A 144,179-nucleotide genomic window follows, 5' to 3' on the forward strand; every position below is an offset into this window, starting at 1 on the left:
ACTGCCGAGCGGGACCTGCAGCAGAGTAGACCAGCCGGAGACTAATGAGAGAGAGAGACAGAGGATCCAAACAGACCTGTTGGCGGCAATATAAGCGGAGCCAGCGCGGCGCTTCCGGTGCGACTTTTCAAAATAAAAGCTGACAACTATGAATGAGTGACAACCAACAGGAAAAACTCCTCGCACACTGATCAAAAATGAATGGGAATGTCCACCAGAGAGATTGGCGGATGCAGAAAACATTTAATGGTCCATCAAAAACAACAAAAAAGTGCAACCATTCTCCATGCTCCAATTTTCCCCTGTTTTCCACATAGACTGTAGCTAAAAAATAGGGTTTTCCATGGAGTTTTTCCTCAGTCGATGTGAGGGTCTAAGGGCAGAGGATGTTGTTATGTAAAAACGGGCTATACAAATAAAATTGCCTTATTTACCTTGCCATGGTGATAAAATAAAAAATAAAGAACAAAACGCTTCGGCCTACACAGCCATCTTCAGTCTGTCTTATGAATGAGTGAAAATAAAATTGCTCTCTCTTTTGTTTTGTTTTTTACGACGGAGTATTAGCCACATTTAGAATTTTTTCCCCACAGACTTGGAAAATAAAGTCACGGTTTTACGAGAAAAAAAGTCATAATTTACAAGAATAAAGTCTTTTAACCTGTTATTTTAGAGGAGTAAAGTTGTTGTAATAAATTTTGTTGTTTAAGATGTTTAGAGTAGCGTCAAGCTGCCACCACCTTTGTTAACCCGGTCTGGTCCGGTATTAGAGGTCAGAGAGCACCCACCACAGACAGATATGTATAAAAATAGACAATCTTTATTTCCAATTAATTTTTAAGTTAGGGACGTTTGCACCCAGCAGGCCAATGAGGGCAGCTCCAGCAGGTCAGGCAGGTAACTCCACCATCCGGCGACACCAACACTGCACACAAGAGAACACACCCAAAAAGGGACACTGCACACAAATCACTGCACAGCAACTAGAACAGGTATCACACTACACACTAGGGCTGCACAATTAATCGAATTTTAATCACGATCACGATTTTGGCTGCCATGATTAAATTAAGATGATCGTCACGATTATTAACATGTAAAAAACGGGCTGTGCTGCATATCAAATCAAGCGCTTTCTCCACCAATAGTCCGCCAACCACCAGGGGGCGAACGAGAGGTTAGGGCTTCATGAAGCTGCAAGCGAGCGCATCCTCCCTTTACATGTTGTTTACAGTCCAGAGTGTGTGTCCCGGCCGGTCAGTCGGCACCTTCAGATGCTGCTGTACTGTGTCACCTTCTGCGCCCGGTGTTACGTCTCACTAGACTGTATGGATCTCACTCTGCAGTGAGAGTGAGACGATGTCGGCAGCAGACGGCGACAGTAGACATGACGTGTGTCTGTGTCTGGTCAGCAGCACCTCAGGCTGTCTACTGTCGCCGTCTCGCTCTGGATCGGATCGAGGTCGGGCTGCGGGGTGGTCTCGAAGCTGGACCGAGACCCCGTCACCCCACGCGGCCGTTTTGGTGTTAATTACATACGTCGTGTAAATAAAACGTTCCGACCGTGATCATAACGGCCGGTAACGGCGATCTATGGCCGTTTTGGTGGCAGCACAGTTGAGCTAGGCCGACCTGCTGGACGCTGCCTGTGTGAAAACACTTGGTCTGTTCATTAAATGTTTTTAATTCGTTCCAAATTGCTGCTGAAGCGTCCGTGCTGTGCTTTGGTCCATGCTAGACAGACTCTTGCCCACACATCTCTGTGTATCATTGATGGCAAAAATAAATTTTTACCTATAGCCTACTTTGAAATTACATTTCAGAGCCTGTACTTTCTTACTTTTATTTGAGTAAAGGAGTTGAATCAGCAGCTACTTCTACCAGATTTATTTTTTGTTTTTTACACAAGTATCTGTACGCTACTGTACAGAATGACACCTCTGCACTCTGCAATGGCATTTATTTTTCGTAAAATAAATTTTATTTTAGGCTATTATTTATTTTAATTTTACGTTTTATTTTGAACTGAAAGCCTTGTTCACATAGCCTATTGTTTGTTTCAAATAGAAAGTGCAATAAAAACATGTTTTATCTAACATAATGTATAATCGTGATTAATAATCGTGATTTCAATATCGACAAAAATAATCGTGATTATCATTTTGGCCATAATCGTGCAGCCCTACTACACACAATGGGAGCTCTAAATCACACTGGCTCCTTAGGGACCACTACAACATAAAGGGTCGAACCCCACTCTTAACACTAGGGGGAGATAGAGCGCTGCAAGAGTAATGAGCTGCCCTTAACGGGGCCGCTGGCACACTGACGTCAGTTAATTAAAAACCTTTCTTTAAGAGGGAAATCATATAACACTCGGACATTAACTGACAAGACTACAAGTAAGTTTATATGAAAATCATTAAAATAATGGACTTATCCTGCCCCGGTCTGGTGACGAGACCCCCCCGTGGGGCCTAGGCAATGGAACTGGGCTGTGCACCGGAGAAGAGGCTGCTCAGCTGGCAGGCGTGGAGTCGTTCAGCGTAGTCGGCGTCACTGATGTGGCTGCTGCATGAGAGCACAGGTAAGGCACGGCTACTCCCCGGTCCCTCGCTACCTAAAGGAGGTTTCTGGCCTCCCCTCTTGATACAGGACTGATCGACACGACGAACTCCCCTACTCAGCTGTCTTCACTGCCGGCAGCACTACAAGCTGCGAACAGCACCCACCCGCCACAGTGCCACTGGCTCCCAAAAAGCTCAGACCGACGACTCTCACGTCCTCCCGTCTCTTCCTCCCCTCGCTCTCTCCACCGCCTCTTTTCTTCCCAGCCGCTGACCCCGGTCGGTCTCCTCCCCCTCCCAGGTGAACTGCATCAGCCCTTGATTGCCCCCCACTCCGGGGAGTTCCTCCGCCCCACGTCACTCCCTCACTACAGTTGTTAAAATGATGGCCAGGTGCCAGGGCCAGAATCGCTGCTTATAAAATTGCCACTTTATTCTCGTAAAGTTATGACTTTTTTCTCTTAATGACTTTATTCTCATAAAACTATTACTTTATTCTCAAGTCTTTGAAAAACAGAATTCTCAATGTGGCCCTCATAGTATTTTCATGTGCTAGCAAAACAACTATGAAGCCGTGTGACCAAAGCACTTCCGGTCACCTAAGGGGGCGTGGTCGCCGAACGTGAAAGTGTTGAGTGTGGATCTGGTGTGGATGGATACAAATTGTCGGTAGGACTAATAAAAAATTAAATATTTACGTAGCTGCAGTCATTACGAAAATTAGCGTTAGGGACTGTTCGTTATTTATCATCAGTGCCACCGGAGGGATTCACGGGACTTTTTTTTTTTTTTACATGACCCCCCTGTCGGAGTCAGTAAATTTTAACATGACCCTGCATTAAGCCATCGACACGATCGCATCACGTAGCGCGTGACACTACATTATTTCATTTTGACAACCATGTGTGCAACACCTTCTCATCACAATGCCATTTATCAACTGCGGTCAAGTGAGCCGTCGTTCTTCCTCGCGGAGTCAAGCCAGCCGCACAAACATTTGAACTGCGCCCGTATCATAGAACTTACGGTAAATTCTCCGAGTCCACTGACGAAGCTAACGCTAGTTCAGAACCAAGCGAGATGACTTCCGGTTTTCAAAGTAAGACGCGGATAATACAAAGGCAAGGTGTGTGTGTGTGTGTTCCCGTGTGTGTGTGTGTGTGTGTGTGTGTGTGTGTGTGTGTGTGTGTGTGTGTTCCCGTGTGTGTGTTCCCGTGTGTGTGTGTGTGTGTGTGTGTGTGTGTGTGTGTGTGTGTGTGTGTGTGTGTGTGTGTGTGTGTGTGTTCCCGTGTACCTACCTAACAGGGCCTTATGAATTTTAAACAGGAAAAGAGCCTTATACTCCATTTTTACTGTACAGTAACATGACTTTGGCCCATAAGTTCTGGCAATACTTGGTTAAGGTGACTTCAGGACCACCCTGGCTACTTCCACAGTCATTATCAAACAATTTTACTGTACCATTTTGGGGAAATTAAACCTCAAAGTTGCATCTCTAGTTTTTTTGTTTTTTCCTTTACAGGAAAAGTGCCTCATACTCCATTTTTACTGTACAGTAACATGACTTTGGCCCATAAGTTCTGGCAATACTTGGTACAGGTGACTTCAGGACCACCCTGGCTACTTCCTCAGTCATTATCAAACAATTTTACTGTATCATTTTGGAGAAATTAAGCCTCAAAGTTGCATCTCATTTCTTTTTAAACAGGAAAAATGCCTTACACTCCATTTTTACTGTACAATAACATGACTTTGGCCCATAAGTTCTGGCAATACTTGGTACAGGTGACTTCAGGACCACCCTGGCTACTTCCTCAGTCATTATCAAACAATTTTACTGTATAATTTTGGAGAAATTAAGCCTCAAAGTTGCATCTCTAGTTTTTTTGTTTTTTTCTTTACGGGAAAAGTGCCTCATACTCCATTTTTACTGTACAGTAACATGACTTTGGCCCATAAGTTCTGGCAATACTTGGTACAGGTGACTTCAGGACCACCCTGGCTACTTCCACAGTCATTATCAAACAATTTTACTGTACCATTTTGGGGAAATTAAACCTCAAAGTTGCATCTCTAGTTTTTTTGTTTTTTTCTTTACGGGAAAAGTGCCTCATACTCCATTTTTACTGTACAATAACATGACTTTGGCCCATAAGTTCTGGCAATACTTGGTACAGGTGACTTCAGGACCACCCTGGCTACTTCCACAGTCATTATCAAACAATTTTACTGTATAATTTTGGAGAAATTAAGCCTCAAAGTTGCATCTCAGTTTTTTTTAAACAGGAAAAATGCCTTATACTCCATTTTTACTGTACAGTAACATGACTTTGGCCCATAAGTTCTGGCAATACTTGGTACAGGTGACTTCAGGACCACCCTGGCTACTTCCACAGTCATTATCAAACAATTTTACTGTATAATTTTGGAGAAATTAAACCTCAAAGTTGCATCTCTAGTTTTTTTGTTTTTTTCTTTACGGGAAAAGTGCCTCATACTCCATTTTTACCGTACAGTAACATGACTTTGGCCCATAAGTTCTGGCAATACTTGGTACAGGTGACTTCAGGACCACCCTGGCTACTTCCTCAGTCATTATCAAACAATTTTACTGTACCATTTTGGGGAAATTAAACCTCAAAGTTGCATCTCTAGTTTTTTTGTTTTTTTCTTTACGGGAAAAGTGCCTCATACTCCATTTTTACTGTACAATAACATGACTTTGGCCCATAAGTTCTGGCAATACTTGGTACAGGTGACTTCAGGACCACCCTGGCTACTTCCACAGTCATTATCAAACAATTTTACTGTATCATTTTGGAGAAATTAAGCCTCAAAGTTGCATCTCAGTTTTTTTTAAACAGGAAAAATGCCTTATACTCCATTTTTACTGTACAGTAACATGACTTTGGCCCATAAGTTCTGGCAATACTTGGTACAGGTGACTTCAGGACCACCCTGGCTACTTCCACAGTCATTATCAAACAATTTTACTGTATAATTTTGGAGAAATTAAGCCTCAAAGTTGCATCTCTAGTTTTTTTGTTTTTTTCTTTACGGGAAAAGTGCCTCATACTCCATTTTTACTGTACAGTAACATGACTTTGGCCCATAAGTTCTGGCAATACTTGGTACAGGTGACTTCAGGACCACCCTGGCTACTTCCACAGTCATTATCAAACAATTTTACTGTATAATTTTGGAGAAATTAAACCTCAAAGTTGCATCTCTAGTTTTTTTGTTTTTTTCTTTACGGGAAAAGTGCCTCATACTCCATTTTTACTGTACAGTAACATGACTTTGGCCCATAAGTTCTGGCAATACTTGGTACAGGTGACTTCAGGACCACCCTGGCTACTTCCACAGTCATTATCAAACAATTTTACTGTACCATTTTGGGGAAATTAAACCTCAAAGTTGCATCTCTAGTTTTTTTGTTTTTTTCTTTACGGGAAAAGTGCCTCATACTCCATTTTTACTGTACAATAACATGACTTTGGCCCATAAGTTCTGGCAATACTTGGTACAGGTGACTTCAGGACCACCCTGGCTACTTCCACAGTCATTATCAAACAATTTTACTGTATCATTTTGGAGAAATTAAGCCTCAAAGTTGCATCTCAGTTTTTTTTAAACAGGAAAAATGCCTTATACTCCATTTTTACTGTACAATAACATGACTTTGGCCCATAAGTTCTGGCAATACTTGGTACAGGTGACTTCAGGACCACCCTGGCTACTTCCACAGTCATTATCAAACAATTTTACTGTATCATTTTGGAGAAATTAAGCCTCAAAGTTGCATCTCTAGTTTTTTTGTTTTTTTCTTTACGGGAAAAGTGCCTCATACTCCATTTTTACTGTACAGTAACATGACTTTGGCCATAAGTTCTGGCAATACTTGGTACAGGTGACTTCAGGACCACCCTGGCTACTTCCACAGTCATTATCAAACAATTTTACTGTACCATTTTGGGGAAATTAAACCTCAAAGTTGCATCTCTAGTTTTTTTGTTTTTTTCTTTACGGGAAAAGTGCCTCATACTCCATTTTTACTGTACAATAACATGACTTTGGCCCATAAGTTCTGGCAATACTTGGTACAGGTGACTTCAGGACCACCCTGGCTACTTCCACAGTCATTATCAAACAATTTTACTGTATCATTTTGGAGAAATTAAGCCTCAAAGTTGCATCTCAGTTTTTTTTTAAACAGGAAAAATGCCTTATACTCCATTTTTACTGTACAGTAACATGACTTTGGCCCATAAGTTCTGGCAATACTTGGTACAGGTGACTTCAGGACCACCCTGGCTACTTCCACAGTCATTATCAAACAATTTTACTGTATAATTTTGGAGAAATTAAACCTCAAAGTTGCATCTCTAGTTTTTTTGTTTTTTTCTTTACGGGAAAAGTGCCTCATACTCCATTTTTACCGTACAGTAACATGACTTTGGCCCATAAGTTCTGGCAATACTTGGTACAGGTGACTTCAGGACCACCCTGGCTACTTCCACAGTCATTATCAAACAATTTTACTGTACCATTTTGGGGAAATTAAACCTCAAAGTTGCATCTCTAGTTTTTTTGTTTTTTTCTTTACGGGAAAAGTGCCTCATACTCCATTTTTTACCGTACAGTAACATGACTTTGGCCCATAAGTTCTGGCAATACTTGGTACAGGTGACTTCAGGACCACCCTGGCTACTTCCACAGTCATTATCAAACAATTTTACTGTATAATTTTGGAGAAATTAAACCTCAAAGTTGCATCTCTAGTTTTTTTGTTTTTTTCTTTACGGGAAAAGTGCCTCATACTCCATTTTTACCGTACAGTAACATGACTTTGGCCCATAAGTTCTGGCAATACTTGGTACAGGTGACTTCAGGACCACCCTGGCTACTTCCACAGTCATTATCAAACAATTTTACTGTATCATTTTGGAGAAATTAAGCCTCAAAGTTGCATCTCTAGTTTTTTTGTTTTTTTCTTTAATCCCCAATTTTTCCCTGCAAAATAAGTGCATACATTTCACTCCTTGGACCTCCCTAACACATAATATGTATGTTTTTTTTCATTTCATGTTGGTTTTGTTAGTGAAAATTTAGGTTTTATACTCGGCAACAATCGTTGCCGGTGGGAAACTGCATAGTCTAAATTTTCACAAATTCTATAATTTGACCTATTTACACATATAAAAAATTAAAACTGACACTAACATGTGAAACATATTTTAACAAGGCATGTACAAATGTGCATCCTAGAGGAACTTCTGCTTGTTTACCTTGACCAAGGACTACACCTGGGCCCTGTCCTATAGGCTACTTTTAGGCGGATGTGTGTGGACTCCACAATAGGGCTCCATGTAAAACATGCACACTGTGGGTGAAACAAGGCTCCACAACTTGTACTCAAACCAGATTGGTTTGCCCCTGATAAACTGACTGCTGTCATGCTTGCCATAATACTATTATTACCACTACTTCTACTACTACTACTAATAGTAATAATAATAATAAAATCCATTTGTGAGCAGAATCCCATGAAAAGTCAGCAACTCATCCATGCTCCAATCAAGTGCCTTCCTTTGGTTTGCATTGAATAGGCATTTGGCATTTCAACAGTGAGCTCCCTCAGAGAAGGATACATCAGCAGAACAAATCAACAGGGTCCGGGTTTAGTTTGTATAGCCTACTGCAGTTGGACCGTCACAAAATCTGGTATATTGGATGTGGCTGGTAACCATGTCACAACACACACACACACACAACACACATCACTTTGGGGTCTTTTTAGGTCTAGAAGATCCAAGACCTCTGATATTTTTAAGCTGTGTAGAAAAAAACACAAGATTAATAGAATAAACAGCTAAAACCTTTGACATCTAGTATAATGCTATGTGACTATGTGTTATGCTAGCGGCAACAATTGTTGCCGTGCTTACATCTACTCTCCTTATGATCAAAATATGCATGCAGGCATATAATTCTCATTACATATCAGTAGTAGACCCTTTAAAGAATATATGTACAAAAAATGTCAGTTATATCTGTTAATTAAAGTATTTTATTTACTTCCTCATGTACACGTTTGAGGCAGACATCTCCCCCAAGAGGTGCAAGCAGGAAGTAAAGAGGCCTGGTCATGTGACCTTTTGCACTATTTACATGAAATTGATACAATTTAGAGTAAACAGCATATAATTTCATTTTAAAACTTGCATTAGATGCCCAAAGCTAAAACAGCAGTTTTAGAGCTTCCAGAAGTTAGAAGAAATGACTGGCAACAATTGTTGCCGGTGGGATTAAACGGGTTAAACCTCAAAGTTGCATCTCTAGTTTTTTTGTTTTTTTCTTTACGGGAAAAGTGCCTCATACTCCATTTTTACTGTACAGTAACATGACTTTGGCCCATAAGTTCTGGCAATACTTGGTACAGGTGACTTCAGGACCACCCTGGCTACTTCCACAGTCATTATCAAACAATTTTACTGTATCATTTTGGAGAAATTAAGCCTCAAAGTTGCATCTCAGTTTTTTTTAAACAGGAAAAATGCCTTATACTCCATTTTTACTGTACAATAACATGACCTTGGCCCATAAGTTCTGGCAATACTTGGTACAGGTGACTTCAGGACCACCCTGGCTACTTCCTCAGTCATTATCAAACAATTTTACTGTATCATTTTGGAGAAATTAAGCCTCAAAGTTGCATCTCAGTTTTTAAGTTCTGGCAATACTTGGTACAGGCGTTTCTAATGTCCTTTTGTTTTTCCTGCTTTCCTCCTGACGTGCGGCCAGTTGCGCAACTTGATGATTGACGTCTGACGTCACTTTCTCCCTTTTTTCTTTTTCATCTATGTTCCCACCAAATAGCACCTTTCGCCATATGTTTTTGAGCACTCTGAACACTTTTTTCTCTTTTCTTTTTTCCACTTTCCTCCTCTTTTCTTTTTTTCCCCTCAGGTTAAATGCCTCCAAACAGGCAATTTATGGCCTACGTCCTGAAATAAAAGCAATAGCACAACTGAAATTTGATATTATTGGCAGATTTTATTGTAATAATGGCGGAGACGTCTGTCCGTCTGCCTCCAGTGGCTGCTCCAGCACCGCAGCACCGACAGCGTGTGAAGCGTGTCTGCAGCGTGTGTGAAGCGTGTGTCTGTCCGTGGTGCTGAAATAACGCGGAGCGCTTTTCTCTAATTGCTTTTGTTGCCAATTTAAATTCAGAATATTGATAAAGCCTGAAGTTTTTGTTGAGGATACCTGTTCATGTCTGAAAATGTCATAATGATTTTGGTTTTGGACGAAAACCAACTTCAAATAGTTTTTTCTGCTAAGTCCTGCATGGTTTCTTGTCCTTTACTTAATGTGTTATGCGAACCTGGAATGCATAAATAGTGCGTTTATTACCTCCTTTCAGGGTTTAAAGCATCAGCGACACATGGGCACATGGCAAATAATTCTATGTTTAACTGAGTAGGGCCTCATATGAAATAGGCTATTGAAATGGGGCCCCAGGTGTCTAAGGCCGACAGCAGCAATACAGACGGCTACATTACAATATTACATAGATGTATGTATCATATTACTCTGTCCAGTAGCTAAACTTTTTTTTTTTTTAAAGCCAGAATAAGGCATTTCACTAATTACAATAGCTAGGCCTATAACCTACAATGTGCATGTGTCTGTGAGCTAACCACGTGTGTCAGTTGACCCAAGGTGATAGACTATTTAGCCAATTAAAAAATATTTGTGATGACGCCCTTTATTTAAGCCACATAATTATAATTGAAAAATATGTAGACAATAAATGCAGTGTCTTTTACCCACATAACATTGGAAATTATTTGAAAGCCCCACTTACCCTTTTTTTGCAGCAATTCTTGCAATCAAGTGGAGATCCAGTGTACGTCGTCGTGGAGGTGTCAATTAACAGGGCATGTCATTTGCGCATGCGGTGATGCGTTGGATCGTTACCAAATAACTATTGTGAATTGATACGTTTATATCGATTTAGTTGTTGAAAACAAGCTCCAGATACAAATTTGAGGATTAATTTATCCAAAATGATACAGTAAAAATGTTTAATAATGACTGAGGAAGTAGCCAGGGTAGTCCTGAAGTCAACTGTAGCAAGTATATGTAAAGGGTAAATTTAAAAATATCTGGCAGCCCCTTCCCCTTTTTGATTTTTATTTTATTTTATTTTTTAATTTTTTTTTTTTTTTTTCTCTCTCTCTCTCTGTTCCCTTTTATGTTTGAATGTTCCTATGTGGTATGTTTTGTACAGTTTTGTAAAATGATAAACTGTAAATAAAGTATTAAAAAAAAAAACTGTAGCAAGTATTGCCAGAACTTATGGGCCAAAGTCATGTCACTGTACAGTAAAAATGGAGTATGAGGCACTTTTCCCGTAAAGAAAAAAACAAAAAAACTAGAGATGCAACTTTGAGGCTTAATTTCTCCAAAATGATACAGTAAAATTGTTTGATAATGACTGTGGAAGTAGCCAGGGTGGTCCTGAAGTCACCTGTACCAAGTATTGCCAGAACTTATGGGCCAAAGTCATGTTACTGTACAGTAAAAATGGAGTATAAGGCATTTTTCCTGTTTAAAAAAAACTGAGATGCAACTTTGAGGCTTAATTTCTCCAAAATGATACAGTAAAATTGTTTGATAATGACTGTGGAAGTAGCCAGGGTGGTCCTGAAGTCACCTGTACCAAGTATTGCCAGAACTTATGGGCCAAAGTCATGTTACTGTACAGTAAAAATGGAGTATGAGGCACTTTTCCCGTAAAGAAAAAAACAAAAAAACTAGAGATGCAACTTTGAGGCTTAATTTCTCCAAAATTATACAGTAAAATTGTTTGATAATGACTGAGGAAGTAGCCAGGGTGGTCCTGAAGTCACCTGTACCAAGTATTGCCAGAACTTATGGGCCAAAGTCATGTTACTGTACAGTAAAAATGGAGTATGAGGCACTTTTCCCGTAAAGAAAAAAACAAAAAAACTAGAGATGCAACTTTGAGGTTTAATTTCTCCAAAATTATACAGTAAAATTGTTTGATAATGACTGTGGAAGTAGCCAGGGTGGTCCTGAAGTCACCTGTACCAAGTATTGCCAGAACTTATGGGCCAAAGTCATGTTACTGTACAGTAAAAATGGAGTATAAGGCATTTTTCCTGTTTAAAAAAAACTGAGATGCAACTTTGAGGCTTAATTTCTCCAAAATGATACAGTAAAATTGTTTGATAATGACTGTGGAAGTAGCCAGGGTGGTCCTGAAGTCACCTGTACCAAGTATTGCCAGAACTTATGGGCCAAAGTCATGTTATTGTACAGTAAAAATGGAGTATGAGGCACTTTTCCCGTAAAGAAAAAAACAAAAAAACTGAGATGCAACTTTGAGGCTTAATTTCTCCAAAATTATACAGTAAAATTGTTTGATAATGACTGTGGAAGTAGCCAGGGTGGTCCTGAAGTCACCTGTACCAAGTATTGCTAGAACTTATGGGCCAAAGTCATGTTATTGTACAGTAAAAATGGAGTATGAGGCACTTTTCCCGTAAAGAAAAAAACAAAAAAACTAGAGATGCAACTTTGAGGCTTAATTTCTCCAAAATTATACAGTAAAATTGTTTGATAATGACTGTGGAAGTAGCCAGGGTGGTCCTGAAGTCACCTGTACCAAGTATTGCCAGAACTTATGGGCCAAAGTCATGTTACTGTACAGTAAAAATGGAGTATAAGGCATTTTTCCTGTTTAAAAAAAACTGAGATGCAACTTTGAGGCTTAATTTCTCCAAAATTATACAGTAAAATTGTTTGATAATGACTGTGGAAGTAGCCAGGGTGGTCCTGAAGTCACCTGTACCAAGTATTGCCAGAACTTATGGGCCAAAGTCATGTTATTGTACAGTAAAAATGGAGTATGAGGCAATTTTCCCGTAAAGAAAAAAACAAAAAAACTAGAGATGCAACTTTGAGGCTTAATTTCTCCAAAATTATACAGTAAAATTGTTTGATAATGACTGTGGAAGTAGCCAGGGTGGTCCTGAAGTCACCTGTACCAAGTATTGCCAGAACTTATGGGCCAAAGTCATGTTACTGTACGGTAAAAATGGAGTATGAGGCACTTTTCCCGTAAAGAAAAAAACAAAAAAACTAGAGATGCAACTTTGAGGTTTAATTTCTCCAAAATTATACAGTAAAATTGTTTGATAATGACTGTGGAAGTAGCCAGGGTGGTCCTGAAGTCACCTGTACCAAGTATTGCCAGAACTTATGGGCCAAAGTCATGTTACTGTACAGTAAAAATGGAGTATAAGGCATTTTTCCTGTTTAAAAAAAACTGAGATGCAACTTTGAGGCTTAATTTCTCCAAAATTATACAGTAAAATTGTTTGATAATGACTGTGGAAGTAGCCAGGGTGGTCCTGAAGTCACCTGTACCAAGTATTGCCAGAACTTATGGGCCAAAGTCATGTTATTGTACAGTAAAAATGGAGTATAAGGCATTTTTCCTGTTTGAAAAAAACTGAGATGCAACTTTGAGGCTTAATTTCTCCAAAATTATACAGTAAAATTGTTTGATAATGACTGTGGAAGTAGCCAGGGTGGTCCTGAAGTCACCTGTACCAAGTATTGCCAGAACTTATGGGCCAAAGTCATGTTATTGTACAGTAAAAATGGAGTATGAGGCACTTTTCCCGTAAAGAAAAAAACAAAAAAACTAGAGATGCAACTTTGAGGCTTAATTTCTCCAAAATTATACAGTAAAATTGTTTGATAATGACTGTGGAAGTAGCCAGGGTGGTCCTGAAGTCACCTGTACCAAGTATTGCCAGAACTTATGGGCCAAAGTCATGTTACTGTACAGTAAAAATGGAGTATAAGGCATTTTTCCTGTTTAAAAAAAACTGAGATGCAACTTTGAGGCTTAATTTCTCCAAAATTATACAGTAAAATTGTTTGATAATGACTGTGGAAGTAGCCAGGGTGGTCCTGAAGTCACCTGTACCAAGTATTGCCAGAACTTATGGGCCAAAGTCATGTTATTGTACAGTAAAAATGGAGTATAAGGCATTTTTCCTGTTTGAAAAAAACTGAGATGCAACTTTGAGGCTTAATTTCTCCAAAATTATACAGTAAAATTGTTTGATAATGACTGTGGAAGTAGCCAGGGTGGTCCTGAAGTCACCTGTACCAAGTATTGCCAGAACTTATGGGCCAAAGTCATGTTATTGTACAGTAAAAATGGAGTATGAGGCACTTTTCCCGTAAAGAAAAAAACAAAAAAACTAGAGATGCAACTTTGAGGCTTAATTTCTCCAAAATTATACAGTAAAATTGTTTGATAATGACTGAGGAAGTAGCCAGGGTGGTCCTGAAGTCACCTGTACCAAGTATTGCCAGAACTTATGGGCCAAAGTCATGTTACTGTACGGTAAAAATGGAGTATGAGGCACTTTTCCCGTAAAGAAAAAAACAAAAAAACTAGAGATGCAACTTTGAGGTTTAATTTCTCCAAAATTATACAGTAAAATTGTTTGATAATGACTGTGGAAGTAGCCAGGGTGGTCCTGAAGTCACCTGTACCAAGTATTGCCAGAACTTATGGGCCAAAGTCATGTTACTGTACAGTAAAAATGGAGTATAAGGCATTTTTCCTGTTTAAAAAAAACTGAGATGCAACTTTGAGGCTTAATTTCTCCAAAATTATACAGTAAAATTGTTTGATAATGACTGTGGAAGTAGCCAGGGTGGTCCTGAAGTCACCTGTACCAAGTATTGCCAGAACTTATGGGCCAAAGTCATGTTATTGTACAGTAAAAATGGAGTATAAGGCATTTTTCCTGTTTGAAAAAAACTGAGATGCGACTTTGAGGCTTAATTTCTCCAAAATTATACAGTAAAATTGTTTGATAATGACTGTGGAAGTAGCCAGGGTGGTCCTGAAGTCACCTGTACCAAGTATTGCCAGAACTTATGGGCCAAAGTCATGTTATTGTACAGTAAAAATGGAGTATGAGGCACTTTTCCCGTAAAGAAAAAAACAAAAAAACTAGAGATGCAACTTTGAGGCTTAATTTCTCCAAAATTATACAGTAAAATTGTTTGATAATGACTGTGGAAGTAGCCAGGGTGGTCCTGAAGTCACCTGTATCAAGTATTGCCAGAACTTATGGGCCAAAGTCATGTTATTGTACAGTAAAAATGGAGTATGAGGCACTTTTCCTGTTAAAAAAAACTGAGATGCAACTTTGAGGTTTAATTTCTCCAAAATGATACAGTAAAATTGTTTGATAATGACTGTGGAAGTAGCCAGGGTGGTCCTGAAGTCACCTGTACCAAGTATTGCCAGAACTTATGGGCCAAAGTCATGTTACTGTACAGTAAAAATGGAGTATGAGGCACTTTTCCTGTAAAGGAAAAAACAAAAAAACTAGAGATGCAACTTTGAGGTTTAATTTCCCCAAAATGGTACAGTAAAATTGTTTGATAATGACTGTGGAAGTAGCCAGGGTGGTCCTGAAGTCACCTTAACCAAGTATTGCCAGAACTTATGGGCCAAAGTCATGTTACTGTACAGTAAAAATGGAGTATAAGGCATTTTTCCTGTTTAAAATTCATAAGGCCCTGTTAGGTAGGTACACGGGAACACACACACACACACACACACACACACACACACACACACACACACACACACACACACACACACACACGGGAACACGCGCGCGCGCGCGCGCACACACACACACACACACACACACACACACACACACACACACACACACACAGAACGCAGGGTAACCAACGTCACACACACACACACACACACACACACACACACACACACACACACACACACACACACCTTGCCTTTGTATTATCCGCGTCTTACTTTGAAAACCGGAAGTCATCTCGCTTGGTTCTGAACTAGCGTTAGCTTCGTCAGTGGACTCGGAGAATTTACCGTAAGTTCTATGATACGGGCGCAGTTCAAATGTTTGTGCGGCTGGCTTGACTCCGCGAGGAAGAACGACGGCTCACTTGACCGCAGTATTTATCAGCTGTTATTAAAATCCAACTCATCAATAACAGAATCGCGATTTTGGACCAGCTCACATTACACAACAAGCCATTAACAATTAATCCACACTCAAACCGAAGCAACAATAATGTGAACTGCACTCAACAACGTATTATTGCAAGGTTTACGACAGATATGATAGACAACTGTGTGTGTGTGTGTGTGTGTGTGTGTGTGTGTGTGTGTGTAAGAAAGAGAGAGAGAGAGAGAGAGAAAGTCTGTAACCTGTTAGCTGTTAGCTACCGTAGCTCAGGCGTCGGTCTCCCGTCAGGTAAAAGCTGCCGTTTATTCCTCAAATGAAGCTCATGAAGTTGTCCTCTCCGGTAGAGTTATCCATCACTGCTGTTGAATTAGCCGCTAAACTGCTGGACGCTAAAACCGAGGGGGCGTCTGTTTGTTTACAATTCACGAAAGCAACGTGAACGTACGTGCTGCTCAGACTATGTAGAGTTACGCAATGAGGCAGGCAGGCAGCGTAGCCTCTGTACGGTACTGAAGTTAAACTCACTCACCCATAAAAGACGTGCTAAGCCGCGGGCAGAATCCTTATTGAGTTCTTGGTGAAGCGGTTAGCATCTTCGCCTGCGGTGCGGGAGACTCGGGTTCGAACCCCACTCAGGGCAGATCAGAACAATATAAAATAACGTTGTGATTTAGGGGCCGTTGCTCTCATTGTCATCAGTGCTTGCAGCTTTGAAATGTCCCGTTTTTGTTTTGTTTTTGTTTTTTTGCGAGCATTGCAGTGTCCTCCAGACAAAATGTTGAATGACCCCCCCTCGCTGACCTTTTTTTTTTTAGTGGACCCACCCCTCAACAAAGAATATTATGACATGACCCCCCCCATTTTCCTCCGGTGGCCCATTCCATAAATAACGAACGGTCCCTTAGTTAGTTTGTAGCATGTTCGCCTAGAAACACTGTTGTAGCTTCAGCATCATTAAAGTCACTGGAAACAGTTGTACAAAGCTCCTGTTACCTACGGTTACCTAGCGTTACCTAGGAAATCTCTGCCAGATCTCGCGAGAGCGTGTTGTTGAGACAAGAGACAGGGATGGAACAAAAGTTAATTTTCTCCTGATATGTCCGTTTAAAATTTGTCAATTATCGTCTCAAAATATTCAAAGGAGGTGGCTTTTGAAAAATGAGTCCAAAATGTACTTAAGAGACTATGAGGCGAAAGAAAATCGACCATAATTGAACCACCTTGGACCACCTTTGAATGCTAACAGCACAGGTGGAGTACTGCTGCAGGCTTAGCTAGCTGGCTCAGTATATCAATTTCTCAACTTTTTATTTTATTTTTTATTTTTAATGTTTTAGTCACCCAGACTTCACCTACAGTCTCATGTGTTAACAAATATTAAACATACAGGAGCTTTGTACAGCTGTTTTGATCAATACAGCCTTTTCCAGTGACTTTTAATGATGCTGAAGATAGAACAACATGTTCTATGAACATGCTACAAACCATCCCCAGAGAGGAGCTCCACATTAAGGTGATTATCAACACTCGCTCTCACCTATTTTACTTTCTTCCTTTGTTTTAAAATTATACTTTGATAGAGGGTTTGTTTATGTATTACAATAATTGAGTAGGCTACATAGAAAAACATTCTCACTATAGCCACTTACTTTAGATTTGCTAAAACACTGGGTTGTGTTGACACAACATTTTGAATTACCCTACATAGTAGAGGTTTTAGCTTTCCCCCTCAACACTGAAACTGCTTTATTGTTTGTTGTTGTTTTTTTGGTATTTGTGGCAAAAGGATTCATTAGCAAGCTGCCAAGGTGACAAGTTTTAACAGGTGGCAGGTTAGCAAACATTCTTGACAAGCAGAGAGTGATTGACAAGAACTCTTTTAAAATCATACGGTATTTATGACCCCTTGACTAATATTTATTCTCCTTTTTAATTGTATTTTGTGCAGTGGTCCTGTGAGACAACACATGCAAAGACACAACCAAGCTACAAATTCAGAAAACAACTTTATTTAACTGACAGCTTATATGCTGCACAAAACAGAAGAGAAGTGTTAAAAAAGTGACTGACTGTGGGATGTGCCTCGGTTAAAAACATCTTAACTTAAGAAGTTTCCATTAAATAAATGATAATTAAAAAAAGAAAAGAAGTTGTGCAGACACCTCCCTGTTAGTGTGGTTTGTAAATAAGGTGAGTTTGTTTGGTTTATTATAACATCAATATCACATGATTCAGATATTACTGCAAGTAGGCTATGTTCTGTTAGCTGCCACAGCCGACCTCAGATTCAGATTCAGATTCAGATATTTTTATTCATGTACTTTGCAGGAGAGAATATATTACAGATTTGCAATTACGACAGATGCACATGAACCCCAGGGAAGCAGAAACTACTTATAAATCGGGGACCCAACAATCAATAACAAACAACAAGGACATGCTCTATCCCACAACCCCCCCACACCCACATAATCACAAAAACACCCCGAGATTTTCATGGTTTTTGTTTTTCCATTTTAAATCAGAGGGTGTGAAATCCCCACTGTGACATAACAGAACAGTGGCCTGCTTTTTTTTTTTTTTTTTTTACATCTCACATCCATGATAAAGGCTCTGTCTTTTTCATTAGGCCTGTGTTAATCTGAAAACAGTAAGATTGAATAAAATGATCTTGTTTTTAAGAAATCTTGTAAGACATTGTTTTACTGTTTAATTTTCATTGAATATAAGAAAGTATAGGATAAGTAGTCAACTAGTATGAAATAACATGACGCCTTGGACTGCCCTCCCCTATTTTTTCAGTCACCAGCCGCCACTATACTCATAAACAGTATTGTTTCCAAGAGGTAGGCCTACATGATTCTGACAATGGTTATATTGTAATTACTTAAATAAGGCAAGATACGTGATTCTAGGCGAAACATGATTCTGGCGGAGGTTACATTATAAATAGTATATACGAGATATATGATTCTTGCAGAGGTTATATAATAAAAAGTACATGAAAAAAGTACAAGTACAGTAAAGGTACCTCCAGCAGCCGCAGTGTCCCGTCGCTGCCCGTAAACCTGCACACGCTCCTGAACAGCTCTCTCTTCAGCTGGTGCATGTTGTGGTTGTAGGAGAAGGTGATGTTGTAGGCCAGCAGCGGGAACAGCCGCTTGTAGGGCCGCAGCAGGCCGGCGGCGTGCAGCAGCTGCAGGGGCAGAGCCACCGCACAGCAGAGCAGTCTGCACAGCTTCATGAGGAAAGGCTTCATGTTTGAAACCTCAGAGTCTGAGAAGAGCTTTTTAGTTTTACAGACAGAGACTTTAGAAGATCAACAGATTACACTGTTAATACCTGAGCTGTGTGTGTGGTTTCACCACACGGAGGCGCCAATAGACAAATGTCAGAGGGTGACTGTCTGAATTCAGTGCACTTTGGTTTGTCTGATTTTTGAAAAACACTTTCAACAATGACTCAGCCCTCTCAATGTTTTTTTGTTACAGGGTTGAAGATTTTGACTAAAAGTAGCCATAAGACCATAATTAGCCAAGGCAAGGAGCACCACATGACTTGAAATCATGAAAGCATAATATTTTTCAACACTATTGTTTGTTTCAAACAGTTGTTAACTATCATTTATTTATGTAAAGGAGTTGAAAGGTTGAGCTTAATGATGTCAATCTTGCAATAAATAAGCAATTAAATATATGTAAGAAAAGATGTTAACACTTTCTTCTCTTTACAGTGTGTTCTTCAAAAGATTTAAGTGATGTCACTTCATTAGTTTAGGGAAATTGGTATGTTGTTAGAGGGTTGAACAAAACTGGGGGACATGATAAAATATTGCTATTTCATAAATAACTGATGTATTTTTTCAGATTTTTGTATTGTTTTGATTAAAAGAAATTAGGTTTATTGCAATTTTTGTTTTAAATTCAATGAAAAAGTGATTCTTGTCAGAAGGGACATACAAATATTTGTCTGTCATCTACTCCTTAGCAACCCGATTAAAAAAAGAGAACGTTTTTTTTATGTTTTATAATCCAAAGACACAGATCTATCAAAAAAAGTTACTTTATTTGAGGTAAACCTGAACTGAATTGAGAAAACCACCCAGAACAAGTCCAACAAGCCCCCGCCCCCCCCAATTTAGCCTCAATGTTTGTCCAATAATAATAAAAACTCCAGAGGATCAACTATTTAATCACAACAAAATATTTATTGGTGTCAGATCAAAAGGCAGTCTAAAACACTGTCACTACACCAGTAGCACAGAGAACTTTTCTATGGCAGTATGACACTGATCAATCAGCAAGCAGCTCAGCGGCGAGGAGCAGAGGACGACGATCCAACAACCATCAACATGTTTTCAACACGAGTACAAAATTAGATTCATTGGCCGTTAGTATAAGGTGCTTATTCAACGTTTAACGTCAGTTTTTCCTTCACTAAATATCAAGCTAGTATCAAAGTGACTTGTGTTAATATATCTCTATCACTGGTGATTAAATCATGTGACATAGGGAGAGGCATTTAGTGATTGGCATATACACAAACACACTAGTTAGTAGGAAGCCAATAGTCAGGTGCAAATATGACTTGACCCTAAAAAAATTCTAACAAAAGGTTTCTCAGTTGTTTTTTATATTATTAGATGTCCTTAATAACATACTAAAAGTTTACCAAAATTTGACCACTAGAAAGGTGTCATTTTCAAGATGGCGTCCAAGATGGATAGGAAGCCTGAGGAGACACCACAGGTGAATAGGGTAAAATTTTTAACTAAAAGATATCACCATGAAACTTCCCAAGTTTATCACTTACATTAAGACAAATATTTTTTGTATTACAAGTTTTGTCAAATTGTATGTTTAAATATGTAAATTAGGCAATATCTCATTAAATATGTGCTAATTTGCATATCCGAAATCTGAACAATGGATAAAAGTCACTTTCAAAATTCTTGTTTTATTTTGTTGACATACTAGAGTCAGAAGTTTTTACAGAGGGGATTTTGGATATCTCTCTTTATCACTCTGTAAATGAGAAAATACTGTCACCAGCCCTAAAAATTCAAGTTGGTTGTGTTTTTAGGAGTAAAATGTTGTATAAATCAGGCTATGAATGATATATCAACAATCCCCTCGGTAAAAACCTTCAGAATATAGAAAGGGATCAAACTGGAAGGTTTGGTGTCTGTAAGTGCTGCTGAAGTGGAGATTTCGGGCTCTTATACAACATTTTACTCCTAAAAACACGACCAACTTGAATTTTTAGGGCTGCTAGTATTTTCTCATTTACAGAGTGATAAAGAGAGATATCCAAAATCCCCTCTGTAAAAACTTCTGACTCTAGTATGTCAACAAAATAAAACAAGAATTTTGAAAGTGGCTTTTATCCATTGTTCAGATTTCGGATATGCAAATTAGCGCATATTTAATGAGACATTGCCTAATTTACATATTTAAACATACAATTTGACAAAACTTGTAATACAAAAAATATTTGTCTTAATGTAAGTGATAAACTTGGGAAGTTTCATGGTGATATCTGTTAGTTAAAAATTTTACCCTATTCACCTCTGGTGTCTCCCCAGGCTTCCTATCCATCTTGGACGCCATCTTGAAAATAACACCTTTCTAGTGGTCAAATTTTGGTAAACTTTTAGTATGTTATTAAGGACATCTAATACTATAAAAAACAGCTGAGAAACCTTTTGTTAGAATTTTTTTAGGGTTAGGTGTTTTTTTTTCCATATATGCACCCGCCTACAACGGGACAGCATCTATTTGACAGCGTAGCCTACGATGTGTGGTTTGATGAGGAACACGAGCGGAGCGTCGATGTGTCTCAGTTTCAGGTCGGTGAATCCAGCTGCCTCCAGATGTTTCCACGTGTCACGGGTGACCTCGCAGCCGTCGCCGAAGTAGAACCAGGCAGGCTGCAGAACGTGCTGGAAGAAGAAGGCCCAGGTGGAGGCGTCGGCAACAACATGCTCCAAGAAGAAGAAGGCTCCACCCTGCAGGACATCATGAAAACTCAATAAAGAAATCCTTAAAAATGACAATATATATTTTTCTGACAAACCTGGGGACAAAATGTTAGAAGATTCAACTAAATTGAATATTTCTTTTTCCCCATCCAGTAAAGGTGAAATATCTGCTTCTTTATAGTAGTAGTACTAGTAGTATAAGTATTTCTAAAAAAGAAACTAGATTAGACCAACAGTAGCCTGCATAGTATGATACATTTAACAACAATATTGGTGCATTATTTGTTGGGGAAAACACGTGTCAAGTATCCCCCCCCCCCCAGTAGCACCGGGGCAGAGGATTAAACAACTTACTGGCCGCAGGACCCGGTGCGCCTCTCGCAGAGTTTGCGGTATGTTGTTGACAGAGCAGAGCACCAGGGTGCAGACAACAGCGTCTACCGATGCGTCCTCGACTGACCCCATGTCCTCCCCCGACGCCACCACGAACCTGTCGTACGTCAGGTGCTCGTTCTCGGACATGGACTGGTCCAGGTATTTCTGGAAGTGCGGGTTTGGGTCGGTGCAGATCACCCTGCAGCCGGACGGGTAGTACTGGAAATTAGTCCCGGTGCCGCAGCCGATCTCCAGGAGCGTGAGCTGCTGTTTGCCCGAAGGCACGAACTCCGACAGGCTGCGGAACAGCTCCTTCTTCTTGTCGTGCATCTTCTTGTTGTACGTGACAGAAAGCCGGTACCAACATATCGGAAAGACGCGTTTGTAGACCGAGTACAGGCCGAGAGCGTGGATCAGGTGCATGGGCAAACACAGCACGTTGACGAGCAGCGTGAAGAAGCGCATCAGCAACACAGCCATGATGGTGACTGCCGAGCGGGACCTGCAGCAGAGTAGACCAGCCGGAGACTAATGAGAGAGAGAGACAGAGGATCCAAACAGACCTGTTGGCGGCAATATAAGCGGAGCCAGCGCGACGCTTCCGGTGCGACTTTTCAAAATAAAAGCTGACAACTATGAATGAGTGACAACCAAGGGGGCAGTTGTCGGTCTGAGAAGTGAAGCTCACTTCCGCGTTCAAAAAACTGCAATCCCCTCGGATTCCTCTGGGGGCTGGTGTCAGAAGGGAGCATTCCCCATAGACTAAACAATGCTTCTCCAAACGGAAAGAGTGGAAAAAAGAAAAAACTGTAAACTTAATAGACGAGCCTGATCTAAGTGACACTTTCTTTGTTGGAATGGTGAATTGTGAAAGTGAACAAATAAATAAGCCAGACAATGTAAATGATGTCACTACAGAAGATAAGTGGATAGCTCCTCTAATGATAAATGGGACTGTAGTCACCATGAGATTGGACACAGGTGCGAAAGCAAATCTCATAAGCATGTGTGATGTGAAGGCAATGAAAAATAAGCCACAAATAAAAAGAAAAGAATCTGGACTGAAAGACTACAATGGGCGGCCAATCAAATGTTTGGGCACATGCAGGTTGAATGTCACAGTTAAAGGAAAAGTGCACCACCTATTCTTCTTTGTTGTGAATGAGGGACGTGAATCACTTCTTGGTGACAGAGCCTGTGAAGAACTGGGGCTTGTGAAAAGAGTGCATCGCATCGTTCCAACCATAAACCCAACAAATGACTCTATGGACGCAATTGTTCAGAACTTTTCAGATGTTTTCAAGGGTTTTGGTGTTTTGCCCTTCACATATAAAATACAGTTGAAAGAAGGAGCCCAACCAGTTGTGCATGCAGCACGCAGAGTTCCTGCTCCACTGAAAGACTGCCTAAAGAAAGAGCTCGACAGAATGATCATGCTAGGAGTGATCAAAAAGGTTAATGAGCCTACAGACTGGGTCAACTCACTGGTCATCACAAAGAAGAAGAATGGTGAGTTGAGAATATGTATGGACCCTAAAGACCTAAATGAGAGCATAAAGCGTGAACATTATCAAATACCTACACGTGAAGAGATCCTCAGTGAAATGTCAGGTGCCAAATACTTCACAAAGCTTGACGCCTCACAAGGCTTCTGGCAGCTGAAACTGGATGAAAGCAGCACCAAGTACTGTACCTTTAATACGCCCTTCGGCAGATACTGCTTTCTCAGACTGCCTTTTGGAATCAAGTCAGCACCTGAAATATTTCACAGAGCGATGGAGCAGATCATCGAGGGCTTGGATGGAGTTCGAGTCTACATTGATGACATCATCATATGGGGGTCCACAGCCCAAGAGCACAACGAGAGGCTGAACAGAGTTATGGAACGCATACAAAAGTATGGACTGAAACTCAACAAGAGTAAATGTGAGTTTGGCGTTCAAGAGATCCTCTTCCTGGGAGACAAGCTGTCTGCACGTGGTGTCGAGCCAGATAAAGACAAAATACATGCAATACAGAACATGCCAAGGCCCACAGACAAGACAGGGGTGCTACGCATCATGGGGATGGTGAATTTCATAGGTAAATTCATTCCCAATCTGACAGCAAAGACATCATGCATACGAGAGCTTCTGCACAGGGACTGTGAGTTTAAATGGACAGTGAAACATGAGCATGAGTGGCAAAAACTCAAGGACACACTGAGCACAGCACCTGTGTTGGCATTTTATGACCACACGAAGAGGATAAAAGTGTCTACAGATGCTTCCAAAGATGGTATTGGTGCCGTTCTACTCCAAGCTGAGGGTGAGCACTGGAAACCGGTAGCCTATGCATCTCGGGCTATGACAAAAACTGAATGCCGATACGCTCAGATCGAAAAAGAATGTTTGGGACTGGCGTATGGTTTGGAGCGGTTTCATAGCTACGTGTACGGCCTGCCGTCTTTCACAGTCGAAACTGATCATCGACCGCTGGTCGCCATCATCAAAAAGAATCTGAATGAAATGTCTCCACGGATTCAGCGGTTAATGATGAAGATGCAAAGGTATGATTTTGAACTGATATATACTCCAGGTAAACACCTAGTCCTTGCTGATGCCCTATCCAGAGCAACTACAGGCGACAGTGTGAGTGCAACAGACGAAGACATACAGTGTCACGTGAACATGGTGTCGGCTACACTGCCTGTGTCGGACACAAAGTCAAGACAAATAGCGGAGGCTACAGCAAAGGATGCTGAGCTACAGCATGTCATGAAGAACATGGATGAGGGATGGCCAGCTGGTTCATGTCCACAATTTTACCATGTCAGAGGTGAGCTTAGTACTGTGGATGGTCTGCTGTTGAAAAAGGGCAGGATTGTTATTCCACGGGCTTTGAGAATGGACATGTTGCACAGGATACATGAAGGCCATCTCGGCATCGAAAAGTGCAAAAGGAGGGCGAGAGACACGGTTTTCTGGCCCGGACTGAACAAAGACATTGAAACACTTGTAAGTAAATGTGAAACATGCCAGAAACACAGGAACAAGCAGAGCAAAGAGCCTATGGTGGTAGCTGAGGTGCCAACAGCACCATGGCACAAAGTAGGAATGGACTTGTTTCATCTCAGAGGTAAAGACTATTTAGTGGTAATGGATTACTACTCAAACTTCCCTGAGATGGCGCTACTAACAAGCTCAACATCAACTTGTGTCATAACACATGCTAAATCTATCTTCGCCAGGCATGGCATCCCACACATCGTGGTGAGCGACAATGGCCCCTGCTTCAGCAGCAAAGAATGGCAGAAGTTTGCAGAGCAATATGATTTCAAGCATGTGACGTCAAGCCCACACTATGCACAGTCAAACGGGCAAGCTGAAAAAGGAGTTCACATTCTCAAGCAAATCCTAAAGAAAGCTGCTGATAGTGACTCGGATCCCTATCTGGCTTTATTGAGCTACAGAGCATCACCTCTTCAGTGCGGCCTATCACCAGCTGAACTGCTGATGAAGAGGAAGCTACGAACAACACTGCCAAGTCATCAAGATGACAAATTAAAGCAAAAGAATCACTCAAAGATTGAACGTAAGCTACGACAACAGAAAATGATGCAAAAGTCATTCTATGACAGAACAACCAAGCATCTCCCTCCACTGACTAACAACGAAACAGTCAGGATTGAGGATGCTGATGGATGGAGTGCAAAAGCAACTGTCCTGCAAGAAGTTGCTCCACGATCGTACACGGTGAAAACTGATGATGGACAAATCCTCAGACGCAATCGTCGCAGTCTGCTAAAGACTCCTCAAGGGACTGTTGGTGAGCTCAGTGTAACCTGTGGTGAATCTCAGGTAACTCCCACACCCGCTATGGACTGTAACACTGACTCTCACACACCTACTCCAAGCGAACCTGAGTTAAGAAGGTCCACAAGAGAAATCAGAAAGCCTGATAGACTGAACTTATAAACAAAGAAAATTCAATATGCATGTTAAAGATGTTGAACAAAATGTATATTGATTGATGTTGTGAATGTGTTCTAAATGGTCGAGTGTTGGCTTAGATATGAGTTATGCAATCTGATATAAACTGTTTATACTGCTTATGTGTTGCAGAGTTATGCTGAATGTGAAATGGTTGAAATAACTGACACAGCTAATGTGATAATTCATGTTAATGCATTTTACCTTAGAAAAGGGGGGATGTTATGATTGGATGTTATTACATGGTTGACCGCTAGGTGGCAGTACTGGTTAGTAGTCAGCTTACCGTACCATATAACACAGTAGAGCAAGACTGCATGGAGCCACATGTATGTTATTGAGAACGTGAGACATTAAACTAAGTTACTTGCTATCAACACGGCCTCATCCTTGGAACACGAACATGACAGCCAGGTGCCAGGGCCAGAACCAGGTGGATTTGGAGGAAATCGCTGCTTATAAAATTGCCACTTATTCTCGTAAAGTTATGACTTTTTTCTCTTAATGACTTTATTCTCATAAAACTATTACTTTATTCTCAAGTCTTTGAAAAACAGAATTCTCAATGTGGCCCTCATAGTATTTTCATGTGCTAGCAAAACAACTATGAAGCCGTGTGACCAAAGCACTTCCGGTCACCTAAGGGGGCGTGGTCGCCGAACGTGAAAGTGTTGAGTGTGGATGGATGCAAATTGTCGGTAGAGGTAAATTAAATATTTACGTAGCTGCAGTCATTACGAAAATTAGCGTTAGTTAGTTTGTAGCATGTTCGCCTAGAAACACTGTTGCAGCTTCAGCATCATTAAAGTCACTGGAAACAGTTGTACAAAGCTCCTGTTACCTACGGTTACCTAGCGTTACCTAGGAAATCTCTGCCAGATCTCGCGAGAGCGTGTTGTTGAGACAAGAGACAGGGCTGGAACAAAAGTTAATTTTCTCCTGATATGTCCGTTTAAAATTTGTCAATTATCGTCTCAAAATGTTCAAAGGAGATGTGGCTTTTGAAAAATGAGTCCAAAATTTACTTCAGTGACTATGAGGCGAAAGAAAATCGACCATAATCTGAGCTCACGTTCACTTCTTCCATTGGAAGGGGCGGGGCTAGTGGTGAAACCGAAACCCACGTGATACAGGAAACTGTATCTCTCTTGATTTTAAACCCTCTTTGGCATCTGTAACCATAGATTTATGTCTGTAACATTTAAACATCTAAGAAGAAGTTGTTTCACTGTTGAATGAACATGAAATGAGTAGAAGTAGCACAACTTTGAAGTCTCACCTTTGAATGCTAACAGCACAGGTGGAATACTGCTGCAGGCTTAGCTAGCTGGCTCAGTATATCAATTTCTCAACTTTTTTTTTTTTTAAATGTTTTAGTCACCCAGACTTCACCTACAGTCTCATGTGTTAACAAATATTAAACATACAGGAGCTTTGTACAGCTGTTTTTGATCAATACAGCTGTTTCCAGTGACTTTTAATGATGCTGAAGATAGAACAACATGTTCTATGAACATGCTACAAACCAGAGAGGAGCTCCACATTAAGGTGATTATCAACACTCGCTCTCACCTATTTTACTTTCTTCCTTTGTTTTAAAATTATACTTTGATAGAGGGTTTGTTTATGTATTACAATAATTGAGTAGGCTACATAGAAAAACATTCTCACTATCACTTACTTTAGATTTGCTAAAACACTGGGTTGTGTTGACACAAACCATTTAATTTTGAATTATCCTACATAGTAGAGGTTTTAGCTTTCCCCCTCAACACTGAAACTGCTTTATTGTTTGTTGGTTGTTGTTTTTTTGGTATTTGTGGCAAAAGGATTCATTAGCAAGCTGCTAAGGTGACATATTTAAGTTATAACAGGTGGCAGGTTAGCAAACATTCTTGACAAGCAGAGAGGGATTGACAAGAACTCTTTTAAAATCACACAGTATTTATGACCCCTTGACTAATATTTATTCTCCTTTTTAATTGTATTTTGTGCAGTGGTCCTGTGAGACAACACATGCAAAGACACAACCAAGCTACACATTCAGAAAACAACTTTATTTAACTGACAGCTTATATGCTGCACAAAACAGAAGAGAAGTGTTAAAAAAGTGACTGACTGTGGGATGTGCCTCGGTTAAAAACATCTTAACTTAAGAAGTTTCCATTAAATAAATGATAATTAAAAAAAGAAAAGAAGTTGTGCAGACACCTCCCTGTTAGTGTGGTTTGTAAATAAGGTGAGTTTGTTTGGTTTATTATAACATCAATATCACATGATTCAGATATTACTGCAAGTATGTTGTGTTAGCTTCGCATTAGCTTGTCACTTTTTTGTGTTTTTGCTGCACAGTTGTATATAATGCATATCTGAATTAGTTGCTTCTTTGTGTCTTTGCAAGTGTTTCTTTAAGTTGCAGTGCTTTGGAGTCCTCAGGGCCACCGTACAAAAGGGCTCGTTATCAGGCTGAGAGACCACCAACTTGACATATGTTAAGTTAGGCCTACAGCAAGTTGGCAAATAGTTTTAGCAAACAGAAAGAGCACTTCAAAATCATAGTTCTAACCCTTGGGTTAATATCCATTCTTCTTTTTCAGCTCTATTGTATTCTCCATTAACAACTCAGTGGGGGTCAAAGTCCACACCAGGTAGTTAATATTAACCACAACCTTTTTTTTTCTTTCTTTTTTAATCTGCCATATAGACTTGCATGTCATTTAATGTGTTTTATTACAATGAAAACACCTTCTGACCAAAGTAAACAATGACTTTCACAGACTTTATACAGTAGTTTGGTTGGTAGGTTAGCTGCTGCTGGTGTATTTATCCAATACAAGTAGCCACTTAAAGCAGAAGTAAGTGGTCCGGTCGTTTTCGCTAATGCTGCGTTCCAGGCAGGCTTTTGAAATCGTAAATTACAGCTTCAAGTCACAACTTACGACTTTGTAGCGTTTCAGGCAACCCACTCGTGTTTTTCTGACCTGTTTTACCGGTGAAAGTCACTATAACGGCCACTCGTAACTTCCGACCGGTGAACTCGTACCAGATCGAACTGGTACCACTTCACGGTCGGAAAAATACGAGTTTCCTTGAACGCACCATAACAGTCCTCGTCCCTACGTCGCCACATTCACGGCGTCCCTTGGCTGCACACACAGCCCTGCATGCCGTTCTCTCTCCTCATTGGATAAAAACTGTAGGATACGATAAATGTTTTCTCCTCGACTCAGAGCAGAGCAGAGTGACTGACAGACCCGTGTTTCAGACCAAACACTCTATATAAGTGATTGCTGTCGGAAGATATAACTATTTAAGACTTATATTAACACAAATATATCACTTACTTCTGCTTTAAAATAATTTGACAAAGCACTGAGGTAATTCACATTGTTATTTGGTAACAGAACTCGTAGCTTTTTCTAAACATTGGCCAGCCTCATATCTCATTTCAAGGTCCACTTCGTCTCTGTTTATGAGGATTTCACCTTTATCACATTTTCCTCATAAGCACATAAAGTTTCTCAATTGTCATGAAGTTCAGACAGTTTTTGCATACAGTAGTTGTTGTTTTGCACTGGTTGTACCGCTCATTACAGAGGATGGGAGAAGTTTATTTGAGATGCATTTGCCAAATTTAAATAGTTAATCCTTGAAATATGTCAGAGCCACTGTGCTACAATACAAAGATATTCAGCTCCCCTTGTATTAGTCTACAACCTAAGTCTGACTCCACATGTGGTGAGGTAAAAAGGATCTCATTGCTTCAGTGTTTTCCCGTGCATGCTTACGTTGTTAGACTGCTCGGAAATGCTGAACTGAAAAGCAGCTTAAGGATTCAAAATGCATGCCAAGAAACAGGACTTCCTGTGGACGTGAAGGTGCAGTTCTTCAAAACTCCACCAGATAGAGACATTGTTGGGTCATATTCTAAACACTTCCTGTTTCAAATCATCCAACCCCTGTATTTTGAAGGGTGAAGGCGACAGACTAGGGGCCATAATGTATTGAAGGGAATTTTATTCAGTGGCTGCATGTTTTGCTCTTATTATGTGCACAAACATATAAATATTGTCCCCCCACCTCCTCCTGCTGGTACAGACATCATAGCCCATATATGGTACAGCAAAAATAGACTAAAAAATTTGCATACAGTTACAAAACCAGCTTCTTGAATGACCCATATATACGTATCGGCTGTCTGTTTGACGACAGCATGGGGTTTGAATAAACCTCATGAAGGTTAACTGATCCAGAGTGACAAATATTACTTATATACTCCCTCAGCACCAACATATGCAGGTAGATTTTCCTTCTGAGAACTATTACAACCAGAAAAACACAAGTCTGTTAGGACCATGGTGGCTCTTTAACTTAGATCACAAATTAAAAAGAAATTCAAGCTGTTTATTGAACATCTTTGGGTTCATATAGCATCTATGAGCTACTGAATAACCAACTTTGTGCACTGTTGGGCCAAATGCCTATGCATTCTGCTTAATTATATTGTTTAATAATATAATATATGATGCAAATGTTTGTTTTTTGCAGGGCAGGCGAACAGCCATCACATATATCATGATGTGTTTACATTAGAAATACACTACTCAAACAAAAAAAGTTAGGGATATTCAACTTTCGGTGTGAAATTAATATAAAATGAAAAAAGTTAATTCTACAGTGATATTATATAATTTAAGTAGAAGTATGGAATTATAATTTTTTCATCTCCAACAATATTGAACCTAAGCTAACAACAGTGGCGAATATACCATTTTGTGGTTAATCACCTTGTAAGAGAACAGCATGTTATGCTATAAGGACTGAAACATTGAACAGTTGGACATGTGCATTCAAAAGGTTAGAGAATGTCCAATTAAGTTCACCTGTATAAGGTTATAGTGCATTTTAGGTGCATTTAGAAATTTCATCCCAAAGAGGAAGATATCCCTAACTTTTTGTGTGAGTAGTGTATGTTTCAGTGTTATATAGGGTTTAGTTTGTTTCTTTGAGTTTGCACACTGAAAAAATGAACACATACAGTGTAATACACTTTTCTGGCTCGTGTGGATGAATAATTAAATACATGATGTATGAATTCAGTTTAAGATGTTTCTACACACTGTTCGTGTTATTTAGTAGGCTGCATTTTCCTATAATATGTCAAGTCATCATGAAAGCGCACATGCTTAAAATCAAAGCCACTGGAGTGTAAGTCATTATAAGTTGTCAGAAATGTTTATTAGCCACAAACTTCCTGATGTAATGTTTTAAAAGATGATATAGATTTACACTCCTCCATCAGATCCAGATGTATAGCCTACATACATATATATTCCTCTTAACAATCCCAACCACAACATCAATAACTGTTCTTACATGATGAACAGTGAACAGGGTTTTTTTTTTTTTTTTTTCTGCTTACGATGCTGCGGTCTCTTGTCCGTTATTGAAACTAAAGGCATTTACCGACACTCCCTAACAATTTGCTGAGAGTCATCAATTATGCAGGGTAGCCGCACGCACTGGGAAGGAAGATAGCAGCAACAATATGGCGACAGCCGCAGTTACTCCCGACTCTTTCCTACATCTGCAGTTCACTGACAGCTGTCTGGATTTGTGTTAATGCGAGAAAAAGTAAGTAGACAATCTGTTTTCTGCCTTGTCTCCTATTTTTCCGTGCTGGGATGGATCTCGGTGCTACTACTTTGTCGACTGACTGCATCCCTGTGCCGCAGAGCGGTTCCCCTCTCTCTCTCTCGCTCTCTTTCGCTCTCGCTCTCTCTCAGCATCTTTTCCCATGCAGCGTCTGTGTGTGGATGGATGGAGGGCTCCGTGCCAGTTACATGGACACACATGTAAGCTAAGACATGCGGCCGGGGCTGCAGTTTTTGCAGGTAGTTCAGGTGAGATTTTTTTTGTGTGTGTGTGTGACTTGAGTTGCTGCGTCGCCGCGGTTTTTTTTTTTTTTTGGGAGACAGCAGCAGCAAGCAAGCAGCGGGTTATTTGGGGTGTTGGCCTGCCGCTGGATGGGAATAACAGACATCATATAGGACTGTAGCTGCTGGCCTACGCATACGGGATATCATCAAAGTGTGGCATCACGGGCAAAACTTCTCCGGTGGCGCGGCGGCTCCACGGCGGCTGTCATGTATGTGCGTGCGCGCGCGAGGAATAATGCGTCTTTGGCTGTAAAGAAACGGAGCAGTTTTTTTTCTCTCTCTCGCCACCATTATTCTATGACTATGATAGTTTTACCCCCTCCCCTCCTCTCCCCCTCCCTCTCCCCCTCCCCTCCTCTCCTCTCCCCATCCCACCTCTGTACCCCCCCCTCCCTCTCCTCTCCTCCCTCCCCTCTCCTCTCCTCTCCTCCCTCCCTCTCTCTCCATCTCTCTCTCTGTGGAGACTGTATTGCGTGAGGAGGAAGGTGCGTCTTTAGTTTTGGCAGTCCTCAAAGGGGCCGCGGCACCTTCTCCTTCTTTCTGCTCCTTGAACGCAGCATCAGTCCTCCTCCTCCTCCTCCTCCTCCTCTTCCCTACATTTATTTAAAAACCCAACAACCCCCCCATCACCCCCCCTTTATGTTGTTTCTGTGTGAAGCTGCATCAATATGGACTGTGTGGATCTGATCTATACGGGTGTGGTGGAGCCTTAAGGCCGCTCTCACTCTCTCTCTCTCTTGCTGTAATAACATATTTTAATTTTTTTAATTTTATTTTATTTTTTTTTTCTGGAGGGGGGGGGGGTTAAAGTGGGTTGTGCATGATGCGCTTCTTCTTGTGGGTTGCTTTTGAGTTGAGGCCATGCAGGGACGAGTTGTCAGGACGTGTCTTGTTTGTGTGTGTTGTGTGTTGTGTGTGTGTGTTGAGCAGCAGCTGACCTACTAGGAGTTAGTTAGTTAGAGCCTATAGCAGCAATAAACCACACTGCAGTATTTCAGGCTCCGGCCCTATAGGACAACAGCGCGCATCGGTATAAAACTACAAATCCCTCTCAGTCAGTGAGTGAACGGCTCTTACATGATGCAGCACTCAGCACTGTGGGGGGAGGTGGGTGGAAAGAAAGTTCATTGTATGTGTTGATGCTGAATGGCCTCGTGTCCTATATTTATATTTATAATATATATTTATTTATATATATATATGTGTGTGTGTGTGTGTATATATATGATCCATATACTGTCTCAGAGTTCACTGCTCTCGCCTTGTATTTGTCCAAAAATTATGATTTTCATGGGCTTATGTGAACATTTCTTAACTTTAAAGTGCACCTGCTCGGCTTGGTTCGGTTTGGCTCGGACCGTGTGTGTGTGTGTGTGTGTGTGTGTGTGTGTGTGTTGGGGGTTGCCTATGTGAGGTTATATGAGGCCTCTGTAAAGATCTGGCAGCCGGTGTTGTATAGGTCTTTCTCTCTGTGAGTGGAGCTGGACCGGGGCCTGCGGGGGCTCACCTCTCCTCCTCAGTGTGTGTGTGTGTGACTGTGTGTGTGACTCTGTGCGTGTGTGTGTGGACATCTTATATTCAGCGACAGGCAGCATCAGAGCATCATCATCACTGCAGGGGACGGAGGGTGTCTCAAGTTATTTCCCCGGCAGGCAGCAGGCAGAAGGCCCATGTGACTCCTTCCTCCTCTCTTCCAGCTCCGTGTCGTGTCCGACTCTGGTCCAGCTCCATCGGTCGATGAGTCCGCTTCTCATCAGGCTGGAGGATTTTTTTTTTTTTACATTTTATCTTGTATTACTATAGTCCAGGTGCTGGGACGGAGGCTTGGGGATGTCTTTTCTGTGCGCAGAGGACGCAGCGTTGGAGCAGACTGCTGCTGCTGCTGCTGCTGTTGAGGAGCAGACTCACAGCCTCAGCTTTTCTCTTCCACTCGGAGCGAGGCAGCTGAATATTTCCGGACTCTTTTGTGTCGGATTCTGAACTGAAACGAGAGCTGTGGGTTTTTTTTTCTCTTTTTTCTTTTTTGGTATATTTCTTGAGGAGGAGGGTTAGCCTGGATGTGCTAATAGAATAGAATAGAATAGAATAGAATAGAATAGAGACTCAGTCAGTCAGTGTATAATTGTTTGCATGATCTCAGCAGTTATTTCCCCAGTTAAATGTGCAAAGTCAGACAGTTTGGTTTTTTTTCATGCAGTGTTTCTCATATGACCCAGTAAGTTAGTGGACACACACAGAGAAGCAGCAGCAGCAGCAGCAGCAGCAGCAGCAGCAGCAGCATCTGCATCTTGCCTCCTGGTGGCCTCTCACCACATCATCATGTGTGAGGAGTTGATCCGTGGCTGCTGCCCGTGCTCTGCAGCCTCGCCGGTTTGAATCACCTTCACGGTAGATCAATTGATGTGGCGTTGGTGGAAGGAGACTTGGAGGTTGTGCCGAGGTTGGGTTACTTGAATCGGGACTCGCATCTCTCCCTTCCCTTCTCTCTCTTCTGGTTGGCTGCAGCAAGCGCTCTCTATCGAAGATACTGGCTTGTTGTCGGATCTTTCTGTCTCTCTTGCTCGCTCTCCTTCTCCTTCCCGACTTCTTTCTGATTCATTTCCAGGTCTGTACCCTTGAACATTGTTTTTTTTTTCCTTGAATGTTGCTCACACTGTAGCCCGAGGTGTGACTGGACTGTCAATATGTTGTTGTGTATCAAACAGTGTGTGGCCATCAGCCAGCTCAGGAGTGTCATTCATCTGCTGTTAGGAGCCTGGAGAGATGAAGCCTGATGATGATGATATTATAACTTTTACCGGTTTAACTATGAGTCACAGCCCCTGAGGTTGGATAACTTCCACCGAGCAGCTCTGGCAATTATCGTTTCTTCTTCCTCTTCTTCTTCTTCTTCTCCGCCTCGATAATAGTTTGGTTTTAGTTTGACTAAACGAACACGCTGTCGTCTGTAGAGTGAGTCAGGAGGAGGACGGAGGCCAAACAAACGGGATGAGCTCGTCAATAAGAATCACAAAGATGGATAACTGTGCACGATTATAGTCTTTGTTATTTTTAATTTCTATACTTGTCAACATTTGTATAATTGTCATGCAGCAGCACTGAAGCCCCACCCAGTCCACTCCAACACAAACCTCAGTCCCATTCATTTCCCTGCGTCATATTTAATTTATTATATGATCATTTATATAATAATGGATTTGATAAGTGGTCGGCAGCAGCAGCAGAAGAAGACTCCTAGACTCACTACAGTGTGTCTTCTGGATAAAACAACATCAGCTCATTAAGTTCTGATACAGTGAAACATGCAGCTGAGCCCCGTCTCCTCTGAAATCTACTTTTACATCCACAGCTACTTTCACTTGGCTTAAGATATTTTTTGGCTCCTTGTCACTTTTGCAGCAAAGCAGAAAAGATGCTTGTGTTAGCCCGTGTGCTGCTGGGAAGTGGGAACTGCTCTCCACACTTATTTTATACTTATTGTCAGTGAGAGACGTTTTGGACTCGACCTCCCGACCAAAACAAAGAGCTGAACGCTGCTTTTTTTGCAGATCTATCTGTTTCTCATTGAGCCCAGAGGTACTACCATCTCATTTACACCACAAAGTGACATTTTTATTCATTTAGTCAATTATTATTATTATTTATTTAGTCAATATCAATAATACGGAGTTTAAAGTGAAGCCAAAGCTCTGATTTGCATGGTTAGATGCAGAAAGAGACAGGAAATAAACAGAAAATACTGTTGTGTCAGATACAGTAGATACCTGTGGAGAGCCAATCAGACGAGGGCCAGTGCAGTTGGAGAGCCTGTCATTTGTGAGCAGGAAACGCCAGAAGAGACAACTTGACACTTTTTCTCTGTCGCTGCCGGGGTCAGGAAGGTGAGAGCAGAGGGGAATTCACTGCTGTCGGTCGGTCGGTCTGATGCGCTGGCTGCAGAAGTCTGGCCTGTGTGGATGGATCCAGGATCATTTAGGTTGATGGAGGGAGCAGAAATAGTGCCGACTGGCCCATGTTCAAAATGTTTGCACTTTTCCTGCTTTTATTTCTGCTTTTTTTGCATTTCCCCTGGCAGAACTAGTAAATTCAATCTGTGGATCTTTGAGCTGAAAGGCTGAAACTGAAGAGAGATGCAGCCCAGTGGACGGCCATTATATGTCAACTATTTTCATCATAACCCGTTTTGTTATCCAATGGTGTTATTAATAAGATGACGACGACTAGAAACATTTTGGCAAATTGGCCCATTGCCATAATCCCTACAGTCTTAGCAGTAGGTTCGTTACCTTTAATTGTCGGTGCAAGCTATTTTTAGAACGGTGGAGCAGAGCTGCGAGCTGCTCAGAGCTACGCTACGGAGGCTCATGGGATTTCTTGGTTTCCCTCATCAAACTCATCAAATACACAATCCAACAACTCTACAACGCTCTGGTGGACAAGTTGTGACCTGCACATTCACCACGCTATCAGATAATAACAGAACGCTACCAGACAGAGTTGTTTTAGAGGGAAATTCATGCCAACCCGCTGATGCACGTTCCCGTCAGGGACAGTTTTTCATCAAGCAGTCTCTGCATTTCCCTCTAAAACAACTCTGTCTGGTAACGTTCTGTTATTATCTCATAGCGTGGTGAATGTGCAGGTCACAACTTGTCCACCAGAGCGTTGTGGAGTTGTTGGATTGTGTATTTGATGAGTTTGATGAGGGAAACCAAGAAATCCCATTAGCCTCCATAGCGTAGCTCTGAGCAGCTCACGGCTCTGCTCCACCGTTCTAAAAATAGCTTGCACCGACAATTAAAGGTAACGAACCTACTGCTATGACTATAGGGATTATGGCAATGGGCCAATTTGCCAAAATGTTGAACTATCCCTTTAAAGAGTGATTTTTTTTGTTGTTGCTCACACTCTGTGCCCCCCCCCCTCCCTCTCTCTCTCTCTCTCTCTCTCTCTCTCTCTCTCTCTCAGAGCTGCATGTCTGGGATGGAAAACAAATAAAGAGGAAATAGCTGCAGGATGAAAACATGGCCGCACCCCTTCTTGCACCCCCAGGACCTGACAGCTTCAAGAAGTTCACCCCAGAGTCGCTCGTTAACATCGAGAAGCGCATCCAAGAAGAGAAGAACAAGAAGCCGCCCAAGCCCCGATCGGACAGTAGTCACCGCGACACATCTGACGACAATGAACCCAAGCCCAACAGTGACCTGGAGGCTGGGAAGAGCCTGCCCTTCATCTACGGCGATATTCCTGACGGACTGCGGGCCACGCCGCTGGAGGATTTGGACCCATACTATTTGAACAAGAAAGTGAGTTTAAATGCACCACATGCAGTTTCCTTCACACTTTGCGTTTGGTTTATAGGGAGAAGTTTGGAATTCGTTGCAATCTTCATGTTGATATTGTCTCACATCATGATACACACACACACACAGGTGATATAGAGTGTTGAAGCGGAAGCAGGAAGTAACGTCGCCATCACTGCAAAAACTCAAAATCTTACCAAGAATATTTGTCTTATTTCTAGTCAAAATGTCATTTGTAGTCAAAACAGTCAAAATATTCTTGGAGAGAGCAGTGATGGGACCTCAATTCGGGAAAAGTCTCCATGTAAGTGAACAGGAGTCAAAATTTTATTTTGTGATCAGATTGAATTGTGTCATGAGGAAAATATCTGACCTCTACCTATTTAAAACATTGCGGTACATGCCAAGAAATCAGCAGTTTATCGTAAAACTAAGTGACGTCACCACATGGCGCCCTTCCCCGTGTCAGTTGGTGGCGTATTTTTTGTGGGACACCAGATCCATAGAGCGTCTTCACACAAAATACATTCTTCCGTTGTCGTTTTATGATAAACTGCTGATGTTTTGTCATGAAACGTGATGTTTTAAGTAGGTTAAGGACATATTTTTTTCTCATGACACAATTCGATTGGATCACGAAATAAAATTTTGAGTCCTGTTCACTTACATGGAGACTTTTTCCGAATTGAGGTCCCATGATGACGTTACTTCCTGCTTCCGCTTAGGCTTTCTAAAGAGGAGATTCAGGAGGCAAAATGGAAGTTAATGTGTCGTATTGTATAGCTAAGACGACCTTGAAGCATTTCACTGCCTTTTTAAAAAAAAATATCTAGACCTCAGAGGCTTCACACAGGTGCAGCTGCAGCTCGTTCGAGGCCTGTGAGTGAGTTTCCTTTGTTTTCACGACGCTTCGCTCATGAAAATCGAAGCACAGCTGAGGCAGAGTCACAGAGTTGTTGTTCTGCTTCCTGCAACACTGCAGGCTGCAGGAGGAACACTGTTGTTGTTGTTGTTGTTGTGGTTGTTGGGCAGGGGTCGGCCTCCTGTATGTGTGTTTTTTTTTGTTTTTTTGATCAATCATCAGTGTTAATGTTGTGGTTGAAATGATGCAACAGCTGGAGGATGGTGACGGATTCGCCTTTAGCTTCAGGAGCTACTCAGTGTTTCTGCTGATTGAATTATTATTACTTTCCAATTGAAATGATAGTTGGAGAGAATTTTTATTTATTTATTTATTTATATATCAAGTTGTCTGTGTGGATTCATTTGGTGACACATTTTAGCAATGTGAGAGAGTGAAAATGTTATTTTTCTATAGTTTTCTGACGGATCAGTGTCGGCGTTGAAGGTCGAGTCAGTGTCAAGGATCAAGGAAATCTGTATTATCCCTGAGGGGCGATGAAAAAATACAACAGTAATAATAGTAAATATACTATATAATAATACTATATAATACATAGACAACATCAAGAAAACCTATGTAATTCACCTCATCTCTGCAGCTAATAAGAAAAACATCTGGATTCATATGCTGCAGATTCATTAGATGAGGTTTCCAGGCATCAGGAGCTCTGGCCTCCTCCTCCTCCTCCTCCTCCTCTTCCTCACTCCTGTAGCTCTGCAGGCAGCGAGGCGAGGATCAGAAGATGGCAGGAGAGGACAGAAACAGGAAGTGGAGGTAGCGCGGCGGCGGCGGCTGCAGGGCCTCCACTCCACTTGTTTGTGCAGCGGTGACGGTGTGTAAGAGAATCTGTCTGTGGCGTTCAGGAGCAAGAAGCTCGGTCAGCAGGACGGCCGTCTCAGCAGCAGCAGCAGGATCAAGTGTGTGTGTGTGTGTGTGTGTGTGTGTGTGTGTGTGTGTGTGTATGTGTGTGTTCTGTGATCTATTGATCCACAGTTCAGTGTTGGTCACAGGGAGCGTTGCATTCTGCTCTTATCATCTCTTAGTGCCCCATGTCAACCTCTTCCTCTTTTTCATCTTCTGTGGTTCGCTCTTTAGTGACCGAAGGAAACTTGTTCATTATTATTATTATTATTATTATTATTATTATTATTATTATAATCATTATTATTATTATATCATTGTCACTTACGTTGCAATATTTTTACACCATAGTCACTTTACCTATCAATACTTTTGTATCAGGCCACCTTATATCCTTATATCCTCAGTACTTGTTTTGCACATTGCCTGGTTGAAGGTTGATTTGTTTTATTGTTTATTGTGTCTATATTGTCTGTATGTTGAGTTGTTTTATTATTTGTTTTATTTGTTAGGATCCCCATTAGCTGCGCTCTAGAACGCTGTTAGTCTTCCTGGGGTCCACAGTTGTGTTTTTTTTTTCCTCTCTACTTTCTTTCTTAACTTGGCTGATGTAACAACTAAATTTCCCCATTGTGGGATGAATAAAGTACATCTAATCTAATACCTGCAGCAGGAGACATCTTGACTCTGCTGTGATGACTGTGTGTGTGTGTCAGCTCCACACAGAAATATACAAAAATAATTCATACATATAAACATTCAGGTAGAAATAAAAAATCTTAAAGCCAGAAATGAATACACCAAACATAAAAACAAACAAAACAAAAACAGTTTACTTAAGAGAATAATACAAAAACAGTTTTTCCATTACAGTTTTAAATGTGTGTGCATTGGCTTCTTGTAAATGATACCAAACAACAAAGCAGGATGATTTTATTGGTGCACAGCTGATAGTTGAGTTAGACCGGTGATGTCAGAGAACAAAAACAACAACAAAAACTAAAAACAGGAAGTCTTTTGTAAATGAAAAGTGGAATTTGAGCAAAAACAGAACCACGACTCAGACTCTGAATGAAGCTCAGACAGACACAGAAAACAACCAACACTGAAGTCAAATATGTTACACTTTATACAGTATGATGCAACAAACCGTGGTCTTCTCCTCCTTTTCTCTTTTCTTTTCTCTGGAGTTTGCTTTTGCTAGAATAAATGAACTGCTCAGTTCATATTTAGTTTTATTAACTGAAACAGACAAACTTCATGATGATACTTTACTTCCTTACTTTGTATGACAAAATATGACTGATGAGAATGTGTAACATCATTTTATTGTCAATTTTGTGAAACATGACAACAGCAACATTAACGATGAAACAAGAGACGGTTCATCTACAAGGTCGATATCAGTTATGGATGATTACTGGTCGTAGTTTGTTCACCAATGGATTAATGATTAGTGCATTATGTGGTACAAAAGTGAAGAAAAAAACAGTATTTGCTTATGGAATAATTGTGTGATGATTGACAATCAGCTTTAATGTTAAATCCATTAGAAATATGAATTGGCATGTCACAGTTTATTAGATATGATGTCACAGTTACATACAGACCACATCTCTCATCACAACCACTGTCCTATATTTTTTTGATATTTCTGCACTCCACCTTTTTCAAGGTGATTTCAAAATGGCAGCCATGGTTACAGGACAGTCAGACACCCAGGTAGACGACTTCTCCAGACTTATCTAACTATTAGGACGCTGTTTATTCTCCTACATCACATCTATCACACACAGTTTGTTTCTGTTTCCTCAAAATTCACCAACTTGATCACAGACGTTCACGTCTTTCGTCAGGCCAACGAACGCCACCTCGTCTTCTCACCTGTCACTCATCCCCTTAATCCACTAATGTCTTTGTCCTTTAACACACCTGAGGAAGTCCCTTCATGCTTAGAGAGTCCACTCCTCCTCCTCCTCCTCCTCCTCCTCCTCCTCCTCCTGCTGTTTGTGTCCTCACCTCGTCTCCTCTACTCGACCGACAGTCATCCTATCGCTCACCATTCCCCTCTATGTCAATGAGTGGCTCTAAGTGTGTGTGTGTGTGTGTGTGTGTGTGTGTGTGTGTGTGTGTTACCGTCAGCTGCAGGAAACCTGATCACAGCACTCATGCATCAAAGGGAGGAAGAGGGGGCAGCAGGAGGAGAAATGCAGCGTTGCAGTTCTGCTTTTCCCCTGTGACGGGGGAGAGGACTGCCTCGCTGCTCAAACGTCTGATGTGATTAAGCAACGTTAAAGCTGCTGTAGTCCAACTGCACGAGAGGGACGGATGGACAGACGGACTGGTGGATGGATGGACGGAGGGACGAAGGACAAACCAGTGTTGTAGCAGCTCTGCTCACGTGCACGCTGTGTCTGTGTTTGGCTGATTCTTTTTGTTTTTTATCCTTTAGATGATTCAGATGGAAAGTTTAAAACCAGCGTTCAGTGTTTTGTTGCTGCAGAAGCTTCTTCCTCCTCCTCCTCCTCCTCCTCCTCGGTCTAACTCTGGCCCAGTGGGGACCGTCTTATACCAGAGCTCTGTGTGTGTGTGTGTGTGTGTGTGTGTGTGCAGTGGACCAGACATTTCTTTTCTGAGGCTTCTGCAGGGCAGCAACTCGGAGCGAGTGCACAAGGCGAGCAGCAGCTGCAGCAGTCGAGTCTGAATCCCAGCATGTAGCACTGACTGCACACACATCACATTATATATCTCTATACCACTATCTCTCTCTCTCTGTGTCTCTGTCCATTACTCTGCTTTTCTTTCCTTCCTTCCTCCTCCCCCTCCTCCTCCTCCTCCTCCTCCTCTCTGGCGTTCTCTCCTCCTTTCCTTTTTTTCAGGGTGTAGTAAATTAGAGCGAGGGCCAGGCTTTAGTGCTCTGTCTGAGTCCTCAGTCTCTGATGACACAGCATCCTCCTGTACTGGGGCTGAGTGAGGGGGGAGGGGAGGGGGGCTGAGTGTGCTTTCATTGCTGCTAACCACTTTGGTATAAAGAAGAAGGAGAAGGAGAAGAAGGAGAAGAAGAAGAATGTGGGTTTTGCAGCACAAACACACTGTACAGGTGAAATGTGATGACGCATCCGTCGTCCAGGATCGTTTACAGTGAGAAAATGAGTTTACAGCCATTTATGGTTCAAAGTTCTCGCTGCAGAGAGTTTAAAGAAGAAATAAATAACAACAACACCAGTCAGTCCTCAGGCTCTAAAGCTGAAATACACGTTGAATTAAAACAAAACAGACAAACAAAAGCTCCCACTGACACACGTTGTGTCTTTAAAGCGGCAAATTAAAACGTCATGCTTTTATTGTGAAAATCATCTTGTGATGTATGTTTGATGCCCTCTCTGAACCTAAAATGCACTCTTAATGTTTCTGAAGGTCATTGAAGGTTCAAAGTGAACAACTGATAAAAAAAAAATATTATTACTAGGCTAGGCTATAACTGATTGATCACCAGCTCCTGATTTAAAACACAGACGAAGCAGCAGCAGCAGCGACGTTGGTTCTTCTTCTGTCTCTTTATCAATGATCAAAACTGTGTCGATGTTTCCACTTTGTTTTAAAAGATGAATCAGTGACCAGTTCTTTAAACTATTGATCACTGTAATCTTCTAACAGGTCCACAACACAACAGACTCAGAGTCAGTTCAGTCCAGAGACGACACACAGAGACAGACAGAGAGTTGGACTCTTATTGTTTCTCTGCTCAGATCTCACTCATCATCTCTTTCTCAGTTTCTGTCTGTGTTGCTGCATGCCTACCACCCTCCTCCTCCTCCTCCTCCTCCTCCTCCTCCTCCCTCTGTCTACCCATCCATCTCAGGTTTGGCTCTCTCCCCTCTGCAGCTCTCTGGCTTTCTGTTCTGCATCACTCCCCCTCCACCCCCTCATCCCTCTCTCTCTCCCTCTTTCTGTTCGTCTCTCTGCTGCTGCTGTCCCAAACCTTCCTGCTGCTGCTGCTGCTGCTGCTGCTGCTGCTGCTGCAAGCCCCTCTCCACATCCCTGCTCCACTGTTCCTCCTGTTCCTTCCACACACACACACACACACACACACACACACACACACACACACACACACAGACACACACACACAGACACACACACACACACACACACACACACACACACACACACACCCTCCTTGCACCTGCATTCTGCCTCCAGATTCTTGCATATGTGCCTTTTTTTCTTTAAAGCTCTGTGGAGAATTAGGAACATTTCTCCAGCTTTGCAGCAAACAGGCCAATCACAGTGCAGCGTTACTCTGCTGAGTGTGTGTGTGTGTGTGTGTGTGTGTGTGTGTGTGTGTGTGTATGCATGAGTGTACACACTAGTGTGCGTGTGTGTGTGTGTGTATATATATATATTTAGCTGTGAGTAGGTAGATCAGTGTGTGTTATATACCTTCATACACTTTGTTTAACTCATGTTGAAAAGATTCAGAGTATCTGATTCACTCTGTGTGTGTGTGTGTGTGTGTGTGTGTGTGTGTGTGTGTGTGTGTGTGGGGCAACCTACTTTACACCGTTTGCCTGGGAAATTAATTAAAGCGGAGGAAATGAGTGATTAATAAATCAATTAATCATTGTTAAGACAGATAGAAACGTTAGTGTGATGATGTCACCATCTCTGATCTGCAGCTTCACAGAGAAGCTGCTGGTTATGTTGATGAAGGTCAGAGATCAGAGGTCGTCCTCCGGCCTGAAGCTGCTGCTTCTTTTTCTTCTGCTTCTGCTTCTTCTACTTCTTCTGCTTCTTCTGCTACTCCTTTTTCTTCTTTGTCTGCTTCTCCTTCATCTTCTCCTCCTCCTTCTTCTTCTTATCCTTCCTCCTCTCCTCCATCTCCTCCTCTTCTTCCTCCTCCTTCCTCTTCTACTTCTTCTCCCTCTTCCTATTCCTTCTTATTTACTGTGACCTGTGTGTCTCCTCTCTGTAATTCCTTAAGTTTCTGATTTAAAATGTCACATGACATTTTTCTTTTGTACTGAGAGAAATCCTGCATTTTGTATTTTATGAGCATAAATCATTGATTGGTATCGATCAGCGTGGCATACGATCAATTAAGGGAATTGCCTGACGGACATTTGCACCCAAACCCCCCCTCCTCCTCCCCACCTCTTGGTTTTTGCCAAGTTTGCGTCAACAAATTTTCTTCTTTCCAAATGGACACAGTTCATTGACTGAGCGAAGCCTCTTTAGCAGGATGTTGGACTGTTACCCTGACGACCACCGGTGACTCTCACACACTCAGGAAGGACAAAGACCATGACGAGATGGTCTGTGTGTGTGTGTGTGTGTGTGTGTCTGTGTGTGTGTGTGTCTGTGTGTGTGTGTGCACTCTGATGTGGCCATGTGCTTTACATTGATTAACATAATGGAGGATAGTTATGCACGCTGGGCATCTGTAACCTGCTAATGATATATTTCTCATTTTACAGTCTCTCCTTCCTGTTTGAGCTCAGTCAGCAAAACTCCTCTGTCGACCTCTGAGAGGACTCGACTGCAGCTCCTCTGTGTGTGTGTGTGTGTGTGTGTGTGTCTGTGTGTGTGTGTGTCTGTGTGTCTGTGTGTGTCGTTGCTGTTGTCCCGTCTGTATAATGTTGGTTTAATGTAGATTAACAGGGAAAAAAAACACAGAGAGGACGTTGAAGGTAGATTCTCTGAAATGCAAAAAGGAGCAGGAGATGTGAAGAGAGAGTTTGAGTCAGAGAGAAAGAGAAAGAGAGGAGTCCTGATGGGACCGATACGTTCTGTCCCTCCTCCACGCCGTTGGACGCTATTTTTACCTTCATCAGATTTCAGGACACCACTCGTCGTCTCTGGACGCCTCTGGTCGCCTCCACCTTCCTCTCCAGTGTGAACCACAAACTGCTGCTGTGTGTGGTTTTTTTTTGTTTTTTTTCAGTCTTATGCATATTCAACACCAATTACCTTTATGATAAACACGCTCCCCACACCAGCAGGTTATCAACTGTGAGTGCAGCAACTGTTATAATGATAATAATAATGATAGTAGTGATAATAATAATTAGTGTGAATGCAAAAGGCATTCACACTATTGTTATTCGGTTCGGCCATTTTCTTTATTAGTGTGACTGCTGAAGCAGTCACACTATTGTTCTTCTGTTTGGCCATTTTCTTCCGCCTTTTTACGGTCTTCTTCTAGTCCTTCATACTTTGTGCTATTTCAACAATTCATATATCAAAACGTGCAGCTTTTTTTTGAACTTTATCGGCATTACTTTTCTCTTTTTAACTATTTATACTTTTTCAAATATTTAACTTTTTCACAAAAAATCTCACATTCATCAAAGTCTCAACCTCTCTTCACCACAACTTCACTGTAGTGTAGGGGTTAGGGTGGCCGTTTGCCAACCCTAAGGTCACTGGTTCGAATCCAAGGGAAGAACTCTTGTTATGTTATGTTGAATTCTGCTCTCCTCCACCGCCTTCAATTGGTTACAGGTGTTTGTTATCTCCTTGATTACTCATACCAGTTTGCAGCACATCATCACATTACAATGAATGACAACAGTCTTGAAAGCAGTGTGCTCTCTGTAGCTGAGTGGCAGAGTAAAGGCTTAATGATCATAAGGTCATGGGTTCGATTCCTACCTCAGTCATTTCACATCATTGCTTGACTTTTGATTCCGATTATTCAGCTGTCATTGGACAGTCTTTGATTCCTGATAGTATAAAGCTCATTGTAACTCAGGTTCTCTGCACATTTACAAGCCTAATGAACTTGAGTTCAGTGAGCTGGAGCCCAGCCCGAACTCACAAGACGGGCAGGCTTGCAGGCCTAGATGTGGTGTTGCACAGATGTGACAGTGACAGTTTCCTCATCATTAATCCTCATTATTATAGTAAATGAGGTTGCTCTTCAATATATTTCCAAATTTAAATAAAGGTTATAATAATAATTAAACCTGGGCTATCATCCTATCCTTCCTCGTTCATGTTGTGAGGACAGGACAAAGTCTCTTGGACATGAGAGGTGGGCAGTGCTTCTCTTGCACTCCTTCACTTCACCCACTCTTGATTGGCATATATATGAATGTTAAATGAAATAAAAACTAGTTTGGAAATAATACATTACCGTACATGCAAAAATGCGAAAATTTAAATAATATAGGTTAATTATAAAGTATTTTCTATTCTATAGTGACTACAGCTGGCCAAAATTGGCCCCCAGCTTATCATGCCACACCTGTCATGTCTTAGATGTTATGAGTATTTCATGATACAATGTAGCTAATAGTCTATATTGTTGTGTCCTAGGGGTGTCCTCAACTCAGAATTGTGTTTATGCTGAATAGAAACTTCAAGTATTCATTGTGTGACCATGATATGATTACTTGTTTTGCAAAACATCAACAAGACATTATAACATCTGAACTGTTTATGATAGAGACGAGCTGTAAACATCATCTGTATTGTGAGATTATCTACTTTCCCAGGCTCCTTGAGTGGTGCCTCTATGACAAGGGACCGGGTGCGTGTAATCATGTGGTGCAGGAACAGATGCAGAAATTTTTCTGGTCTTCCATTTTTTTTAACAGATTGGCTATTTTACAATATACAGTCTGTCACAAAAGTTCTTCATATGGCTCAGAGTTGAAAGGCTTGGCAGCTCGGTGTAGCTGTCAAGGTATAATAGGTATAGCTCACCTGGTAGAGCAGCTTGCACTGTGAGCAAGGACTGTGCTCCAGTCTGGGATCAAATCCCAGTTGGAGAGTTTTACACTAAATGCGCTGAATCTATAATTATACAATGTCAGCTGTCAGCAACCGGGGGGGGGGTGGGGTGCGAGGAGGTGGCTGGGCGGGTGCAAAAACAGTGCAGTCTCCGCCCACCCCCCAGAGGTGAATTGCTAATGTGCATGGCTAATGACCTGGTTTTAAAATGGCCGAAAAGGGTCGGGGTAGTGAGACTTTAAGCATCATTGAAAAATCTCACATTCATCAAAGTCTCAACCTCTATTTCATTGGAAGTGTTGGAATGGCCTAGTGGATAAAGTTCCTGCCAACCAATCACAAGGTCACAGGTTCAAATCACACCTGAGCAGTCTTGTTAGTGTCAGCCACTTTGACCTTTAACCCATACCACTTGGTTCTGGTCACAAGATCAAACTTGATTAATGCATTTGCGCCCCACCTATTCTCTTTTACCTCTTTCAATCTTGGTTTATGTGTTAACATGTTTCTTGTTTATACCACTGCACTAAGATTGATTTGCACTGGAACTACAGCTTTGGGCTAGTTAACTTCAGAGTGAGACAGAGTGCAGTTCATCAACAGACAACAGTCTCTGCAACTGTGTGTACACTGGCCTAGAGGCAGAGTGACAGTCTGCTGATCATGAGGTTGTGGGTTCGATACCTACCTTGGGCAACCATTTGTATGGTGATCACTGCTTGCACTATTTGCTAATTCTGCAACAGCGTTCAGCTGCTTTCAGCAGTCACACGCATTTCCATCAGGAAATGATACTTTATCTAGTTAGTGTGACTGCTGAAGCAGTCACACTATTGTTCTTCTGTTTGGCCATTTTCTTCCGCCTTTTTACGGTCTTCTTCTAGTCCTTCATACTTTGTGCTATTTTCAACAATTCATATATCAAAACGTGCCGCTTTTTTTGAACTTTATCGGCATTACTTTTCTCTTTTTTAACTATTTATACTTTTTCAAATATTTAATTTTTCACAAAAAATCTCACATTCATCAAAGTCTCAACCTCTCTTCACCACAACTTCAACTGTAGTGTTGGGGTTAGGGTGGCCGTTTGCCAACCATAAGGTCACTGGTTCGAATCCAAGGGAAGAACTCTTTGTTATGTTATGTTGAATTCTGCTCTCCTCCACCGCCTTCAATTGGTTACAGGTGTTTGTTATCTCCTTGATTACTCATACCAGTTTGCAGCACATCATCACATTACAATGAATGACAACAGTCTTGAAAGCAGTGTGCTCTCTGTAGCTGAGTGGCAGAGTAAAGGCTTAATGATCATAAGGTCATGGGTTCGATTCCTACCTCAGTCATTTCACATCATTGCTTGACTTTTGATTTCCGATTATTCAGCTGTCATTGGACAGTCTTTGATTCCTGATAGTATAAAGCTCATTGTAACTCAGGTTCTCTGCACAATTTACAAGCCTAATGTAACTTGAGTTCAGTGAGCTTGGAGCCCAGCCCGAACTCACAAGACGGGCAGGCTTGCAGGCCTAGATGTGGTGTTGCACAGATGTGACAGTGACAGTTTCCTCATCATTAATCCTCATTATTATAGTAAATGAGGTTGCTCTTCAATATATTTCCAAATTTAAATAAAGGTTATAATATAATTAAAACCTGGGCTATCATCCTATCCTTCCTCGTTCATGTTGTGAGGACAGGACAAAGTCTCTTGGACATGAGAGGTGGGCAGGTGCTTCTCTTGCACTCCTTCACTCACCCACTCTTGATTGGCATATAAATGAATGTTAAATGTGAAAATAAAAACTAGTTTGGAAATAATACATACCGTACATGCAAAAATGCGAAATTTAATAATATAGGTTATTATAAAGTATTTTCTATTCTATAGTGACTACAGCTGGCCAAAATTGGCCCCCAGCTTATCATGCCACACCTGTCATGTCTTAGATGTTATGAGTATTTCATGATTACAATGTAGCCTAATAGTCTATATTGTTGTGTTAGGGGTGTCCTCAACTCAGAATTTGTGTTTATGCTGAATAGAAACTTCAAGTATTCATTGTGTGACCATGATATGATTACTTGTTTTGCAAAACATCAACAAGACATTTATAACATCTGAACTGTTTATGATAGAGACGAGCTGTAAACATCATCTGAATTGTGAGTTTATCTACTTTCCCAGGCTCCTTGAGTGGTGCCTCTATGACAAGGGACCGGGTGCGTGTAATCATGTGGTGCAGGAACAGATGCAGAAATTTTTCTGGTCTTCCATTTTTTTTAACAGATTGGCTATTTTACAATATACAGTCTGTCACAAAAGTTCTTCATATGGCTCAGAGTTGAAAGGCTTGGCAGCTCGGTGTAGCTGTCAAAGGTATAATAGGTATAGCTCACCTGGTAGAGCAGCTTGCACTGTGAGCAAGGACTGTGCTCCAGTCTGGGGATCAAATCCCAGTGGAGAGTTTTACACTAAATGCGCTGAATCTATAATTATACATGTCCAGCTGTCAGCAACGGGGGGTGGGGTGCGAGGAGGTGGCTGGGCGGGTGCAAAACAGTGCAGTCTCCGCCCACCCCCCAGAGGTGAATTGCTAATGTGCATGGCTAATGACCTGGTTTTTAAAATGGCCGAAAAGGGTCGGGGTAGTGAGACTTTAAGCATCATTGAAAAATCTCACATTCATCAAAGTCTCAACCTCTATTTCATTGAAGTGTTGGAATGGCCTAGTGGATAAAGTTCCTGCCAACCAATCACAAGGTCACAGGTTTCAAATCCCACCTGAGCAGTCTTGTTAGTGTCAGCCACTTTGACCTTTTAACCCATACCACTTGGTCTGGTCACAAGATCAAACTTGATAATGCATATGCGCCCCCACCTATTCTCTTTACCTCTTTCAATCTTGGTTTATGTTAACATGTTTCTTGTTTATACCACTGCACTAAGATTGATTTGCACTGGAACTACAGCTTTGGGCTAGTTAACTTCAGAGTGAGACAGAGTGCAGTTCATCAACAGACAACAGTCTCTGCAACTGTGTGTACACTGGCCTAGAGGCAGAGTGACAGTCTGCTGATCATGAGGTTGTGGGTTCGATACCTACCTTGGGCAACCATTTGTATGGTGATCACTGCTTGCACTATTTGCTAATTCTGCAACAGCGTTCAGCTGCTTTCAGCAGTCACACGCATTTCCATCAGGAAATGATACTTTATCTAGTTTTTCTTCTTACTACTTTCCGCCTTTCTACGGTTTTAAACTAGTCCTTCATACTTTGTGCGATTTCAACAATTCATATATCAAAACGTGCAGCTTTTTTTTGAACTTTATCGGCATTACTTTTTCTCTTTTTAACTATTTATACTTTTTAAAATATTTAACTTGTTTCTGCTAATTTTTTCCCATAGGAATGCATTGAAAACATCTTCAAACTTTTAAAATTTTCTTTAACTACTTTGAACCTCTAAAACGTCAGCATACTTTCTCCCACAGACTCCATTTGACTTTTTAAACTGTAGACAAACTTTTAATCTATTCACATATTACTCAGCTTATTGATATCTTCAGCAGTTTTTAGGTATTTGGCTGTTTTAAAATCATTAAAATTTTCGACAAAATCCAACTTTATAATGGTTGTGTATTGCGCTTAACGAGCAAGGGCTTAGAGTGAGTGACATCATCGTTAGTGAGTGAGTGGGATCGAAAAAACATTCAGGATTTTTTTCTGGATAAATTGCCAGCACGGCCACAAATTAAACTCTAGACACATGATTTCCTCACCGGTTTGTAGCCACACTTGTCGTGTCTCATCTGATGTGCTCAAAACAGCAGACAGACTTACAGAATTGTCTCAATGAGCTTAATTGTCCAGCTAGACCCGCTCCAGTGGCTCATCCACTTCAATATAAAAGTAGGAGCTGATTTTTTTAGAAGAAAAACAGAAATGCCCCCCATTTTTCTACCTTGCGACGGCAAGAAAAGTTTTTGCCCTACAAACATTTAATGCCATTGGCTCGCTCAGGAAGGTCTCCTTGCCCCGATGGTCAGGACCACATTCTGATAAGAGTTACGGTTCTCTTTTTCTGGGCTGTTTTGGGAAGCTGCTCAGAGCACAAATCTCTCTGCTCTGCTCTGCTCTGTGTGCAGTTGGTCCAGCTGTAGCGGCCAGCTCGTTATCATGTCTATTATAGAACAAGTGCAGGTGCAGCCTGGTCCGCTCGTTTAAGATGTTTTTAAACACAGCCCACACAGACACCATGATAAACCAGACTGACAGAGGATGTCCACGCACAAACACAGGCATCACACTCACACAGACAGACACACACAGACACTCACACTCAGTCACACATGCACACATACACAAACAGACAAACAGACACAACACAAACACTGTTCCAACAGTATAATGTAAGCAGTTAGTTGAGTCGCCATGGTAACTTCTGAGGGCAGGCTGCCACGCAGGTGTAATCAATCAGATCAATAGGGAGAGAGGAGTTCTGTGGCGCTTATCAACAGTTTTACTTTCTGCACATGTACACACAGACAGAGAGACCGTCAGACTCACACACCCAGACACACACACAGGTTTTCAGCTCAAATTCATCAGCCTCTCAATTATTTTATACTTTTGATGTAAACATCTCCAACAATTTATATTTTTCTCATGAATTTCAGTTCAGACATTTAACCTTTCCACCTCTACAAATAGTAGTGTAATTCCAGGTGGAGCCTAGGACATAGGATCTATCTATCTATCTATCTATCTATCTATCTATCTATCTATCTATCTATCTATCTATCTATCTATCTATCTATCTATCTATCTATCTATCATCTATCTATCTATCTATCTATCTATACCCCTCCCTATTTGTTAACCCCTCTGATCTATCTATCTATCTATCTATCTATCTATCTATCTATCTATCTATCTATCTATCTATCTATCTATCTATCTATCTATCTATCTATCTATCTGTACCCCTCCCTATTTTTTAACCCCTCTGATCTATCTATTCTTTCTTTCTTTCTTTCTTTCACTCCATTTCTGTCTTTTTACTTCTTTGTTTGCTTGATTGTTTCTTTCTTTCTTTCTTTCTACTCCTTTTCTCTTCCTTTGTTTTTCTTTCTTTCTTTCTTTCACTCCATTTATGTCTTTTTACTTCTTTGTTTGTTTGTTTGTTTCTTTGTTTCTTTGTTTCTTTGTTTGTTTGTTTCTTTGTTTCTTTGTTTCTTTCTTTCTTTCTTTCTTTCTTTCTTTCTTTCTTCAGCTCATTCAGCATTGCATTCACACCATTTCCATTCTTGGAAATGCTTTTTCTAGTTAGGGTTACTATTGCTAGTGTCAACATTACGACAGAGTATTAGGGCCTCATTGACAAATAAGAAAATCACAGACTTCGAGAATAAAGTCGTAAATTTACAACTTTATTCTCGTAATGTTATGACTTTTTCCTCGTAGGAAATGTAGCCTATGACTTTATTCTCATAAATTTATGACTTTATTCTCGCAAATTTATGACTTTATTCTCGAAGTCTGTGTTTGTTTGTTTTTTCTCAATGTGGCCCTAATACTCCGTCGTACAACACATATCATTTTATTTATATTATTTATTAGGAGTGTGCCAAAAAATCGATTCACATAAGAATCGCAATTCTCATTTAATGTGATTCAGAATCGATATAAAATGTCCCAAAATAGATTTTAAAAAATTAAAAAAATGAAACAAATCTGCCGGCTGTCGGCCTCCATTTCACTCCACTATTTTTTAAAAAATGTTTTCCATAAAGAGGCACTTTTAATTTTGTTACTTAAGCAATATGTGATATTGCTTTTACTGTATGCAGCAGTTTCAACAATTCCATCTAAGCATGGATACATGTTTAAAACTCCATAAATGTGAAAAAGACACTTTAGTCATTCTGTCTTGCAGAGCAGACTGGAGTAGATCATGAGGATCCTTTGCACACCGACAGACTGAAGCAGAAATCATTAGGAATCAAAAATCGATTCTGAATCGAAAATCAATTCTGAATGGAATCGTAGCCCCAAAAACCAGGAATCTAATCGTGAGATAGTAAAAGATTCCCACCCCTAATATTTATCATATTGTTTATAGTTGAAGGAAGAGCAGTATGAAGGATCTGACTGCATCTGAAGTTATTTTATGTACGGATTCTATAATTATAATATTATATAATAGGAAACACACATTAAATAACTCACTCATTGGTTTATTATAAAGAGTCTAACCTAGGAGCTCTGGTCTCAACACTGGTTCTTGTTGTTGTTGTTGTTGTTGTTGTTGTAAATGATGCTCATGCTTCTCACTCACTCCCCCCACGTTGTTGTTTTTTAATTCAAAATTAGGCACAAACATCCACAAACTACACACAGGAATATGCACAAACACACTTAGACACACACACACACACAGTGCTGCGTGCCTCTGCCTCACCCCAGCGCTCATGCAGCCCCACTCGGCCCGGCTGTGTTTATGGGATGGCTGCTGGGGAGTGGTTGTTGAGAGGCTGGAGTCAGCAGATCTGCCCCTGATCGATGACAGCATTTGCGGTTCTCTTCCAGTAAGAGCTTTAAACTTGGGGAGAAGAAGAGAGTCATTTGGCCGTGAGGAGGAGAAGGAGGAGAGTGAGGAGGATGAGGAGGGTGAGGAGGGTGAGGAGGGTGAGGAGAGCTTCCCATGCACTGGTCTGCTGCTGCTGCTGCTGCTGCTGCTGCTGCTGCTGCTGCTGCTGCTGCTGCTGCTGCTGCTGCTGCTGCTGCTGCTGATGATGATGATGATGATGATGTGGTGAAAAGCTCGTCAGGCTGTATCGTCTGATGCAACCAGGGATGGAGGTGCTGTTAGCTCCTCTCCTCTCCTCCTCCTGGGTGACCGGAGGAGGAGAAACTGTCTCATCTCCCCACCTTGAGATTGGATTTGAGTCCACTCATATTTATTTAAAGGGATAGTTCAACATTTACAGTCAGATCCTCCTCTCACCATAATCCCTATAGTCATAGCAGTAGGGTCATTACCTTTAAAGCAGAAGTAAGCGATCCGGTGGTTTTGGCTAACTTCCTGTCAGCCGATGGAGTTAGCAGTCCCCGCCCTCGTCCCTACGTCACCACATTCACGCGCATCCCTTGGCTGCACACACAGAGAGGACCGCCCCTTTATGCCGTTCTCTCTCCTCATTGGATAAAGGTTGTAGGATACAAGGAAAGTTTTCTCCTCGGCTTACAGCAGAGCAGAGTGACTGACAGACCCGTGTTTAGGACCAAACACTCTATGTAAGTGATTGCTGTCGGAAGATATAACTATTTAAGACTTATATTAACACAAATATTCCGCTTACTTCTGCTTTAATTATCGGTGCATGTTGTTTTGAGATCGGCGGGGCAGAGACGTGAGCTGCTCAGCGAACACAATGGAGGTGAACGGTACAGGTCCCCTGTCCCTCATCAAACTCATCAAATACACAATCCAACAACTCCACAACGCTCTGGTGGACAAGTTGTGACCTGCACATTCACCACGCTATGAGATAATCATGTAACATTATGTAACATTACGACACATGAAACAAATACTCTGAAATACTTGCGCTTTTGAAATCCCTCCGCCCAGCAGCCGTGTCTGAAATACTGTCCGGCTGCATTTCCCTCTAAAACAACTCTGTCTGGTAACGTTCTGTTATTATCTCATAGCGTGGTGAATGTGCAGGTCACAACTTGTCCACCAGAGCGTTGTGGAGTTGTTGGATTGTGTATTTGACCTGTACCGTTCACCTCCATTGTGTTCACTGAGCAGCTCACGTCTCTGCCCCGCCAATCTCAAAACAACATGCACCGATAATTAAAGGTAATAATGGGATTATGGTGATTGGAGAATTTGCCAAAATGTTGAACTATCCCTTTAAGGTATAGATAAATGCAGCGACACAGGGTTAGGGATTCATCAGGGACCCCACCCATGCTGTTTTCCAGATATACAGAACAAACCTTTTCACAATGAAACATAAAGCAGAGTGTTTCAAGGTTAAGTTGAAGGACTTTTTCACTTCTATCCTGAAGTGTTTTCACTCCCTTCCTGCAGCGTCCTCTTTCTCCTGGTGGAGGAGAACACTGACAGAACTTAATCTTGTGAACAGTGAACAATTAGATTTTGTTGGCGGGTGGTCCAAAGGTACAGGGCTTCTGGTGACACGAAACCAACCCAGTGTTTCTAGAAATTCTTAAATTTCTCTAATTCTGGTCTGAGCAGAGACAGCTGCCTTTTCCTCAGTGTAGTTTCTTCTTTGTTTATCACTTATCTCATTTAGGACACGCCTTTTATATTCACAGGTGTTTTTTTGTTTTATATTGTGATTATTGTTATCCCACACTGAGAATACCCTTTATTAAACTCGCAATGCATTGCAGAACAATCAATGGTAATCAAGTTTGTTTAAATGTTCAAACATTACATGCTGCATAGGGTCATCATGACATCATATGAGTTTGGCTTCATCCATTTTCTTGCAGTCATCTTCATCAACAGTTTATGCAGAAGTTGGCGCTGATCATTGGTTTTTGTCGGCTCCATGTATGTTTCTTTTACGTTTTTTCAGAATATCCCAAAAGTTATGGGTATGATGAAACCCGAAACATGCTACGGCTCAGTAGCATGTCATAAGTATGACATAATGGTTCAATGGTTTCCATTCATACTGTATGTATAAAAACAGCTGGATGAAAATAACAGAAATCTCATATTTCCATCACTATTTCCTCGTTGTTTTCCACTGTTTGAGGTTTGACTAGTCCACTTTTAATGACATCATCATGTTGCACCCCTTTCTTCTTGTTCTTGTTCTTCATAAGGTGTATGCGTCTTATTAAACTATGTTCAGGTTTAATTCTATAATAGTGGCATAAGATGACAATTAAGTTGTTAATTTCATTTATTGGTCTGGCAATTAATCGTCAACTAAAGCTTTAATGATTGTGTCGCCGCTGTAGCTGCAGCTCCAACAACACCACATTGATTTTTTAAAATGTGCTGTTTAGAGGTCGGAGGTCATGATTACAGCGTGAAGGACTCGGGTCCAAATAGTTTCCAGTCTCGCCTGTGATGCCGTGTGACCCACATCGGCTACATCAACAGTCGTCTCCTGCTTTTTGTTTTAAATGATGTTTTTACACTCGCCTCGAATGTACAGTACCTGCCATGTATTAATCCTCTCTCTCTCTCTCTCTCTCTCTCTCTCTCCCTCTCTCCACAGACATTCATAGTCCTAAACAAAGGGAAAACACTCTTCCGCTTCAGTGCCGAGTCCTCCTTGTACATCTTAACCCCTTTTAATTTACTTAGGCGAATAGCTATTAAGATTTTGATACACTCATATCCTTTCAAGTGACTCATGTCTTGTGGTTCTCTCTGAATATGAATGTGAACATCTGGGCCCAGTTGTTCAATCCGATCGGATTTTGGATAATGGATCAGATTATGGATTATGGATTGAAAATGGGTTGTTCAAAACCAAAAACGGATTCTGAGATCGGATTAGATCACGAAATCCAGTCTTGGTTTTCATCTGGATCAAACCCTCAGTTTGTCTATACTTTTCAGTAGGATCGGGAAAACTTTGTTCCCAGCAGAACAAAATGTGATTCAAACTGGTCAAATAAACAATATTCATATATATACATTTATTGATTTATATTTTGCACCTTATTTTTAAACCCTAACAGTGATTAGTAAATAAAGTTAACTTTTGAATATTCTAAAACTGAAAAACATTTCCCCAATTACTTTTCCTCAAAATTGAATTCAATTAAATTTGAAGTTTGAATTTGAAACACATGGAGAAATATTCACAATTTCACTAATGTACTGTAAATTTGCTTTTTTAAAATTGATTTTAACAGCCCAACCAGATAGGGTCTGGCTGTTTAAAAGACATTGAAGGAACAACCATGAGCACAGAAAACAACACATACACTTTTATACCTGTTGTTTACAGACCAATCAGCCTTCATTGTGATGCACAGTCCCATCTAGAGCACTAATTATCCAGATTTGGTAATCTTGAAAAGTTTTGATCTGGATCAGACTGATCCAATCCTACTTTGCTTTGAACAACTGGGACGGATTACATGATCCTGGATAGCAAAAGAAAAAAAAGGGATTTCAAAATCCGGATAATTTTTATCCAGATTACACCTTTTGAACAACTGGGCCCAGGTGCAGGGTTTTAAAACATGTTGTTCTATATTTTATCAGTGAATAGTAAAGCTAAGTTTACTTCAGTTTTTTATTGGTGAATTTAAAGGATGTTTTTGTGAATGTCTGAAGAACTGTTCAAACTTTCCTTAACTCCTCTCCTCCACGTTATTCAGCATGATCATCATGTGTACGATTTTGACCAACTGTATATTCATGACATTTAGTGACCCCCCGGAGTGGTCCAAACAAGTAGAGTAAGTACACATCTTCATGTTGTTGTTACTTTATTTGTGTGTGTGTGTGTGTGTTGGCCACTTTTTCACTGTTGTCTTTCTTTCTTTCTTCTTCGTTTTCTTTTATTTTTAAGGTATACCTTCACGGGTATCTATACGTTTGAGTCACTCACAAAAATAGTGGCCCGAGGCTTCTGTATAGACGGGTTCACGTTTCTCAGAGACCCGTGGAACTGGCTGGACTTCATGGTCATTTCAATGGCGTAAGTATCTCAACTCCTCATTCGATATCATGTACGATAAATCAAAGTGTGACAAAGCGCTGCAGTCAAAAGCATGATGTCACCACGACGACACACGCAAATATCATGGTATTTATCATCTAACAGTAAAGTTAATGAGTGATAACCACCAGACAGAACTTCCTGTTTAAAACACAGGAGCAGAAGCTTCAGATTACGTCATCAAATCAAATCAAACTTTATTTATAAAGTGTCTTTTTTATGCACAAGGCAAATTACAATACAATCACAAAAGTGCAATATAGTGCAAACATACAAGTAATGCAGAGTGTACAAAAAAAATCACCACAAACACAAATTTTTGGCCATTTCACATCTGTAACAGCTGGATGACGCATTTCTGATTCAGTTCCATTTGAAGCTACAGAAAACTTTGGCTAAATGTTGAAGTTTTTATTTTTGGTACAAAATGTTACAAACCCAAAGAGTTAAGCTAAACATTTTATGACATCTTAAAGGGATAGTTCAACATTTTTGGCAAATTGGCCCATTGCCATAATCCCTATAGTCGTAGCAGTAGGTTCGTTACCTTTAATTGTCGGTGCAAGCTGTTTTTAGAACGGCGGAGCAGAGCCGTGAGCTGCTCAGAGCTACGCTACGGAGGCTCATGGAAAGATAATGAACCTACTGCTGTGACTATAGGGATTATGGCAATGGGCCAATTTGCCAAAATGTTGAACTATCCCTTTAATGACAGCTGGACAAGGTCAATGACTAACTTATATGTTCCATGGTGGTGTGGGAGAGTCCTAACACTAACACACATCTGTCCACATGTGTTTTTCTCTTTGATTTAACCCTTTAACAACGAGCTTGTTGTTCTTCTTGTCTGCCGGGGTCGTTGAAAACACTCAGAGAAAAAAGCTGCTGTGGGCAAAAACTCAACCAACCCCCCAAAAATACTCTTTCCTACATTTTAACATCTTTCCTACATTTTAACATCTGTCACCACTTTGTGAGCTCAGTCTGGTCGTTGCTGATGAAGTTTTTGTTCCTGAACAACAACTTCAAGTTTCTGTGTTTTTTATTTTGTTTCATGGATTCGTAGCAGACACTAGACTGAGTTACACCTGAGTGACTGACAGGTTGTAGCTACACACAGAGCTACAGTTAAATGATTATTAAACTCCTCCTCCTATTTCTCAGTGTTGAATTTGATCATTCTTTTTTAAAAATTAAATATCAATAGAAAAACTATTACAGATGGAGCTCAATGAATCAGAATATCATGGAAAAGTTAATTTAATTCAGTGGTTTTACAGTGTAATGCAAAAGTTTGTCCCCCTCCTCCCGGTCCAAACGTCTGTTAATGTGAACAGTTCATCAAGTGGAAGATGAAATGATCTCCAAAAGACATAAAGTTACAGATGAAGCATTCACTTTACATTTTAAACTATATCATTTTATTTTCATCTTTTACATTTTTGACAGAAGAGGAAAAGGTCTGGGCCCCCTGCATTGTTAACTATCCCAGTGTGTAAATAGTAAATATCTTGTCTGATACTTTGGTCAAAGTTCTCTGAGAGCTCAAGTCTCCTGGGTTTCCCATTCTTTTGCAGGCTGCTGCTTTGTTTCACTTTTTCACTCTGAAACTGTAGAAAACTAAAATAATACACTGATATTGATGAAAATATTGAAAAAAAAGAGAGTTTTATGTTTAACTTTATGTCTTTTGGAGATCATTTCATCTTCCACTTGATGAACTGTTCACATTAACAGACATTTAGCCTAATATATAGATTCATCATCACACACAGACTGAAATGTTTCATGTCTTTATTTCTTCACAATTCAATCAATCAATCAATCAATCAATCAATCAATCAATCAATCAATCAATCAATCAATCAATCAATCAATCAATCAATCAATCAATCAATCAAAACAATTCAGTCTAATGATGTCACACTTTAATCAGCTAATTAACACCTAGTTAACACCTGCAGTGGTTTCCTGAGCTGCAGACCTCCATGATATTCTCCTTTATTGAGATGCACCCGTATAACTCCAAACAGATTTGCCTGCAGCAGCTTGAGTGATTATTAAAGGGATAGTTCAACATGGGATTTCTTGGTTTCCCTCATCAAACTCATCAAATACACAATCCAACAACTCCACAACGCTCTGGTGGACAAGTTGTGACCTGCACATTCACCACGCTATGAGATAATAACAGAACGTTACCAGACAGAGTTGTTTTAGAGGGAAATTCAGAGTCTGCTTGCTGAAAAACTGTCCCTGAACGCAACGCGCATCAGCGGTTTTGCACGAATGTACCTCTAAAACAACTCCGTCTCATAACGTTACATAATTATTATTATTATTATTCGGAGCCGAGCTGACGAATCTCGTGTATTTGATGAGTTTGATGAGGGAAACCAAGAAATCCCATGAGCCTCCGTACAGTAGCGTAGCTCTGAGCAGCTTGCGGCTCTGCTCCGCCGTTCTAAAAAATAGCTTGCACCGACAAATAAAGGTAACGAACCTACTGCTATGACTATAAGGTAGGGATGTCACGATTATAGATTTTCTTGGTACGATTATTGTGAGAGAAATAATCACGGTATTACGATCATCACGATTATTATGCATCAATACATTTCACAAGACTATGAATGTGTAAAATCAAATATAGTCAAAAATATAATTACATTACTAATCTCTAAATACATATAGGACCAGTTATTAATCCGTGTTTGAAATATTTAAGTCATTAATTGCCATCTATACTAATTGTTTAAGTTTATTTTTTTAAATTACAAATGACACGCTAACATTTAAATTCCTACCAATTCAGCTTTACTTTAGATAAATGGACCAGTATCTGTGCGTCTTCCTTTACTTTGGCGCACATCTGCCGATATGGTTCCGACATACCGTAAAACTTCAAATAATGGCCGAGTCCCAAATTGCCACCGGTCCCAATTAACCGCCGGGTGTAGCAAAATATTTTTTATATTAAACGCCCATTCCAAATAAACGCCGGGTCAAACATTGTTTTTCTGGTTGCCAAAAAATATTCTATGCAAATATAGCGGGTGTCTCTAGACATTAAAGTCGGCCGAGGACCGACTAGACACCTCTAGGCTGGTTGCTCCTGCCCGGTCTGTCCACTCCTCTCAGCCGCACTTCAGCACCTGTCCTGGGCTGCACAGTGTCGGCTCGGCTCGCTCCTCGTTTTAAATGACTCCTTTTAAAAGTAGCGTAAACAGCCTACTGTTCTCTGATTACTCATGCGTGTATTTAGTTAGGCTATACGCTGCATTATTATTAGTTATAGACCTACTTCATTCAATCAACAACAAAAAAAAAAAAACGGACGGTGGTGCGAGCCAACAGGTGCTGAAGTGTGGGAGAGGAGTGGAGAGACTGGGCGTCCGCAGGGTTTTTGCAACTTGCGGCGGATCAAGAAGGGCGGAGGACCGACATGACGGGGGGTCTCGGTCTCCTGGTACCTGTGCGGGCCAGGACCGCGGAGGTCAGCGAGAGAGAGAACAAGTCCGCCCTGGCCGTATTTACAGTAATGCCTCGAGAAACGCACGTATCGTTCCACCGCCGCCTGCCGCCACAGAGTGAAGCCTCTTTCCCCAGAAAGAGGTCCAGCTTGAACACTATTAATAAACGCAGGTCCCAAATAAACGCAGGTCCCTAATAAACGCCTGTTGATTTGAGCGATTTAAGCAAATAAACGCCCGGGCCCTTATTTGGTGTTTTACGCTAATCTTTTTCGGGAAGTGACGGTATTTAGGAATCTTTACGATCAATTAATTGCGGCGTTTAATACCGCGATTAATTGTGAAAACAAGTAATTGTGACATCCCTACTATAGGGATTATGGCAATGGGCCAATTTGCCAAAATGTTGAACTATCCCTTTAACGTATTATATATATATATATATAATAATGTAACTCATCTCTCTCTAACTAACTATCTACCTCTTTCCTGTATACCTGTGTGGGACGGCTGCTGAGTTAACTGTATCTGATCCACCTTGTTGCAGGTATATAACAGAGTTTGTAAACCTAGGCAATGTGTCAGCTCTGCGTACGTTCAGGGTTCTGAGGGCTTTGAAAACAATTTCAGTTATCCCAGGTAAGACAGTCCTGCAGGTGTTTGTGTTTTTGCGGGTGGGCGAGTCCCGGGGTTGATGTTAGGTGTGGTTTTGTTCCAGTCCCTCTTCCTCCTCTTCCTCCTCTTCTTCCTTCCTTCCTTCCTTCCTTCCTTCCTTCCTTCGTTTCTCTTCCCACTTGGTCGGACAGGCGCTCTCTCTCTCACCGTGGTGTCCCTTCCCGGTCCTCGGTGGTGCTGGTGGTGCTGGTGCTGGTGGTGGTGGTGGTTGTCGTGCTCTTGCGCGTACATTGCGTGTGCGTGCGTGCGTGCGTGTGTTGTTGTTGTTGTTGTTGTTGTTGTTCTTGTGTGTGTGTTGTGTGTCATGGGGTTCTGTTCTGTGTGTCATCCTACCTTGTTGCAGATATGTAACAGAGTTTGTGGACCTTGGGAATGTCTCGGCGCTGAGAACGTTCAGGGTTCTCCGAGCATTGAAAACTATTTCAGTCATTCCAGGTGAGATTCCCATTTAAACACTAAGGCTGAGTATAATTCACCTATTAGCTGTCTTCATCTCTACTACTTTGATCTTTTTTTTCTTTTTCTTAAAAAAAGAGTATGTTTTATATATATATATTTTCTTCTTTTTACTTTTGTTTTATGAAAATCAAAAATGGTAGCAAAACATTTTTGATAGGCTTAGCAGTCTACTGGCAGTCTGCTGGGCTCACAGCTCCTGTAGCTACAACTATAAGTCAAATATATATATATATATATACAGTATACAGTATATATATCAACTTCCCAAACCATGTCATGATACGGAGCAGGAGCTGAGATATTGTTGAACTTAAAAACGTAAAAAACATGATCACATACGGATCCGAATTCTCCTCTCAGAGTCTGTGACGCTGCCTTTTTATGTCTTAAGACTTTTAATTCCCTGAGACTGCCAAGCCTAATGTGAGAAAACACAGTGACGCTGCATGAAGCTTTGAGACACATGCTTTTACAAGTTTGGCTTTATAAAGAGGCTTTTTACCTTCTCAGTTTGTTTTCTTTTAGGTTTAAGAATTATTTGATTCAGATTTTTTATTTTATTTTGTTTCATTTTATTTGTTGGTTTTGATTTCTTTATCTTTATTTATTTGAAGATCTTTGTCCATCCTGGGAGTGTAAAGGAAACATAAATAAATGAGAAATATCATTGATTAGCCAAAAAAAAAGATTTCTGTTAATATTTGTCAAATTTAATTATTATTTTTTTCTGGTGAAAATCACACAGAAACTTGACGTCTGGGTTAGATCCACTTGAAATGCTAGTAAAACAGTTAACATTCAGTCCTTCCAGAAAGATGCTGAGTTTTTTCTTTTGTGATTTGTTGTAGGGCAAAAAAAATCTTGATTCTTTAAAAAATGCAATGGGGATTTTTGCAACTTTACGCGATTAAATTGCAGGAAATGGCAAAAAATGTGATCTGATGAAAAAGAAAAAAAAGTCACTCTGCTACAACCTTAAAGAGGAACTATGCAAGATTTTCACCTTTATTAACCAGCTTTAGTAGAATAATTGTGATGGTCTGTTGGCCGACCCGGTGTCCCAGCTCTCGTCTCGTCACAAGCATGAACTGCTTTACGGCGCAACGACACAAACACGCCCTGTAATCCGTAACCTCTTGTTAACGTTACCCTCCTCAGTAGACATTGCTCCATGGATTAGCTTCTCACCGGCTTCGTTGAAAACAAATCAGAGGGAGGAGGGTTAGCTGTGAGTTTTTACGACAGTGAAAATATGCACTAAGCTGTAGGGGGCGGTCTGTGGAGAGAAAAGCGAACAAAACAGGGAAAAAGCAACCAGACTTGCATAGTTCCCCTATAAATAGAATAATGTAATTTCCAATGACGTAAGCAAACAAACTACAGAAAGCGTCTCATCTTGTTTTATTTGAAAAACAACAAATGAGACTGATTTGTCTTATTCATCGTGTTTTTTTTTATTTGTTTGCTCTGAGCTTTTCCCAGGTTGCATTTGTCTTCTCAAGATAACGTTTCATATTATGTAATTTATGTCACTTCATAACTTTCCCAATGGCCACTCCCCCCCTAAACATTCAACATTTTTCAACTATCTGCAAAGATATATGTGACTTTTTTGTGAAAAAAAATAAAAAAAATGCAGGAATTATGAAATTATGCACGCATTTTGCACGAAGTTTTTTCGATATTGGCTGATTATGCGATTGCATGATCCCGTTTTTCTGGAGGGACTGATTATGAAGTCAGTACAGTAGAATAAAGCTGAGCTCTGGGCTCTGGGCTCTGGGCTCTGGGCTCTGGGCCCGGCACCGACACCGACACCGACACACTGAGCAGAGGAGCAGAGAAGCTGCAGGTGCCTGGGATGGGAACGGTTCTTCAGTTAAACCAAAGGTCACCATCACCGTTTACAGACAAAGTGATGCTGACACAGAGTCGATTCCTTCAGCCTTGGCGTTTAAATGACCTGCATGCCACCTCTCATTGCCCCTCCTCTTCCTCCTCCTCCTCCTCCTCCTCACCACCGACTCTTCCTCGCCTGTCCTCTCTTTCTCCTCTTCGCTTCCTGCCTCCTCTGACTGAGCCCGGTCCCGGTTCTGGCTGCTCGTTGTTTGTGGCGCTGCCATGTTCAGTTTGATTTGATGGATGCCGACCGTCATGATGATGAATAACTGCAGTTAGTCGAGGATGTTCCCATTGATGATGAGCACAAGGGGGGAATCACAATCCCATGATCCTCTTCTCCAGCTGGAGCCTAAATCCAGATGTTGTGACACAGCAGAAGAAAAAACTAAACAAAACACATTTTTATAAAAGATTCTAGTAAAAAAAGTGTAAACTGAAAAAAAAAAAACGTGCCTTTCTAATGGAAACATCCCATGTAGCTGCAGTTGTTGTTGTTGTCTTATGTGTTCTTATGAAAACAGAAATGGGAAATGAAATCTATATCTGTGGTTTAACTTGAGTGCACAACCATGTTGTTTTGTTATTACACACTGAAAATCTCCTGAACGTTTCTAGAAGAGACTCGTCCTGATAAAACGTGCAGAGAAAACTGAAAATCTGAATTTTCCAGCGACATTATTCACCTCAGCTTTTTATAACAGGCTTTTATTGTGGAGGGAGGTTTTGAGTTAAAACCTACAGATTCAGATATTTTGACATTTAGGGCCTCTGAAAACTGAAATTATTTTTGTTGAGTCACAACTAAACAACAGCTAATAGAAACATTTGCACTATTAATTCAAACTTGACTGACAGATGCCTGGAAATGTTAGTAAACTACCCGACAACTGTCATCACATTAGTAAATATATAATATAAAGGTTTGTCTTGTTACGTCGAGGACTGTTTTACAGATGCTCAAAGGCACTTTACACTTTAAAAATCATAAAAATCATAAAATAGAGCAAAGCAATCTGAATCTGAATCTGACAAATAAGATAAACAAAAATGAATAAAGATAATTCCTATAGAAATATCAATAAAGATTTAAAAAAAAAACTAAAACAAGCACAGACAACTCTGGCTGAAGATGTTCATCAAGATCTTTAGAAGAGGAAAGGTGTCCAGCGGAGTAAAAACAGGAGTTTGATTTTGTAGCTTTAAAAAAACGTCCAATAATTTGTTCATTTTAATCTTCTGATGATAATTGATACATTTTTATTATTCATCCTTCATCCAAAAAGAACGTTTTGACGTTTTATCCAGCCGTCAACATCCAGTTTTGTTCTCTGAATATGAAAAAGGCTACGTTGTGCTTATAGAAATTAAGATATTAGTTTAAATCCTGAGTTGGAGGAAGAAGAATAAGAAGAAGAAAATGAAGACGAAGCAGCCATCGAGGTCCAGAGCAGGAAAACTAGCACAGGAGCAGAGACAGAGTTTCTCCTCTGGGGAGACGAGGAGATGCAGGACGACATGTTCTCCTGCTGCAGAGTTGTGCCTGCAGCCAATGACTGGAGATATTAAGCCCCCGAGCTAGCATGCACACACACACACACACACAGACACACACACACAGAAACACACACACCATGCAGACACTTTTTTTTATTACCTTATGGGAGGAGCTGTGTTATTATTGCACTGTGCTTGCATTATTTATGTTTGGATATCAGAGAGGTCCAGTTTCTACGCTGAATATCCTTCACATCCATAGTCGTTTCTCAGATTTCACCTTCCCAGACATCTACTGTAGTAGACTTCAGTAGAGTTTAATGAAGCAATTAATCAATTCTTTAGAGATTAATTTATTGCGTTTGCATTCATATGACTGCGTAAGCGAAGAAAAGTCAGAATCAAACATCATTATCAACTGACCGCGGCTGTTAACGTGTGCTACGTCTGTTACGACGACCCTCTCTCTTCTCATGACAAAGTGCAGCTCTGATAATTTATAACTGATATTTTTTGTGCACTGTGAAGTTGTGAGATTATTACAGTCTCTGCACACGCTTTAAATCTTATATGAAGTGATGAACAACACCCAGAGCACGACAGCTGCCTGCAGGAGCCGCAGCTTCACCAATAACCAGACAGGAAACCTTTTTAAAGGGATACAGCAACATTTTTTTTTTGTGTCTTGCCTCACTCCTTAGTCCATGACAAGCAGATAGACACCGTCCTTTCGACTGTGCGTGCAGTAACGAGGGAGATAGAGCCGTATCGCCCGTAATTAGCTTAGCTCAAACGCTGGAAGTGTATGGGTAGTGTTAGCCTGCCTCCACCTAAAGTCATCAGAGAAACTCTTCAGCAACTCTAAACGGACTGATCTTGGTCTCAGAGCTGACAAAACTCTCCGGTAAGGCATCTTGAGCGGTCAGATGCTGGTAACGGGACGAGATCGGTCAAAACGGAGGGTTCAAGCAAAGACGGTTTATTTTGGTTCAAGCTACATCGAGGGTAGGTTAGCTTCCTATTTCAAAGTAAAAGCACAAATTATATCGTCATGGTTTTCTGTATGTAAAGGGCAACAGGTGTTTTAAAGTACACAACGGCTAGCTTGAGTTGCGCCGAATTCGTCCAAACAAAATTGTGAACAGCTGGTATTTAGACAAATTAACGACACACGGCTGACCTAAACGGCTACTTTCTCGCCTAAAAACGTCGATAAAGTGATATATTTACAGAGTTTAGAGCTAAAATGAAATCAGCTTCTGACTGCTGATTTCGGCTCGGGTAGCAGGCAGGCTAACACTACCTATACACTTCCAGTGTTTGAGCTAAGCTAATTAGCGGTGCGCCAGCTCTGCCCGTATCTCCCTTGTTACTGCACGCACAGTCGAAAGGATGGTGTCTGATCTGCTGGTAATGGACTCGGGAGTGAGGCAAGACACGAAAAAAAATGTTGGCATATCCCTTTAAACTTTTTTAATGCCTCATTGTGTCTCTATTTTTAAGAAATCTCTCGCGCCACGACCACGGTCCATTTCTGGTGCTGAGGCTCGTAGGTAGGAGCTGGTGGAGTAGTTGTGCTGCTGCTGCTTGTGCCAGTTTCAGGTTTATGTAACAGCTGGAGCAGCGCAGGGTTAAATACAGGATTAGATGTACATTACCTAACTCAACTTTTTTGTCCTACGTGTCTTGAGTCAGCGCAGAAATGCATCTGTAAAACCAAACACAGCTTGTGCACTCCTGCAGCGCCAGCAGCCGCAAGTCTTTTTATTTGTCTATCTGTGTGTGTGTCTGTGTGTGTGTGTGCATTTGAATGGTTGTGATAATGTGTGTGTGTATGTGAGTTTGCCTGTTCTCATATGTGCACCCATGCACATTTGTACGTGTGTATATGTGTGTATTTGTGTGTGTGTGTGTGTGTGTGTGTGTGTGTGTGTGTGTGTGTGTGTGTGTGTGTGTGTGTGTGTGGTGTATTAATTGACAGGCCTGAAGACCATTGTGGGCGCTCTGATCCAGTCTGTGAAGAAGCTGTCGGACGTGATGATCCTCACCGTCTTCTGTCTCAGCGTCTTCGCTCTGATTGGCCTGCAGCTCTTCATGGGGAACCTGCGGAACAAGTGTGTGTTCTGGCCGATCAACATGACCGACTACTACCTGCCCAACGGCAGCAAGGGCTTCGACTGGGACACGTACATCATGAATGACAGTGAGTGATGATGATCTCCATGACGACACCTGACTCGATGATTATGTGTGTGTGTGTGTGTGTGTTTGTGAGTCTTAATAATTCCTTTCTCTCTTTTGGTATTGTTTTGTTTTGGCTCCACCTTGCTGATATGAAATATTCATAGAAACATTGAATAATGAAAAATGCCCGGCGGCTAATGCAAGTGGCTGTTCTCTGTTTCTGTTTTTTTTTTGCAGCTAATTTTTACTTCCTCCCTGGTCAGCTCGATGCTCTGCTGTGTGGAAACAGTTCGGACTCGGGGTAAGTCAGTGACTCTCTCATTATGTGTGATGTTCTTCTGTTAGGCCAGTCACGTCACAGCATCAACAAGCGACAACAAGGTCTGTCCCAATTTGAAGGCTCCTCCAAATCCGGCCTTCTCTCACCTGGACACACCGCACCTATAGAGGCTAGAGAGCCTAAGCCGAAGCGGAAGAGAAGCTCACCATGGGACCTCAATTTGGAAAAAATCTCCATTTAAGTGAATGGGAGTCAAAATGTTATTTCATGATCCAATTGAATCGTGTCATGAGAAAAATATATGACCTAAATCTATTTAAAACATTGCGTTTCATGCCAAAAAATCAGCAGTTTGTCGTAAAACAGCAACAGAAGAATGTATTTTGTGTGCAGACCGCTGCAGGCCTCTGCAGACCTACGCCACCTGTAGTCTTTCTGGTTACGCGATGTTTTAAATAGGTTAAGGTCATATATTTTTCTTGTGGTATAATTCAATCGGATCACAAAATAAAATTTTTAGTCCTGTTCACTTACATGGAGATTTTTTCCGATTTGAGGTCCCATGGCGACGTTACTTCCTGCTTCGTGGCCTTTTATTAGCCACTTAGCATGCCAAGGCCGTTGTGCGCTGTAACCATGGTAGCCCCCACTCTGCGTCCAGCTTGGAGGTGTGGTCGCCAGCTGCACAGCCCGAGGCGAGGAGCTAAAGGAACCGATGGAAGTGTTAAAAAAAAAAGCTGCCACTTTTTGACGTTTGACGAAATGCTCAGAAGACTAGATCGTCCAATCCATAGATATACAGTATATATCTATAAGAAGACTAGATGACTCACCTGATGCTGCTGCTGCTGCACAATGACACAGCATGACCACACGGCCGCCATCTTGCGAGAGGCAACTCGCTCCCTCAGAGCTTTAAGCCTATGGTGCATGTTCTAAACGGTTTGGTTTGTTATGAACGTCAGAAATGCAGTTATGATACTGCAAAACTTAAAATTACGAATAATTTAAATCATGTAGGCCAACTTTTCTATGAAAGTAACATTATGCAAATAGTTAAAGTAATATATGGACAAAATTTCAAAGATTTATGAATAGTTTCTTTTAGCGCTGGATCACCTTCCTTACTGACCCAATATGGCCGCCTGTGAGTTGTCTGCACGTTGTCCGATCCACCCCCTTGGTCCAGTCTACCAACGGTTGATGCGACCGTCAAACTGTTTCCTTCATAGACCGCGGCGCGTAGGCAGCGTCCTCCTCCAAAGCCTCTCAATTGGGACATGGTTACATTGTCATCGATAAAACCAGAGATCGTTGGGTCGATCAGACCTGGTTGGTGCCAATGTGGATCTTCCCTTGCCAACGTCAGCCATCTTGATTCTTCTTCTTATTCTTCTTCTTCAGCCCCACCTTCAGTAAAGTGGCCTGATGCCGTTTGTTTGTCCTGTGAATCTCTGATGAATGTGACCAGAGCGCAGCCTCCGAACATCCAGACTCCTTTTTGAAATGAGCTGTCGATTACGAGTTCTTCTTCTTCTTCTTCTTTGTCCTCCACCTCCAGATGACCTTGAGGCTCCACCACAGTTGTTGCAGGAGTCTGGACCTTGTTTTAGCTTCTTCAGCTCCTTCAAAGGGACAACGAGGAGTTTTGGAAAAGCGAAGCGTTTTCACACTACATCTATGAGCCTCCGCGCACCGTGAAATTCTTTGACCGGCGCAAGACGGACTCATGTTTTCATTCATCAAGAATTAAAGTCAGAGGTTCGAAGACGATCACATACCGTCATAGTTCCCACCATAAACGGCGATTCGGCGGCGTTATTCTCATGACTCGCCACAAAACCGAAAGTAAGGAAACGCTGGTCGGCTCAACCAGCATTTCCACCACCACTAATAATAACAAAATAACGATAGAGACAAAACGAGATACTTATCGAAAATGGGCCGATTAACAAGTGTGGGTAACGTAGATTCATCCACATTAATATGAGATTTTTTTATTGTCGCGGAATTTTTCGTTCTGCCGATGGAGAAACTCCTCATTGTCCCTTTAACGCCGGCTCGTAGGTTTGTTGAACTTGATAATGAGTTGTTTTTGGTGAAGCCTCCCTTCCTGCTGTGGAACGAACCAGTCGGCCACTTTGCTTCTGCCTCCCTCCAGTTCCTGGTGAAGACGGAGGGGTTTTCCATGAATTCCTCTCGCTGTCCCTCCGTCTGTGCCTCTCTGCACTGCAGAGGGTGATGACCTTATTCCTCACAGTTTTCTGAAGATCTGCTAAGACGGCCTAATCCTCCTCCTCCTCCTCCTCCTCCTTCCTCTCTCCTCCCACTGCTGCCTCTGTAGAGATTTCAGCCTGGCTGATTGTCTCCCACCAGCTCTTTCCCCCCCAAAAGGGTTTTCTCTAAACAGCAAACTCCTCCTCAGCAGTGATTCAACACTTCTTCTGGCAGACATTATCTGGTGCTGCTGAGGCTCCTCACCTCTGGCCACGGCTCCAAAGATCTCGTCCATGTCTTCATCAGCAAAGTGACACCTTGACTCGATGATCTGTGTTGGAATCAGGCTTTAGTTGTGTGTCTGTCGAGGTTCTGGGTTGACGAACGATCCTGTGTTGTTCCACCTCGAGCATCAGGCCATGTAGGTTTTTATAAATGGAGACAAAAAAAAAACCTGAATTATCATGAGACCAAGACGTTAGTGATGTAAAAGAAGCTAATTTTGAAATACCTAAAGAATGTAGTGTTATGTACCTTGAGAGCTTGAATCACTATGTCCTGGTCAAAGACAGATATTTAATAAAAACATTACTGGTCACATGTAAAAAAACAAAAAAAACAATAACAAGAAGATGGTATAAGGCCGAGCCACTAGCTGTGAATGAATGGTTAGAAATCATTAGAGAAGTCCATAACATGGAGAGAATGACATAGACTTAGAATGAAGGAAAATGTCTTTTTGACTAAATGGGAGAAGTGGACGTGATGGGACACAGTTGGGAATACTTGAAATTTGTCTTCATTCATATTCTTTTCTCTTGGATCTGTATACAGTTTAATTTAGTAATGGACACATGTAGCCACGACTGTTGTACTTTCTTTTTGTTGTTCTCTTTTCAGTTGTATCTGATTTTTTCAGTTCACTCCACACGTAGAATGTAATTCATGGATCTATATGTATACCTTGTTGTTTACATGTGGAGATGAAAATTTTCAATAAAAATTTAAGTTTAAAGAAAGAAGAAGCTAATTTTAGTCATTATAACAGCCATTATTCATGGATACAACATTTTTTGGTCTTTTTTTTTTATAGTGAATGAGTATAGATTACAGTTATGAAAAACCATAAATATGAGGTCAAAATCCAACAACTAGCCTATAATAGAATAGAAAATACTTTGTCTACTATTTGCAAAAGGAAGAAACGTAGCTTTGTCTTACATGTGCAGAAAATGAAGTGCACTAAAAACATAATATATTACCTCCAAGTCAGCCTTTTTAAGATGATTTTCTGTTTTTCGATAACAGTGGATCATCATTTATCTGTAAAGTGTAAATCTTCAGATCGTCAGATGCATTGAACTGACTTTCATTCAGTTTTCATGTTGCTGTGTGTTCGTTGCAGACGATGTCCGGAGGGCTTCACATGCATGAAAGCCGGCAGGAACCCCAACTATGGTTACACCAGCTTCGACAGCTTCGGATGGGCCTTCCTCACCCTCTTTCGACTCATGACCCAGGACTTCTGGGAAAATCTCTACATGCTGGTAAAGTGCTGTTTTCTGCAAACTCTTCTCGTCTCGGACTAACAACAACAGAAACGTCCAGATGAAGCAAAAGGCAAAAAAAAATTGTCGTATTTCTCGTCGAAAGGTCTAATTTCTAATCAAAACTAATCTCTTTCCACTTAAAATAAGACTCATCACCTAAAAATTAACTTGTTTTTAGATCATTTTCACTTGAAATAAGTAGAAAAATCTGCCAGTGAAAGCAATTTTTTTGTGCTTGTAATAAGAAAGAAAAACTTGCTCCACTATCGGATTTTACTACTTATTTCAAGTAAAAATCTGCTTGAAAGAAGTAAAAAGTATCTAAAAACAAGCTACTTTTTAATGTGATGAGTCGTATTTTAACTATAATGAGATTTGTTTGGACTAGAAATGACATTTTGACTAGAAATAAGACAAATATTCTTGGAAAGATTTTGAGTTTTTGCAGTGTGTGTGTTTTGTCAGAGGACGACCTCTGGATGAAGAGTGTGACCCGTCGTTACACCTGTTTTTAGAAACCGTATTAAAACATCTTCAGGCGGCTGCGACTACCCAGGGAAGTGGAAACACTCCCTGAGCAGTACTAATGATTCTGTCCTCACTTCATCATAAAAAAAGTGTAGACATCGTCATTTTAATACCTGAATGAATCAGCAAAACTTCCTCCCAGCAGCCCCACCCTCAGTTCATTCACCCTCTGAAAGAAAGCAAAGCAAGGACACATGATCAGAAACACTGTAGATAGAGATGTGTGACCTGGACCTTTATGTATTTGAATTGAAAAACACTTAATAGATGTGAATTTCATCCTCTTTGCATCTTTAAAGACAGTGAACCCTGATAGTATCTCCTACTGTTGCTGTTAGCGACACAAATGCTTTAAAGGGATAGTTCAACATTTTGGCAAATTGGCCCATTGCCATAATCCCTATAGTCATAGCAGTAGCTTCGTTACCTTTATTTGTCGGTGCAAGTTATTTTTAGAACGGCAGAGCAGAGCCGTGAGCTGCTCAGAGCTACGCTACGGAGGCTCATGGGATTTCTTGGTTTCCCTCATCAAACTCATCAAATACACAATCCAACAACTCCAAAACGCTGTTGTGGACAAGTTGTGACCTGCACATTCACCACGCTATGAGATAATAACAAAACGTTACCAGACAGAGTTGTTTTAGAGGGAAATTCATGCAAAACCGCTGATGCGCGTTGCCTTCAGGGACAGTTTTTCAGCAAACAGACTCTGTATTTACCTCGAACACGGCTCCATTTCGTAACGTTCCATTATTATCTCATAACACGGTGAATGTGCAGGTCACAACTTGTCCACGAAAGCGTTTTGGAGTTTTCGGATTGTGTATTTGATGAGTTTGATGAGGAAAACCAAGAAATTCCATCAGCCTCCGTAGCGTAGCTCTGAGCAGCTCATGGCTCTGCTACACCGTTCTAAAAATAGTGTCGTGGAAATTTTCTGTTGCTGTTGCTGGTGAAAAATGAAATAGAGACTTGGCCGGCCATCATGATTTTATTTCCTTGCAAGGAAAGGTCCATTCGACCCGAGTGGGTGATGTTGATGAAAAGACAAAGACAAAAGGGGCGACCGAAACACTTATACCTGAGGAAACACCTCCTCAGGTACGCCACACCCCTTTGTCTGCTGCAGGGGCCGGTCCAATACTCAGACAGTGTGTTTTCAATGCTCTTTGTCTGTTGGAGGTATTGGCACCGACCCCCGAGGGTGTATTTTCACACCTGGGGCATCCTGCAAGGTTACATGTTTAGAGGTCTAGACATTAGAATACACAAATGGGTAACAAACAAAGGAGTTCTGATACCTTGGGAGGAAAGCAGGGGGTAGGGACGTCACAGGTGATTAAACCAAAGGAATATTGAAATTTACCATTACAATTCCTCCTTTTGATTATTCATTAATCACACAAGAAAAAGTCACAACTTAATCGCCATTACAGTTGCTAGAAAAAGAAAAAAGTTGAAAAAATAAGAAATTATAGTCAGGAAAAACAGGCATCAGTTACAATAAAACGATTAGGGTAAAGAAAACAATTATGTCAATTCTAAACATGTTCTAAACAAGTTGTTCTACATTGAGGGGTAGGGTTGTCTATAATAGAAGGTTATCTAAAATGTGGTTCTCAAATGTAAAGATTTAAAATTCGTACTGACAAAACAAGTGATTACCAAAACAAGCACAAATTCAAAATGTTAGACAGCCTACTGACACTTGACTTTCTGTCAATCTTCCAAATGAATTTGTGGTGTCTAAGTTATGTAATCGACTGTAATATTGTCACACATCATATGTTGTCTCATGTCAAGTTACATTGTTAACTTGAATAAACGTGTAATATTCAGTCCCATTGATGATAGTGAGGTTTCCTGATGTAGTCAGAACGTAGTTATGTGTAACACGATTCTGTAACATCTTGAACTTTATTGCAGTCATTGCTTGTGAAAGCAGGGGTATGTCTTCTGTAGAGTTCTCAAGATTCTCAATTGTCTATGTGGCTCTGTAGTTTGGTGTCTGAGGGCACCAACAAATCTTGTCCAGGTGTTCTTCAGAGAGAAGTGGAGAAGTGAAAAAAGGGAAGTGGAAAGGGGCAAGGCAAGAGAGTTGTTGCTGGTTCTCCACCGAACAATGTCTTTAAGGTAGAAATATGGAACAGTGCCTGACATGGTTCAGGTTGGGTACAATTTCTTAATTGTGGTGAGTTTGGGCTGGCAGAATGTTCATGGATGGAGTTGAAGTATGGTAAAGGTAGGAGTCCTTCTGCACACATGACAGTGGGATTTTGGTTGTTGAGGGACAATGGTTCATGAGTTGGGGGTTGTGTGTCTCTTGGTGCAGTAAAATTTTGATGTAATCCTCTTGGATGTATTCTTTGGGACATCATATCTATGCTTGCACTGTTCTTCTGATCTCTTGATGGTTGTGTTCTAAAGGAAGTCTGTCATTTTCTTATCGGCCGTTGGTTCTGCATTGCTCCTCAGCTCTGTTGGTAGGTGAAGTTGCTTCAATGAGGTTCTTCGTCTTCTGGGCCATCAGGCCTGTGTTGCTCCTCAGATGTGCTGGATGGGTCTTAGGTGTGATGGAGAAGGACCTATGCATCTGGATGGTCCTTGTTGATTCCATGGAGTTCCTCTTTGTGTTGCTCTGGTTCACAGCTGGTCCCTTTGTTGGCTCTTTCCTGCAGTGACCATCTTCACAGCTGGAAAATCATGGAGTGGTGTGGACGTTGGTCGTGAAAAGGCTGATTTTCACTTGCTGCATCTGTTGTATAAACAAAACATACACATCCAATATCCCCCTTTTGACACATGGTTTTACCCATGTGTCACATTAGCAAAGTGGGAGTAAAATAGTAAGAGGAGAGTGAACTTAAACAGATCTATCCAAAAGAAAGAACCAAATCAGGTTAGATAGTTAGTTAGTTTGTTAGTTTGTTAATGGTTATTCTTGTCGGTCCAGTCAGGAGTCAACCTGTTGGAAGATAGCAATTCAGTTATGTTCTTTTCCATCATCTGGTGGGGGGAAAAGAGTGATAGGGTTAAAAATATTGCATCTTATGACAGTAATGTTGGACATTTCTAAAAGTACAGTGTCAAATTTTAGTCATCGTGTTGTGGAGAGGTGAACAAAGGTGTGCCAACTGGGGAGTCTTTACAGGGAGCAATTACTCCTACTGCTTTAAAAGACTCAAAGACTGGCATTATGTAAATCGATAGCTTCTTGATTTTGGAGTGATCACAATAGGTTCATATGAGGCCAAACATCATACTGACTGACAACCCACGGTGTCTTAGGGACCTCCTGTAGGGCTGAAATAGTTTTAACTTGTTTCAGACAAAAACAAACATACAAACAAACAAACATGCAAACAAACAAACAAACAAACAAACAAACAAACAAACAAACAAACAAACAAACAAACAAACAAACAAACCTAAAAAGTGTTTTAGGTACCAGCTGGATTTTCTTTGAGTGTGCACAACAGATGTTAAATTCTTAAGAATAGCTCTAGATTGATCAGATGTTTTCTTGCCAATTGGCTGCGCGCTTACATTGTTTTTCTTAAATGGGTCCCAATCTTCCCTCTAATTATAAGTGTAAATGTGTAGAACCAAATGGTTTGTGGTGTACATGTCAAAATTGAATTGGTGTGAGAGAGAATGATAAAACACATCTGTGTTGTCCGGTAGATGTGTGCTCCAGTATCAACTCTCTTTCCCAACCAACCTTTTTCAAATGTCTCATCAGGTCCTGGTGACACAAGAGGTTCAATGCAGTTCCTCTGGTGTCAAAACTGTTTTTCTGGCTTCTGTAACAAGCTGGGAAAAGGCCGTTAAGGGTTGCAATTTCCATTGATATGCATACTGCAGGTCTAGGGTGTGGTGAACAAAGTAGTGTGAAAAACATTTGGCTCCAAATTAGATCAGTTTGTTTTGCTACATCTGGGGTTGAGACCAGACAAAGGCCTAATTTGCACATCAAGTATCTGCCCATCAGGTTAATTGGGAAGTTTTCAGAGGGCATGAATGCATGTTTGAAATTTGACTTTAGCCCATAGTATCTCTAACTATTTTGACCTGATGAACACAACACATAATTTTTGCTCAGTTCTTTCATAACCAGTGTCAGTGTTCAAACACAATTTGTAGTTATGTGTATAATCTATACACTCTATGGTGTGTGTGAATGTGGTGCAGTACCTTTCTCAGATTTCACAGGTTGGTTAAGCTTGTCAGCAAGGATCCATTCCCCTCCGACCACCCCCGATCATCCTCAGTCTATGTTTGTTTGCTGGAGTTGATGATGTTCTTAGGGGACAGTTACGTATCCAATGTCCATGTTGGCGACAATGATACAGGCGTCACTGGGAACTTTTTTTCCTGAGTTCCTGTGTCCTTTCTTTTTGTGTCCATGACTGAGTTGTCCATGTTTCCAGACTGTGTTGATGTCCATAGTCCATACACAGAAAAACCATTGTTGTACCTTCTGGTCCTGACACTTCAACCATGGGCATGTTGAAGGCTATATCTTGATTGGAATGGTGTAGTCTGTGTGCAATTGGAGAAGATGATGGAACAGGCACATCAGAATAGGCTGCTCCTTGAGCTTGTTGAGCTTCTTTGTTGTGGCGTGGTGGAGTCCGTTTCTCTTCCCTTGCTGGGTGTTGCAGAGTGGTATGACGGTGGAGCTGAGGGATGATGGTGGATGGCCGTTGAGGTCTGGATCCAGCTTCAAAGCTGTCAACTGTGGAAACAAAGAAAAGGAAATCTACAAGCTTGGTGCTGTAGTGTTAGTGTGAGTTGCATTTTTCTTTCTTTTTCAAAATTTTCTCTTTTTTTTTTTTTTTTTTTTTTTTTTTAAGCAATTCTTGTGTTGCTTTCCCATCTGTAAACATTATTTTAACCTTTCATAATTTACAGACTTTTTTCCTCATTTCACTTTTTGTTACCGTTATCTTCAATACTAATTTCCTTTTAAGGGATTCCCCTATTGGGAATCCAAATTCAACTGTACAAATATTTCAAATTATTTAAAATTTTAGTTCCCACATTTTCCCTTTTTCATAACATCCACAATCGGTCCCTCCGGAGGTTCCCCCTCAACGGAATACTCCCATTCCAAATGGAGATCGTGCACGACATTCAATACAGACGTCTCTGTAAGGACCGCTTCGTTTATGGCACAACGATAAAAAGCCGGTCCACTTCGTTTATGCTACAAGCGATAAAAGCAAATCATTTTGTTTTAGGGTGACAAAGTGATTAAAAAACAACCAGTCGTTTCGATTATACTACAAACGATAAAAGTAAATCATTTTGTTTTAAGGTGACAAAGTGATTAAAAACAACCAGTCGTTTATTTTATACTACAAACGATAAAAGTTAAATCACTTTCTTTAAGGCTACAAAGTGATTGAAAAGTACCAGAATCGCTTTGTTTATGCCACAAGCGACAAAAGGCAAATCACTTAGTTTTACGGTTACAAGTAATTCAAAAACCGATCAATTTGTTTATACTACAAATGATAAAAGCAAATTATTTTGTTTAGGCTACAAACAATTAAAAAGCCGATCCCTTTGTCCCTGCTACAAAGTGATCAAAAAGCAGATCTCTTAGTTTGTGCTACAAGTGATCAAAAAGCCGACCGATTGTGGATAACATGAGAAATTAAAATGTTATGTCTAATTAAACCCAAATTTTAGAGAAAAATAATTTAAATGTCAATATTTCAGTGCTCACCAGATGAATTTCCCTGACTTAGTTCGCAGAATTCCAGCGGCAATGATCCAGGACGACAGTAGCAGCCCTCCCCTCTTTTTGAGGTTTGGAGGCTGGAAAACTTTTCTCTTTCCAGGCTGGCCTGTCGCTGCCAGCCGTCCATCCCAGACGATTGCACGAGGAATCCCGGACCGAGCCCCCAATTGTCGTGGAAATTTTCTGTTGCTGTTGCTGGTGAAAAATGAAATAGAGACTTGGCCGGCCATCATGATTTTATTTCCTTGCAAGGAAAGGTCCATTCGACCCGAGTGGGTGATGTTGATGAAAAGACAAAGACAAAAGGGGCGACCGAAACACTTATACCTGAGGAAACACCTCCTCAGGTACGCCACACCCCTTTGTCTGCTGCAGGGGCCGGTCCAATACTCAGACAGTGTGTTTTCAATGCTCTTTGTCTGTTGGAGGTATTGGCACCGACCCCCGAGGGTGTATTTTCACACCTGGGGCATCCTGCAAGGTTACATGTTTAGAGGTCTAGACATTAGAATACACAAATGGGTAACAAACAAAGGAGTTCTGATACCTTGGGAGGAAAGCAGGGGGTAGGGACGTCACAGGTGATTAAACCAAAGGAATATTGAAATTTACCATTACAATAGCTTGCACCGACAAATAAAGGTAACGAACCTACTGCTATGACTATAGCGATTATGGCAGTGGGCCAATTTCCCAAAATGTTGAACTATCCCTTTAACAGAATATGTAACATGTGCTTAGACATCTGCAAACTGCACAACTATGACGCTGCACAAGCCTCTCCTCTCCCCCCTCCTACAGACCTGCACCATCACCACGGCAGCCATAATAGATTCACTTCATTTGGCAAATAGGCCAGACACTGTTTCAGTGTTTCAATGTGTGTGTGTGTGTGTGTGTGTGTGTGTGTTAAAATTGGGAATTCCTGCTCTCTAAGGCTTCTTCCTTGCCTGGAGGTTTTCCTAGAGAAAGCCATGAACTGGATATAGAAACACCAGCGATGCTGCTGACACAACACACTCATACAGAACAGACACCGTCTCTGACCAAAGGAGAAGAAGATAAAAGTTTTAATCAATATGACTGTGTGTTAAAAAAACATAATCTTTCCGTTGTTGGTTAAAAAGAAACCTTAACTGAGACACATCTGTACAAATCTGTTGCTTAGTTCCTCTTACACTACACTTTATTTATTTTTTGACTTTTATAGTACAACAAATGAAACATGAAGCACTGGACAACAGACAGGCAAGATACATGAAGTTACATTTCAATTTAAGTGTATTTTGTGTGTGTCTCTCATATCACAAATTGTCCTCTGAAATCAGAAATATCTAAATGATTTTTGGGACAAATTAATAGGGAGATTTTTCTTTAAACACATATGTAACATAGATATATGTTTGCATTCATGTCTTTACATATACACACATCTATTTTGCAAAGAGATCACTTATGATTCAAATAAGATTTCCAGGTTTTCCAGTGATATCAAACTTTATGGTTTTGTTTCATATTCCCATTCAACTCAACCATTTCCAAGTCACAGCCTCCTACTGGTACCTGTGATAGAAATCAATCTGTCCTTCCTCTCCAGTCTGGATGGCAGGTTTCCACAAACACAAAAAGTTGAAATTATTGACCTGATCTCTGTTGCTACACTCGGAAATACTAGTGACTCTGACCCTGTTCTGGTTCTGTTGCTTCCAGTCCATAAGAGTTTGACACTGTTTATCTAAAACAGCAAAAAACGTCAGAACAAAACTATCAACAGTTAAAGGGTTGTATGATCTCCAAGTAGCCCCTAAGTACTTTAATTGCAGTAGAAGACTTTCTGCACTCCTCCCATTAGCAACGCCATCCCATAGCCCTGCCCAGAGATTTACAACATACAGTGTTGTGAACAGACCCAAAGAAACGGCCTATTTTTGCGGCCTAAAAGCGGTTTTACCAACTCACATATCCCTCCGCCCAGGGTTAGCGCCCGCCGATCAGCAGTTGGTTAGGTCCAAATAAAAACTGAGTTTTTCCTGCACTTTGAGGGGCTGGAAAAAATTATATTATAGCGAACAATGGAACTGTGTATTTTTTTTTCAGGTAAAACCTCTTTTAGGCCATGAAAATAGGCCGTTTCTTTGGGTCTGTTCACAACACTGTATGTTGTAAATCTCTGGGCAGGGCTATGGGCTGGCGTTGCTAACGGGAGGAGTGCAGAGAGGAGGAGTGCAGAGGGCTATTTGTAGATCATACAACCCCACTTTTTAAAAAAATGCTACTATCCCTTTAAATAAAACAAAGCCACACCCCTGTCTCCACTGCTGGAAGTGATAACCCTAACCCCAACTTGTGCAACCTAATATACCGGTACAACAAAAACAACACACCTTTTTTTAATTCTACACACAATTCCTGATTCATTCCCGTCGTGTTTTTTTCCTGTTTTTCAGACTCTTCGAGCGGCAGGGAAGACCTACATGATCTTCTTCGTGCTGGTCATCTTCGTGGGCTCCTTCTACCTGGTGAATCTGATCCTGGCTGTGGTGGCCATGGCTTATGAGGAGCAGAACCAGGCCACCATAGAGGAGGCGGAGCAGAAAGAGGCCGAGTTCAAGGCCATGTTGGAGCAGCTGAAGAAGCAGCAGGAGGAGACGCAGGTTGGTGCCGTTCTGTCTCATAACGTTTTATTTTTTAATCCATTTTCCATTGTTTATAGTTGACATATCCCCTTTTTTTCCCTTTTCCCAGGCTGCTGCCAATGTGACATCTGCAGGCACGGTGTCTGAGGCTGCGTTAGAGGACGAGGGAGGGGGGCACCTGTCCCGCAGCTCCTCCGAGGTCTCCAAGCTGAGCTCCAAGAGCGCCAAGGAGCGTCGCAATCGCAAGAAGAAGTGGCGTCAGAAAGAGCAGGAGAAGGAGAAGGGAGACAGCGAGAAGGTCGTCAAGTCGGAGTCGGACGACGGCAGCAAGAAAAGCACCATCCGGTTCCCCGGGAGCCGCCTGGGGAGGAAGATGTCCATGAACCAGGTAAAGTTGGCAAAAAACAAACAAATGCAATGTGCAAAATCATCACAATTTGATGGTGATGCTCCGTTATTGGGTGTTTCCTTTTGTCTCCATGACCCAACTCAGGTAGAGTAGCAGTAATGGCTCTTTTCCATTCATTTTCCCACGATAAGGAGGTTGTATAAGATTGGGCTTCAGAGATCCGATTTCAACAGGCTGACACTTTGGCCAAATCCCATTTCTTTTCCCTTAAAGGGACATTGTGTAACTTCTCCTGTTATCTATTCACGAAAATCGATTATTTCGTTCAAAAGTCTGTTTTTCATTAATCAGTAATCCCCCCCCATCAACAAACTGAAGTGTTCCTTTCAGCTCTGAATTAGCCGTTCATATCATTCATATCTACATGGAGCGGGTAAGCTTGGTGCTGGCTGACATGTGGTGTCGCCATGTTTTTACGTTCAGTGGCAGCGTGACGGTAGGAAACCACGGAAACTCGGCGGAGACACCGGAGCTGTCGGCTCAGGTCGAGGTGCCATCTATGAAAAGTCACCGCGGTAACGCAGTGAGGAGGAATGGAGCGTTACACTGATGCTGCATTCAAGTGCAGTCGGAAAAACGTCCGTCGGTAACAAACCAGATGTCATTTTAGTCACAGAAGTTGAGAGAAAGCCAGTAAAACAGGTAAACAATACAGTACAACATCGCCATGACAACATTGTCATGTGTATTGTTTTGCCTCGTGCTGATGGACCACTTGTTTACATAAAGGCTTGTTTAAGCTGTTACCTGCAGCGGCTGTTGTCCGTCTGCCATCTAACCGATTTAACGTGAATGCAGCATGAAAAATACGATTGAGTTGCTTGCGATCTACAACCGCACCACTAGATGGGAGTAATTCCTACACAATGTACCTTTAACACTAGCATTTGGTTTTCGAGTGGCCTCCAAAGGGAGAAACCCCTTGACGATGAACTGAGGTAGAGACCATACCCTACACAATGGGACGCCCCTTAGCGTAGCCGACGTGGGCACCTACTTGTCACGTGTAGCGAGGACGTAGGAGCCACAACCTGTGGTGGATTTCTATGGTTTCCATTCATGTTTGAAAATGCCGGCTCCAGCTGTTGTGCTTCCTGTCGTGTGGGCTTTAAAGGTCGGGTTGGAGATCCTGGAAAAAAACTGTTCTAGCAGGCCACATTTTGAAAATACACAAGTCAAAAGTCCCAGCCCCTTTCCTCAGACTTCTCTCTGAAGCCACGGCCACACCTTCACATTTCTGCGGACGTAGGTGAAGACACCCAACATGCATTGCCAGAGCTACACTGCCACCCATCAGACTGGAGTGTGGCTTTTCCACGGACATAGGTGAAGATTCTGGTCGCGCAAGCAGGAGGAGGGAGAGAGACAGCAGCTTGATTGGGCGTAGGCCGAACTAGACATGAAGGCATCGGATTGGTTTTTCCTTTTCGGAGCGAAAAGCATTGATTGGTCAGAGATTTGTCAGTCCTGCAGCTGCCAAAGTTGTCTGATTATTTACGTTCCTTTTTCTGAATACATAATGTATTGACTACTCTCAGGATAGATGGACCATTTCACCCAGTATAACAAAACGTGTTTCTGAACAGGATTACCAACCATAACTTTAATGATCTTCCTTCGTTTGACAAATCAACGACGAAGAAATGCAGAAAACAGAAGATGCATTCGCTGTGTTCTTGTGCCTATACTCATTGATTTATTTCAGGTATGTCGACTCGTGTTTTATGACACTGTGTTCAAGTCAGCTTAAAAGAATTGGGACACCCTACCCCTACACGAGAACCTGCAACACCGAGTGCTACTGTGGGGTCAAAATCGAGTGGAAGTGGGTAAAACGGGACAGGGCCTTTGATCCCGTCCTCTATCCATCCAGACGACCTTCCCAAGGAGATCCAAGAAAAATCTGAAAGTTTCAATGTGTGGAGGTCACATTGCAGAGGTCTTTGTAGCAGATGTTGGCTTTTATTCCAGCTCTGCTCTTCATTTTTTGTGGAGCAGGTCTTCTTATTCTTGTTCTTCTTGTTCTTCTACTTCTACCACTTTATTCCTATACTGATGGCTCAGGTTGTGACCTTCAAGATGAGGTCAGATCAGCAGCCGACATGTTACAGTAGCAGCTCTGCTTTTCCCCCTGTTGGGGCTTGGGAGCATCATACTCTTCCTCCAACGCTGCACTCACCCTTCTCTAGATTTGGAGATCATTTCCTCCAGTGGGCGACACCTCCCTCTCTACGGCCATGATAGATGTGGAGGCCCTGAGAGTGGCTTCAGCATGGTTCTTGCAGTGCTGAGTCCTTCATCACCTGAGATTTGCAGTTGGCTCATATGAAGCTCATCTGAGATCACCTCTTTTTTTTATCAGCTTCATGTCCTGGATTTACAAGCAGGTTCATCACCAGAGAAAACAAGATTAACAGAGGCATGAGACCCAGTTTTGATTTCAAACTTTATCTTGCACCAGTGAGATAAAGGACAATTGGACTCGAGTCATAGGGACTCGGACTCGAGTCAACTCGAGTCGCAAATTTAATGACTTGCGACTTGACTCGACTTGGAAGGCAAAGACTTGAGACTCGACTCGGACGGTGCATCAGTAGCCAATAATGTAGCTACTTGTAGCCTACTTCTTTGCACTGAAACAAAGGGAAGAATTTAGACTTCTCGTTATTCATAGGCTGTTATGCTGTTATTTTACTGGTCCAGCCCACTTGAGATTAAAAAAAAGCCATGCACACTAGTCTGCACGCTCTTTTTTGACATTGACATTAGGAAGTTAAGGTTTTTCTCTTCAAGATATAAACCCGGGTGCTTTGTGGGTTGGCTGGGGGACAATGGTGCGGGACTTGACTTGACATAACCTTGTGACTAGACTTGACTTGACTTGCCCACAAAAGAAAAGACTTGAGACTTGCTTGAGACTTGAACCAAATGACTTGAGACTCGCTTGGGACTCGAATCGGAGGGACTTGGACAATTGTCTGGTGAGATGCAATGAATCCAGAGAAGCATCTTCTTCTGAAGCCGAGGAACATGATTAAACAACATTCAGCTCTAGATGATTGTGCAGAAGAACCTGCTGTGTCCTTTGCTCATCTTGATGGGGTTGGAAAATGGCTTCATTCATAGAGAAATGCTTTACAGTCTAATCTCTTATTCACACATTCACCCAACAACATGCAAGGTCACTGAACCATGTGGTCCAGGTTTTGGAGCTCAGGATACCGTGTTCGCCATAACACACTTGGACATATCTTGGACATTTCATTAGTGATGTTCCTGCATCATTAGGTGTCTTCATGTAAAACACACAACTCCTTCAATCAGACCAAGGTGAAGCTGATCAGACCGCAGCTTGAGTCCAAGTGGAAACCATCCGGTCAGGTGGCACCTTGTTTCAAAACTGGGGGAACCATGAAACTCAAAGAAAGAAGAAAACTGTTTTCACTGTAATGAATGCTGAGTTTTTCCTTTAAAAAAAAAGAAAAGAAAAGAAAACCCAATAAGACGAGCACTGTAACTTAATGATAAAACAAAACAACTGTTTCAAGTCAGATTGTTTTTTTTTATCATCCAGCATTCACGCCGTTCTTTCAATATGATAAAATACTGATCTTAAAAAAGGAGAAAATAATCTTATATAATCTCATCCTGAAGTTCTTCTGGTTGTTTCTGTTTTTCCAGATGTTTGGTCTAAAATAGCAAAAGGAAGACGAGAAATTATTAGAGCTTTAAATCTATAATTCTTCCATCTTTCAATGTATTTCAGAAAATGGATGAAACCTTTCTTATGTTTGTTCTTATCTGATTTTTTTTTGACATCGCTAGTTCCTGTTTCTGTCTATTCTCTGCTTTATTGCGGGTAGCTCATTGTCCCATTTGCTCTTTTCACCTTCATCTTTACGTCTCTCTCCTTCCCTCCTCAGTCTCTCCTCAGCATCCCCGGCTCTCCCTTCATGTCGCGCCACAACAGCCGCAGCAGCATCTTTAGCTTCAAAGGCCGCTCCAAGGACATGGGCTCGGAGAACGAGTTTGCGGACGACGAGCACAGCACGGTGGAGGAGAGCGAGGACCGCCGGGGCTCGCTGTTCATCCCGTACCGCCGCAACAGCTACAGCGGCTACAGCCAGGGCTCGTCGCGCATCCACCCGCTGCAGGCGCCGCACTCGGGAGGGAAGAGGAACAGCACGGTGGACTGCAACGGCGTCGTGTCCCTCATCGGCCCGGGGCCCGGCAGACGGCTTCTGCCTGAGGTGAAAATAGATAAGGCAGCCACTGATGACAGTGTAAGGACGTCCATGGGACACCGATACAGTTTAGGCATGATGGTGGTGGCCCCGGTCTCTGCAGCTTCTCCTTCACAACCTCTTCCCCCTTTGGCTCTTGTTGTTCCTCGTTTTTACCCCCCTAAACTCAGAAGCTCCCGTCTTCTCCTCCTTCTCCTTCTCCTTCTCCCCTCCAAACCTGAATATCCAGACAGTAACACTTTACTTGAATAGGTATTCGTAAGATTGACATAAAACTGTCATAACCATGACATAACAGCTGTCATAAACATCAATGAATACTTATGACAGCTGTCGTTAAGTGTCATTTGGTAAGTTATGTCACTTTTGATGCAAAGTTGACATTATTTGAGATGTCCTTGTTATGAGAACTTGGCAATTAGGTCTGCTATGACAGTTTAAATTGTCTTTATGTCAAGTTGTCGGAACAAAAACATCTCAAACAATGTCAACTTTGCATTAAAGGTGACATAACTTACCGAATGACACTTAACGACAGCTGTCATAAGTGTTCATTGATGTTTATGACAGCTGTTATGCCATGGTTATGACAGTGTTATGTCAATCTTATGAATACCTATTCAAGTAAAGTGTTACCCCAGACTTCTGTCTTATTATTTCACTTCCACTTTCCACTTTAAACCCCCTCTTCTCCTCTTCTTTCCTCTGCTCCCTCTGTAACAGGCACTAACCAGCTGTAGCAGAATCCACAAACCCGCTGCCTCACCAGCATCACAGTTTTCATTTCATTGATTAATATCTAACAATAATGCAACATGACCCCGACACCCCCACCCCCCCCCTCCTCCCCCCTCAGTTCTCCTAACAGCTGTCGCTAAGCACACGACTGTACAGTACAGATAGTCATTCATAAAAAACAACAGAAAAGAAAACTCTTCCACTTAATTTCCCATCCTTTTAGTCTTTATTCTGAGCCTGAATCGTTGTTCTATCTCTCCACCTCTCCATCTTTCTATTTTCTCCCTCTCCTTTTTTCTTCTCGTCTTTATTTATCCTCCGCTCTTGAGCCACTCGATGGTGCAACAACAAATCCGAAGCCTTTTTTTTTGTTTTTTTTCCTATAACAACAGTATTTTTCCTCATACTAGCGAGCATGGTAGACCCCTCTTCTCTTCTCTACCTGCTTTGACCTTTTACTACCCGTCTGAAAACGTAGCATGGTGTAGCAGCAGCCGCAGATGATGATGATGATGATGATGATGTCTTGAAGTTGCCTCTGTTCTTGACATGCATGCCGTTGCATGCAATTTAATGGTGCTCACTTAGGTCGTTGCACAGTGGAGGGTTTTTAAAGTGTATTGTGAATTCTCAAATAAAGTAATAAATCATAAATTAAAAAAAAAACTTCTGAAATTTGAAGCCTTTATACCCAGGGGGCAAAATCCCAGTTTTTTGAAAAACGGACACGGAGCGTTGTAAAAGGTTTGACACCAGAAATGATATCTAGGAACTTCAAGGATTAAAACCTGGGTGGACAACCCGGTCAACTAGCTGCTGGAAAGCTACAGGGGCCAAAACCCCTTTCTGGGGTCATTTTGCTGGCGAAATGATGTAAATGCAAATATTTAGGTACTACAATGGCATAAATAGTCATACAGCTATAAAACTTGGCAGAGAGTATCTTGACACATAGGGGGAGGCATGAAAAAAAGATTCTGGGGTTTGTTGCAACTCAATTTTAAGATATCACCCTCAACATCCCAAAAAAGACCAAAAAAAGTACTGTTCGCCTGACAAATTCTCATGAAAATTATTATTTTTCAGCACTTTATGGAGAATATCTATGCTTAACATATATATAGAAAATTTCCTTAATTCATAAGCTTCCATTTGAGTCCAAGATAACCTTTCTACTAGCTACTGGAAAGCTACAGGCTGCCTCCAAACAATGCAACACCTATTGTGAAAAACTGCATGTTAACTGGCATGATCAGAAAACATTCTATTTCTGGTCTCCCCAAAGTGAACAGATAGATAGAGAAGACCGTTGGCCACAGCAAGTGGGGCTTTTGAGATAGAAAGGCTAGCTTGGTTTCAAATGGAAGCTTATGAATTAAGGAAATTTTCTATATACATGTTAAGCATAGATATTCTCCATAAAGTGCTGAAAAATAATAATTTTCATGAGAATTTGTCAGGCGAACAGTACTTTTTTTGGTCTTTTTTGGGATGTTGAGGGAGATATCTTAAAATTGAGTTGCAACAAACCCCAGAATCTTTTTTTCATGCCTCCCCCTATGTGTCAAGATACTCTCTGCCAAGTTTTATAGTTGTATGACTATTTATGCCATTGTAGTACCTAAATATTTGCATTTACATCATTTCGCCAGCAAAATGACCCCAGAAAGGGGTTTTGGCCCCCTGTAGCTTTCCAGCAGCTAGTTGACCGGGTTGTCCACCCAGGTTTTAATCCTTGAAGTTCCTAGATATCATTTCTGGTGTCAAACCTTTTACAACGCTCTGTGTCCGTTTTTTTGCTTTGCCCCCTGGGTATTAAAATAAAAAGCCATTTGAGAATTTGCAGTATGAATTTCAAATGTGTTAAAAAAACAAACAAACAAAAGAAACGGGTCATTTCAGGGAACTGCACATGGTGGAGCTGATCTGATAATGTGTTTATCACATTAGGTTTCTCATCGTCTGAGTCGGCATCATTGATCATTTAGAAAGCTTCACGGTTTTTAATGTTGTGTAATGTTGGTTTGTTGGTTTGTTTGTTTGTTTGTTTGTTGAGCATGTGTTGATGCCGAGCTCCGTCTCTGACTCAGATGGTTGTGTTTTCCTCCGAGCACAGACGACAGACGTGGAGATTAAGAAGAAGCACTCGGGCTCTCTCATGGTTTCTGTGGATCAGCTCAACTCCTCCTTCAAAGGGAAGGACCGGGCCAACAGTCAGATGAGCGTCGTCACCAACACGCTGCTCGAGGGTACAGACGCCATCGTGTTTTTACTCCTTCTTAAACGCTTTAATCCCACATTAGTGAAGGTCAATGTGGTCTTAAATGGCCGGTATCAGCAGTCGCCTGCAACTTCTGAGCCATTCATATTAGTTATAGTATATTGTTTGTGTGAACATGGTGTAGAGCAGAGCAGGGATCCTCAGCTGGTATCAAATATCTATGGTACATGACTTGAAACCTTACGAGACACCACTGAACTCATATAGTGTACAGTATAAACAGTATAAACTTTGTGTTTTTGCATGTAGTCCCTCACCTCAGATAGCCGAGCTCTGAAACATCCTGGAAAGACATTACTATCCGATCACAGAGCGCCTGCTCTCCCCGCCACAGAAACAAGCACTTTTTCCTTGTTGTGATGATTTCTTTACCAATATTAATGGTTGAGCAGTGCAGTGGTAATGTCCATAATATCCTCAAATGTTTATTTTTGTCCAACAAAAGTTTGCCACGCTATGAGATAATAACAGAATGTTACCAGACAGAGTTGTTTTAGAGGTAAATACAGACTGCTTGCAGAAAAACTGCCCCCGACGGGAACGCGCATCAGTGGTTTTGCATGAATTCACCTCTAAAACAACTCTGTGTGGTAACGTTGTGTTATTATCTCATAGCATGGTGAATGTGCAGGTCACAACTTGTCCACCAGAGCGTTGTGGAGTTGTTGGATTGTGTATTTGATGAGTTTGATGAGGGAAACCAAGAAATCCCATGAGCCTCCGTAGCGTAGCTCTGAGCAGCTCGCGGCTCTGCTCTGCCGTTCTAAAAATAGCTTGCACCGACAATTAAAGGTAACGAACCTACTGCTATGACTATAGGGATTATGGCAATGGGCCAGTTTGCCAAAATGTTGAACTATCGCTTTAATAGCAGCGGGGACCACAAGATATTTTCTTTTTGATCCTCATAATTTCGGGCATTCAGTCACGAGTTGTTGGCCACTGATCTAAACGATTCAGTCATTTTCCAGATGCAGATGTTTTCTGTTACTGACACCAAAACAACCAACATCTTCATTTTTTCTTTTGTTCTTTTCTCTCCTGCAGAGCTGGAGGAGTCTCAGAGGAAGTGTCCTCCCTGTTGGTACAAGTTTGCGAACATCTTCCTCATCTGGGAGTGCTTTCCCATGTGGCTGAAGATCAAGCACATCGTCTACCTGATCGTCATGGACCCCTTCGTGGACTTGGCCATCACCATCTGCATCGTGCTCAACACCCTCTTCATGGCCATGGAGCACTATCCCATGACGGAGCAGTTTGAGGGAGTTCTCGCTGTGGGAAACCTGGTGAGAGTCGGAGGATCGGAAGCTGTTTTAAAGGGATACGCCAACATTATTGTGTGTGTCTTGCCTCACTCACGAGTCCAGCAGTGACCAGCAGATAGACACCATCCTTTCGACTGTGTGTGCAGTAACGAGGGAGATACGGGCAGAGCTGGCGCATCGCTAATTAGCTTAGCTCAAACGCTGGAAGTGTATAGGTAGTGTTAGCCTGCCTCCACCTAAAGTCATCAGAGAAACTCTTCAGCAACTCTAAACGGAAACCGGCGGGCCGATCTTCGTCTCAGAGCTGACAAAACTCCGGTAAGGCATCTTGAGCGGTCAAATGCCGGTAACGGGACGAGATCGGTCAAAACGGAGGGTTCAAGCAAAGACGGTTTATTTTGGTTCAAGCTAGCTACATCGAGGGTAGGTTAGCTTCCTATTTCAAAGTAAAAGCACAAATTCTATCGTCATGGTTTTCTGTATGTAAAGGCCAACAGGTGTTTTATTTTGTGAAAGTAACCAGAAGTGCGTTGGTCACAACGGCTAGCTTGAGTAGCGCCGAATTCGTCCGAACAAAATTGTAAACAGCCGGTATTTAGAAATTAACGACACACTGCTGATCTAAACGGCTACTTTCTCGCCTAAAAATGTTTGAAATGTCGATGAAGTGATATATTAACAGAGTTTAGAGCTAAAATGAAATCAGCTTCTGACTGCTGAAAGGGGAGGAGGCAGGCTAACACTACCTATACACTTCCAGCGTTTGAGCTAAGCTAACTTGCGGTGCGCCAGCTCTGTCAGTATCTCCCTTATTACTGCACGCACAGTCGAAAGGATGGTGTCTTATCTGCTTGTCATGGACTCGGGAGTGAGGCAAGACACGAAAAAAAATGTTGGCTTATCCCTTTAAACTTTTTTAATACCTCACTGTGTCTCCGGGGGAGTTACAGTACAGAAGCAGCGCAGGTTCACTTCATCCCACCTACATAACCTCAAACCAATACATCAATGCATCATTTGGTGTATATATATGCACTTAAGAAAACACACACACAGAGGCAGAGTGTGTATCGGACTCTGATGGGGTCTCATTAAAGATTTAGTTCCATTTTAATGCAGCCAGCCAGCCTGCTCCCCAAACTCCCCCACCCCCACTCAGGTCACTCTGCTGCTTCCGCTGCATCCAGCTTACCTCAACTCTGCTGAACTCTGTCAACTCCCTCTCTCTCTCCTGTCACGCAAACACACACACACGCACACACACACACACACACACACACACACACACATAGACACAACATTGCAGTCACAATAGAAATGTTTATCAATCAATCTATCATTCCATCCAGGACTGCACTGCAAAAACTCAAAATCTTACCAAGAATATTTGTCTTATTTGTAGTCAAAAACAAATCTCATTATACTTAAAATAAGACACACATCACATTAAAAAGTAGCTTGTTTTTAGACACTTTTTATGTCTTTCAAGCATATTTTCACTTGAAATAATCTGATAGTGGGGCAAGTTTTTCTTTCTTATTACAACCACAAAAAACTTCCTTTCACTGGCAGATTTTTCTACTTATTTCAAGTGAAAATTAGTTTGAAACAAGTGAAAATTATCTAAAAACAAGTAAATGTTTAGGTGATGAGTCAATATGTAAGTGGAAAGTGATTAGTTTTGACTAGAAATGAGACATTTTGACAAGAAATAAGACAAATATTCTTGGAAAGATTTGGAGTTTTTGCAGTGTGGTTTGAGTTTATCTTTTATAAGCAGATGTTGTGCAGCTCCTGGTGTGATGATGATGATGATGATGATGATGATGTGACGTCGTGCTGCATCACAGCTGTCTGAGCATTGTTGGTTGGCGCCGGTCCAGCGACCAGCGCTGACTGAGTGAGACAGGAAATGAGGTCACAGTGGGTTTGGCACCGAGTCAGGACTGAGACAGGAACTGAAGTCAGAGGAATCGGTCCTCGTGGTGGTGGCGTAATGAATGGTGCAGTATGAATCATTGGGTTGTTCTCTGCAGCACTGATTGAGCACATGATTAGCCGTTGGGTGGACGATATGAGGAAAGAGAGGTTGGGGGGTGGAAAGGTTTGACGTGGTGCTGCTATGTACTACAACTACGGCCCGGTGCGAGTTGGAGCTGGAGCTCGGTGACCTTGCTTCTGTCAAAGGAGCGCTCACTCTGAGCAAAAGTCCAATACATTTTTAATCAGCACTACATCAAACCAAATGCAGGCAAACCTCTTTTTTTTTTTCTTTTTTGTTTTATTCCCAAATTTCCCCCAAGACTTCAGGAATAAGGAGAGGAAATGTAATTTTCTCTTTGTTTGGTCATTTAAAGATTTCAAATCTTTAGAAATAAAACTGACATGATCTGTATTATTATTCAATAAAGAATACAAACAATATCAGTCAGCTAATACAGGAAACAATGTCAGAGAGCTGATATCATTAATACATATTTTGATACATGTATAAGTATATTGATAACATAAATGCACATAATTATATATAACTAGATAAATAAACAACTAGATAAAGGATACAAATTTTAAGATTATGCAACAATTTACAGTACTTTACTTACGAGAGTACAGACTTTTCTTACTGTTTATTGAGGAAAGCGATTCGACGGTTGAATTGCTTTCTACAGAAAAAAAAAGGAAATGAGGTTTATGGATATAGAAAAAAAAAATCCCATCAAAATAACAAAAGTTAACCACACACTGATCCTATTGCTTCCTGGAAGTCTGATGCAGTCACATTGCATTAGCAGGGTCAGACTGATGACCCTGCACATCCTCACACTTTCACAAGTCTGAAGTCGGACGCACACTTTCCTGCACTTACAAAGTTTAGGAGCTTCATCCTAGATCACTTTGTTTCAAATTGTAATTGTTCTTCTTCTTTACCAAATGTATATATTGTTTTGTTTGTGATCATTGTCAATGTTTTAAATGTGCTTGTTAACTGGACAACATTTAAAATGAGGGTAACCTCAATTTCCTTCAAGAATAAATAAAGGTTAATAATAATAATAATAACACTTTATACATTTTCATAAAACACATGCCAGACACTAAAACGTCATTCACTTTCATTATTGTGATGATTAATTACTCATGTGTCATGTGCATCCACATAAATATTGGTACAGGAGCATACTGTGTTATTTCAATTCAATAATTCAATAATCTGGATATTTTTTACTTGCCATGAGTCGTTGCTAAACTGCTTTTCGTTGTTTTTTTGTTTTTTTTATAACTATGACAAATTGAAGTCTATCTATCTATCTATCATATTCTTGCCTGCAGGTTTTCACGGGTATTTTCGCCGGGGAGATGTTTGCCAAGCTGATCGCCATGGATCCCTACTACTACTTCCAGGAAGGCTGGAACTGCTTCGACGGCTTCATCGTCACTCTGAGTTTAGTGGAGCTGGGCCTGGCCGACGTGGAGGGTCTGTCGGTGCTCAGGTCTTTCAGATTGGTGAGTGGAAAAGAATCAGAGGCAGAGACGGTCGTCATGTGTCGGCCATCTAACCTCTACATTGTTTATTGTTGTGAAAAAGTTCAGGCCAAGAATCCTGATTGTTGGATGTCTGAGTATGATACAGTATGTTGAGATGTTTTGTTTTTTTAAGGAGGAGATCTATGTCCGAGGCAGATAAAAACCACTGACATTCAGACAGAAAACACTGGATCCTACATAAGACGACAATTTACAACTATTGTTTTTTATATTTTGGAAAATCTGCCAGTATACTCTCGCTGTATGAGTCTATAGATATACAGACTTATGAGAAGACTTTTAATGTTTGTATTTGTATTGTTTATTGTCTTGTAAGCCCATGTGGGCTGGGCACAATAGTGAGCATTACACTTAAATAATCAAATCAATCAGTCAAAAGTAAAATGAGTCAGACTCACAAGATGCATTATAAAAAATGCATTGTTATTTTTTTTGCATAAATAAGCGATTGCTTGAGAAAATGATCATCATGTTATTGTTCAGTGTTTAAAGCTGCAAAGAGTTTCTCTCATTTGCAAACTATCGTAGAATTGTGTATTTTATTATCTGACTAAAGTATAAATGTTCTTAAGCTCTGAATCCCGTCTGTTCCAGTGTTTGCAGTAAATCTGCGTCACATAAGGATAAGAATAAGAATTACTTTATTAATCCCCCAAAGGGAAATTATGACTTTTTTTTGTCGTTTTTATTTAAACATTTTACAAAATATTTCCTGACATATGACTTTGAAAATGTGCGATAAACTGTACATTAGAATGAGTTACAATTAGTAATAAATAAATAAGTAAATAAATAATAAAATGAATAGATAAATTAAAAGGGGAGAGAAGGAGGGGGGAATTAAAATAAGAACTAAATAATAAGAGTAGGAATGGATAAAATAAATAAATTAATAAAATGATTAACTAGATAAATAAAAATAAGTAATAAGACACATATCTATACATCACGTGTTGTTTGCAATAAAGCTTTATTTATTTGAGCTACGTCTGTTTTGTTACATCTCATCTCCTTGGTGAAAGCCACTCAACTTTGGTTTGACTGATATCACCTGGTGTAAATAATAATCAAAAATTGTTTTGAATTTTTTTTAAAAACGGAGTTATCTGCTTTTGCAAATGAACTCTTCATGTATATACATATGTATAATTAAATTAAGGTAAAGAGGTATATTAATGCGTAAAAATAATATATTAAAACAGGATAAGTAAATATAATGCAGACTAGAAAAGAATGTGTAAAAGATAAGGTAGATGAAAAATTTACATAATTATGATATTAACAATAGTAAAAAATTATGCCATTTTAACATCCTGTTCCTCTCTCGTAGTTAAGAGTGTTCAAACTGGCCAAGTCGTGGCCGACCCTCAACATGCTGATCAAGATCATCGGGAACTCGGTGGGCGCTCTGGGGAACCTGACCCTGGTGCTGGCCATCATCGTCTTCATCTTCGCCGTGGTCGGCATGCAGCTGTTCGGCAAGAGCTACAAGGACTGCGTGTGTAAGATCGCTCTGACCTGCGAGCTGCCGCGCTGGCACATGAACGACTTCTTCCACTCCTTCCTGATCGTCTTCAGAGTTCTGTGCGGCGAGTGGATCGAGACCATGTGGGACTGCATGGAGGTGGCGGGACAGAGCATGTGCCTCATCGTCTTCATGATGGTCATGGTCATCGGAAACCTGGTGGTAAGAGGAGACTACAACCGCAACAATCAATCAATTAATCGAACAATAGTCAATTATTAAATGAATCATCAACTATTTTGATAATTGAATAATCGGTTCGGTTAGTTTCTTTTAAAGGGACAACGAGGAGTTTTGGAAAAGCGAAGCGTTTTCACACTACATTTATGAGCCTCCGCGCACACCGTAAAATTCTTTGACCGGCGCAAGACAGACTCATGTTTTCATTCATCAAGAATTAAAGTCAGAGATTTGAAGACGATCACATACCGTCGTAGTTCCGACCATAAACGGCGATTCGGCTGCGTTATTCACATGACTCGCCACGAAACCGAAAGTAAAGAAACGCTGGTTGGCTCAACCAGCATGTCCGCCACCACTAATAATAACAAAACGATAGAGACAAAACAATATATTTATCGAAAATGGGCCCATTAACAAGTGTGGGTAACGTAGATTCATCCACATTAACGTGAGAGTTTTTTATAACCAAATAGAAACTCCTCGTTGTCCCTTTAAGAAAAAGAAGTCAAAATTCTCTGATTTCAGCTTCTTAAATGTGAATATTTCTGGTTTCTTTGTTCCTTTACGACAATAAACTGAGTCTCTCTTTGGTTTGTGGACAAAACAACAAGACATTAAAGGACTTTAGAGGAGGTTTGGTGAAACACTGATTGACGTTTTTTCAACATTTTATTGACCAAATAACTAATCAATTAATTGTTCGCATGATCGACAGATTAATCGATAATGAAAATCATCATGGTTAGTTGCAGCCCTAGAGGAGACGACACGGTGCAGCTGCATGTGAGTGAAGCGCGAGTGCAGCGATGCTCCGGCTTCAGTGTTGTTGTTTCTCTCCCCGAGGTGTTGAACCTGTTCCTGGCCTTGCTGCTGAGCTCTTTCAGCGCTGACAACCTCGCCGCCACAGACGACGACGGAGAGCCCAACAACCTCCAGCTCGCGGTCGCCCGCATTAAGGTGGGAATAGCTTGGTTCAAGGTCAACATGCGGTTGTTCGTCGCCACGGTGCTCAAGAAGGTAATATATAATTTAACACCTATTTGTTTGTTAAACATTTTGAACTGTAACTGCAGCCTGAGGAACGTGTGTTGGTCACATGGTTCTCTAACATAGTGTTTTTGAAACATGTTATGATGATAGATAATCTGCTGATAATAAAAATTGACGCTTTGCATTGTGCATATTCAGCAGCATACATATACGTGTATATATACAGTGGGGACAATACATATTTGATTCCAGGCAGATTTTCTCCCTTATTTCACTTGATCAAGTGTAAATTAATGTTTAACCTTTTAAAAATGATTTCTGCATTTTTTGTTGATATTCTGTCAGCCTAAAAAAACCTGAAGGTGAAGAAAAGTCTGCAACACCAAAAAGAGCTCCAATGCAAAAATAGATTTATTGAAGTAACATGAGGCTTTTCCTCAGATGTTAGATACGAAAAATGAATGGGTAGAGACGCCATTTTTAAAGCCAAGTCCCATGCCATGATCATGTGATCTCACACACACACACCAGTTGTGCATTTATACCAATCAGACGAATCAATAGTAGAAAAAATTTAAAAGAATCTGTAGAACATGATTGTAGTTTCATATTCATCTTATGTTCTCAAATAGGGATTCAAGCTGTACAATACATAGAAAAACCATAAGAGGTGCCTCTTTTTAAACATGACACAAAATATATAAGTAGGAACCAGTATTTATAAATGATCCTAAAGAACACATCAGATCTTCAGGCAGAGGAAGATAGTATTGATATGACATGACCACTCTCATTGAAAACAGACACAATGTTACTATAGTCATGAAATAAATCTCAATATACACATCAAGAGATAAAATAGAGCAAACAACACCAAAAAAACTACCATAAAAACTTCAGACAACTGTATATTTATGTGTGTGTAAGAAAGAAAGAAACAGAAACAAAAAGAGAAAAAACAATAAAACTCATCAAGAAAGAAAGAAAGAAAGAAAGCGGGATGTACAGGTGCATTTACATATTGGGAGATAATCGAGTATGTTACATGTTTTAAAACACACACTTGGTTTGGATACGAAGCAAGAGAAACATATATCAGTTTGCTGAGTCTCTAAGATACGACTGAGACCCATCCTGACCATGACTTTGTAGATGTATCCATTTGCAGGCAAAGTGAGACAGTAATCTTCTCCATTATATTTTATTAACAATATCTGTCTGCTCCTGTTATTGTGTGGGAGTCAGGACGCAGCCAGTGTTCAGTGATGGTTTTATTTCCAGCAGTATTTGTTGCTTATTTGTCATTTTTTAAGTGGAAAGTGAAGTGTCTTCTTATGGAACACGATTTCTAATATTTTGTGAATCTCAGATCGTAAAAGTCTTAAAACTCGGTGTTTCCTAACCTCTGTCTCCGTGTGGCCTCGGTAAGCAGCCGATAGAGGACGAGCAGAAACCTCTGGACGAGATGTACGAGAAGAAGCTCAACTGCATCGCCAACCACACGGTGGACATCAACCGAGAGCTGGACTACGCCAAGAACGGCAACGGCACCACCAGCGGCATTGGGAGCAGCGTGGGGAAGTACATGATCGACGAAGACTACATGTCCTTCATCCACAACCCCAACCTCACAGTGTGCGTCCCCATCGCCGTTGGAGAGTCGGACTTTGAAAACCTGAACACGGAGGACTTCAGCAGCGAGTCGGACGTGGAGAACAGCAAAGACGTGAGTAGGAAAAGATGGAGGAGAGAGGGCGGCATCGCTCTTTTGGAGCTTGTTTTATTTTAGAAATTCAAGTGTGTGAGGTGCAGCTTCTAATTCATGCATTAAAGGTTGGGTCTGGAGTTTTGTGCCCAAAAATAAACATTAGACTTTATACAAATGAAATCATCACCTATGGGCTTCTACACTGCAAAAACTCAAAATCTTTTCAAGAGTATTTGTCCTTTTTCTTGTAAAAATGTCTAATTTCTAGTCAAAACTAATCTCTTTCCACTTAAAATAAGACTCATCACCTAAAAATTAACTTGTTTTTAGATAATTTTCACTTGTTTCAAACAAATATTCACTTGAAATAAGTAGAAAAAGCTGCCAGTGAAAGCAAGTTTTTTCTGCTTGAAATAAGGAAGAAAAACTTGCTCCACTATCAGATTTTCCTACTTATTTCAAGTGAAAATAGGCTTGAAAGAAGTAAAAACTGTCTAAAAACAAGCTACTTTTTATGTGATGTTTCTTATTTTGACTAGAAATAAGACAAATATTCTTTGATATTTGAGTTTTTGCAGTGTAGTCCTGTGTGGTAGTGGCTGTGTCTACAGCGCCCCCTCCTCCTGCCTGTATTTTGGTCTTTTGATTTGTTTTGTTGTGCACATGGACGTTTCTGGGTGGAGAGCGAGAGAGTCTGTGTTTTCTCTCCAGCCAATGACGGAGCTCAGGTGAAGCTACGTGCAGCAGAGTAGGAGGCTCAGGGCTGCTAGCTGCACTAGCTGTCTCTGATTTTAACGAGTGCTAGCACGTCTCTCTCTGAGTGAAGCGCTGGAGCCGCGGACCGATTCCCGACCATCACCGACAACTAAAGCCTCGACTGGTAACAAGTATGAGGGCCGTTGTGGGGAGCTAGCTCAATGCTAACTTAGCTAACAGCTAGCGGTAGCGGTTAGCATCCGCTGCACAGTCTTCCCAGCTCACCACAACGGTATAACAACACTGGAGGCTCCCGGTGTTGGTGATGGTCGAGTTTCGGCCCACGGCTCCAGCTCTTCACTCGGACTGTATTTCCTTTCCTTTGTTGTCATGACAACTGCTGCTGTCTGGGGCAGGAGGCTAACGTTACACCGTTGAGCCCGAGAGGAGCGGCCGAGTTTGAATGTTTTGTTTACAAACTACAACGAACAAAACTCCAGACTCGACCTTTAACTTGACCAGAACTAGGGTTTTTTCAGCTGTGTCTACCAGTGTGTACCATATGTGTGCATGTGTGTGTGTTTGTGCTCCTTTAATCCATTTAGCAGAGCTTGTCTGAGCTGCCACATCCACGACACTTGGTCTACCTGACATTTCAGGACATTCATTTAGACATGGCAGCTGTAACACTGAGCCTGAGTGCTGACCCTGCACACACACACACACACACACACAAAGGAAACTCCTGATGAGACAACAGACAGAGCAGAGAAATATACTATACCGTCTACTGCAGGGCTGTCAAACGTGCGGCCTGTGGGCCAGAACTGGCTCCACAGAAGCTCCAGTCCGGCCCTCAGGATGAATTGTGTGTGAAAATGACAGAAGAGACAGAAAAGGAAAGATATTGTTGAAATTGTACATATTTTTTATCAAGAAACTTTAGGTTGTTCATCATTATATGTTTTCTAAAAGGACAGCTCGTTAACTGTTAAAGGGACTACGAGGAGTTTTGGAAAGCAAAGTGTTTTCGCACTACATTTCCCATGAGCCTCCGCGCACACGGTGAAATTCTTGGACCGGTGCAAGACGGACGAAAGCGAAAACATTTGCCAAGAATGTTTTCATAGATCAAGAACAAAAGTTGGAGGTTGGAAGACGATCAGATACGTCGTAGTTCCGACCATAAATGATGCCAATTAGCGATCCGGCGGCGTTATTCCCATGACCTGCCGGGCAGCGTCTGGGAAACCAGGAAACCAGGAAATGCTGGGCAAGCCGACCACAAATAAATAATAATATCAAAATAATGATAAAGACAAAACGATATATTTATTGAAAATGGACCCATTAACAAGTGGGTAACGTAGATTCATCCACATTAATATGAGAATCTTTTATAACCAAAAGCAAACTCCTCTTTAATATCGTAATAATGTACTAAAAGAAAGGGAAAAATCAAAGTTAATTTTATTTATAGGTTATCATGCTATTATTTTAGTGGTCCGGTCCACTTGAGATCAAATTGCGCTGTATGTGGCCCCTGAACTAGAATGAGTTTGACACCCCTGGTCTACTGTAGTGAATACAGTAGCATCAGAGTGGGATAAAGGGATAAAACCAGAAACCAGAAACCAGGCCCGAAAGCTTCTGGAAGAATCTGACGCGCGGGGTCACCTTGACCTGGTTTCTAGTGGGAGTGAAGGAGATAACGCAGCAGCAGCAGCAGCAGCAGCAGCAGCAGCAGCAGCAGCAGCAGCAGCAGCAGCAGCAGCAGCAGCAGCAGCAGCAGCAGCAGCTTCACCACTCTACCTGCACCAAGTTCATATTCCACTGGGCTCCCTCCACCAACCACACACCTCAGCTTCCTCCTGCACCACACGCAGCCACAGGGTGCACTGCAGGGAGCAGACACACACAGACAGACAGAGCTGCTCGCAGCCAATCAGAGGAGCAGGGATCCATCTGGCTGTTTGGTCGAGAAGAGAGAGAAGAGAAGAGAAGAGAAGAGGAGGAGGAGGAGTAGAGAGCGAATGCGGTCCTGTGCTGACGACTTAAGATTATAAAGTGCAGTATCATTCTCTGGTGAATTGAATTGGCTGAGTGTCTGCATGTGCACTAGTGTGTTTGTGTGTGTGTGTGTGTGTGTGTGTGTGTGTGTGTGTGGATGCTCTCTATTGCAATATGGCTTCTGTTTTGTTGCTGTTTTACCAGTGTGTCCTTCATCACCTTGAACTATTGTTAAGATTGGACGTGATTAATTGTGCCGGCTGCTCTCAGTGTCTGTAATCCCCGAAATATTCAGAAGGTTCACAGTCTTAAAGTGAAATATCCATATTTAGACTTCAACACAAATTGTCTTGACAGATAGTTAGTAGTATCAGTATTTGTCAGGATCAGAATCAGGTTTACAACAACAACTGAGCAATAATTCAGTACTAGAAAAATACACATAATACAAATATAGTTAAATATAGTGGTTAAAAGTGGTCAATGGGTATACAGTTAGTAGTGCAAATAAACAGTGAAGTAGTGCAGTTAAATGGATAATAAATACTGAATAAACATTACAATATGTACAGTGAGCAGGATTTGACAAAATGACAACAGTCTGCATTTGTGCTTAATTCTTTCATCTAGAATGAATAAAGAACAAACATTGCATGCACGTTTAAGGATGACCATCAACCTTGGTTATGTTTTAATGACTTCCTATTAATAGCCGTGCACAACAGAAGGGGAATTAGCTGCACTTACATGGCTACAACATACAGTACATACAGGCTCCACCGGTGGAGATAAATCATGTTAGCATCTCTGGATGTTCAGAGAAAAGAAGCCCAGATGTTGGGACTGATGTTTGCTGCCCTTGTCTGTCCCAGCTGGACGACACCAGCTCCTCCGAGGGCAGCACCATAGACATCAAGCCAGATGTGGAGGAGGTGGCAGTGGTGGAGGTGGTGGAGGAGTATCTGGACCCCGAGGCCTGCTGGACAGACGGTCGGTCATGTTTTCATAAAATATACAACAAATGTCATCATGTCTGTGTGTGTCTCAGTCTCAACAACAAATGTTTGTGTTTTTTAATTTTTAATTTTGTTTGGAAAAGGCATTTTCCATCAGAATCAACAGTACAAAAATACAAAATTGGTATTTACCATAGTCCTTTTCCTGTTTATGGAACCATTTATACATACAGATGAGCAACAAGAGTCAATGAAGGACACAGTTTGTGTGGTAAAGGACAGTCCTCCTGATCCTTCATGAGCATCCATTGTCACTTTCCTGAGAACATGTCCTTGTATATTCCACTAAATATGAAAGGTTTAGCACATTTACACACATTAAACTCTCTCTTCAACCCACATGCTTACAACCTGCATAGTTGCAGTTTATGCATCAACATATTATCAATCTTAAAAAGACAACTACATTAAAGTGAGGGAAGTTGCTTATTGTTATTTCCATCAGATATAGTAAGTTGACAGGAAAAAAACTTCAGAGGGATCATACAAAGTCTGCTCGAGTCGGGGTTATAAATTCAATCCATGTGTTTTTTAATTTGTGGTACAGAGTGTGTGGCCAAATACAAGTGCTGCGACGTTCCCATCACCCACGGCTGGGGCAAACACTGGTGGTTCCTGAGGAAGACGTGCTACCTGATCGTGGAGCACAACTGGTTTGAGACGCTCATCATCTTCATGATCCTGCTCAGCAGCGGTGCCCTGGTGAGAGCGCACAACACAACACAACACAACACAACACAACACAACACAACACAACACAACACAACACAAAATAACAACCAGGCCGGTCGCAATTATCACATAATCACCTGATCACCATCGTTTGAGTTGATTAATTCATTATTATTTTGCGTTATGGTTCAAATGGTTTTCCCTTCATTTGTATAAAAGCAGCTAAATGAAACAGATTTGTCATATTTCCTCATCGTTTTCTTTGTTTGTGGTTTGACTGATCTTCTTTGTTTGTGATCAAATGTTTTTATTTATATTTTCTTTTTTTTATAAGCAGTCTCATCAACAATTATGTCCAACAACCATTTGACCAGATAAATAGTATCAAGAAAGGTCCAAAATACCAATGAGAGATGTTGAGCTTGTGTTTCCTTGTTGTTTTTTCACCGTTTGAGGTTTGACTGGTCCTCTTTTAATGACATCATCACGCTGCACCCCCTTCTTCTTCTTCTATGGTTTAATGACACGTGCGTGGAGCCACAAACTGTTTATTTCTAATATTCAATGAGCATCTATTGACATTAGTATCATACATTTAGTTACAAAGCCATCTTCTTCTTCTTCCTCCTCCTAATAGAATTACCAGAAAAAGACAATTAAATCTTACATCGCAATTATTTTTTTGGCAATTAATCGTCAACTAGAACTTCCTGACAACAACAACAGAGTTGCACAGCGACGTCGTGCAAAGCTGCGGTGAACTGTGGGAAAAACCAACTGAAAGGAATAATTAAAACAACAACAGTGTAATAATCCGTTAGAGAGAGAGAGAGAGGGAGGAAGTTGAGTTTCGTTTCCTTATAAGGTCGAGAGGAAGTTCGATGCTCTTTTCTTTCTGCAGCTGCGCTTGATATGATTGTTGCTAATGGACAGCAAAGTGCTGTAATGCACCAACCTTTCAACTGGCAGGATCCAGCTTAGGTTTGCAGCTTTCTGGGGTTGGGGGGGGGGGGGGCTGTGGCCAAATCAAAACACTTATGTGCTGAAGAAGAATGGAGACAAGACGAGTGTGGGGGGGGGGGGGTCGTTTGTTCGTTCAAGATTTCTGCTGTTTGACTATGTCGACAACCCCACTGTGTGTGTCTAGAAGTGTGTCACGTTTTTGTTTTTTGTTTTTCTGTTTATTTGAAAAGGAACAATGTACATTAATCAAACATTTTAACAAAGGAGTTAGCTAGAAGGCTCCTTTCCATTGGTCCCCCCCTTTGGCCGTTGTTAAATAAAAATAGTCACCATCAATTACAAAATACAAGAATCCACTATTACATGATGCTCCAATTAGAGCTGTATAATCGATGATTAAATTAATCGTCAACTATTTTGATAATCGAATAATCAGTTTGAGTTTTAAACCCTAACCCTTTTTTCTTTTTTTTTTTTAAGAAAAAAAGTCAAAATTCTCTGATCTCAGCATCTTAAATGTGAATATTTCTGGTTTCTTTGTTCCTTTACAACAATAAACTGGTTTGTCGACAAAACAAGACATTTGAAGACGTTGTGGTTTGGGAAACAACGATTGCCTTTTTTCAACATTTTTTAACATTTTATTGACCAAATAATCGACAGATTAATCGATAATGAAAATAATCGTTAGTTACAGACCTACTCTGATATAATAATAACAATACATTTTTATAGCAAATTAAAAACAACATGCACTATGTCCTTTACACACAGTTACCAGTGTTTCAGAAATACAGAACCATGACATTATTAGGAATCTTAAATCCTAAAATCTTGCCTATAGTTAGACATACAGTATATTTTTCTAAAAAGCTTGAATTTTTGGGGGCAGGACCAGAAGATATGGGAGTGATCTGATCAGCGTTTAATTTTACACATGCTAATTTACCTTTTACTCAAAGAAACATTCTGAGTCCCTATATATGTTTGTGTGTGTGTGTGTGTGTGTGTGTGTGTGTGTGTGTGTGTGTGTGCTGCCCTTCAGGCCTTTGAGGACGTTTACATCGAGCAGAGGAAGACGGTCAAAATCATCCTGGAGTACGCCGATCGTGTTTTCACCTACATCTTCATCCTGGAGATGTTGCTCAAGTGGGTCGCCTACGGCTTCGTCAAGTACTTCACCAACGCCTGGTGCTGGCTGGACTTCTTCATTGTGGATGTAAGTACATGATGTGCAAATTATTGTTATTATTTTTTGTTTTTGTTTTACACCTTATTAACAGTGAAACAGCTTCTCGTGATGATATTTTAAGGCCGTGACGTCGGAGGAACGCGTGGATTTGAGAGATTAGCTCATTGGTCAACAGGATTGTATAAGAAATACCTCAATCACAGATTCTGCAGCACTGAAATTTTTATTTTTTTAATTTAGAAAATCATTTGAGGGGCTCATCTGGTAGAGTAAACACCATTTAGGCTCAGTGGCCTTTGCTGCACATCAGCCCCCCCCCCCCCCCATTGCCACAATCCCTATAGTCATAGCAGTAGGTTCGTTACCTTTAATTGTCAGTGCAAGCTATTTTTTACAACGGTGGAGCAGAGCCGTGAGCTGCTCAGAGCTACGCTACGGAGCCTCATGGGATTTCTTGGTTTCCCTCATCAAACTCATCAAATACACAATCCAACAACTCCACAACGCTCTGGTGGACAAGTTGTGACCTGCACATTCACCACGCTATGAGATAATAACAGAACGTTACCAGACAGAGTTGTTTTAGAGGGAAATTCATGCAAAACCGCTGATGCACGTTGCCTTTAGGGACTTTTTGTCATCAAGCAGTCTCTGCATTAGCCTCCGTAGCGTAGCTCTGAGCAGCTCACGGCTCTGCTCCGCCATTCTAAAAACAGCTTGCACCGACAAATAAAGGTAACGAACCTACTGCTGTGACTATAGGGATTATGGCAATGGGCCAATTTGCCAAAATGTTGAACTATCCCTTTAATAATTCTTATGATAATTTAGAGCTGAAGAATTCTTAATTATTTTCTATTTATCTATCTACTTTATCTTCAGCAGAGGTGACCAAATGGGCCAATGTCTCAAAACAATGATTTGTTCTTTGACATAAACCTGGTCTGTATTTACTGTATATATTATGTTTATATACTGTCAACAAATCATATGTGACAAAATGTGAATCAGTGTATTTCCTGTGTGATGTCCAGACTTGGACAATATAATATATAAATATATAAATAAAATGCTATTGTTATTAGCATCAGTGTGGAGTCAGGATGGTAAAGAGACTCCCAGTAAGAGTGGAGATGTATTATAAAGTGGTTTAACTGGAATGTGTGGGATGGACTTTAGTGCTTCCAGCTCTGATACAGTTAATATCTATAAACCCACTGCTGTTCTGTATCTCAGAGCTCTGGTCTGGCTCCAAACTGCTGAGTCACTCCTTGTTGTTCCCACTGTTGTTCACATATGGTTTGTCCTTTTCTGCAAAAATGAGTTTTCTCACTTGAATTTCTGCCTCAGTCCGAATCTGAAAACGTAAAGAGAGAGATGGAATAATCTGCAGTGTGGGAGATTAAAGGATTTATAAATAACTTTTAACCTGGTAGAGGTGTAAAATAAACCGTGGTGTAAATAACCTGCCATGTTCAGTAGCAAACGTAGCTCCTGCACTGATTTATGTCACATGTGAAACTCGACTGTGACAAAAACAACAACAACAACAGCATCACTGTGTCAGTGTGATGTATTTCCTGCTGAAACAGGAAGTGGAGACGAAACATAAAACACTGTTAAGGAGTTAGTTGACAGCCACATGGCAGCGTTTCCCATCACTCTGACTGGGTGCAGGTGCACGACATAATTCACCACTTCCCACAAAGTGACAGTGCAGGTGGATATTATTGACTGTTTAGTGTTTACTCCCTTTGAATACTGTTTTGCATTTTATTTATTATTTACAGCGGTTACGGAAAGTATTCAGACCCTCTTCAAAGTTTCACCATTTTTTTTTCAATTCAATCCAATTCAATTTTATTTATATAGCACATTTCATACGACAAGCGCAAACTCAATGTGCTTCACAAAAACAAAACAGAGCACATTACATAAGCAATACACGTAAAATACATATAAAAGCACAAAAAGAAGATAATGTTGCAAATTAAAAACTATTAAAAACTAAAAGCTTGTGAGAAAAGAAATGTTTTTAGTCTGCTTTTAAAAGAGATTTCCAAAAAGTAGGACCAAAATGACTGAAAGCACCATGAGCTGTGTGTACTCAGTGAGCACTGTCAGAGATGTAGGAAGGAGCTGCACCATTCAGAGCTTGAAAAACCATAAGTACAATTTTAAAATCAATTCTTTGCTTCACTGGAAGCCGGTGAAGAGATGCTACAATGATAAAATCAATAAAATTCTTCATTCAGGTGCCGTCAATTTCTTTTATTCATCTTTGAGATGGTTCGACACCTTGATTTGAGTCCAGATGTGTTGAAATAAATAATTTGGACATGATTTGGAAAGGTGCACACCTGTCTAAAGAATAGTGCATATCAGAGCAGAAATGAGATCCATGAGGTCGAAGGAACTGAAAGACCTCCATGAGTGTCACAACAGAGGGTCTGAATACTTATCAGGTGGTATTTCAGTTTTTCTTTCTCATTAAATATGCAAAAATTTCTAAAATTCTGGGTTTGTGCCGTCATGATGGGGTGGTGAGTGTAGACTGATGAGAAAAAAAAAGGATTTTGTTGGTTTTAACATAAAGCTGCAACATAACAAATGGTGAAAATTTGAAGGGGGTCTGAATACTTTCTGTACTGATTGTATATCTTATTTATTTACTCATTTATGAAGCTGCTAACTTGATGATGACAGATGCCATGATGGTTGGACTGGATAGTGTAAAATCAAATTGTGCAAAGTGACAGAAGATATTATTTAATTAGTGACTATCGTATTTTTTTTCTTTTTTTTTTGCAAACATTTTTCTACAGGTTTTCTTTCACACAGAATTTAATAAATGAGAAATATTGGAGGTTATACCGTGCACCATCCTCTCAGCATACGTGTTTGATCTGATGATGTGTTTCATGTTGTGCTGAGTCATGTATCGGTTTGGTAAGTCGTCCTTTTGTCCTTTAACCTCCAAGTTTCCTCTGTCCATGATTCAATAGTAACGTTCTCCACTGCAGTGTGTGTGTGTGTGTGTTTGTGTGTGTGTCCACCTGTGTCACTGCAGTGTGTTGTGTTGTGTTGTGTGTTGTGTGTTGTGTGTTGTGTGTTGTGTGTTGTGAGTGTAAGTGCTGAAGAATTCATTCATTATGACCAGTTTATCAGATGCCCTGTGGCTCACACACACATACACACAGACACACTGGCTGCAGCCGAGCTCAGGTGCTTTGATTTGATTTGATTCGATTTCCACCAAATGAAAAAAATGTCAACTTAATATTTATTATTTATTTATTTATTTATCTATTTATTATTATTTTTATCAGTCTTATTAAGAGAAATAGATCTCCAGATACTTGATTGTTGATTATTGTCGGTGCTGCTGCACCACAGACATCTGGGCCGGTGCTGCTCAGTGGACTGTGGCCTCAGACTGTGTGTGTGTGTGTGTATGTGTGTGTGCTTCATGCTGTGTGGCTTCCTGAGTCAGCTCATGTGGTGTCAGACAGTCGGCTGCACTCGCATCAGTGACGAAAGGCATCACATGTTTTTTTTAAAATTCTTATTAACCCTCTATAGCATGGATTTTTATTTTAAGGGGGGAAATAAATATTTCAGTTTCAGTTTTTGGGAGTTTGGTAATCACTGAAAAGTTGGTCCAACTGCAGTGAATAAAAAACTACAGTTTCAAATCTATAAAACAAAAGTGTCTTTATACTCAATTAAATATGATTCTGCACAGATACATGCACATCATGCACAAAAATATTGTGCATGTGCAAAGTGAGCAACACCGTGCCATAGAGGATTAACGTGAGGTTTGAGGTTCAACAAATGTTAATGACACAATATGAAAATGATAAATTTCAGATTTTGAGTCTCACCAGTTAGTTTGGATTAAACACACCTGTGGATTAAGGACGTGGAAAAAAAAAATCTAAATGCATGTGTGTGTATTTGTATGGAAGCCCGTTTTTGCCAGTAAAAGGAAATGTATATCCTAAAGGTAAATCATAATTATGAGATAAAAAACGTTGAAATTATGAGATAAAAAGTCAAACAATAAATGGAGATCTCTGGTCAGCACCATGGTTACAGGTTGATACATCATAATTATGGCTTTTTATCTCATAATTTCGACGTTTTATCTCATAATTTCAACTTTTTATCTTAAAATTTCAACTTTCATCTCAAAATTGAAACCTATATCCCATTTTCAACTTTTTGTCATAATATTGACTTTTAATCTCATAATATTGACTTTTCATCTCATAATTTAGATTTTTTATCCCATAATTTTAACTGTATATCCCATATTTTTGACTTTTTATCTCATAATTTTGACTTTTTATCTCATTACTATGACTTACCTTATAGATATTTATTTTCCTAAACTGGCGCAAATGGGTTTCCGTAGTATTTGTCCCTTCGTACGAGCAGTTCAATTCTTGACATTTGTTGCTGTGCGTGTATATTTGAATACACTGAGCTGGACGTACTGATGACAAATATAATGCAACAGTAGTATAATCAGTACCTTATGAATTATTCCCTCTGCTGTGTGGTTGTGTCATTATATTGTTTGGTGCTTCTGGTTGTTTTTTTTCTCCAACCACTGTATGTTGTTATTGGTCTTTATTATTATACAACAAATGTGAGTCCACCCCTCTGCAGTATCACCAACTGTTGTTGTTTGGAAGTTGAAGTTAAGGTTATTAGATCTTATGTGTGATGATCAGATGAGCTGCTCAGTGCAACACACAGGGTTCAACCTGTGACCTTTGAATTTAAGCTTTAACTGCTTCACCTCTGGTTTGGATTCAGTTTAATGCGACATGGAAAAGTCAGTGAAACAACAGATGTACTGTGCGTTCACACCAAAAGCTTCCAAAGCGTCAAAACGCCGGTAGTCAATTCATTTTCAATGAGAGCCCGGCGACACTGAGCGACCAAAGCGTCAACAGGCGTCACCGCACTTCCAAAGCGTCCAAAGCGTCACCAGACGAGAAGTTGAGCCCTGGTTAACTTTATGGTAATTAGCAATGACGTGGTTCGGCGGCAACCGGCGGCAACCTGTCAGAATAGAGATGTCCTTCGACTGCCTTTTTTTTTCTTTTTTTGTATTTCGGCTCCCCAATGACCAGCGCGATCGAACTTTGACGCCAGTCACGTAACGAGCGACCAAAGTGGCTGAAAATATTTGCCGTTTTGGGAGCTGTCTTGTCTGAAGCGCACCCTCAAACGTTTTTGACGCTTTGGAAGCTTTTGGTGTGAACGCACAGTCACTTTTGAAGGGTGTATTGACTTTTGTTGCGTATACGAACCTTTTTATAATCAAGCCAAACATTTCTCTTTTTCAAATGAATCAGCTAAAAGAATATGGAAGAAAATACTGTATATCTCCAACATAAGTCATGATTACGAGATAAAAAGTTGAAATCATGAGATACTGGAGCACAGCAGTCCTAGCAGCTCTTCAGTTTGACACAGAGATGGATAGAGGAGAACTTGTAACGTGGCTTCAAAACTAACAAAATCTTCATTTGCTCTTAAATTCACATCGTAATTCGGAGTGTAATGAGCAACTGCACTCTTGAAACGCCATGGTCGTTCGCAGATGAGGGGCTTCTTAGAGCTGCGCCACTGCCGCACGTGTGGCATTGTATCACATCATTTTGACTCTTTTATCTCGAGATTATGACTTTTTACCCGTAATTGTGACTTTTTTTTTTATATCGTGATTTTGACTTTTTAAATCTCACACAGACTTTTTTTTATCTCACAGTTATGACTTTTCTGCCATAATTATGACTTTCTGTACTATAATTATGACTTTTTATCTCGTGGTTTTGACTTTTTAATCTCATAATGACTTTTTATCTCAAAATTTGGACTTTTAAAAATTTTTTCACCTCATAATTTTGAGTTTTTCATCTAATAATTATGACTTTTTACCTCATAATTAGAACTTTTTTTCACGTAATTATGACTTTTATCTCGTAATTTAGATTTTTTAAATCTCATAATTATGACTTTTCATCTCATTATTTCAATTTTTATCTCTTATGAGATTTTTTATTGCATAATATCAACTTTTTAATCTTATAATTTTGACTTTTTATCTTGTAATTTCGACATTTTATCTCATACCTATCTCATATTTATGACTTTTTTTGTATCTCATAATTATGACTTTTAACTCGTAATTTCGACTTTTTATCTCATAATTATGACTTTGTTTCATGGCTGAAACAGGCTTCTATAAAAAACAGATGAAGCTAAAAACTGACAGTGCACATTTAAGTGATATTGATGAGGGGCGGTCTCAGTTTCATTGTCTAATTTATCATTTATAGAAATAACTCATGTCAGAGGAGAGAAGAGTCAGATCCTCCAGTACAGGTTGTGTGTGTGATGTCTCATCCCGCCTAAAACTTGTGTGTGTGCGTGTGTGTGTTAAGTTAACAATTTTATCCGTGCCGACCTCTCCCCTAACATCTGACCTGTCCTCTCTCTCACAGCAGGTTCCTCCTCTAACTGTGTCTCTCTTTAAGTTAAGAGCGGCGTTGCGTTGTGCAGCTGCGGAGCGGAGCTGCTGCTGAGCGCTCGCTGTGTGAGGGTGCAGGGTAAGGTTTGTGTGCTGTGTTGGGACTCCTACTTTCACAGGTTATCCTCTCTCTTCTAACCCTGAAAGTTGTCCTCAACCTTCTGCGTTTTCTCTCCCCTCTTTTAAGTAAGACGCTCTCTGGTGTGGAAGCTGTACTGTTTTTGTACCGTGTTACTGTGTACTGTACTGTACTGTGTGTATATTATTGTGTCACGTTGATTTAGTGTTTGTGGAAACATCTCTCCCCTGATTTTTTCCCCTTCGTTTGACTCTCTTTATATCTTCTCTCTCCCTCTTCACTGTGTCAACCACAAGTTTCTTTCCAGGTGTGCTCACTGTGCTGTTAAGCTGGTTAACTCTCTAGACTGGCTTGCCAAACTAAACCAAACACAAACATAAGCAAACAAACAAACAAACACATAGAAAAGACAAAAAAAAAGGAAAAAGAAAAAGAAACCTGGGTCATGTGCACTTTATTGACCTTTTGTATATTGTAACAACCCGTTTTAACCCCATGTTATATAGATACATATTTTTACATATATAGTCATATATGTACTTATATATATCTGTATATAACCACTCAGCCATCCTTACAGTCTATATATAGGGTCCATCTTTCTCTCTGTATCCCCTCTAACTATGTGGGTCCTCTCTTCCTTTGCTCCTCTGTCTTTCCCTCTCTTCTGTCCCTATCTGTGTAGGTGTCTATAGTCAGCCTTATAGCAAATGCGTTGGGCTTCTCCGATCTAGGCCCGATTAAATCACTCAGGACACTGAGGGCCTTGAGACCCCTCAGGGCCCTCTCACGTTTCGAGGGGATGAGGGTAAGACCTGAGACACCAGGCAGCTGGTCCTTTCTGCATGCCTATTAAATAAATAAAAAAAACATCAACGCATGCTAGAGATGGCAATATAGAAATATATATAAAAAAAAAAACCTCAGGTAACCCCTTGGATCAAAGAGAAGCTTTTGTTGCATGGATGCTATTAGATCATCTCAGATGGTCACTTATACATCTGATTTGATTGATCATATTTCATGTCATATATGATATAAAGCTAGTGCTACAGTATGTTAAGTGATAGTTATAGAGTCATTAAAAATGGCAACAAAACAATATTAAAAACTTCCTCCTATCCACTGCAGGGAATTTGACCTGAATGATGCAACATGTTATAATAATATTATTAATAATAATAATAATAACTCAGCTCTGAAGTGTTGAGTTCATCAGCTGAGAGAACAACGAGAGGTCGGTACGAACCGTCACACACAACCTGTTCAAAGTCCAGATAAATGAAGGTTGCACACTGATTTACTGCACGTTTATTTTTTACAGTGTGCACGTCGGTCGTGTGACCCTGCAAAGCTCTGTGCTGAGTTTTCGGCAGAGCGAGCTACTGTAATGATGATGATGATGGCGACGATTATTCTCAGTGTGTGATGGGTTGGATCGGCCTCTGGTTGTTGTTGTTGTTGCTAGGTTAAAAACCCCAAAAAACAAAACAAATGAAAAAAAAAAACAAAGTGTCTTGGCTCGGCATCTTCTAACTGTCGCTCTGCCGCCACAAGTGTCCTGTTATCTGATCTTATCACAGTTTGGCTTTGGCATTGTCACACTGGAAGATCAACAAACTTCTGGTTGCATACTCCCCCTCCCCCAGCCATCCTCGCTCACCGTTCCTCAGTGAATCTCCTCACCATGACGTCATGATCACCATTTTTTGCAGTTTTAGTAGTTATCTGGATTGCATTGTGTCTGTGTTCAACCATGTGAGGCAGAGCGTTTAGAATAAAAAAGAAACTTTTAAAACTTTCAATGTTTGCCTATATGTAGTATATATATATGTATATATATATATTTATATTAGGGCTGTCAAAATTAATGCGTTTACGCGAAATAATCCATCGCAAACACAATTAATATGTGTAATGTATATAAATATTCATCTCTCTCGTGCTCTGTTTAGCTAAATAAACACACACACATAGTATTTGTCAATCGCAGTATTTTATTTTGAAAATTGACAATCGGTCAGACAATGTCAACAAGTTAGTTTGTCTTAGTATCTGGCTGAAAAAGGAGTAACAGGGCCACATTAATGTGGATAAATGTTTGTGTTGAAAAAAGCGCGATTAATATAGATTAAAAATGAGTGATATTTAATCGCGATTAATCGAAATTAATCCACAGCAACCCTGTGATTAATCTGATAAAAAATTTTAATCGTTTGACAGCACTAATGTATATCTGTATATGTATATATATATAAGTTTTGGTTTATTTGGCTTTTCTGTTGTCATGGCACCCTTTGTGTTTGTAAATGCACATTCATACGACGTCCACACTGTAACACTTTGCTCAACATAAACACACATGAATTGGCTTTTAAGATAATGTATATGTGAATATCTGGGTAAAGAACAATTGCATTTTTTTAGGGGTGTAACAATATCTGGTTATGGAGCTGAAAATGTTTTTGCAACGTGAATAATTATAATTATAATAATTAATAATAATTGAATGTCTCCATGTCCTTAAAGTCGTCCTCGTCCTACAGCAGCACTTTAAAGATGAAGATGGATAAATTGCAGGATGTTTATGGAAAAAGTTACTGAGAATAAAAAAAGAAACGATTCAAATGTGTAATAATAAATATTGTTACACCCCCCTTTAATATTTTACTGTGAGAAATCGAGACACCAGAAAACACAACTACGGAAACGGAAAATGAATGTGCATTTGCGTATTTATGTATGTGTGTTTTCTGTGTGAACATCTTCACAGTGTGTGTGTGTGTGTGTCTGAGTGTGTGTGCGTGACAGCCTGAAGTCACAGCGGCTCTGTTTCCCCTCCTCCTCTTCCTCCTCCTCCTCCTCCTCCTCCTCAGGTGGTGGTGAACGCGCTGGTGGGAGCCATCCCCTCCATCATGAACGTGCTGCTGGTGTGTCTGATCTTCTGGCTCATCTTCAGCATCATGGGCGTCAACCTGTTCGCCGGGAAGTATTACTACTGCTACAACAGCACGTCCGAGGAGAACTTCCTGCCCGAGGACGTCAACAACAAGACCGAGTGTTTCGCGCTCATCAATGCAAACTTTTCCGAAGTCAGATGGAGAAATGTCAAGATCAACTTTGACAACGTCGGTGCTGGATACCTGGCTCTGCTACAAGTGGTGAGGAGACAATTCTGCTTTTTTGTTTGTTTTTTTACATTAGTTTTAATGTGTTTAACCTGTTTTTTCTCTCACACACTCATCCAACAGGCCACATTCAAAGGCTGGATGGACATCATGTACGCTGCCATCGACTCTAGAAAGGTAAGAAGGGATCTGCAGTTCAGAACTTCCGGATCAACGTGCCGTACAGTCAAGACAAATGTTTGGAGAATGACACAAATATTTATTTTCACAAAGTCTGCTGCTTCAGTTTTTATGATTTCAATTTGCATATACTCCAGAGTGTTATGAGGAGTGAGCAGATGAAATGCAATTAATTGAAAATGAACTTTAAAGGGACAGTTCAACATTTTTGGCAATTGCCATAATCCCTAGTCATAGCAGTAGGTTCGTTACCTATAATTATCGATGCAAGCTATTTTTAGAATGGCGGAGCAGAGCCGCGAGCTGCTCAGAGCTACGCTACAGAGGCTAATGGGATTTCTTGGTTTCCCTAATCAAACTCATCAAATACACAATCCAACAACTCCAAAATGCTCTGGTGGACAAGTTGTGACCTGTACATTCACCACGCTATGAGATAATAACACAACGTTACCAGACGGAGTTGTTTTAGAGGGAAATACAGAGACTGATTGATGAAAAACTGTCCCTGAAGGCAACGCACATCAGCTGTTTTGCATGAAGGCAAAAAAAGCCTTTGACACTTATGAAATGCTTGTAATTATACTTCAGTAACCATAGTAACATCGGACAGGAAGATCTAAAAACACTGAAGCAGCAAACTTTGTGAGAATTTTGGCCGCGGCTGTAGAGTTTAGTTCCTGTCTTGATCTTTGACCTCTGGACAGGTGGAGGACCAGCCTCGCTATGAGGACAACTTATACATGTACATCTACTTCGTCATCTTCATCATCTTCGGCTCCTTCTTCACCCTGAACCTGTTCATCGGTGTCATCATCGACAACTTCAACCAACAGAAGAAAAAGATACGTTTTATGTTTCTCACTTTCACTTTCTCAGAAACAGGTTTCCATCAGAATGAAACATTTGGGAAAATGTGTAGTTTTTTTCTTTCGCTTTCTAGATTTTAGTCGGATAAAAGGATCGATACTCGTCTCATCTGTGTCCATTAAATATGAAGCAACAGTCTATTAGAGCAGCGAGGAACGAAGGAAGGAAGTGTTAATGAAATGTGGAGGAGGCTTTTAACTGTTTAAACAGAGCCACTCGCTGTTTATGTGAAGCTGAGCTACGAGGAGAGGAAAGTCATGTGACTTCTCGGTCAAATCCTTGCAGGTTGTAACCAGAACTGTTTTTTTTTTTTGTCCCTTTACTTTGGAGGTCAGGACATCTTCATGACGGAGGAGCAAAAGAAATATTACAACGCCATGAAGAAGCTGGGGTCCAAGAAACCCCAGAAACCCATCCCCAGGCCTCAGGTAGAGAAGATCACACTCAGCACGACTCTGAAACTTTACATTTAACAAGTAAAGTGCGTCCAAGCAAATTTACATTGGTAGAATTTCATGACATTGTATTTAACATAGAAGAATACATAATATTTCCATTAAAACTGGTGTAATTATTGAACGGCCCCATCATTAAACTTAGGTGTCATTTAATTTATAAAAAACTGTCACTACATTACTAATTATTGTACTGATGGAAATTTGCTTGGACACACTTTATTTCCAACAGTTTTCATTGACAGATGTGTAAATAATAAACTCCACACCTAACACACACACACACACACACACACACACACACACACACACAGAAGAGCAACAAAACAAAAACAAACAAAAGATGGCATAAATAAATGAATTTCACATTTCACATGTCCACTTTTCACTTTTCACTTTTCACAAATTTCCGGTTTCCATTGTTTTTCATGGGACATTTAAAGGTAGAGTAGAAGATCCTGGAAAAATGGTTTTGAGCAGGCTACATTTTGAAAATACACAATTCAAAAGTCCATAAAAACCCGTTCTTCTGACTTTTCCCCAAAGCCACGCCTCCAGAGCTCAGGAACGTGAAATGCTTCTGTTCTTTTCAGCCGTAATGTTGTCGTTGAATTTAGCGAACTAGCATGAGCTCTGGCTGGTACAAAATTGTCCAAATTATAGCAACAACCACCCGCTGACGATTAATCTTATTTTCATCGCCAGCCATCACGATATCAACATGCACGATAAACACATTGCAAAAGGCTGCCTGATAGAGAAGCAATGAAAAAGACTTTTCCAGTATGTGTATAATTTGATTGATTGTTATGTTTGTTCTGGCTCGACTTCTTCTGTTTAGTCGACTTCTAATGTTTGGAGTTTGTTTACAGCGTCGCAAGCTTTCCTCTCTTCTTCTCTGTTTTTGGTGTATTTGTGTGGGTGGCAGTGTTAAAGCGCCACCTGGTGTATGTACTGTATTGAGAACTGTACGGTTAAAGGGATAGTTCAACATTTTGGCAAATTGGCCCATTGCCATAATTCCTATAGTCATAGCAGTAGGTTCGTTACCTTTATTCGTTGGTGCAACATATTTTTAGAACGGCGGAGCAGAGCCGTGAGCTGCTCAGAGCTACGCTACGGAGGCTCATGGGATTTCTTGGTTTCCCTCATCAAACTCATCAAATACACAATCCAACAACTCCAAAACGCTCTGGTGGACAAGTTGTGACCTGCACATTCACCACGCTATGAGATAATAACACAACGTTACCAGACAGAGCTGTTTTAGAGGTAAATTCATGCAAACCCGCTGATGCGCGTTTCCATTGGGGACAGTTTTTCATCAAGCAGTCTCTGTATTTACCTACCCTTTAATAATGCACACCTGAATATTTCCTTTTTATTTATCGCAAGTCATATCGTCGTTGCGGTATTGAACAGTGTCATTGCACATCAGACATTTTGCTGATATCGCGCAGGAGGACGAATATGAATGTATGTCTTCTTTTACATTGAGTTAATTGGCTTTTTACATGTAATTTATATTATTTCACACAAACACTCTCCATCCCCCCAATGTCCTACACCGACTTTGTGAATAAATGAATTATGCTCCAGAAACTATTTAATTAATCACATCGTCAGAACATGTGCATGAATGTTCCTGCTGCACATTTCTCACTCTGCTCCTCCTCCTCCTCCTCTTCCTCCTCTCTCCTCAGAACAACATCCAGGGCATGGTGTTTGACTTTGTGACGCAGCAGGTGTTCGACATCTCCATCATGATCCTCATCTGCCTCAACATGGTCACCATGATGGTGGAGACGGACGACCAGTCGGAGGACACGGAGCTCGTGCTCTACTGGGTCAACTTCGTCTTCATCATCGTCTTCACCACGGAGTTCGTGCTCAAGCTGTTTGCGCTGCGTCACTACTACTTCACCAACGGCTGGAACATCTTTGACGTGGTTGTGGTCATCCTTTCAATTGTGGGCACGTATTCAAAACTCTTTATTTATTCCCCCGGGGGTGAGAGGGAGAGAAGCGGTGGAGCGGCTGCACTGGAAATTACAGCTCTGAGAATCACAGCGCTGAACGGCTGCAATTCAACATCTGAATTTATCTGTGCATCAACTTATTGATTTTAATACCAAGAGAGAAAATAGAGACAAAATGGAGCTAGTCAATAAAATAAGCAGGTTTAGGTTAAATAGAAGTGTAGCCTATGAAATTAATTTAACACTTTGTTATCAATGATTGGAGGTAAAAGAAAAATGCATCATCAAGCAGATAAGTTCTGCAACACACCGCTGTATTTTGGTCACATGACTTCCACTCGACTTGGGCTTTTTTTTATTTAAACAAAAAAGCCTGACTTTTTAGTGGCAAACATGACTTTGATTGACATCTGGAAATCCCAGATCCCAACCAATGAACCAATCAGAGAGCCGGTCATGTTGCACGTGATAACAGTTGTGGTTGAGGTGATTCCTGACCTTAAAGCCTTTGCATATTGTGTTGCATATCTAGTTCTATCTAATTGTATTGGGGAGTTTGATTTGCAATAGATCCACTTAATTCTCACAATAAAATCAAGAACAAACATAGTCCTTGTAGTGACCCTTTCTCTTATGAGTACCAAAAATAAACAAGGAGTCACAGTGGCTGATTGATTAGGGGTTTGATGACGTCTGCAGAAATGAAGAGAGCATCCAAACCAAGACTTTATTTCAGTAGCATATTTCACTTAAAACAAATTAAAAAACTAAGCAACATAAAGTACTTTACATAATGGAAACACCTCCATCCCAAAACAGTGAATATATAAAAGCTGAAGAAGTATGGAGGTACATTTGTGTCTTTATTATTCAATCAAAAAAAAAGTTGATTTAAACAAAAAAAGATATTTTCAATCAAAAAAAATAAATTTTTTTTTGATTGAGGTGAAGTTTGTTTTGATTGAAAATATCTTTTTTGTTTAAATCAACTTTTTTTTAATTTATTGAATAATAAAGACACAAATGTACCTCCATAAGGAAACACTTTAATAACGGAGGGAAGATGAGAGGAAAAGATGAAAATGAAAAATGAAGTGTAAAAGAACCCGGGCAGTATAAAGGAATAAAAGTATACATTTAAGAAATATAAGAAAGGAGAAGAAGAAAACAAGGTAAAATAAGTATAGTGAGCAGAAGAAAGGAAGGTACATTTGTGTCTTTATTATTCAATCAAAAAAAAAAGTTCATTTAGACAAAAAAGATATTTTCAATCAAAACTACTTTTTTTGATTGAAGTGAAGTTTGTTTTGATTGAAAATATCTTTTTTGATATAATAAATATAATAAAGACACAAATGTACCTCCATAAATGTACTTGCATAAAGAAACGCGTTAATAATGGAGGGGCGATGATGGAGAGACACCAGAGGAAGGTACAGTAAAAGATGAAAATGAAAAATGAAGTGTAAAAGAAGTCGACTACAACTGGGGCAGAATGAAAAGGAATAAAAGCATAAATTTAAACAAATACAAGAAAGGAGAAGAAGAAAACAAGCTAAAATAAATAAATAATAATAAAGTAAAAACAGGCTGAAGCAGTAAAATAAGTTTTCCTTCAACGATATGCAGTCAGAAGTTTCCTCTTCCTCTTCCTGCTAAACAAACATCTCCTCTCTCTTCTACCTTCCTTCAGGAATGTTTTTGGCCGAGCTGATCGAGAAGTACTTTGTGTCGCCGACGCTCTTCAGGGTGATCCGTCTGGCTCGTATCGGCCGCATCCTGCGTCTCATCAAAGGCGCCAAGGGAATCAGAACTCTGCTGTTCGCCCTCATGATGTCGCTCCCCGCGCTCTTCAACATCGGGCTGCTGCTCTTCCTGGTCATGTTCATCTTCTCCATCTTCGGCATGTCCAACTTCGGCTACGTGAAGCACGGCGCCGGCATCGACGACATGTACAACTTCGAGACGTTCGGCAACAGCATGATCATCCTCTTCATGATCACCACGTCCGCCGGCTGGGACGGCCTGCTGCTGCCCATCCTCAACTACCCGCCGGACTGCGACCCAGTGCTGGAGAACGCCGGCACCCCGGCCACGGGCGACTGCGGCAACCCGTCGGTGGGCATCTTCTTCTTCGTCATGTACATCATCATCTCCTTCCTCATCGTGGTCAACATGTACATCGCCATCATCCTGGAGAACTTCAGCGTGGCCACGGAGGAGAGCGCCGACCCGCTCAGCGAGGACGACTTCGAGACCTTCTACGAGATCTGGGAGAAGTTCGACCCCGACGCCTCGCAGTTCATCACCTACGCCAAGCTCTCCGACTTCGCCGACGCGCTGGAGCACCCGCTGCGCGTGCCCAAGCCCAACACCATCGAGCTGATCGCCATGGACATGCCGATGGTGAGCGGCGACCGCATCCACTGCCTGGACATCCTGTTCGCCTTCACCAAGCGCGTGCTGGGCGACAGCGGCGAGCTGGACATGCTGCGGCAGCAGATGGAAGAGCGCTTCGTGGCGGCCAACCCCTCCAAGGTGTCGTACGAGCCCATCACCACCACGCTGCGGCGCAAGCAGGAGGACGTGTCGGTGCGGATCATCCAGCGGGCGTACCGGGCCTACCTGGCGAGGCGCGGCTTCGTCTGCAAGCGCAAACCGGCCAACAACAAGGTGGAGAACGGCGGGAACAATCAGGAACAGGAAAAAAAGGAGGGCACTCCCTCGACTGCCTCCCTGCCCTCTTATGACAGTGTAACCAAACCTGACAAGGAGAAGCAGGACGACAACAACGAGGGCAAAGGAGGGAGGAAAGAGAAGGGAAGAAACCAAAAAGACATCAGGGAATCTAAATGTTAGAGCGTTGGATTAATAATCACAGTAATAACAATAAAAATTATAATAATGTAACTTCAAGCAAAAGCGAGAGGAAACTCACCCACACAGATGTACAGATTATTTCATTTGCAAGTCAGAAAAAATAATATTCAGTAACTTTTGTTTACAGACTTCATTCTTATATTGATGCAGAGGGGAAGCCGCTTGGTCTGTTACAGCTTGAAGACTCTTGAACTTCAGTCAAACCAAACATAATCAGCATACTGTGTGACATTGTTGTATCTAGACTTAACTGATCTTAACACAAAAGGGAACGAAACACAGAGACACAGAGACGTCTGTTTGCTCTGTCGCTGCGGAGACGAGACGGCGGCGGCAGCGGCGGCGAGGAGGGAGAAGGTGGGGAGGAGGAGGAGGTGGGAGGAGGAACTCTTTACACCGAGAGACACCGTCGACGAGAAACGGGACAAACGCCGTACGTTCGTTCGTTCGTACAGCGGGAATCTGGATGCAAAGTAATGGATTCCTATGGAAGACGGAGGGAAACACGACGACGATGGCGATGAAAACGACGACGACGTCCTCTTAGTTCTGTGTCATTTTAGTGCTGAAATGTGTGAGAGGAGTAAAACGACACGCTCACTCTAAAGAACAAACAGACAGACAGACAGAAGGAAGGAGGGATGACTGGTGAGTGAAAGACACAAATGACAGAGAGCGTTGGAAGTACTTTTTTTGTTTTTTCTTTTATTAAAAAGCTAGAAATTGTTAATTTGAGCAGCAAAAATGCAAACAGATAAAAAAAAAAAGAACAATATTCAACATTTTGCCCATGTCACTTAACTCTTCTACTCATTTTATCTTTGTTATACCCACATCAAAAAAGCTTTTTTTGTTTTGTTTTCTACTTACATGGGCTTTCACACCAATTGGTTAAGGGTCTGTTTATTATGGGGTCAACTCGGGCCAAGGGCTTACATTTACTCAGAAAGATTTCCAAACAAATACATAAATAATTGTGCTTGTTCAATGCATAGAAATGACTTGCATGATGGCATGTTTTGATCAGAAATCTTGCATGAATTATCATAGTCCACAAGACACTAATACTCAGACCACAGCAGTGGCCTCGACGGTACGATCGAGACATTGTCGAACAATTTGGAAAAGTACGAGAGTTCAGTGTTCATTCGTTTAACAAAGATAAGTGATAACGGGGGGTTGATGAATCTAAACGTGGATCCGAATTTTATCTCATTTATACTCGACACATTTCAGACGACTATGTTTAAAAATTGTTGCCTCTATAAGACGGGAGAATGACGCAGGAGAAGGAGGAGGATGTTAGGACGTTAGTGGCGGTGGTGGTGGTGAAGTGAAATCCAAACAATTATTTGCTGCTGCTGCTCTGGAGATTGATTTTTGGGACGCTGACGTGGACGTGGATGTGTCTGGTGTGTGAATAATAATAATCATGGGATTGTTGAAAATGTTTTTGTTAATTTGGACTGAAAAAAAAAACACACAACACAACAACAACGCAACTTTGAAAACTGAAACAAAAAAAAAAAGCTTATATTTATGATTTGTATGCACCTATGTAATGTTCCATACCATCTGCCTTTAGTTTCTGCTGTGTGAGCTGTGGGCATTTCCAGAGTCCTATACTGTCAGGTGTGAGTGGGTGGGATGTGGGATGTGGATTATGGGATGTGGGGGTTGGCGGTAACTCCTTTGTATTCTCTATGTGGCGGTTCCTGAAAGGGCTGAGAAGAGTTTTACTACTATGATTGATTATTGTTCATTTTAATGCCATTTATGTATCTGCACATGTGTTGATTGATTGATTTATGTATTTGCTTCCTTTTTTGTATTTTTTTTTTTTTTTTCGTGTGTGAAATTTTCCCTGATGTAATAATTGTCATGTTTGGGTTGGTTGGTTGGTGGTTGGTTGGTTTATGGTGGTGGGTCTTTTATTTGTTACACAGTTTTATTATGAGTCTCATATGAAGGTTGGTGGTGGTGGTGGTGGTGGGAGGGGGATCGGTCTCGTGCTGGAACATGTTGGTGGCTTTGTTATTTAGCTGTTATTGTCCCATTTTTAACAAGAAGCAGAGAGTGGGTGATGATGATGATGCTGATGATGATGATGAACATTGTGTGTGGAGAAGCCAAAGAGATCTGCCTTGTTATCGATCCCTTGTTGCCCTGTTTGTCCTGTTTGTCCATGGGGGGAGTGGGGGATTATGGGGTGAAGTGTTGTTGCCCTGTTGCCCATTCTGTTTGTTTTGTTTTGTTTTCTTTTGTTTATTTTTCTTCTGCTGTCATTATTAGACAGAGAGACCCTAGAAATGTATGCAATGCTTGAAAAAAAAAAAATCCATCCCTTTTTCTCAGGAGATATTATAGATGTTAATATTATGAGCTCTGCAAACAAAAATGCAAGTGAATGTGATGGGAGTATTTATGAAATCATGTTTGACTCTTTTGTTTTTTTTATTTGTTGCCATGTTTGATGGACAATGATCTCGGCTGGTTGTCCCCAGCGGTCGGAGAGAGGGAGGAAGGAGGGAGGGGAAGGGGAAGGGGGCAGTTGTTGTTTTTTTTTGTTTAGTTTTTTTTTTTGCGCTTCCTGCTTTAATGACGCTTAGATTAAAATAGGGCTAGAAGCATCTCAGTGAAACAGCAACATTTCGCTCGCTTGTAACGGCGACGGGCGTTTGTTTGTATTGATAGCTATGGATTTTACATTTGTGGTTAAAGTCATTTATGGGCTGTAGTCTGGTCTCAATTAATGTCAGTAAACAGAATCATCATAATAATATTGATAATAATAATAATAATAATGATAATAACATTAATAATAGTGATTAATGTTCACCCCCGACAGCAAAAACACAGATACAGATACAGGAGGAAACACTGTGAGGAGATGTCATGGAAGTGAATTGGGGGAAACGTTTGGTTTGAGCTTCACGCCATGTGGACCGGCCCCACGTTTCAGTCTGTAACAACAACAACAACAACAACAGCAACAACAACAACAACAACAAAGTGCTCTGAGCATCTCATCCGCCACTTTTCTTCATGTTGCTCTAACCTGCATAACAAATACCAAATAACCAAACAGAGCACTGGATGCATTACTTATGGTACTGTGAGCCTATAAGCAAAGCACCACACCAGAGCTTTTTGCACTTCCTGTTGTGCAGTGATGTCACTTCCTGTTTATGAATAACCCCCCCCCCCTCCCTCATCAGTTCTCCAGTTCTTCTTCTACTTCTTCTTCTTCTTCTTACGGTCCAGTTGCTGCATGAGATCTCCAAAAATCAGTGTGGGTGTTAACTTGAACCAAATAAAAACTCTGAATGATACGCATTAAAGCTACTGCCGTCCATTTTCTCCAACAAGATCACCACGGATACAGAGACGAACCACAGAAAGAAGCCTAACAAAAAAAAAAGACACACAGACAAAAAAAATACAAAAAAAGAAAAAAAAATACACACATTACATCCATTCGGTTAGAAAATATAAAAAATAAAATAAAAACAAATACAGTTCAGGCTATGTTCTATACGGCACAAACTGCAAAAAGCTAAGAATGGACTTTTTAAGAGACTATAAATAATGTAATATATTATTTTATTTTAACGGCATGTGTAGTTTTTTTTTTGTAAATACAGGATTACTTAAAAAAAAACTACAGCTATTAATCTAACACTTAAAATATTAATAATAACCATAAATGAATAGAATGGCTTCCAGCTGACACCCCTCGTCACACTCGTTAGGCTGTGACACATTCGTTAGATGGAGTAGATTTCTGAGTCACTTTTCACAAAAAAAGAGGAGGAGGAGGAGTTCGCTAAAAGAATCTATGTTAAAAAGCAGAAATTGTATTTAAAACTGTATAAATCAATACGTATGTATACAGAGCTATATTACATACATATATTATATATATATATATATGTAAACATATATATATATATAGTATATATAATACATTAGAACAATGTCTGTCACTCAACTCTCCTGTCCACTCCTTGCATTGAGGTGAAACCAGAACCACAGAGTGTAACTGATCATGCTTCTTCTTTCTTTGTGTGGTTTTACCGCTCAGAGTTTAAAAAAGATAAATTAAAAAAATTAAAAAAGAAAGAAAGAAAGAAAAACCCAGAATCTCTGGCCCCGCCCCGGATGATATGGTTTTTCTCTGCAGACCGGGTCAAACCAGAGTACGGTGCATGGTGTTGTACTTGTACTCGGCTGCTTCTTGGTGAGAGGATTGCACTACCAGCAAACAAACAAACACGCCCCTCCCTCTCTTTTCTACATGTGTGTGTGAAGATGTCTTGCCCCTAGTTTCCTATATTGTACACACAACAACAAGGATATAAAGATGCAGACATACACAAACACACACACAAATACATACAGTATATATACTACACAAAGACACACACATGCTCATTGCATTTTGCAGGCAACAGCCAGTTTGCCACCAGTTATGAGCCACAGTTCACTTTGTGTGTGACCAAGTCTTTTTGCTCGTTTCAGCTCTTGTCCCTGATCCATGTTTCCACGTTAACACACTGCTGCAGTTTGGAGTTGATCTTTTTTGATTGTTTTTTTTTTGCTTTTATGTTATTTATTGATTGATTTATTTTGCTGTCACTTTCAATATGATAATATCTAATGATTTAAGGGTTAGTTGTCTTAACTGTCTGTGTATTTGTTTATGGTGCAATATCTCTTAACGGCACGTGCCTTTTTAGCTTCCTATTTAGTCTGTCAATAAAAATAAAATAAAAAAATTCAGCAACGAGGATCTCAAAACCCATGGGAGTGAATCAATCAAAAATGGAGCACGATAGAAACGATGTATTGAGTTCAAAATTAACTTGTAAACTGATAAACTCACCACCTAGATTTAGACAGTCTGGACTAACATCTTGTAGAGTCATGTAGTACAAGTGCTCTCTCTCTCTCTCTGTGTGTGTGTGTGTGTGTGTTCTGTCGACCGGCTTCGTCGTCCTCGGGGCCGGTGACAGAACAGCTTGCCTTCTGTTTTACACTTGTGTTCATTTCCAAAAATGTTGTTTTATTTTATTTTATACCAGTCGGTATAATGATGATAATAATAATGATAATAATAATATGAGGCCATTCTTTTGTAGCATGACTGAGATTTTAAAAAAAATATTTCCTTTTTTCTTTGCTGAAAATAGGCTAACTGAAAAAAAAAACAACAACAATCTTTTGACTGTCATTATCTTTGCCACTAATACAGTCAGAGAGAGGGACATGTGTTGCACAACCACCACATGGGACAATTAAAATGAGAATCAGTGAAAGAATGTCTTCATTTGAGCACGAATCTATTTCCAAACAATAAAGCAGCCTTCCAGTTACACACCTCTGGCTGGTGTCGTTTTTGGGTTTTGATATTTAACGAGTGTAAAGACTGCCATTTTTTATTATTATCATTTATCATGCAGAAGAAGAAGATGCTGGGCTTGGACTGGTTTATTTATTTACTTTTTTTTTTTTTGCTGTTTCAACTTCCTCATTTCAAGTGTTTTAGCACAGAGATGCTTCAAGCTGCTGCTGATTATAATAATAGATAACACTTTACAATAAGTGTCCCTTAATTAGTACTTTATTATTCATATATAAACTAATGTGTTAATTAATGCTGAGTAATGCATACACAATGATAACTAATCACATTATTCAACTTCTATCATTACTTAATAATGTATTAACTAACTTTGAGTAGTAAACATTAATTAACTGCTCACTAATAGGCTATATTAATTAATGTGTTTCCTAATCCTAAGTAATACATAATAATAATTGTTAATATATCTGTAAACAGTTCATTAATGCTTAATAATGTACTAACTAACGTTAATTAAGGGACCCTTTTTGTAAAGTGTTACCTTTTTGCCGTTTCAACTTCCTCATTTCAAGTGTTTTAGCACAGAGATGCTTCAAGCTGCTGCTGATTAGAATAATAATAACAACAACAACAACAATCTCTAAAAGCAGCTGGTTTTAAGTTGCTAAAAACATCATCATCAGAATAGAAATGTTATTATCATTATGTTGTTTTCTATTCGTTCACATTTACGTCATAATACCTGAGTGCGATGGTTGGAGTTGATGTGGTTGGGTGTGTCGTGGTGCAACTGCACTGAGACGACTTTAAAAGCTTGTGTATGTGTGTGTGTGTGTGTGTGTGTGTGTGTGTGTGTGTGTGTGTGTGTGCATGTGAGTCTTTCTTTCCCCCTTTATGTGTGTGTGTGTAAGGTGGCGCACTGAAAAAGGGAAAGAGGGGAGGATGGAGGGAGGGAGGGTGTTAGCAGAGACAGCACTGCAGTGCAGATAGATGAATGCAGTGGCCAGGGCTGAGTCAGCAGCAAAGCTCCCAACAGGCTCAGACTGTACAGAGCTGTAACACTGTAGAGCAGCAGCAGAGAGAGAGAGAGAAGGAGCCACAGCAAGAAGAAGAAGAAGATGATGAAAAAGTAAATCAGAACAATAAATAGAGGCACACACACACGCAGTAAAAAAAAAAAGAAAAGAAAAAAAAAGCTAGTCTGTTGCTATGGATTTATCCTGCTTCACCTCCTACCTGCAGTGCTGCATGTATGTGTGTGTGTGTGTGTGCAGACTGAGGCTGCAGTCGAGTCTCTGAGCAACCTGAGATTATTTTAAAATACGACCGTGTGTGTGTGTGTGTGTGTGTGTGTGTGTGTGTTTCGTCCTCCCTCCTTCACTTTATTTCTGTCCTTTTCGCCTCCATCTGAGTTGCAGAGGTGGAGGAGGCGAGTGGATTAGAAGTAGGACGCTGATGGTGTGAGCAGGTTCATGTGAAGGAGAGTGGTGAGGAGAAATGTGTTTGCGTGTGTGTGTGTGTGTGTGTGTGTGTGCATAGAGGGAGATTGTATGTCTTTAAGGAATCAATAACATGTAATCTGCAGTATTGCTGTGACCCAAGTATCTGGGGCTCACATGTCTACAAACGTCCAAACAGTTTCTCCCCCCCCCCACCCCCCCGGCTCAAGAAGAAATCATTTAAATGCATTGAAATTTCACCGGAAATGAAGTAAAAACATGTGGCAGACAGTGACCACCCCCCCCCACCCCCCATATCCTCCCATCCCCCTCTGTCCTGTCTGGGTGGGGTGGGGCTTTCTTTCTTTTTTTTCATTCCACCCCTGCCTCCTGTGAGAAGTGTCTGTCTGCAGATATCAAAGCTGGGAACTTCCATTACTGTAACCTCCTCTCCTCCTCCTCCTCCTCATCTCTCTCTCTCTAACAGACTCCAGTCAAGTGCATCAAATGACTTCTCACAGCCGCATGACGCCCTCTAGTGGCGCTGACAGGGAACTGCAGGCTGCCACACAGGAGGGGGGACAGATCACATTAGTGTTGAGTGTGTTAAAGCACACAGAAGTGAAGTGAAGTGAAGCTCCAAAAAGTCCAAAATGGTTTCATTAAAATATATTTTTTATTTTTCACATCACATTGAAGAAGAACAAGTTGTGTTTAGGTCAGAGGTTCTCCTGTTTAGTGTTGGTTATCAGTTATGCCTCAGCAGCAACAGCAGAGATTTCTCTTTCTGGGGTCAACAGTTACAGTATAATTAAAAAGTTTCTATGTATACACACATATACACACACACACACATACACACATATATATGACTATGATTGCACACAGTGATGCATGATGGGAGGAAAGAGACTGATAGCTAAATCTTTGGTCTGTGTTTGTTGCATTTTGAAGACACAACGGTGGAAAGAGACAAAATAAAAAACATCTGGATGTAGTAACTGTAAAACCACGTTGGACTTTGGACCTGCTGCTGGTAACTTCTGACTTCTGATTTAAAGGGATAGTTCAACATTTTTGGCAAATTGGCCCATTGCCATAATCCCTATAGTTTTAGCAGTAGGTTCGTTACCTTTAATTATCGGAGCTGCTCAGAGCTACGCTACGGAGGCTCATGGGATTTCTTGGTTTCCCTCATCAAACTCTTCAAATACACAATCCAACAACTCCAAAACGCTCTGGTGGACAAGTTGTGACCTGCACATTCACCACGCTATGAGATAATAACAGAACGTTACCAGACAGAGTTGTTTTAGAGGTAAATTCATGCAAAACCGCTGATGCACGTTGCCTTCAGGGACAGTTTTTCATCAAGCAGTCTCTGTATTTCCCTCTAAAACAACTCTGTCTGGTAACGTTCTGTTATTATCTCATAGCGTGGTGAATGTGCAGGTCACAACTTGTCCACCAGAGCGTTGTGGAGTTGTTGGATTGTGTATTTGATGAGTTTGATGAGAGAAACCAAGAAATCCCATTAGCCTCCGTAGCGTAGCTCTGAGCAGCTCACGGCTCTGCTCCGCCGTTCTAAAAATAGCTCACACCGACAATTAAAGGTAACGAACCTACTGCTATGACTATAGGGATTATGGCAATGGGCCAGTTTGCCAAAATGTTGAACTATCCCTTTAAGATAACGATCCAAACACCAACTGTTTTTATTTTCTATTGTCAACATTTGTCAGGGTGCAGTGAACTGTATCTCTCCTGTTGTCGAGATGCAGGATTCCTGCTCTCATCGATCTATGACAGGAAAGCTCTCTCTTCCCTCCCATCATGCATCAGTAGCCTCTGTTCAATCTTCTGTGATGAGCCAGTGATTTATTTGTTACATCGCAGTTCATTTCTGACCCAAACTTTGGTTTTTGTTTCCCTCTGAAGAGCTCCTCCCTCCTCTTTCCTCTTTCCTCTTTCCTCTCTCCTCTTCTTCCCTTCAGCCTGATGGTGACTGATCATTAGCAGCCTGTTGAGATTCACTTGGACAAATTAACAGGAAGTAATGCTGAGACACACTCAACCTACTTAAAGGTACAGTCTGTAGGATTTTCCTAGAAGAAATCCTGCTTCATCATGGGCTTCTAGTCACTTTTTTTTTTTGCAAACATAAATGTGACTGAGATTTTTAAACATTTTGTTTGTTTATTTTATTTTATTTTATTTTATAGCTGAAATTAACCACAGACATGTTACAGTGTGTGTCTCTAAAACTCTTTCCTACTAGTTTTGAGGTTATCTAATAGTCTTATAGTTTTTACACTACACTGGTTATGATATACTCTGCTTCATTAATTCAACTACATATCATCTACACATGTTCATTCACTGATTTGATCTGTGTCCAGCTGCTCAACTTTAACCATTAGCCTATTTAATTTTGGTCTTTTGAGATAGTCAACTTAATATTTGTGTCCTGTCATAATTAGACGTATGTTACTCACTCTCTCACCGTGCACGGCCTGAAAGTCTGAAGTTTGTCCGTCTTTGACCCAAGAACAGTGTTCAGATTTTGCAGAGTTGCAGTTTCTCCTCAAGAAACTCCAGAAGATCATCACTGAGCAGCAGCCTGAGGAACCAGAGTGGTGGCGCCAAACATCACATTAACAACCACCGGTGACATCTTACCACGTCTGCTCAGGGCAGAGCTGAGCCACAGTTCACTGAGCTGCTCTATAGGAAATAAACGACTCTCACCAACAGGGAAGCAGGCAGAGGAAGATCTCTCAAACATCTCAAACAGAGGGAGTAAAGACGTAAACACCCGACTGATAAAAGTCTGTGATGCTCTGGAGTTCAGAGTAAATAAATGTTTGATCTCAGAGGCCGAGTCTTTCACAATAGGCTGAGTTTTAAAAATGTAATCTTACAAAACATGACTGTGGTTATAAAATCTGACAAAAAATCTGACTCATACAGGTTTTTAAAAGAGGACTATAATAATCCATCATAAGGTCCAAGACTTCATGGTTTATTCTCATGTTTTCTTGTTTTAATTTCTTTTTAACTTCTTTATACACAGTATATTGTGACCTGGTGACTTTGTGTGAAGGGTTTCTACCATAAAGGCCAATGTTTTTCTCTCTCATGCATCTAATCTGACCTTGCACTAGCGGTAACAGGCCTGTAGGTGTCACTGTTATATTTGTTGTTTGATACTGCAGGAGAGGAGCAGAGTTTTAAAGGTAAAGTCTGTAGAGTTGTCCTAAAACAAATCCTGCTTCATCACCACCTCTGGGCTTCTACTCGTGTGGTGGTGACTGTGTCTGCAGTTTGAATGTTGTGTTTACAAAGGAAAAAAACCTACAGACTCTACCTTTAACAGTAAAGAAAAAAAGGTAACCCTTTAATTTACAGGCCATTAAAGGTCCAGTGAGTAAAATGGGGGTAAAACCGTGACATCCAGCGTTCAGTTTCTACTTTGGCCTCCGAGGACAAAACAACTTACCAGGACTGGGACGACTGGGAGTATTTCAGGAGCATGGAGCGATGAGGTGAAGATCTAAACCATTTTACCACATGTCTGCTGTTTCCTCCTCCTTCTTCTCCATTGGTTTATTTATGAATGTGAAACTCTTGAAGCATGCTCTCCGACTGGCTGGATTTTCCGTTCAAGCTGCCGTACAAACATGGTGGCACAAGATGGCGACACTCTCTAAAGCAAGACTATTGCTATATGTAGATATAAAATATTAATTATAAGGCAACAAAAACCAAACCAATTTCATTTTATAGCGATTATACACTTATACTAATATATTCATGGGTAGTATATTCAGATTTTGCCAATAAACCTTGACAATTATTAGGCTACACAATGAACCTTTAATTACGTGATAATGTCAAGAAATAGCCCAGAAAAGCAGTCAATTTCATGGTAATGTCATGTTTTTCATAAAGGCAAAAGATTACACATGCTTTTCATGCTTTGAATTTTTGGGGAAAAGCCAGAATTTTTCTCACCAAGTCCTTGCAATTGACCATTATTCCTGGGCTGCAATCAATTGTTATTTCTTGGCTATATTTCTCGACATTACTATGAAATTGACCGTTATTTCTTGACTATTTCTAGACATTATCACGTAATTAACGGCCTATCTAAAGGCATCGAGCTGGTGCAGTTTTTATCCGGGTGTTAAAGTTGGGGTGTAGAAATGTGAGGTCAGCAAAAGACAAATTCCTAATCAAGATATGTCATCTATAGTTTGATTACGTTTATTTTTTAATGACATATAAAATTCAGCTCAGGGTTACTGGTGTAAGTTGATAAGTTTAATGTTAAAGGAAACTGCGGTTTTACTGTGAAATGTTTGGAGCGACTCTGAGTGAAAACACAATAGCCTCAGACATCTGTCACACGCCAGCGCACGTCCTCCGGCCTGAAGACAAAGAGCCTGTGGACAGAAGGTCAGGAGCTTCTCCACACTCACCATACATCACAATCTGTTCATCCAGACTGGGAATGTTGTTTCTTTAGAGTATATTATATTTAAAAGAGAAAAAAAAAGACATTTACTTACAGTAACTGTGTATTATGATATAACGTAAACAGAGACATGCTGAAAATTTGGATTTTAATTAATTAGCTTTGAAGGTTGTTAATGTTTTCCAGAGGAATTTCCTTGATGCAAATAGTGAAACTATTTACTACTACTGCTCAGAGCTACGCTACGGAGGCTCATGGGATTTCTTGGTTTCCCTCATCAAACTCATCAAATACACAATCCAACAACTCCAAAACGCCAGAGCGTTGAGCCATGGGCCTCCGTAGCGTAGCTCTGAGCTCACGGCTCCGCTCCGCTGTTCTAGCTTGCACTGACAATTAAAGGTAACGAACCTACTGCTATGACTATAGGGATTATGGCAATGGGCCAATTTGCCAAAATGTTGAACTATCCTTTTAAGTTTACCTATAAAAGGTTATAGAGCATTGTAGGTGCATTCTGACATTTCATCCCAAAGTCAAAGATATAACCAGACTTTCTGTGTGTGTAGTGTAAATGTGTTTATATAATACTGATGTTTCAATATCAGGTGGAAGGAGATGAACTGTGAACATTTCTCCTGCAGCTGCAAAATGAATCTTTAACCTTTATGGAACAAAAATGACCAACGACTGTCACGACGGTCTTGTTATAATATATTTCAGTGAAAAGATGAGGACACTCCAAAACCGCCTCCTCAAACATTGTTCCATTTCACACACAAAAAAACAAACAAAAACAAAACGAAAAAAAAGACAAAGTCAAAGATTTCTTCTTCTTTTTTCTTTTTTTTGGTATGATATCTTCATTTCCATGACAACAACAGTCTTTACTGAGGTAGACTATAGAACAGGTCAAGAAGTTTTAAGAAACTTTTGCTCTTGTGAAATGACATGAAATAAATATTTCCATGTACAACGTCTTCAAAATGAGGTAGAAACGGTCACAGAGAATGTACAAGATACAAACAAAAAGTACAACTGAGTTACAAAGATAATAATATAACACTGACATCCCATGTTTCCTCTTTGTTTTGTTTGTTTTTGCATCAGTTGGACAAATTCAACTCCACGTACATGAATGAAGAGTGACAGATCGTGTCGTCTGTCACAGTGTGAGCGTCGATGATGTAGAGCACAATCTTTGTGTGGTGTTGAAGAGCATTGTTGTAGCTAAGCGCTTAAATACTTTTTTTAAAATCTGGGGGGAAGGAGGGGAGAAGGGGAGCAAGAAAACATTATTATATTCTATGTTTATCACCTTTTTATCTGTATTTTTGTTTCACACTCAACCACAGTCTGAGTATCGTTAAATTGGATGAAAAGAGGCATTAAAATACTTTTTTAAAATTTAATTTCCATCACACTGAAATCTGAGGTTTTGCATATAAAAGTCTAAACATCTCACATCTCTCTATTTTAAAAGGAGGGGGGGGGGGGGGGGGGGGGGGGGTCTTCAGTCTGTGCATGCTTCCAGGCAGGAGGAGTTTGTTTGGTTTTTTGTTAAAGCGCCCTTTCATCGTTTTTTTTTTTTTTTGCACAGAATCACTGTATGGCACAAATTTATAAAGGGATGAAAATAAATCATGGAGCCGCAAAGCTACAACTTAAAAAAAAAAACACTTTTTGCATTATTGTGACTGTACGTTATTGTGTTTTTTTTTACAGTGCACATCCAAATTCACTCCTCCCTTCTTCTTGATAAAGCTGCTGCTGACTGGTGACGAGCGTTTGGAGGGAAATGGAAATCGGACGCTTTATTAAGACATTTAAAAAACAAAACAAAACAAAAAAACATGCCTATTATAGAGCATAAGCTGCAGTATGTGTGCGTGTGTGTTGATATGTCAGATACTGTGGATCAGGAGTGCTTTCCCCCTCTGCTGCTGCTGCTAACTACACTAAAACACTTAACAAGTCATTCTGTTCTCCACCGAAACCTATAAGAGAATTAACATCTATACATGAAGAAAATATGTTTCATATATCTAAAAACATCGTCCATGTACATTATGGCATGTATTGTCCTTTAAAAAAAAAAAAAAAAAAATCTGAATTACATTCAACATTTCACAGGCCTCGGTACAAAAACCTCAAGTTTAATTTCCCCAGAGCTAAGAAGCAGTTTGTGTGTGTATGTGTGTGTGTACAAGTGTGTGTGAATGCATGTGTGTGCGCATGTGTATTTTCTACTGTGAGTATCCAAGGCCTTGTAAGTTCATTGTTTCCCTGACACGTTCAGAGTTTCTCCTCCATAAAGCTCCTTTTACAAACACCCTAAGGTAATAACATACATTCTTATTTCATCATTCTGAGGTAACATTAATCTTCCTGAGTATTCAAATAACACGACTATAAATCATCCTTTTTGGGAGGCAAAGGTAAAGAGAATGCATATATTTATATATATATATGTGTGTATTTAAAAAAAGAAAAAAGAAAAGAGGGGAAGAGAGAGACAGAAAGAGGGGGAGAGAAATGCAAGAAGACAAACAGGCTGATCTTCATAAAGAACGTGATGCTGAGCAGAAATGAGAGGCGCTGTTCATGCACCTTTTAACACTTTGCTCTGAGGGGGAGTTCAGCAGTTAGACTTGGCATGCATGAGTTATTACTACTTCTCTTGTCTTTGTATTCTCATTATCTGCTGTAATATTTTGAATTTTAAAGACTAGAGGTGTGAGCAGGAGCAGGTTCATTCTGCAGAAAATGCACCTGTTTTGTTTTTGGTTTTTAGGATCTGCATGTAAACAACACGCATCCAAGCTGATCTGCATAAACTCTTGTGTGCGACTGCTAAATATAAACATTTTAAAATGAACATAAACCATTGGATTATTTCACCCATCTTCTTTTTCTTTACTTGACCAACGTGATCGTTTGATAAGCAGCTCGGTTTGTACAGAAAAGTTGTTCAGGTAGGCCGAGGTCCACCAACAGAGATTAGATAATAAGAAAGAAAGAGAGGGAAAGAGGGTGGGTGGGGGAACAAAGAGATGAAGGAAACTGGAAAAGAAGTGACGAATGTGTAATAAGAGAGAGAAAAAGCAGGAAAACATTCATTTCTCAAGGCCGAGTGACGGCCGGCACCGGGGCCTCGGACCGAGCTGTGTAAAGTAGCAGTGATTGTGCTGGAGCACGATATGGCAAACTCACCATCTATTCATCTGAGTTATTGCTCTCCGTACGTTTCTTTTTCTTTCTTTCTTTCTTCTTTTTTTTTTGGTCAGTAATGATTTATTTTGTGGCGTGGTAGAACATATTGCAGTCAAAGGCCTTTTACAAACATCGTGGCCACAAAATAATTAACACCGACTTCAAAAACCAGCAGTGTTGCAACAGAGCTGCTGCTGCTGCTGCTGCTGCCACAGTAGCAGAAAGGAAATAAATAGGATCCTGAGAGAAACAGACACTCACACATTGTTTTTTCTTTTTTCTTTGCAGAGAATGCCTCAACCAAACCTGATACAAACACTCACCTCCAGGTTTCTACACCTGTCTGTCCGTCTTTGGAAAAAAAAAAACATTAATGAATGAAAACGTTAAAGTCACACAAGAAATACCAGTCTTGTGCAGTCTTGTACATTTCATTGGTGACTCCCCACCAGGTCGGTCGGTCGGTTGGTTGAGTTGGTTGAGGTCGGTTGGGGGAATCGAACGCGGTCAGCGGCCGCAATATTTTTTTTCGTAGGATATGTCTGGGAAAGTCCCGCCTTCCCCGCCTCTGATTGGCTAGATGAGCTCTCCTCTGATTGGTTATTTGATTTGACTGTGTAATGTCATCTCGCAACAGTACTGCAGTAAACTAAAATATATACAAACTGAAAATCTTAATGTGTTCAGATGCTATGGTGTAGCAGTTTGCATTTTCGCCTGTGGTGTGGTAAATCCGAGTTCGATCCCCGCTGGTTTCACATTCCGAAAAATTTAGTTTTTAAATTTATATTCCAAGTTTACAATTTGAGTTTGAGTGAGAAGTGTAATTGTGCCATTGGTTAGGTTTAGGCAATGAAGAAAGGAGTTGGTTAAGTTTAGTAAAAAGACCAAGTAGAGGCTAGACAGGCCAGATAAGTAGAGAGAGTCCAGGTAGATCTAGGCACTTATCACACTTTGCCGACAGCCTGCGTTTCACAGCCGTTTCACAGCCAAAACAAACAACCAATCAGGCGAGAGTCCTTCTAGCCAATCAGAGTCGAAAATGGAGCCTATCTAGCCAATCAGAGGCGGGAAAGGCGGGACTTTCCCGGACCTATCCTACGAAAGAAAATATTGCGGTCAGCGGCCGCCGGCGGGGTCCTCAGACCGTGTGTGCGTTGCAGGAATCTTCATCGACATTCTCTGCTGCTGAGGAAAGTTGTGCTCCCCCGATGATACACCGCTCTCTCCCGCCAGGCCCGACGGGGGGCTGTAGTCGCCGCCGCCACCGTACGGGGGCGACATCAGCGGCTTCCGAGGATCCGAGGCCGAGCCGCCGCTCAGGTCGTAGCCGTTGCCGTGGCCGTTGCCTTTGCTGTGGCCGTTGCCGTACTTCCTGTAGCGCGACGCGTCCAGCTCCGCCGCCGCCTCCTGCCCCTCCTCCGACATCTCGAAGGCTTTTCGTTTCAGCGGCGTTGCCCCCCCGCCCCCGGCCTCGCCACTGCCCCCACCGAGGCCGTGATGAGGCGCGTAGCTGTAACTGCCCCCGACCATGGTGGTGGGCCGCGGCGCCAGAGGGGTCGGGGCGCTAAGGTAGGAGGCACTGGGGTGGCTGGGGTATCCGGTCTGGGGGGGGTAACAGCCGGGGGGGGGGTAGTTGTAGACAGACGGCGTGCTGGCGCTGTAGGCGGGCACCAGGGTGGGCGCGGCCTGCAGCGAGTGAAGTGCTGCGCTGGGCTGAGGGCAGTATCCTGAGGGCAGGTAGGTGCTGCTGCTGTAGGCGGGGGGGTATTCCTGAGACGACGGGGGGGGGGGCAACAACGCCGCCACAGGAGCCGGCGCCGCTGTAACTGGGCTCCGACGCCAAGTTGCCGCTCACCACCGTCACGCTCCCTGTGGCGGGGACGCCGGAGCCCACCTTGGCGCCGGTTAACGCCTCCAGTCCGGGGTAACACTCCACGCCCCACGGCTCCGGCTCCGTCTTCAGGAAAACTCCAGGCTCCGAGGAGTACGGCCCGGCGGCGGCGGCGGGGGGGCGCTCATAGGACAGCTCCAGGCCCGAGTACTTCTCGGCGTAGCGTTTGAGCAGAGACGAGGCGGTGAGGGCGGATATGTCGTCGCTGGCCCAGGGGTAACCGGCCGGGGCGCCGAAGCCGCGGCGAGCAGCAGCGGCAGCAGCAGCGGCCGCCGCAGCGTAGGGGTCGTGTTTGTGGGCAGACGGCGGCGAGGTGGTGGAGGTGACGTCCAGGTGCTGCTCAGGCCACTGAGATAAGGGCGCGGCGTGCTCGGGAGACCAGTGCATCTTCAACAGACCTGCAGGAGACAAGAAGACCACCACAGAGTTAGTTATCAATGAATTTAATTTTATTATTTTGTCATGCATACAACTGCCTTGTCACTGAAAACCAAACTACAAACACTGGGGAAAAAAAGACAATTTGTATGTTTTTTTCTATTTAGGTTGTTGACATTGAATGCATCTGAATATACGTATCAATACAAGTTTGTTAATAAACTAAGCTAACTCCATCGGCTGAAAGGAAGTTAGCCAAAACGACCGGATCGCTTACTTCTGCTTTAAAGTTGTGGTTGCTTACCCACTGAAAGTTGAAGCTAATTGTGGCAACTTACTTTCACATATTCAGTTTACCTGAAAAAAGTTTGGAAACCGATTGCCTCACTTTATCCAAGAAACCATAGCTTGTCTTTAGTAAGATAAATGAAGGTCAAAGAGTAAACTTACTTGTAGTCATTCAGTAATCTTACTTGAAATGTAAGAGTATACTTACTTAAAAACAATCTGTTCACCTAACTTTTAGTTGTTTATTAATTTAACTTTAATTTGGCTTGGAAGTTTACTTTAAAAAAGTGAGGCAATCGGTTTCCTGACTTTTTTTTTTTTTAAGTAAACTGAACGAGTTGGATTTTACAGTGCATCAAGAAAACAAATCAGGACCACATCAAAGAAATAAGAAAACAAACAAACAAAGATACAGTTAAAAGAGTCAGATCCTCAGGAGCATTCAGATCACGTTGAAATTAAAGGGACACTTCGCCCAAAATAAGATAATTCACCAATCATCTCTTCACCGTCATGCCAAGGAAGGGTTTGGAGAACTTTCAGAGTCATCCGTTGCCAGCCGGATCATTTTCATATAATGGCGGCGGATAGAGTTCACTTTTGAGTCGTCCAAAACACACACTATGAAACATCCAGATACCTCCATACAGCTCGTCTGTACTGACCCAAGTGTCCTGAAGCCGCCACATGAAAACCTTGTGCAGCAAATCTGGCGCAGCCACTGGGAGCTGCCTACTGTTACAACAAGGATAAAAACAGAGATCACATTAATTTTTTCTGAACAACTTTTCCATGTGGCAGCTTCAGGACACTTGGGTCAGTACAGACGAGCAGTATGGAGGTATCTGGATGTTTCATAGTGTGTGTTTTTAACGATTCAAAAGTGAACTCCATTAGCCGCCGCCATTATATGAAAACCCGTTGCCAGCCGGACCCCCCCTGGAACTCCTAAAGGGTTTTGATGACTCTGAAAGCTCTCCAAACCCTTCTTTGGCATGACGGGGAGTAGATGATTGGCGAATTATCGATTTTGGGCGAAGTATCCCTTTAAACAACCATTGGAAACATTGAAAACACCCTCTTGTTTGCAGAACCATGTTGTCCAGTGCCGAGCCGACGCTCCTCTGCACCGTCTCGTCCGCCACACAGCACAGCACAGTGGGGACAACTGTTCTAATCTTTATGTGAAGCCGCCAACAACATAGCCCCCAGCCCGGTCTCCACGGCGATAAGCCTCTATCAGCCCCTCTTCCTTTGCCTGGCTCACATTGGGGCCATTGTTGTCTCTCTGTGAGTCTCTTAGCCCCACAAAGCCACCCCCACCGAGCGTGTGATCTAATTCGGCCAAAACCTCAGGGGTCTGCTGGACAAGGGGGGGTAGAGGGCGGGGTCAGGGGAGGTTTTTTCCCCAAACTACACACTGGACCAACACAACCAGAGAAGACTATCACAAGTAGCCTATACCGATCAGAAAACGCCTGATTTTTTTTTTTTTTTTTTTTGCACCGTGTTTCTGATTCTGATTCTGATTCTGCACACTGACACACAAACACACAAACCCACACACACACACACACAGTAATCTGCTGGTTTAGTGGAGGTGGGCCAGTCTGTTTGAACCGGCATTAGGCCGACATTCCTGACATTGCAGAGTATTATTAAACTGTCCTGACCCCAGGCCTCGGCCAACAGCAGCAGCAGCAGCAGCAAAACTGGACAGAGCAGCAGGAAGAAGAAGACAAGAAGACCTCGATTTGACCAACGGTCCTAACGTGGACGAACGACTCAGAGTTCATCTGCTGAAAGTTCTCTTACTCAGTTTATATAATATAAATATAATAGTGTGGGAAGGTTTCGACACATAATCTCTTTTGCATGAACAGGAAACATCTAACAGTTGTTTTCAGCATCAATCTGATCTGATCTTGATTAATAATTATGTCAATAAAAGGCCAGAAGAAAACGTCTTGTCTTGTCCAATCAACAGTTTAAATCCTGAAGATGTTAAATTACACAATATAAAACAAAACAAATCAAAAACTACTTTTTGAAGTATTGATTAGCTGGGACAAACTGTACCATCAGAATTGAAATTAGCTTTTCATGAGCTTATAGCTGAGCTCTTTTTAAGAATTTTAAACTTTATCTATTTTCCTTTCTCTCTCTCTCTCTCTTCTTTGTTTTTGCTTTTAACTCTATGTTTAATGTTTACAATTATTTTTCCATTAAAAAAAGTTTGTTTTTATACTGTTTTATTTAATTTATATTCTTTTAACTTGTGTTTTTACTTTGGGATCAATAAAGTTGCATCTATCTATCTATCTATCTATCTATCTATCTATCTATCTATCTATCTATCTATCTATCTATCTATCTATCTATCTATCTATCTATCTATCTATCTATCTATCTATCTATCTATCTATTTTATGCTGTTCTTTTTAAATGTTTTGTCTTTATGTAAAGCACACTGAGTTGCCTTGGTATGAAATGCGCTAGCCTATAAATAAATAAAGACGCCTTGCCTAGTTAGAATAAAAGTTTATTTGTCTATGCATCGGTTAATTATCATCAGGAACAAATAGCAGCAGAGGTGTAACACTTCATCACACACACACACACACACACACACACACACACACACACACACACACACACACACACACAGCGGTCTGAAGGCGTCTACATGTGGATTATGTCAGGTTGTGTGTGTGTCACATGTCCACCACCACCAGGACCACCATCTGGCCTCTCTAAACGGTCCACATGTTGATCCCTAAATTAAATGATCCTTCAGCCCAATAATCCCACTCATCCAATCCAGGGATCGTCGCGCTGTCGAGGCCGGAGAAAAAAAATCCCTGAGCTCCAGGGAATTCTCACCCAGCGTGGAAAAACCAGAACAGGCCACAGACTGTGTCCTATAATGTTATTATTATTCCCACCATAATCCACACACAGTGTCTGTTCTTTGTTTAACTGAGGTCAGAATAAAAACCACTGTTATATCTCAACCCCAGACCAGAGGGAGCGGATTGATTGATTGATTGATCGATTACTACTCCTCACAGTAAAGTCACCAGATCACAGCTGATCAACCACATGGATCTGGAGAAGCTGCAGATGAAGGAGCCCGAATTAAAGGAGAAATACCCCAAAACAGTGATTGTTGTAATTAAATATTTGACGTCACATCACAGATTTGGACATATGACTGTATCTGCCACAGTCAGTGGATGTAATATGACTGTAGATTTCCTCACCTGTAGCCTATTATAGCTGTGTGCTGTAAACTAACAGGCCTCAACAAACACAATGGTCCTGGTTCAGCTGGTTGCTATGGAAACTCTCAAAAGAACAGTAGGATGCAGTTTTGACCCGTGAGGAGCTGATGATTCGAGACAATACTGACACACACCGACCTCATGTGTTGATGAAGTGTCGAGGTGCTGTTTTTTATCCTTGAATCTTGCATCATGTTTTACGTTTTTTTTTTTTTTAACTCTGATTTTTATTAGTACATTTTTTTTTACATTTAAAAGAAGAGATAGCCTATAGAACGAATCGCCTTGTTTACAATTAGCCTACCTCCGGGTAGAAAACCAGCACGTAATTTGAATGAGGACAGTAACGAACGAGATTTTAAGTTTTTCACGCACATCACCAAAGACAAATCTGAAATGATTGAAGAAACATTACGAATCTCTGTGTGTGTGTTTTGTGTTGTGTGGTAGCCTATATTCAGTTTGGGGGAATCAATGTGTCTAGAAAGCATCAGTGGCTGCAGCTGACAGGGACAGCTAACAGCAGCTAAGCTAACGGCGGTAGCTAAGCTAACATCAGGACGTCAACTGTTAAACCCTCCTGTTGTCGGACACGACATGAAACTACTCCAGTTAGCTCAGTCATGTTGTAGGCCTAACTAAAATATTCGCTGGAAAAAATATTTTTCATGGACCGTTTGAGTCACTGAGTTATTATTATTAAAGTTAAACAGGTAACGTTAGCCCTGCTAATTTACGATAACCATGACTAATTACAAAAACGTGCACACAGATAGTTTGTCCAATAATTGGTTTTATAGACTTTACAAACATCAGATTAGTCTAAACAGTGATATAGTGACAATATCATTTTTCACGAAACTCTCGTCCGTCACTAAATATTGTTCTCATGCTGGTTTTCTACCCGGAAGTAGCTATAGTTGTAAACAAGGCGTTTGAATTAGAATTGAATAGAAAATTTGGACGGATCAGTTAAACAGGAAACAAAAAACAAAAAAGTCCATATTGAACAGATTGTGTGCAAATTATTGATCTGTAATTGGGGCTAAATGAGTAAAACTGGACTTGAACATGCGTGTGTTTCATGTAGGCTAAATGAGGTAGCTACACCCAGAACAGTGTAACTACAACAACAGTCCAACAACTTGAAATGAATCAAATGATCAGTTCTGTTGAGTTGTGTTTTTTCTTTTTACAGTGTTCACAGAGAAACACATCCTTATTCCACAGTTGTTTCCTGTCAGGCCCACTGAGCTCTGCAGCTCTGCAGCTCTGCAGCTCTTTCCAAATTCATTACTCAAACATGCACAGACTTCCTCGACACCATCAGACTGTCTGCAGAAACAAAACTGGAACAACTGAAAATAAATGTGAGGAGAATCCAACAAAAACCTTGTGACAGTGTCTCTACACATCCATTAAACTCTGCACACAAACATTCATTCTCATTCTCATCAGTCTGATACTCACGGGTCATGCTGATTGCAGGCATGAGCCAATCGTTTGCCGCTTTGTCTCTTTTAATCTACTCCTGCTCGCACCCCGTCTTCAGCAGATGGTCTATAATCTATCCAAGACATATCTGAGCGCATGCAGTTACTTAATCTACAGCGTCTGGAATCCTCATCAAAAACTCAGCGGAGGAATGTAGGAAAACTGGGGGAACGGGAAATCGCTCGGAGAAGAAGAAGAGCCGGACGGGTTAAAGGACCAGACTGAGGAGGAAAAACCAGACTAATGAAGGATTAGAGCACACAGGGCTTATGGAAGTGTCAGTGCTCAGTGACAATCTGACAGTCATGGAGAAGAATTAAAGAGCTTCTTACTCTTTATCCTTCCTCTTTACTGGAGCGTTACTGTGCAACAGCCACACAACAACAATGTGTATTTGTCATAAGGTCTGCATCTAAAGCTGGAAACTATAAACTTCCACCTTCTCTCTTTTTGGAAGACGGTGCCATATAGATCTATTTGTACACTTTTAAATCAGAAAAAGATCAAATAATACTTCCAGATATCTTCATGTATTCAAGCTGTCAGTTTTAAACTTCAAGCTTTTCAATTCTTTCATACTATTCTTCACCAATTCAAGTAACTGCCACCCATTTCATACATCCTCTGTCTTACATCTTCTACTTTTACTCTTCAGATATTGTTTCATCTATATTAGTAATGGTTTAATAATGTTTCCAAGCGGCCAGTTTTAAATATATTTGACTATACTTCAGCTTTCCAATTACTTCGTACAAATCTTCAACGATTCAACTCATTTCCAACCATTTCATACAGCCTCCTTCTTACATGTTTTAGTTTTACTGTTCAGATATCGCTTCATCTTTTCAAGCTTGCTTCAGCAGTTTCTTCACCTAATTCAGCATTGTTTCAACAATTTATTCAGCTCATTCAGCTTCCAGCTTTCAGCATTCACTCGTATTTCCTTCAGGAAATGCATTCTCTAGTTATAGATAAATATCTGGTAAGGTCTATATCTAAAGCTGGAAACTATAAACTTCCACCTTCTCTCTTTTTTAAGGATAGGAAGACGGTGCCACTCCATCTATTTGTACATTTTTAAATCAGGAAAAGATCAAATAATACTTCATGTTCCTGCAGCAGAAGTTCTGTCATGTTTTCTTTCCTTTTATTGGGTTTAAGGACAGTTCACACTTCCAAAAAAACAAAGGAAGTGTGCAACAGATTTAGCAGGAAGCTACTCTCCATCTATTGTCCTCACATAAAACATAAAGTACAGACAACATAGTGTATGATTCATTCATAAAAAGTACTCCTTAGGACTGGTCTAATAAAAAAAACATCAAAATTGCACTGAATAACAGTCATAGTATGATAATTAAACTAGGACATAGATAAACTAGATAACAGCAGCAGCACCATAAAAGAGGCTTAAAGTCTGATTTGTACATTTTTGTTACATCTAATTTATGATTAGACAGAACATGTATTTTAAGGAAATGTGGATTTCTGGGGCTGATTAAAAAAAAAAACCCTCTTCCTGTTCCTATAAGTGCTGTAGCATCAGACATCTGTGTTAAAGTGTGGACATCAGGGAGCAGGGTTGGGTTGGGGGGTATTAGGAGGGATGAGTGAGGGAGCCCCAAACCCTAATCTGGTATCTGATGTTGGCTCGGGGCTTGGAAAACACCCCTTCATTCTTGGCCATGCTTGGTTTATCAAGGGGGTAAAGATGAGCACTAAGCCGGCTCGCTGCGATGACAGCTTCCCTTAATCATTGTGATTATCATACTGTCGTCGGCCAGCAGCAGCAGCAGCAGCAGCAGCGTGGCCACCAGCAGCTCAGAGACAGAGGAAATCTTTATATCAGCAGATGTTCACAGAAATATATCTAATGCTGCTCTGGTGGTGCAGCATCAACAACCACAGCAGCTTCTTATAACTTTGATTTCAGTCCAGATCAACATGAACCACCAGGTTCCCGTCTCTTTATCCTGCATTTTGGTAAAAACCCATCTGCTTCCACTGAGGAGGAGCAGCATGTTGCATGTTCTCCCCCTTTTATCTTCCTCTCTCTGGACTTTGTAAAAAACATCCAGTATGAGCTCATTTAAAGTGATTATCCACCTATGATCTATCTTTTTTGACTATGGAGAGCAGCTGGAGATAGTTTGAATATTCACCGGCACCGAAACACGAGTC

General features: G+C 40.9%; 3 protein-coding genes and 1 pseudogene across 14 annotated transcripts in view; 1 reads left to right on the forward strand and 3 right to left on the reverse strand.

Moving 5' to 3' along the window:
- The window catches only part of LOC146986766 (thiol S-methyltransferase TMT1A-like), a 2,101-nt gene extending 2,079 nt beyond the window's left edge, over window positions 1-22 (reverse strand). The window contains exon 1 of the mRNA XM_085775559.1: window positions 1-22. This exon is cut by the window's left edge and continues 508 nt beyond it. The gene's annotated coding sequence lies outside the window, so the exon portion shown is untranslated.
- Window positions 23-21,420: 21,398 nt separating this feature from the next.
- Window positions 21,421-22,521, reverse strand: LOC146986767 (thiol S-methyltransferase TMT1A-like). Its single transcript, XM_085775560.1, has 2 exons — window positions 21,990-22,521; window positions 21,421-21,662 (listed from the first exon to the last, which is right to left on the reverse strand). Exons 1-2 carry the CDS (start codon window positions 22,488-22,490, stop codon window positions 21,429-21,431), a joined length of 735 nt encoding a protein of 244 aa, XP_085631686.1. The 5' UTR covers window positions 22,491-22,521; the 3' UTR covers window positions 21,421-21,428.
- Window positions 22,522-31,465: 8,944 nt separating this feature from the next.
- On the forward strand, window positions 31,466-120,231 carry scn8ab (sodium channel, voltage gated, type VIII, alpha subunit b). 11 transcript variants are annotated; one of them, XM_085775563.1, is made up of 28 exons: window positions 31,466-31,615; window positions 36,889-37,226; window positions 55,997-56,114; window positions 57,104-57,194; window positions 57,308-57,436; window positions 61,478-61,569; window positions 67,442-67,663; window positions 67,882-67,945; window positions 71,547-71,688; window positions 80,419-80,625; window positions 80,717-80,995; window positions 84,940-85,299; window positions 88,115-88,247; window positions 89,327-89,565; window positions 92,875-93,048; window positions 94,421-94,777; window positions 95,642-95,815; window positions 97,218-97,514; window positions 101,075-101,192; window positions 101,766-101,920; window positions 103,899-104,072; window positions 111,360-111,482; window positions 113,551-113,835; window positions 113,926-113,979; window positions 114,690-114,827; window positions 115,176-115,280; window positions 117,011-117,281; window positions 118,980-120,231. In XM_085775563.1, exons 2-28 carry the CDS (start codon window positions 36,945-36,947, stop codon window positions 120,143-120,145), a joined length of 5,949 nt encoding a protein of 1,982 aa, XP_085631689.1. In that variant the 5' UTR covers window positions 31,466-31,615; window positions 36,889-36,944; the 3' UTR covers window positions 120,146-120,231. The 11 variants fall into 11 exon arrangements, with proteins under 11 accessions (XP_085631689.1, XP_085631691.1, XP_085631693.1 ...); XM_085775565.1 differs by having other exon boundaries at window positions 97,221-97,514; XM_085775567.1 differs by having other exon boundaries at window positions 84,940-85,266.
- An 11,923-nt stretch (window positions 120,232-132,154) lies between these two features.
- The window catches only part of LOC146986769 (fidgetin-like protein 2), a 19,460-nt pseudogene continuing 7,435 nt past the window's right edge, over window positions 132,155-144,179 (reverse strand). Inside the window, exon 3 of the transcript XR_015035809.1 lies at window positions 132,155-136,952. The product of XR_015035809.1 is annotated as a fidgetin-like protein 2 (transcript). The remainder of the gene's footprint in view (window positions 136,953-144,179) is intronic.

Source organism: Trachurus japonicus, chromosome 5 (assembly GCF_045865225.1).
Source record: "Trachurus japonicus isolate A0001 chromosome 5, Traja_1.0".
NCBI classification, from domain to species: domain Eukaryota; kingdom Metazoa; phylum Chordata; class Actinopteri; order Carangiformes; family Carangidae; genus Trachurus; species Trachurus japonicus.

What these genes read in the sequence shown, in the direction of transcription:
- LOC146986767 (XM_085775560.1), bottom strand. Translation starts at nt 22,490, where the DNA reads ATGGCTGTGTTGCTGATGCGCTTCTTCACGCTGCTCGTCAACGTGCTG. An exon ending in CGCACCGGGTCCTGCGGCCA is followed by an intron (nt 21,663 to 21,989) that starts GTAAGTTGTTTA and finishes GATGTCCTGCAG; the next exon opens with GGTGGAGCCTTCTTCTTCTT.
- scn8ab (XM_085775563.1), top strand. Translation starts at nt 36,945, where the DNA reads ATGGCCGCACCCCTTCTTGCACCCCCAGGACCTGACAGCTTCAAGAAG. An exon ending in TGCTCAGGTCTTTCAGATTG is followed by an intron (nt 93,049 to 94,420) that starts GTGAGTGGAAAA and finishes CCTCTCTCGTAG; the next exon opens with TTAAGAGTGTTCAAACTGGC. An exon ending in TCGCCACGGTGCTCAAGAAG is followed by an intron (nt 95,816 to 97,217) that starts GTAATATATAAT and finishes GGCCTCGGTAAG; the next exon opens with CAGCCGATAGAGGACGAGCA.